This window comes from Procambarus clarkii, chromosome 26 (assembly GCF_040958095.1).
Source record: "Procambarus clarkii isolate CNS0578487 chromosome 26, FALCON_Pclarkii_2.0, whole genome shotgun sequence".
NCBI lineage: Eukaryota > Metazoa > Arthropoda > Malacostraca > Decapoda > Cambaridae > Procambarus > Procambarus clarkii.
Genome location: NC_091175.1, coordinates 37894066 through 38038244, shown reverse-complemented (window position 1 = coordinate 38038244; position 144179 = coordinate 37894066). Strand labels below are relative to the sequence as shown.

Below are 144179 nucleotides of genomic sequence, written 5' to 3'. Positions count from 1 at the left end.
AATGCGAACAAGCCTGAATGGTCCCCAGGACAATATGCAACTGAAAACTCACACCCCAGAAGTGACTCGAACCCATACTCCCAGGAGCAACGCAACTGGTATGTACAAGACGCCTTAATCCACTTGACCATCACGACCGGACATAATGAGGTGATAGCCGAGGCTATTTGAACCACCCCACCGCCGGCACTCGGATAGTAATCTTGGGCATAGCATTTTACCAAATCACCTCATTCTTTGGGGCACACGTGAGGAACACAAATGCGAACAAGCCTGAATGGTCCCCAGGACAATATGCAACTGAAAACTCACACCCCAGAAGTGACTCGAACCCATACTCCCAGGAGCAACGCAACTGGTATGTACAAGACGCCTTAATCCACTTGACCATCACGACCGGACATAATGAGGTGATAGCCGAGGCTATTTGAACCACCCCACCGCCGGCACTCGGATAGTAATCTTGGGCATAGCATTTTACCAAATCACCTCATTCTTTGGGGCACACGTGAGGAACACAAATGCGAACAAGCCTGAATGGTCCCCAGGACAATATGCAACTGAAAACTCACACCCCAGAAGTGACTCGAACCCATACTCCCAGGAGCAACGCAACTGGTATGTACAAGACGCCTTAATCCACTTGACCCTCACGACCAGACATAATGAGGTGATAGCCGAGGCTATTTGAACCACCCCACCGCCGGCACTCGGATAGTAATCTTGGGCATAGCATTTTACCAAATCACCTCATTCTTTGGGGCACACGTGAGGAACACAAATGCGAACAAGCCTGAATGGTCCCCAGGACAATATGCAACTGAAAACTCACACCCCAGAAGTGACTCGAACCCATACTCCCAGGAGCAACGCAACTGGTATGTACAAGATGCCTTAATCCACTAGACCATCACGACCGGACATAATGAGGTGATAGCCGAGGCTATTTGAACCACCCCACCGCCGGCACTCGGATAGTAATCTTGGGCATAGCATTTTACCAAATCACCTCATTCTTTGGGGCACACGTGAGGAACACAAATGCGAACAAGCCTGAATGGTCCCCAGGACAATATGCAACTGAAAACTCACACCCCAGAAGTGACTCGAACCCATACTCCCAGGAGCAACGCAACTGGTATGTACAAGACGCCTTAATCCACTTGACCATCACGACCGGACATAATGAGGTGATAGCCGAGGCTATTTGAACCACCCCACCGCCGGCACTCGGATAGTAATCTTGGGCATAGCATTTTACCAAATCACCTCATTCTTTGGGGCACACGTGAGGAACAGAAATGCGAACAAGCCTGAATGGTCCCCAGGACAATATGCAACTGAAAACTCACACCCCAGAAGTGACTCGAACCCATACTCCCAGGAGCATCGCAACTGGTATGTACAAGACGCCTTAATCCACTTGACCATCACGACCGGACATAATGAGGTGATAGCCGAGGCTATTTGAACCACCCCACCGCCGGCACTCGGATAGTAATCTTGGGCATAGCATTTTACCAAATCACCTCATTCTTTGGGGCACACGTGAGGAACACAAATGCGAACAAGCCTGAATGGTCCCCAGGACAATATGCAACTGAAAACTCACACCCCAGAAGTGACTCGAACCCATACTCCCAGGAGCAACGCAACTGGTATATACAAGACGCCTTAATCCACTTGACCATCACGACCAGACATAATGAGGTGATAGCCGAGGCTATTTGAACCACCCCGCCGCCGGCACTCGGATAGTAATCTTGGGCATAGCATTTTACCAAATCACCTCATTCTTTGGGGCACACGTGAGGAACACAAATGCGAACAAGCCTGAATGGTCCCCAGGACAATATGCAACTGAAAACTCACACCCCATAAGTGACTCGAACCCATACTCCCAGGAGCAACGCAACTGGTATGTACAAGACGCCTTAATCCACTTGACCATCACGACCGGACATAATGAGGTGATAGCCGAAACTATTTGAACCACCCCACCGCCGGCACTCGGATAGTAATCTTGGGCATAGCATTTTACCAAATCACCTCATTCTTTGGGGCACATGTGAGGAACACAAATGCGAACAAGCCTGAATGGTCCCCAGGACAATATGCAACTGAAAACTCACACCCCAGAAGTGACTCGAACCCATACTCCCAGGAGCAACGCAACTGGTATGTACAAGACGCCTTAATCCACTTGACCATCACGACCGGACATAATGAGGTGATAGCCGAAACTATTTGAACCACCCCACCGCCGGCACTCGGATAGTAATCTTGGGCATAGCATTTTACCAAATCACCTCATTCTTTGGGGCACACGTGAGGAACACAAATGCGAACAAGCCTGAATGGTCCCCAGGACAATATGCAACTGAAAACTCACACCCCAGAAGTGACTCGAACCCATACTCCCAGGAGCAACGCAACTGGTATGTACAAGACGCCTTAATCCACTTGACCCTCACGACCAGACATAATGAGGTGATAGCCGAGGCTATTTGAACCACCCCACCGCCGGCACTCGGATAGTAATCTTGGGCATAGCATTTTACCAAATCACCTCATTCTTTGGGGCACACGTGAGGAACACAAATGCGAACAAGCCTGAATGGTCCCCAGGACAATATGCAACTGAAAACTCACACCCCAGAAGTGACTCGAACCCATACTCCCAGGAGCAACGCAACTGGTATGTACAAGACGCCTTAATCCACTAGACCATCACGACCGGACATAATGAGGTGATAGCCGAGGCTATTTGAACCACCCCACCGCCGGCACTCGGATAGTAATCTTGGGCATAGCATTTTACCAAATCACCTCATTCTTTGGGGCACACGTGAGGAACACAAATGCGAACAAGCCTGAATGGTCCCCAGGACAATATGCAACTGAAAACTCACACCCCAGAAGTGACTCGAACCCATACTCCCAGGAGCAACGCAACTGGTATGTACAAGACGCCTTAATCCACTTGACCACCATGACCGGACATAATGAGGTGATAGCCGAGGCTATTTGAACCACCCCACCGCCGGCACTCGGATAGTAATCTTGGGCATAGCATTTTACCAAATCACCTCATTCTTTGGGGCACACGTGAGGAACACAAATGCGAACAAGCCTGAATGGTCCCCAGGACAATATGCAACTGAAAACTCACACCCCAGAAGTGACTCGAACCCATACTCTCAGGAGCAACGCAACTGGTATATACAAGACGCCTTAATCCACTTGACCATCACGACCGGACATAATGAGGTGATAGCCGAGGCTATTTGAACCACCCCACCGCCGGCACTCGGATAGTAATCTTGGGCATAGCATTTTACCAAATCACCTCATTCTTTGGGGCACACGTGAGGAACACAAATGCGAACAAGCCTGAATGGTCCCCAGGACAATATGCAACTGAAAACTCACACCCCAGAAGTGACTCGAACCCATACTCCCAGGAGCAATGCAACTGGTATATACAAGACGCCTTAATCCACTTGACCATCACGACCAGACATAATGAGGTGATAGCCGAGGCTATTTGAACCACCCCGCCGCCGGCACTCGGATAGTAATATTGGGCATAGCATTTTACCAAATCACCTCATTCTTTGGGGCACACGTGAGGAACACAAATGCGAACAAGCCTGAATGGTCCCCAGGACAATATGCAACTGAAAACTCACACCCCAGAAGTGACTCGAACCCATACTCCCAGGAGCAACGCAACTGGTATGTACAAGACGCCTTAATCCACTTGACCCTCACGACCAGACATAATGAGGTGATAGCCGAGGCTATTTGAACCACCCCACCGCCGGCACTCGGATAGTAATCTTGGGCATAGCATTTTACCAAATCACCTCATTCTTTGGGGCACACGTGAGGAACACAAATGCGAACAAGCCTGAATGGTCCCCAGGACAATATGCAACTGAAAACTCACACCCCAGAAGTGACTCGAACCCATAGTCCCAGGAGCAACGCAACTGGTATGTACAAGACGCCTTAATCCACTTGACCATCACGACCGGACATAATGAGGTGATAGCCGAGGCTATTTGAACCACCCCACCGCCGGCACTAGGATAGTAATCTTGGGCATAGCATTTTACCAAATCACCTCATTCTTTGGGGCACACGTGAGGAACACAAATGCGAACAAGCCTGAATGGTCCCCAGGACAATATGCAACTGAAAACTCACACCCCAGAAGTGACTCGAACCCATACTCCCAGGAGCAACGCAACTGGTATGTACAAGACGCCTTAATCCACTTGACCATCACGACCGGACATAATGAGGTGATAGCCAAAGCTATTTGAACCACCCCACCGCCGGCACTCGGATAGTAATCTTGGGCATAGCATTTTACCAAATCACCTCATTCTTTGGGGCACACGTGAGGAACACAAATGCGAACAAGCCTGAATGGTCCCCAGGACAATAATGCAACTGAAAACTCACACCCCAGAAGTGACTCGAACCCATACTCCCAGGAGCAACGCAACTGGTATGTACAAGACGCCTTAATCCACTTGACCCTCACGACCAGACATAATGAGGTGATAGCCGAGGCTATTTGAACCACCCCACCGCCGGCACTCGGATAGTAATCTTGGGCATAGCATTTTACCAAATCACCTCATTCTTTGGGGCACACGTGAGGAACACAAATGCGAACAAGCCTGAATGGTCCCCAGGACAATATGCAACTGAAAACTCACACCCCAGAAGTGACTCGAACCCATACTCCCAGGAGCAACGCAACTGGTATGTACAAGACGCCTTAATCCACTAGACCATCACGACCGGACATAATGAGGTGATAGCCGAGGCTATTTGAACCACCTCACCGCCGGCACTCGGATAGTAATCTTGGGCATAGCATTTTACCAAATCACCTCATTCTTTGGGGCACACGTGAGGAACACAAATGCGAACAAGCCTGAATGGTCCCCAGGACAATATGCAACTGAAAACTCACACCCCAGAAGTGACTCGAACCCATACTCCCAGGAGCAACGCAACTGGTATGTACAAGACGCCTTAATCCACTTGACCACCATGACCGGACATAATGAGGTGATAGCCGAGGCTATTTGAACCACCCCACCGCCGGCACTCGGATAGTAATCTTGGGCATAGCATTTTACCAAATCACCTCATTCTTTGGGGCACACGTGAGGAACACAAATGCGAACAAGCCTGAATGGTCCCCAGGACAATATGCAACTGAAAACTCACACCCCAGAAGTGACTCGAACCCATACTCTCAGGAGCAACGCAACTGGTATGTACAAGACGCCTTAATCCACTTGACCATCACGACCGGACATAATGAGGTGATAGCCGAGGCTATTTGAACCACCCCACCGCCGGCACTCGGATAGTAATCTTGGGCATAGCATTTTACCAAATCACCTCATTCTTTGGGGCACACGTGAGGAACACAAATGCGTACAAGCCTGAATGGTCCCCAGGACAATATGCAACTGAAAACTCACACCCCAGAAGTGACTCGAACCCATACTCCCAGGAGCAACGCAACTGGTATGTACAAGACGCCTTAATCCACTTGACCATCACGACCGGACATAATGAGGTGATAGTTGAAACTATTTGAACCACCCCACCGCCGGCACTCGGATAGTAATCTTGGGCATAGCATTTTACCAAATCACCTCATTCTTTGGGGCACACGTGAGGAACACAAATGCGAACAAGCCTGAATGGTCCCCAGGACAATATGCAACTGAAAACTCACACCCCAGAAGTGACTCGAACCCATACTCCCAGGAGCAACGCAACTGGTATGTACAAGACGCCTTAATCCACTTGACCCTCACGACCAGACATAATGAGGTGATAGCCGAGGCTATTTGAACCACCCCACCGCCGGCACTCGGATAGTAATCTTGGGCATAGCATTTTACCAAATCACCTCATTCTTTGGGGCACACGTGAGGAACACAAATGCGAACAAGCCTGAATGGTCCCCAGGACAATATGCAACTGAAAACTCACACCCCAGAAGTGACTCGAACCCATACTCCCAGGAGCAACGCAACTGGTATGTACAAGATGCCTTAATCCACTAGACCATCACGACCGGACATAATGAGGTGATAGCCGAGGCTATTTGAACCACCCCACCGCCGGCACTCGGATAGTAATCTTGGGCATAGCATTTTACCAAATCACCTCATTCTTTGGGGCACACGTGAGGAACACAAATGCGAACAAGCCTGAATGGTCCCCAGGACAATATGCAACTGAAAACTCACACCCCAGAAGTGACTCGAACCCATACTCCCAGGAGCAACGCAACTGGTATGTACAAGACGCCTTAATCCACTTGACCACCATGACCGGACATAATGAGGTGATAGCCGAGGCTATTTGAACCACCCCACCGCCGGCACTCGGATAGTAATCTTGGGCATAGCATTTTACCAAATCACCTCATTCTTTGGGGCACACGTGAGGAACACAAATGCGAACAAGCCTGAATGGTCCCCAGGACAATATGCAACTGAAAACTCACACCCCAGAAGTGACTCGAACCCATACTCTCAGGAGCAACGCAACTGGTATGTACAAGACGCCTTAATCCACTTGACCATCACGACCGGACATAATGAGGTGATAGCCGAGGCTATTTGAACCACCCCACCGCCGGCACTCGGATAGTAATCTTGGGCATAGCATTTTACCAAATCACCTCATTCTTTGGGGCACACGTGAGGAACACAAATGCGAACAAGCCTGAATGGTCCCCAGGACAATATGCAACTGAAAACTCACACCCCAGAAGTGACTCGAACCCATACTCCCAGGAGCAACGCAACTGGTATATACAAGACGCCTTAATCCACTTGACCATCACGACCAGACATAATGAGGTGATAGCCTAGGCTATTTGAACCACCCCGCCGCCGGCACTCGGATAGTAATCTTGGGCATAGCATTTTACCAAATCACCTCATTCTTTGGGGCACACGTCAGGAACACAAATGCGAACAAGCCTGAATGGTCCCCAGGACAATATGCAACTGAAAACTCACACCCCAGAAGTGACTCGAACCCATACTCCCAGGAGCAACGCAACTGGTATGTACAAGACGCCTTAATCCACTAGACCATCACGACCGGACATAATGAGGTGATAGCCGAGGCTATTTGAACCACCCCACCGCCGGCACTCGGATAGTAATCTTGGGCATAGCATTTTACCAAATCACCTCATTCTTTGGGGCACACGTGAGGAACACAAATGCAAACAAGCCTGAATGGTCCCCAGGACAATATGCAACTGAAAACTCACACCCCAGAAGTGACTCGAACCCATACTCCCAGGAGCAACGCAACTGGTATGTACAAGACGCCTTAATCCACTTGACCATCACGACCGGACATAATGAGGTGATAGCCGAGGCTATTTGAACCACCCCACCGCCGGCACTAGGATAGTAATCTTGGGCATAGCATTTTACCAAATCACCTCATTCTTTGGGGCACACGTGAGGAACACAAATGCGAACAAGCCTGAATGGTCCCCAGGACAATATGCAACTGAAAACTCACACCCCATAAGTGACTCGAACCCATACTCCCAGGAGCAACGCAACTGGTATGTACAAGACGCCTTAATCCACTTGACCATCACGACCGGACATAATGAGGTGATAGCCGAAACTATTTGAACCACCCCACCGCCGGCACTCGGATAGTAATCTTGCGCATAGCATTTTACCAAATCACCTCATTCTTTGGGGCACATGTGAGGAACACAAATGCGAACAAGCCTGAATGGTCCCCAGGACAATATGCAACTGAAAACTCACACCCCAGAAGTGACTCGAACCCATACTCCCAGGAGCAACGCAACTGGTATGTACATGACGCCTTAATCCACTTGACCATCACGACCAGACATAATGAGGTGATAGCCGAGGCTATTTGAACCACCCCGCCGCCGGCACTCGGATAGTAATCTTGGGCATAGCATTTTACCAAATCACCTCATTCTTTGGGGCACACGTGAGGAACACAAATGCGAACAAGCCTGAATGGTCCCCAGGACAATATGCAACTGAAAACTCACACCCCAGAAGTGACTCGAACCCATACTCCCAGGAGCAACGCAACTGGTATGTACAAGACGCCTTAATCCACTAGACCATCACGACCGGTCATAATGAGGTGATAGCCGAGGCTATTTGAACCACCACACCGCCGGCACTCGGATAGTAATCTTGGGCATAGCATTTTACCAAATCACCTCATTCTTTGGGGCACACGTGAGGAACACAAATGCGAACAAGCCTGAATGGTCCCCAGGACAATATGCAACTGAAAACTCACACCCCAGAAGTGACTCGAACCCATAGTCCCAGGAGCAACGCAACTGGTATGTACAAGACGCCTTAATCCACTTGACCATCACGACCGGACATAATGAGGTGATAGCCGAGGCTATTTGAACCACCCCACCGCCGGCACTCGGATAGTAATCTTGGGCATAGCATTTTACCAAATCACCTCATTCTTTGGGGCACACGTGAGGAACACAAATGCGAACAAGCCTGAATGGTCCCCAGGACAATATGCAACTGAAAACTCACACCCCAGAAGTGACTCGAACCCATACTCCCAGGAGCAACGCAACTGGTATGTACAAGACGCCTTAATCCACTAGACCATCACGACCGGACATAATGAGGTGATAGCCGAGGCTATTTGAACCACCCCACCGCCGGCACTCGGATAGTAATCTTGGGCATAGCATTTTACCAAATCACCTCATTCTTTGGGGCACACGTGAGGAACACAAATGCGAACAAGCCTGAATGGTCCCCAGGACAATATGCAACTGAAAACTCACACCCCAGAAGTGACTCGAACCCATACTCCCAGGAGCAACGCAACTGGTATGTACAAGACGCCTTAATCCACTTGACCATCACGACCGGACATAATGAGGTGATAGCCGAGGCTATTTGAACCACCCCACCGCCGGCACTCGGATAGTAATCTTGGGCATAGCATTTTACCAAATCACCTCATTCTTTGGGGCACACGTGAGGAACACAAATGCGAACAAGCCTGAATGGTCCCCAGGACAATATGCAACTGAAAACTCACACCCCAGAAGTGACTCGAACCCATACTCCCAGGAGCAACGCAACTGGTATGTACAAGACGCCTTAATCCACTTGACCATCACGACCGGACATAATGAGGTGATAGCCGAAACTATTTGAACCACCCCACCGCCGGCACTCGGATAGTAATCTTGGGCATAGCATTTTACCAAATCACCTCATTCTTTGGGGCACACGTGAGGAACACAAATGCGAACAAGCCTGAATGGTCCCCAGGACAATATGCAACTGAAAACTCACACCCCAGAAGTGACTCGAACCCATACTCCCAGGAGCAACGCAACTGATATGTACAAGACGCCTTAATCCACTTGACCATCACGACCAGACATAATGAGGAGATAGCCGAGGCTATTTGAACCACCCCACCGCCGGCACTCGGATAGTAATCTTGGGCATAGCATTTTACCAAATCACCTCATTCTTTGGGGCACACGTGAGGAACACAAATGCGAACTAGCCTGAATGGTCCCCAGGACAATATGCAACTGAAAACTCACACCCCAGAAGTGACTCGAACCCATACTCCCAGGAGCAACGCAACTGGTATGTACAAGACGCCTTAATCCACTAGACCATCACGACCGGACATAATGAGGTGATAGCCAAGGCTATTTGAACCACCCCACCGCCGGCACTCGGATAGTAATCTTGGGCATAGCATTTTACCAAATCACCTCATTCTTTGGGGCACACGTGAGGAACACAAATGTGAACAAGCCTGAATGGTCCCCAGGACAATATGCAACTGAAAACTCACACCCCAGAAGTGACTCGTACCCATACTCCCAGGAGCAACGCAACTGGTATGTACAAGACGCCTTAATCCACTTGACCATCACGACCGGACATAATGAGGTGATAGCCGAGGCTATTTGAACCACCCCACCGCCGGCACTCGGATAGTAATCTTGGGCATAGCATTTTACCAAATCACCTCATTCTTTGGGGCACACGTGAGGAACACAAATGCGAACAAGCCTGAATGGTCCCCAGGTCAATATGCAACTGAAAACTCACACCCCAGATGTGACTCGAACCCATACTCTCAGGAGCAACGCAACTGGTATGTACAAGACGCCTTAATCCACTTGACCATCACGACCGGACATAATGAGGTGATAGCCGAGGCTATTTGAACCACCCCACCGCCGGCACTCGGAAAGTAATCTTGGGCATAGCATTTTACCAAATCACCTCATTCTTTGGGGCACACGTGAGGAACACAAATGCGAACAAGCCTGAATGGTCCCCAGGACAATATGCAACTGAAAACTCACACCCCAGAAGTGATTCGAACCCATACTCCCAGGAGCAACGCAACTGGTATGTACAAGACGCCTTAATCCACTTGACCATCACGACCGGACATAATGAGGTGATAGCCGAGGCTATTTGAACCACCCCACCGCCGGCACTCGGATAGTAATCTTGGGCATAGCATTTTACCAAATCACCTCATTCTTTGGGGCACACGTGAAGAACACAAATGCGAACAACCTGAATGGTCCCCAGGACAATATGCAACTGAAAACTCACACCCCAGAAGGGACTCGAACCCATACTCCCAGGAGCAACGCAACTGGTATGTACAAGACGCCTTGATCCACTTGACCATCACGACCGGACATAATGAGGTGATAGCCGAGGCTATTTGAACCACCCCACCGCCGGCACTCGGATAGTAATCTTGGGCATAGCATTTTACCAAATCACCTCATTCTTTGGGGCACACGTGAGGAACACAAATGCGAACAAGCCTGAATGGTCCCCAGGACAATATGCAACTGAAAACTCACACCCCAGAAGTGACTCGAACCCATACTCCCAGGAGCAACGCAACTGGTATGTACAAGACGCCTTAATCCACTTGACCATCACGACCGGACATAATGAGGTGATAGCCGAAACTATTTGAACCACCCCACCGCCGGCACTCGGATAGTAATCTTGGGCATAGCATTTTACCAAATCACCTCATTCTTTGGGGCACACGTGAGGAACACAAATGTGAACAAGCCTGAATGGTCCCCAGGACAATATGCAACTGAAAACTCACACCCCAGAAGTGACTCGTACCCATACTCCCAGGAGCAACGCAACTGGTATGTACAAGACGCCTTAATCCACTTGACCATCACGACCGGACATAATGAGGTGATAGCCGAGGCTATTTGAACCACCCCACCGCCGGCACTCGGATAGTAATCTTGGGCATAGCATTTTACCAAATCACCTCATTCTTTGGGGCACACGTGAGGAACACAAATGCGAACAAGCCTGAATGGTCCCCAGGTCAATATGCAACTGAAAACTCACACCCCAGATGTGACTCGAACCCATACTCTCAGGAGCAACGCAACTGGTATGTACAAGACGCCTTAATCCACTTGACCATCACGACCGGACATAATGAGGTGATAGCCGAGGCTATTTGAACCACCCCACCGCCGGCACTCGGAAAGTAATCTTGGGCATAGCATTTTACCAAATCACCTCATTCTTTGGGGCACACGTGAGGAACACAAATGCGAACAAGCCTGAATGGTCCCCAGGACAATATGCAACTGAAAACTCACACCCCAGAAGTGATTCGAACCCATACTCCCAGGAGCAACGCAACTGGTATGTACAAGACGCCTTAATCCACTTGACCATCACGACCGGACATAATGAGGTGATAGCCGAGGCTATTTGAACCACCCCACCGCCGGCACTCGGATAGTAATCTTGGGCATAGCATTTTACCAAATCACCTCATTCTTTGGGGCACACGTGAAGAACACAAATGCGAACAACCTGAATGGTCCCCAGGACAATATGCAACTGAAAACTCACACCCCAGAAGGGAATCGAACCCATACTCCCAGGAGCAACGCAACTGGTATGTACAAGACGCCTTAATCCACTTGACCATCACGACCGGACATAATGAGGTGATAGCCGAGGCTATTTGAACCACCCCACCGCGGGCACTCGGATAGTAATCTTGGGCATAGCATTTTACCAAATCACCTCATTCTTTGGGGCACACGTGAGGAACACAAATGCAAACAAGCCTGAATGGTCCCCAGGACAATATGCAACTGAAAACTCACACCCCAGAAGTGACTCGAACCCATACTCCCAGGAGCAACGCAACTGGTATGTACAAGACGCCTTAATCCACTTGACCATCACGACCGGACATAATGAGGTGATAGCCGAGGCTATTTGAACCACCCCACCGCCGGCACTCGGATAGTAATCTTGGGCATAGCATTTTACCAAATCACCTCATTCTTTGGGGCACACGTGAGGAACACAAATGCGAACAAGCCTGAATGGTCCCCAGGACAATATGCAACTGAAAACTCACACCCCAGAAGTGACTCGAACCCATACTCCCAGGAGCAACGCAACTGGTATGTACAAGACGCCTTAATCCACTTGACCATCACGACCGGACATAATGAGGTGATAGCCGAAACTATTTGAACCACCCCACCGCCGGCACTCGGATAGTAATCTTGGGCATAGCATTTTACCAAATCACCTCATTCTTTGGGGCACACGTGAGGAACACAAATGCGAACAAGCCTGAATGGTCCCCAGGACAATATGCAACTGAAAACTCACACCCCAGAAGTGACTCGAACCCATACTCCCAGGAGCAACGCAACTGGTATGTACAAGACGCCTTAATCCACTTGACCATCACGACCAGACATAATGAGGTCATAGCCGAGGCTATTTGAACCACCCCGCCGCCGGCACTCGGATAGTAATCTTGGGCATAGCATTTTACCAAATCACCTCATTCTTTGGGGCACACGTGAGGAACACAAATGCGAACAAGCCTGAATGGTCCCCAGGACAATATGCAACTGAAAACTCACACCCCAGAAGTGACTCGAACCCATACTCCCAGGAGCAACGCAACTGGTATGTACAAGACGCCTTAATCCACTAGACCATCACGACCGGACATAATGAGGTGATAGCCGAGGCTATTTGAACCACCCCACCGCCGGCACTCGGATAGTATTCTTGGGCATAGCATTTTACCAAATCACCTCATTCTTTGGGGCACACGTGAGAAACACAAATGCGAACAAGCCTGAATGGTCCCCAGGACAATATGCAACTGAAAACTCACACCCCAGAAGTGACTCGAACCCATACTCCCAGGAGCAACGCAACTGGTATGTACAAGACGCCTTAATCCACTTGACCATCACGACCAGACATAATGAGGTGATAGCCGAGGCTATTTGAACCACCCCACCGCCGGCACTAGGATAGTAATCTTGGGCATAGCATTTTACCAAATCACCTCATTCTTTGGGGCACACGTGAGGAACACAAATGCGAACAAGCCTGAATGGCCCCCAGGACAATATGCAACTGAAAACTCACACCCCAGAAGTGACTCGAACCCATACTCCCAGGAGCAACGCAACTGGTATGTACAAGACGCCTTAATCCACTAGACCATCACGACCGGACATAATGAGGTGATAGCCGAGGCTATTTGAACCACCCCACCGCCGGCACTCGGATAGTAATCTTGGGCATAGCATTTTACCAAATCACCTCATTCTTTGGGGCACACGTGAGGAACACAAATGCGAACAAGCCTGAATGGTCCCCAGGACAATATGCAACTGAAAACTCACACCCCAGAAGTGACTCGAACCCATACTCCCAGGAGCAACGCAACTGGTATGTACAAGACGCCTTAATCCACTTGACCATCACGACCGGACATAATGAGGTGATAGCCGAGGCTATTTGAACCACCCCACCGCCGGCACTCGGATAGTAATCTTGGGCATAGCATTTTACCAAATCACCTCATTCTTTGGGGCACACGTGAGGAACACAAATGCGAACAAGCCTGAATGGTCCCCAGGACAATATGCAACTGAAAACTCACACCCCAGAAGTGACTCGAACCCATACTCTCAGGAGCAACGCAACTGGTATGTACAAGACGCCTTAATCCACTTGACCATCACGACCGGACATAATGAGGTGATAGCCGAGGCTATTTGAACCACCCCACCGCCGGCACTCGGATAGTAATCTTGGGCATAGCATTTTACCAAATCACCTCATTCTTTGGGGCACACGTGAGGAACACAAATGCGAACAAGCCTGAATGGTCCCCAGGACAATATGCAACTGAAAACTCACACCCCAGAAGTGACTCGAACCCATACTCCCAGGAGCAACGCAACTGGTATGTACAAGACGCCTTAATCCACTTGACCATCACGACCGGACATAATGAGGTGATAGCCGAGGCTATTTGAACCACCCCCACCGCCGGCACTCGGATAGTAATCTTGGGCATAGCATTTTACCAAATCACCTCATTCTTTGGGGCACACGTGAGGAACACAAATGCGAACAAGCCTGAATGGTCCCTAGGACAATATGCAACTGAAAACTCACACCCCAGAAGTGACTCGAACCCATACTCCCAGGAGCAATGCAACTGGTATGTACAAGACGCCTTAATCCACTTGACCATCACGACCGGACATAATGAGGTGATAGCCGAGGCTATTTGAACCACCCCACCGCTGGCACTCGGATAGTAATCTTGGGCATAGCAATTTACCAAATCACCTCATTCTTTGGGGCACACGTGAGGAACACAAATGCGAACAAGCCTGAATGGTCCCCAGGACAATATGCAACTGAAAACTCACACCCCAGAAGTGACTCGAACCCATACTCCCAGGAGCAACGCAACTGGTATGTACAAGACGCCTTAATCCACTTGACCATCACGACCGGACATAATGAGGTGATAGCCGAGGCTATTTGAACCACCCCACCGCTGGCACTCGTATAGTAATCTTGGGCATAGCAATTTACCAAATCACCTCATTCTTTGGGGCACACGTGAGGAACACAAATGCGAACAAGCCTGAATGGTCCCCAGGACAATATGCAACTGAAAACTCACACCCCAGAAGTGACTCGAACCCATACTCCCAGGAGCAACGCAACTGGTATGTACAAGACGCCTTAATCCACTTGACCATCACAACCGGACATAATGAGGTGATAGCCGAGGCTATTTGAACCACCCCACCGCCGGCACTCGGATAGTAATCTTGGGCATAGCATTTTACCAAATCACCTCATTCTTTGGGGCACATGTGAGGAACACAAATGCGAACAAGCCTGAATGCTCCCCAGGACAATATGCAACTGTAAACTCACACCCCAGAAGTGACTTGAACCCATACTCCCAGGAGCAACGCAACTGGTATGTACAAGACGCCTTAATCCACTTGACCATCACGACCGGACATAATGAGGTGATAGCCGAGGCTATTTAAACCACCCCACCGCGGGCACTCGGATAGTAATCTTGGGCATAGCATTTTACCAAATCACCTCATTCTTTGGGGCACACGTGAGGAACACAAATGCAAACAAGCCTGAATGATCCCCAGGACAATATGCAACTGAAAACTCACACCCCAGAAGTGACTCGAACCCATACTCCCAGGAGCAACGCAACTGGTATGTACAAGACGCCTTAATCTACTTGACCATCATGACCGGACATAATGAGGTGATAGCCGAGGCTATTTGAACCACCCCACCGCCGGCACTCGGATAGTAATCTTGGGCATAGCATTTTACCAACTCACCTCATTCTTTGGGGCACACGTGAGGAATACAAATGCGAACAAGCCTGAATGGTCCCCAGGACAATATGCAACTGAAAAGTCACACCCCAGAAGTGACTCGAACCCATACTCCCAGGAGCAACGCAACTGGTATGTACAAGACGCCTTAATCCACTTGACCATCACGACCGGACATAATGAGGTGATAGGCGAGGCTATTTGAACCACCCGACCGCCGGCACTCGGATAGTAATCTTGGGCATAGCATTTTACCAAATCACGTCATTCTTTGGGGCACACGTGAGGAACACAAATGCGAACAAGCCTGAATGGTCCCCAGGACAATATGCAACTGAAAACTCACACCCCAGAAGTGACTCGAACCCATACTCCCAGGAGCAACGCAACTCTTATGTACAAGACGCCTTAATCCACTTGACCATCACGACCGGACATAATGAGGTGAAAGCCGAGGCTATTTGAACCACCCCACCGCCGGCACTCGGATTGTAATCTTGGGCATAGCATTTTACCAAATCACCTCATTCTTTGGGGCACACGTGAGGAACACAAATGCGAACAAGCCTGAATGGTCCCCAGGACAATATGCAACTGAAAACTCACACCCCAGAAGTGACTCGAACCCATACTCCCAGGAGCAACGCAACTGGTATGTACAAGACGCCTTAATCCACTTGACCATCACGACTGGACATAATGAGGTGATAGCCGAGGCTATTTGAACCACCCCACCGCCGGCACTCGGATAGTAATCTTGGGCATAGCATTTTACCAAATCACCTCATTCTTTGGGGCACACGTGAGGAACACAAATGCGAACAAGCCTGAATGGTCCCCAGGACAATATGCAACTGAAAACTCACACCCCAGAAGTGACTCGAACCCATACTCCCAGGAGCAACGCAACTGGTATGTACAAGACGCCTTAATCCACTTGACCATCACGACCGGACATAATGAGGTGATAGCCGAGGCTATTTGAACCACCCCACCGCCGGCACTCGGATAGTATTCTTGGGCATAGCATTTTACCAAATCACCTCATTCTTTGGGGCACACGTGAGGAACACAAATGCGAACAAGCCTGAATGGTCCCCAGGACAATATGCAACTGAAAACTCACACCCCAGAAGTGACTCGAACCCATACTCCCAGGAGCATCGCAACTGGTATGTACAAGACGCCTTAATCCACTTGACCATCACGACCGGACATAATGAGGTGATAGCCGAGGCTATTTGAACCACCCCACCGCCGGCACTCGGATAGTAATCTTGGGCATAGCATTTTACCAAATCACCTCATTCTTTGGGGCACACGTGAAGAACACAAATGCGAACAAGCCTGAATGGTCCCCAGGACAATATGCAACTGAAAACTCACACCCCAGAAGTGACTCGAACCCATACTCCCAGGAGCAACGCAACTGGTATGTACAAGACGCCTTAATCCACTTGACCATCACGACCGGACATAATGAGGTGATAGCCGAGGCTATTTGAACCACCCCACCGCCGGCACTCGGATAGTAATCTTGGGCATAGCATTTTACCAAATCACCTCATTCTTTGGGGCACACGTGAGGAACACAAATGCAAACAAGCCTGAATGGTCCCCAGGACAATATGCAACTGAAAACTCACACCCCAGAAGTGACTCGAACCCATACTCCCAGGAGCAACGCAACTGGTATGTACAAGACGCCTTAATCCACTTGACCATCACGACCGGACATAATGAGGTGATAGCCAAGGCTATTTGAACCACCCCACCGCCGGCACTCGGATAGTAATCTTGGGCATAGCATTTTACCAAATCACCTCATTCTTTGGGGCACACGTGAGGAACACAAATGCGAACAAGCCTGAATGTCCCCAGGACAATATGCAACTGAAAACTCACACCCCAGAAGTGACTCGAACCCATACTCCCTGGAGCAACGCAACTGGTATGTACAAGACGCCTTAATCCACTTGACCATCACGACCGGACAAAATGAGGTGATAGCCGAGGCTATTTGAACCACCCCACAGCCGGCACTCGGATAGTAATCTTGGGCATAGCATTTTACCAAATCACCTCATTCTTTGGGGCACACGTGAGGAACACCAATGCGAACAAGCCTGAATGGTCCCCAGGACAATATGAATGCTCGTGTATGAAATGTATGCTAAAATAGCCTCGGCTATCACCTCATTATGTCCGGTCGTGATGGTCAAGTGGATTAAGGCGTCTTGTACACACCAGTTGCGTTGCTCCTGGGAGTATGGGTTCGAGTCACTTCTGGGGTGTGAGTTTTCAGTTGCATATTGTCCTGGGGACCATTCAGGCTTGCTCGCATTTGTGTTCCTCACGTGTGCCCCAAAGAATGAGGTGATTTGGTAAAATGCTATGCCCAAGATTACTATCCGAGTGCCGGCGGTGGGGTGGTTCAAATAGCCTCGGCTATCACCTCATTATGTCCGGTCGTGATGGTCACGTGGACTAAGGCATCTTGTACATACCAGTTGCGTTGCTCCTGGGACTATGGGTTCGAGTCACTTCTGGGGTGTGAGTTTTCAGTTGCATATTGTCCTGGGGACCATTCAGGCTTGTTCGCATTTGTGTTCCTCACGTGTGCCCCAAAGAATGAGGTGATTTGGTAAAATGCTATGCCCAAGATTACTATCCGGGTGCCGGCGGTGGGGTGGTTCAAATAGCCTCGGCTATCACCTCATTATGTCCGGTCGTGATGGTCAAGTGGATTAAGGCGTCTTGTACATACCAGTTGCGTTGCTCCTGGGAGTATGGTTTCGAGTCACTTCTGGGGTGTGAGTTTTCAGTTGCATATTGTCCTGGGGACCATTCTGGCTTGTTCGCATTTGTGTTCCTCACGTGTGCCCCAAAGAATGAGGTGATTTGGTAAAATGCTATGCCCAAGATTACTATCTGAGTGCCGGCGGTGGGGTCGTTCAAATAGCCTCGGCTATCACCTCATTATGTCCGGTCGTGATGGTCAAGTGGATTAAGGCGTCTTGTACATACCAGTTGCGTTGCTCCTGGGAGTATGGGTTCGAGTCACTTCTGGGGTGTGAGTTTTCAGTTGCATATTGTCCTGGGGACCATTCAGGCTTGTTCGCATTTGTGTTCCTCACGTGTGCCCCAAAGAATGAGGTGATTTGGTAAAATGCTATGCCCAAGATTACTATCCGAGTGCCGGCGGTGGGGTGGTTCAAATAGCCTCGGCTATCACCTCATTATGTCCGGTCGTGATGGTCAAGTGGATTAAGGCGTCTTGTACATACCAGTTGCGTTGCTCCTGGGAGTATGAGTTCGAGTCACTTCTGGGGTGTGAGTTTCCAGTTGCATATTGTCCTGGGGACCATTCAGGCTTGTTCGCATTTGTGTTCCTCACGTGTGCCCCAAAGAATGAGGTGATTTGGTAAAATGCTATGCCCAAGATTACTATCCGAGTGCAGGCGGTGGGGTGGTTCAAATAGCCTCGGCTATCACCTCATTATGTCCGGTCGTGATGGTCAAGTGGATTAAGGCGTCTTGTACATACCAGTTGCGTTGCTCCTGGGAGTATGGTTTCGAGTCACTTCTGGGGTGTGAGTTTTCAGTTGCATATTGTCCTGGGGACCATTCAGGCTTGTTCGCATTTGTGTTCCTCACGTGTGCCCCAAAGAATGAGGTGATTTGGTAAAATGCTATGCCCAAGATTACTATCTGAGTGCCGGCGGTGGGGTGGTTCAAATAGCCTCGGCTATCACCTCATTATGTCCGGTCGTGATGGTCAAGTGGATTAAGGCGTCTTGTACATACCAGTTGCGTTGTTCCTGGGAGTATGGGTTCGAGTCACTTCTGGGGTGTGAGTTTTCAGTTGCATATTGTCCTGGGGACCATTCAGGCTTGTTCGCATTTGTGTTCCTCACGTGTGCCCCAAAGAATGAGGTGATTTGGTAAAATGCTATGCCCAAGGTTACTATCCGAGTGCCGGCGGTGGGGTGGTTCAAATAGCCTCAGCTATCACCTCATTATGTCCGGTCGTGATGGTCAAGTGGATTAAGGCGTCTTGTACATACCAGTTGCGTTGCTCCTGGGAGTATGGGTTCGAGTCACTTCTGGGGTGTGAGTTTTCAGTTGCATATTGTCCTGGGGACCATTCAGGCTTGTTCGCATATATATATATATATATATATATATATATATATATATATATATATATGTATATATATATATATATATATATATATATATATATATACATATATATACATATATACATATATATATATATATATATATATATATATATATATATATATATATATATATATATATATATATACATATATATATATATATTTTGGTAGCAGTCTTTCCTGTAGACATATATTATTAAATATGACCGAAAAAGTATGATTAATAATTCTAACACGAATTTTCTCTATCTTTCTTACGTTTCTTTTCACTGTTGATGGTAATTCAAAGATCAATTCTCCAAAATTCATTTTTATTTCTAGGTTGAATCGACACTTGAGCGCGTTTCGTAAAACTTATTACATTTTCAAAGACTTTAGTTTACAAACACACAACTGAAACTGAATAGAGCTTGCACATCTTCGAGTTTATATCGTTTTTTGGGTGAGGTGGATGAGGTGAAAACATACTTTCAACAATGGGTATTAAGTGGGTATTAAATTCAAACACAAGACAGAACACGAAACAATGGGTATTGAATGGAAGTAATTGCAGAAAGCCTATTGGTCCATATTTCTTGATGCTTCTATATTGGAGCGGAGTCTTGAGGTGGGTAGAATATAGTTGTGCATTAATTGGCTGTTGATTGCTGGTGTTGACTTCTTGATGTGTAGTGCCTCGCAGACGTCAAGACACCTGCTATCGCTGTATCTATCGATGATTTCTGTGTTGTTTGCTAAGATTTCTCTGGTGATGGTTTGTTTGTGGGAAGAAATTATATGTTCCTTAGTGGAGCCCTGTTGCTTATGCATCGTTAAACGCCTGGAAAGAGATGTTGTTGTCTTGCCTATATACTGTTTTTTTTTGGAGCTTACAGTCCCCAAGAGGGCATTTGAAGGCATAGACGACGTTGGTCTCTTTTAAAGCGTTCTGCTTTGTGTCTGGAGAGTTTCTCATGAGTAGGCTGGCCGTTTTTCTGGTTTTATAGTAAATCGTCAGTTGTATCTTCTGATTTTTGTCTGTAGGGATAACGTTTCTACTGACAATATCTTTCAGGACTCTTTCCTCCGTTTTATGGGCTGTGGAAAAGAAGTTCCTGTAAAATTGTCTAATAGGGGGTATAGGTGTTGTGTTAGTTGTCTCTTCAGAGGTTGCATGGCGTTTCACTTTCCTTCTTATGATGTCTTCCACAAAACCATTGGAGAAGCCGTTGTTGACTAGGACCTGCCTTACCATACAGAGTTCTTCGTCGACTTGCTTCCATTCTGAGCTGTGGCTGAGGGCACGGTCGACATAAGCGTTAACAACACTCCTCTTGTACCTGTCCGGGCAGTCACTGTTGGCATTCAGGCACATTCCTTTGTTTGTTTCCTTAGTGTAGACTGCAGTGTGGAAAACTCCGCTCCTTTCCATGACTGTTATATCTAGAAAGGGCAGCTTCCCATCCTTCTCCATCTCGTAAGTGAAACGCAACACAGAATTCTGCTCAAATGCCTCCTTCAGCTCTTGCAGATGTCTGTCATCAGGTACCTGTGTAAAAATGTCGTCAACATACCTGCAGTATATGGCCGGTTTCAAGTTCATGTCGACTAAGACTTTTTGCTCGATGGTACCCATGTAGAAGTTTGCAAACAGGACACCTAGAAAATAGTCTAAGGAAACTACTCCAAGCTTGTACTAAAGAGGCACCCTTCTTGAGCCCGGATGGACACATGTATAAGCAAGTAGATGGGGTCGCCATGGGTTCTCCCCTAGGTGTCCTGTTTGCAAACTTTTACATGGGTACCATCGAGCAAAAAGTTTTAGTCGACATGAACTTGAAACCGGCCATATACTGCAGGTATGTTGACGACATTTACACACAGATACCTGATGTCAGACATCTGCAGGAGCTGAAGAAGGCATTTGAGCAGAATTCTGTGTTGCGTTTCACTTACGAGATGGAGAAGGATGGGAAGCTGCCCTTTCTAGATATAACAGTCATGGAAAGGAGCGGAGTTTTCCACACTGAAGTCTACACTAAGGAAACAAACATAGGAATGTGCCTGAATGCCAACAGCGACTGCCCGGACAGGTACAAGAGGAGTGTTGTTAACGCTTATGTCGACCGTGCCCTCAGCTACAGCTCAGAATGGAAGTAAGTCGACGAGAACTCTGTAGGGTAAGGCATGTCCTAGTCAACAACGGCTTCTCCAATGGTTTTGTGGAAGACATCATAAGAAGGAAAGTGAAATGCCATGTAACCTCTGAAGAGACAACTAACACAACACCTATACCCCCTATTAGACTATTTTACAGGAACTTCTTTTCCACAGCCCATAAAACGGAGGAAAGGGCCCTGAAAGACATTGTCAGTAGAAACGTTATCCCTACAGACAAAAATCAGAAGATACAACTGACGATTTACTATAAAACCAGAAAAACGGCCAGCCTACTCATGAGAAACTCTCCAGACACAAAACAGAACGCTTTAAAAGAGACCAACGTCGTCTATGCCTTCAAATGCCCTCTTGGGGACTGTAAGCTCCAAAAAAAAACAGTATATAGGCAAGACAACAACATCTCTTTCCAGGCGTTTAACGATGCATAAGCAACAGGGCTCCATTAAGGAACATATAATCTCTTCCCACAAACAAACCATCACCAGAGAAATCTTAGCAAACAACAGAGAAATCATCGATAGATACAGCGATAGCAGGCGGCTTGACGTCTGCGAGGTACTACACATCAAGAAGTCAACACCAGCAATCAACAGCCAATTAATGCACAACTATATTCTACCCACCTCAAGACTCCGCTCCAATATTGAAGCATCAAGAAATATGGACGAATAGGCTTTCTACAATTACTTCCATTCAATACCCATTGTTTCGTGTTCTGTTTTGTGTTGAATTTAATACCCATTTAATACCCATTGTTGAAAGTATGTTTTCACCTCATCCACCTCACCCAAATGTAGATATAAACCTCGAAGATATATAAGCTCTATTCAGTTTCAGTTGTGTGTTTGTAAACTAAAGTCTTTGAAAATGTAATAAGTTTTACGAAACGCGCTCAAGTGTCGCGTCAGACTAGAAATAAAAATGAATTTTGGAGAATTGATCTTTGAATTACCATCAACAGTGAAAAGAAACGTAAGAAAGATAGAGAAAATTCGTGTTAGAATTATTAATCTTACTTTTTCGGTCATATTTAATAATATATATATATATATATATATATATATATATATATATATATATATATATATATATATATATATATATATATGTGTGTGTGTGTGTGTGTGTATCACGAAAATAAACACGTGATTAAGAATGTGACAATGTGAGACCACGGAGGAAAATGAAACAGGAATTTCCTTAAGTACTTTCGTATATTAAATACATCTTCAGAAGGAATACATTGCTTCTGAAGATGTATTTAATATTCGAAAGTACTTAAGGAAATTCCTGTTTCATTTTCCTCCGTGGTCTGACATTGTTATATATATATATATATATATATATATATATATATATATATATATATATATATATATATATATATATATATATATATATATATATATATATATATATATATATATATATATATATATATATATATATATATATGTGTGTGTGTGTGTGTGTATATCACGAAAATAAACACGTGATTAAGAATGTGACAATGTCAGACCACGGAGGAAAATGAAACAGGAATTTCCTTAAGTACCTTTTCTTCTGAAGATGTATTAATCTTAATTCTTAATCATTCCTTCTGAAGATGTATTTAATATACGAAAGTACTTAAGGAAATTCCTGTTTCATTTTCCTCCGTGGTCTGACATTGTCATATATATATATATATATATATATATATATATATATATATATATATATATATATATATATATATATATATATATATATATATATATATATATATATATATATACATATATATATATATATATATATATATATATATATATATATATATATATATATATATATATACACGCAAAGGTCACCTTGGCCTTGTGTTATGTTACATGAGGTTACAGTTAAACAGCGGGGGATTGTGCTACTGATCCTATAACCTCATGCCATGGGACTTCACTCCCTCCACTAGAGTATCACCAACCCGTTCTCGCACTTTCGTATAGTCAATATTGACTTATTAAATACGTGCATATGTGACATACTAAACATACTAGTTTTCATTGAAAAGCTTCATAGAAAACACCGACCTTACCTAATCTTCTTAGTATGTTAAGATAAGCATCTTTTTGCTTCGTAATTACAATTATTACTTAACCTATTATAGGTATAGGTTAAGTAATAATTGTAATTACGAAGCAATAAGATGCTTATCTTAACATACTAAGAAGGTTAGGGAAGGTCGGTCTTTTCTATGAAGCTTTTCAAGGTAAACTAGTATGTTTAGTATGTCACATATGCACGTATTTAATAAGTCAATATTGACTGTAAGAAAGTGCGAGAACGGGTTGGGTATCACACATCACCCCAGGGAGCTCTCTTAGTCATGCCTCAAGACCGGTCACCACTTGACCATGGACCCAAGAGGGAGAGGAGAAGGCCCAGCTCACACTGCTAAGCTTGATTCCTGCAGTATGTGACTCCCCCACGGGGCCAGCCCACCTATGCGTGCAGAGAATTTGCCGGACTTCGGGCCGTAGCCTCACTTCCACCTCTTATCTTCTGGTCGCCAGCTGGGTAATTCTCTCAGCGTCCCAGCAACGCTGTTAGTTCGAATATAATATATTTGCAGCAGCCTAGGACTGTACTATATGCTGCCAATACTAGAATTTAAATGTACTGTCATGTTGCCATCTCAGGGTCACTCTTTAGAGAATGCCAGTACCAGTGTTCAAATCTAATGTCGTGTTGCCAACACAGGGTCTCTCTCTATGCCATGCCAGTAACAGTTTACAGTCTCCGTGGTGTAGTGGTAAGACACTCGCCTGGCGTTCCGCGAGCGCTATGTCATGGGTTCGTATCCTGGCCAGGGAGGATTTACTGGGCGCAATTCCTTAACTGTAGCCTCTGTTTAACGCAACAGTAAAATGTGTACTTGGATGAAAAAACGATTCTTCGCGGCAGGGGATCGTATTCCAGGGACCTGCCCGAAACGCTACGCGTACTAGTGGCTGTACAAGAATGTAACCACTCTTGTATATATCTCAAAAAAACAAAACAAAAAAAAACAGTATAATCATATTATTAATCGCAAAGCTCAATGAGATGGAGGTTACACCAAAGGCAGTGATAAAACAATAAAAAGTTTACCCAAAGTAAACTACAACACACAAGATACATGTATGGGTCAATGGAGATAATAATAATAATGGTGACAACAGCGCTCCTCTGGTGCCGCCGGCAGCTCACATCAGCTGATGAGTTAAAGGGATCACTGGGCAACTTCATCCACGTCGCTCCTCACTCCACCACGGGCCGGCCACACGCTGTCTTCACCAATCAGTAGAATAATATATACGTGCTGTCCCACAGCCTAATCTACTCCTATGACTTATATGCACTCTAATAAATGCCTTAGCATAATAATAGGACTATCTTGCCTAACAATCAAGGGAAATATGGGAGGGAAATATGATCTACCTTAACATATCTTGTCCTCAGACGTCTAGGCCCTAGTCGCCGTTCGTTGGGTACTCCGTTCCTCGCGTTGTTCCCAGCGTTCCAGAAGCCTCATCAGTCCATAGGTGTCTTGAAGATCCTCGTCATCTCCATGCTCATTCCCTGAGTGAAGTTCCTGGGCGTTGGCTCGTCCAGTTGTCACTGCATGCGTCGTTCCCTCAAGCACTCCTTCACCGAGACCACTCTCAAGGATCAGGATGCATCTTCTCCCTCCTGAGTTCCTAGTGAACGTGATCCAATCACCACAGCTCTGAATGCTTTGGAGTTCCACTGACGGCGAGTCACTCACTCCTCCAGCCGCTGTAACTCTCTCGACTTTTCCAAGACTATTTGCACACGATCCTCGGCGCCCTTACACCGCTGGATTAGCTTCCTCGCACTTCCCTGAAGTACTGCAGTCCTTGTTGGTCACTATACATTCGTCAGGCTGTGTATATCCACTTAAGGAGGCTCTTAGACCTCGGAACTCTGAGAGCTCAATCGGCGCACGTCCGCTCTCAACGAAGCGCCAAGTATCTCTGAGCACCTAGAGCTCCAGGCGGCGGGCCAGGTCTCTTGGTGACGTCACAGACCCAGGGGCGGGCTCTGATTGGTCAACGAAGTCATGTGACCTCAGCCAGCCAATCACCGACCGGCGGGGCGTCGTACACAAAATGGAGGATTTGCAGGCCAGGCGGCGCCATTTTGTTGTACCCAGGGCGCGACTTTTCCACTTCCCTGCAAATTTACAAATACAAATTTCTCCCCTAAAAAGCAACCATTCTGGAAGCCTCATACCTCAAAAGATTCCCTGCACCTCAGAGAACTTGCAGGTAAGCTGATATGACTCTTACAGCTGGCATATGGGAGAAACTGGAGAGGGCACCGTCAAAATATATATATATAAACTGAAAACTCCACACCACAGATGTGACTCGAACCCAGACCGCCAGGAGCACAATGCAACTGGTATACATGTTATCTTATCCACTCGACCTTTAGTGAACGTACAAAAAATGATGATAGTCTAGGTTATTTGACCACTGTCCCAACGGCACTTTGATGGTAATCTTGGGCACAGTTATTTAATCAATTCACTTCACTTCTTGGGGCCACGTGAGCAACACAAATGCAAACAAGCGTGAATGGTCTCCAAGCATATAAGCATCTGAAAATTCCACACCCCAGAAGTGACTCAAACCCAGACCGCCAGGAGCACAATGCAACTGGTGTACATAGTATTTTATCCACTCGACCCCCAGTGACCGTACAAAAGACGATGATAGCCGAGGATATTTAACCACCGTTCCGACAACACTTTTTTGGTAATCTTGGGCACAGTTATTTCATCAAATCACCTCACTTTGTGGGGCTACGTGAGCATCACAAATGCGAACAAGCTTGAATGGTCTCCAAGCATATATTAGTACTCAAATTGTACGACGGTTGGGGATAGCCAATCACAGTTGAGTAAGCCTCTGACGTCATTCTCCACAGAGAGCTGGTACTAGCCGTTCTGGCGATGAGGAGTCAGTATTCATACAGACCAGAGTTAGGTAGGACCTCGGCAAGCCAGATATACAACTTGTTACCTTCCTAAATAAACTGCTGAAGTCATCAATCGTGTATTCTCTACACCAAACAAGAACCATACATCAAGAAGGTAAGTAATACTGGTAGCAGCAGTGGGATCCAGAATTAATTTTCTGGGAAACGAAAATCCAAGTACCCACATCGCCACGTGTTCCAGCCGCCACTGTCACCGATGCCGCCACCACCGCCATAAGCCGCCATTCTGCCACCCACACATCATTTATTGTGCCAATCTGGGGTCCTACCATCAACCTACTCTAGGTCGACGTTATCAGAAGCAAGGCACAATATTTACAAGTAAGAACGAAATTTCTTTGGTGAGGGGAGAGGAATTCGCCGCCAGCGAATTTGAATTTCCCACGCCATCTTGGAACCTGCATCACCCACCACCACCTTCATCAAAGCCGACAGCATCAAGCCTTTTGAGTATTTCCGTCTACTGCAATCGTCGTCAGTCATCGTCGCAAGTATTCAACTGATCATCGTTTGTGTTGTACTATTATTTGAGAATAATTGGTGGACTGCAAATGTCTGACTAGTGTCGCCACCAGCTCACACACACCTCGCCACCAGCCCCTACTACATCACTTTGCTGTGAACTCCTGCCTAGCAAATCATGCTTCCTCCAACGTCATCAACGCAATATCGTCGTCTCAGCATTTACCATCGCGCTCCCAAGATCACTTCCAGTGTAGGGTCCCACAAGTAAGTAAGTAATTATCAAAACAAGGCACCAAGTAAAGTCCCACAAGAGCTTCACAGCCGTTAGGAGCACTGCCTGCCGCCACACCTCTTGTAAACAAACCGTGTTGTTGTTGTTGTTGAGTTAGGGGCGACGACGATCGTGGGATCGGATACGCCCCGGCGTACCCGTGAAGGGTGAATCGCAAAGCCAGGAAAGGCGAAATGCCAAGCCAAAACGTGAAACGAGTGACGCCAAGCACTAGAAACTAATATGCCACACGGCAAAGCTACGCACAAAGGGAGAGGCAGAAGCACATAATAGAACAGGGCAAACAAACAGCCAGAAGGGCACACAGCATGTCATAGAGCAAATACACAGGAAATCAGAGCACATACTTGCCCGGGAACTTGGCTCGCGGGAACCTTACATTGAACGCCTCCCAGAGCACCCATTGCCAAGGGTCTCGTCCATCCACCGGGGACGCCATAACATCCGGAACCGGGGCAACAAACACCTGCAAACTGGGGACCCAGATGGTAATACTCATGAGGCGAGAAGTCGCCACTCACCCCCACAGGAAGGGAACTTGCCCCTTACGAAAGCACTCCGGCCCGTCAGACAGCGGTAACTCGGCAATCTTCGACCAGTGACCCGGTGGCATCACAGACGCCGGCAACACGTTCCCCAGGGCCCCAACGCGCACCCGCACCACAGGGGTACTCGCGGCCCCGGGCACACCACTAGACGACAGCAGGGAACCCAGACGGCGCGCATCCTTCCGTAACGTCACCACCAGGCCACGCCCAGCACCAGAGTCCACACCATCCCTGGCAGCGGAAGCCACCACCCCCCACTGTGGAGAGTCCTCCGGCGGAGAAAGAACCGAAGGCACATCCGAGACATTGGCACCAGCACTAGCAGGCACAGGGACCTCCGCCACCACGAACCGCAGAGACATCGACGCATCCGTATCCACACTGTCAACACCCGAAACCCCACAGTCACTGAAATCACCAACGTCGGCCCAGGAAGAAGTCGAACGCCGGGATCGTTTGGGCACCGGCCGGATATCGTCCGAGCCGGTAAGTGACCCAGAAACACAGGGACCACGAGCTGAAGACGGCAGCAGCCTCTATCACAGGGGGAACTGGGTCACACACAGCAGGAGGCTCCGCAGCCACCCCAGCACCAAGCACATCCGGGACCCGAGTCACGGACACAGGGCCAGGCGCAGCATCAGAAGACGAGGGAGAAGACAGCGACGTCACACAGGGAGCTCCAGGAAGGCCCACGGGAGCAGCTGGAACAGCGACAGGATCAGGCAGACCAACCGACGGTACCTCAAGAACCGGAGGAAGGACGGCAACAACCGGAGGAACGGCAGGCGCCGCCGGGGAAGCTGCAGCAGCAAACGGGACGCGCACCTCCTCATCAACATCACCGGAGACTGCCTCCAGAGGGAGCGGCGGGAAATCCTCGTCGCGGAACAAGTTGACAGGAGCAGCAGGGGCCTCAGAGCACCCGGCAGCCTGATGCCCCAACAGGCCACACCGGAAACAGGTACGAGGCTGCCGGGCATAATACACCCGGACGTAGTACCCCATAAGCCGGTGTGTGAACCCCGTGGTCTAGAAGAAGGTATATCCAACCGGAGGCGCATCCCCAACGTGCGAATGTTTGTACACTTCCCAGCATATCGCCCTGAGGAGAGCGTGTTCACCTGCACGCTGACAACAGTACCAAAACCCCCAAAGTATCGCCGGAGGAGGTCATCAGGGAATTCCAGGGGCGCACCATGGATACTGACATAAGTCAGGGCACCACTGCGGTCCGAAATCGCCACAGAGCCGGCATCGTCTGGCAACGGCAACGTACGCCCCCCTGTACCAACGGAGGAAGTCCCGGTACTCGTCCTCCCCCACGAACTTAATAACAACCCGATGGGCTGTAACTAGCTCCACACCGTAAACAGCGTCCACCGGGACACGAAGCATGTCACACATCACCATCTCGATGGTCGGATAACCAGCCTTACAAGTGAACTCCAGGCCCACAGAGTTCACACGCTGAACAGGAGGAAGATGGCCCCCCATGTCAGAACTGCCACGTCAACGCAGCCAGGCAGGCAACAAAACTGGTAGGGCAGGGACGCCCACACCAACTGGCGACCAAAAAAAGCAAACAACTACAACAGCCACGGAGGGTAGGTAAGCGTCCTTGTCAGGAGACATATTTTTCCTGCTCTCTCGTGCACTGAATTAAGTACGAAATTGCATAGTGCACCAGTGATGTGCACCGTCATTCAACTTTCTGAATATAACTTTTCCACAGTCGTGTTGGGTGTCGTTGGACAGCCCATGACATTTGCTAGCCATTGTTGTCATTCTGATCGCTGTATCAGGTCTGTGAAGGAAATTACAGGAGGGAGTTGAATTCAGGGAAATTTTGTACAAGTCAAGTGTAGAGAGAGAGGTATGGGGGGTTAACGGCCGTAGACCACGCCCCCTATCACGTGTCCACCTCGTGAGAGAGGGGGTAGCGTCATGAGACAGGTACGCCATTGGCTAAGGCTCCTGGGCCTCAGAAATGCTGAACCGTGATTGGCCAAGACGCTGAGGGGTACCGCATGGTACCCCAGGCGTAGTCTTGGCGGGAAAAGACATTCTTACCTAGAACGTTGCTTGGAGAGGTCGTAATTTCCCGTGCTAGGCCAAGCATCGGGAAATACCGCCTGCAACGTTACTAATGTCACGCCTATCATCTTGCTATCTTTCCGTGTGCCGTGCGTAAGAATCCGGTAATCGGAAAGGTGCTTGTACCGAACCCTGTGAACTTGTCATCTAGCCGCGTAATTGTGGGACGCCATCTTAGAGCAACTGGAATGAGTGAGGCGTTAATTATCAGGCTACGAAAGTGACATCTGCCGTCTATCGTATCTGTGCTTGAAGGTACTGTTGTGAGACGTGCTAGAGAAGGTTTCAGTGTTATGAGAGAAACCTTAAAAGTTTTAATTCTGAGGAACAGTGAAGGACTCCGTCTCGGGTCTCGTGTACCGTGTAACACCGTGTACCGTCGTATCCTGGGGTACCATGTCAAGTGAAAGAACGTGGTACCGCATCCCTGCTGTTGTGCGCTCACCCTGGCCTGCCTAAGCCGGTGTGTCGCGCCACCCTGGTCTCTGTGTGTGGAGCTAACCCCGTGGTCTAGGACCCTGTGCTCCACCTGACCATGTGTAGGAAGTGAGGACGCCTACGTCATCATCCAGAAGCAGCAGCGGGAGTGTGATTTGGACATCTGTATGAGTGAGTGCGAGAAGGTTGTGGGCCCGCATGATTGATGTAAGTACACTGTTTCCGTTTGGGTAATAAAACTCTGAAGCTGGGTTCGCCCCCAGTGTTCCGTCTGTCCTCTGTCCCTGTGACCACCTGGTGAGGTGAATGGGAATTGGAGACGTGTGAGTCTACCCTGTTTGCCGTCATCAAGTTGAGGTTGGGCCCAACTGTGATTTTTGACGTGTGTGAAGACACCTAGTGACACATTCAGAGGTAGAGTAAAGTGAGTTATTTGCTTCTATTTTTTCTATGTGCCGCGTATGTATTCGCTGTAATTTGATTCCCTTTTCCAGCAGTGAAAATGGTAACAGGGAGATTTCCCTTGGTTATAAATTTTACTGTTGTGTTGTGGTAAAGTGTGAATTATTGGTGGATAATTTACTGGGGGTAGTCATTTACAAGTTTTGCCGTGAGTGGCAAGGATGTACTGTGTTGTACTGTGATGTACTGTGTTGTACCGTGTGTAAACCGTAGACAAGTTTTACCTTGGTGGAAGGCGTTGTGTACTGTGAAGGATTCCGTGAGAATTAAAGTCAGTTAACGTCACTGGGGGTCACGATTTACTTAACGAGGTCACTTGTTCGTTGAACATTGTTGTGATTAATGTAGGGACGTGTAAAGGCAACAGTCACAGTGAAGTTCATGCAGTGAAGGAATTGTCAAGTGAAGACTAACGTAGTGTTAACGATTTAACGAGCTGTCGTTAATTGATTGGTTAACGTAAGGGGTTGACGGTCTGTTATGATCGGAGTCAATTGCGCTGTAATTAAGCTGCTGTAATTCGTTGGACTGATCAGATCTTTCTGCGGACAGAGTGATTAAGCACTCGTAGCTAATTAGAGAGAATTAGTAACCGCCACTTAGTGAATTCACCAGGTGTTTATGTTGTTGTTTACACGGAGTGTTGTAACCTTGTGTGTGGTACAGTAGTCTACCCTCGTTAAGGTAATCTTGTCATAAGAACGGAAGAGAACTGTCAGTTGAGAGACAGTAAGCTTTATCAATACTCGTCTGAATTAATAGGCTGTTGTATTTAGTAATTAATTGGGAATTACTCACCGAATGCTTGACTTTCAAGTTGATGTAATTAATTGATTTACGAGTTATTGCTGCCATTTAAGTGTCGTTGTGACACGTGTGTATTAACGTAATTGTTTAAATTCAATTAGAGTAACTTTTGTTTTTGATTGTCCTGAGAGACAAGTGTTAACGTAAGATTTTTATAAGGGGTTATCATTCTTGGATTAACCGCCTTGTTACTTGGTACCTCGTTGAGGGCAGCGAGCGCCAGTCAAGTTTTTGTGATTATAGTATTGGACACCGTGAAGCCGTGACAATATTGATTGCAAGCTTGCGTCACCAGTGGGCACCACTGTGTTCAGTTAGTGTCATTAGTCAGTCAGCGACGACGGGATAAGGATACCGTGGGTCCATCAGGCTGTTGATTAGCTGTTCTTTAATGTGCCACTGGAGTGACAGTAAAGTAACGTAAATTCAATGTGTAGTAGTTTTAGTTCTTGTTTTGTGAATAAATTGTTTTGTTATAGAAACGGTCGTTTACGTCAAACCTTCCAATATTACTGCCCCACATTTCATGTTCTGCAACGCTTTGCCTGCTTATGTTCATATCAAGTCTGTATCTAAAGCTCGAGTCCATTGCACAGCACCACACTTCTATAAATAAGAGGTGAGAATCCGTCGGCTACCCTTTATTAGTTTGTTAACTAGGAGGAGCCAGCGACCTAAGTGACAGGTGTTACCCGGGTGGTTTCGCCTGGCGGTTTGCTCCCGCGGTCCTATGATCTTAGGCTTTAAGATTAAATATCTGCCACTGGCAGCTCTTGCTGTTTAAGGTCTGCCTCTCTTGCGAGGTAGTTACCATTAACGTAACGTCAATAGGACTTAATTCTTTTGATAACCTGTCAAAGAAAAAAAATCTCACAGTCCTCACTCCACGGCTGCTAGCAGTCCTAAACAAACCGTGCATGTGCCTCTTCACACGCCTTGTCGCCGTTTTTCGTGTTGGCCACTATTAGATTGCAAATCCTGCAGCCCTGAGTAAAGAAATTAAGAGCTAAGACTTCGTTTGCTATGTTTTAAGGAGGTGTAACATAAATATATCCAAATAGCCCATGTATTAACCATTCTGTGACTTTAAATATTGGAGCTGGCTACAAACTCCACTCGCACATTTTCTCTGTGTCAGTTTCAACATTCCTGATTCTCACAGTAATTTCATTGAGTATTAATTGTGCTACAAGAGTGTTATTAGTAAATTCAAAGTCCAGAGAAGTAAGAAGTCATTGTTTTAGTAGCAGTTAAGGATTTGCACAATAGAACATTTTTCAATTCCTTCAGACCTTAATTTTAAATTTATTCTTTCAACATTTCATATTATAATTTTTACCATAGCAATTTATATACATATCTGTGTCCAGCTTTTGTGCTACATCCATATTTCCTGTATTGCCACTTGTGTTGATTTTTTGTTATCAAAATTGCATTTGCACTTCCCCCATTTTATAATTTAATTTGAAGTGCTTAGCCTGGTTTAATTAATTTACATGACTCTAATTCCAACCATTTTCATACCAGATTGCTAATTTAATTCACAATTTTGCTTGTTTAGAATTATTTTGTTGCCTAGCCCATTTTAATAATTTTATTTCTGCCATTTTCTTACATTAGCCAAGTTTGATTTTTTTTGAGTATATAGTTTTGTGTATTTTATTTATGATACCTGGTGCACTTAATTATAATCTGCGTTCAAACATTACTTCCCCGGCTGTAACAATGCCTTCCACTGTTCCAACTTTTTCTGCCTCCAATGGAGCAATTGCTTGTGCTACGGTCCAGAGGTCAGCTTAGGAAATGGCAATTCCACTTTTTGTTGGCGAATCCCGCTTGTTAGAGTCCTGGTTTAGCAAGGTTGAGGCAAAAACCACGGCCCGTTTTTCTGAGCCTACTGATACCGAATATTTGGCCATTGCTCGGTCAGCCGTTGACACAACCAAAGGTGATGCACATTTTGTGGTAGACGAGAAAGCCATTGTTAGCCTACAGTCATGGTCAGATTTCAAGGATTTCTTTCGCCAATGCCACCATACAGCCTGGTGAATCCTTTAATGCGTTTAATAGCCGTCTCAATTAGTATCTGTATGCCTTGGAGACTGCCATGCTTAGTTCCTCATGGGTTGAAAAAGGACAAGACATTGATCCCCCCAGGCCATGGCCAAAATTATTGCATTTGGAATTTTAATTAATATTGCCTCAGTGCATACTAAACCGATCATCGAGCAAAAAAATTTTGGAGTTAAAGACGAAATTGGTGTAGTGTTTGAGGCTATCAACAATGCCACCGATAAACTAGCTCCCCGAAGTGCTCAACTGTTGCCATCCTCTAACACTGCGAATGTAATAACAGGCCCTCAGCATCTTCGCACAAACTCTCAAAACTCTTGGTCGCAGAACTACATCCATGGTCGTAGGCCACAGTCAAATTCTCGTCCGCCTGAGTTGCCGAAATGCCATAGTGCACAATAATCCACTCCCCTCATGTTAGCATTGTGGTAAGACTAACCACCTTGCAAGGGACTGTTGGTCCGCTACTAGATCATCACCCTCTGGACAATTCTCTCGGTCTCCTCGTCAATCTAATAATTCTAGTCTCCCATATTGCAAGTACAATAAACAAGTTGGCCACCACACTGCAGATTGTAGAGCTAGGCAAAGGACATCCCCACCTTGTAATTCCCATGGTCAGTCTTGGTGAAGAGCACAGCGTCTAAGACATTATCAAAACTCCTATCCTATGGGTTCGAGTCACTTCTAGGGTGTGAGTTTTCAGTTGCACATATATTCCTGGGGACCATTCAGGCTTCTTTGCATTTGTGTTCCTCACGTGTGCCCCAAAGAATGAGGTGATTTGATAAAATTCCATGCCCAAGATAACCATCAGAGTGCCAGCGAGATGATGGGGAATTAGCCTCGGCTACCATCATCTTTTGTCCGGTCGTGATGGTCGAGTGGTTAAGGGGTCCTGTACACCACTTGCAAAGTGCTCCTGGCAGTGGGGGTTCGAGTCACTTCTGGGGTGTGAATTTTCAGTTGCATATATGCCTGGGGACCATTCAGGCTTCTTCTCATTTGTATTCCTCACGTGTGCCCCAAAGAATGAGGTGATTTGATAAAATTCCATGCCCAAGATAACCATCAGAGTGCCGGCGGGATGATGGGGAATTAGCCTCGGCTACCATCATCTTTTGTCCGGTCGTGATGGTCGAATATAATATAACAATAATATTTCAAATAAACCAATTGAAAAAAATATTTTGAAAATAAAGAACTTCACTCAATCTCTTAGGCAAATCGGACCTTGCATAGTAGGCCGCAAGGCCTCGCAGACGTCTAGCCGCCTGCTATCGCTGTATCTATCGATGATTTCTGTGTTGTTTGCTAAGATTTCTCTGGTGATGGTTTGTTTGTGGGAAGAGATTATATGTTCCTTAATGGAGCCCTGTTGCTAATGCATCGTTAAACGCCTGGAAAGAGATGTTGTTGTCTTGCCTATATACTGTTTTTTTTGGAGCTTACAGTCCCCAAGAGGGCATTTGAAGGCATAGACGACGTTGGTCTCTTTTAAAGCGTTCTGCTTTGTGTCTGGAGAGTTTCTCATGAGTAGGCTGGCCGTTTTTCTGGTTTTATAGTAAATCGTCAGTTGTATCTTCTGATTTTTGTCTGCAGACAAAAAGGCGTTTCGTGTTCTGTCTTGTGTTGGAATTTAATACCCATTGAATACCCATTGTTGAAAGTTCGTTTTTCACCTCATCCACCTCACCGAAATGTAGATATAAACCTCGAAGATGTGCAAACTCTATTCAGTTTCAGTTGTGTGTTTGTAAACTAAAGTCTTTGAAAATGTAATAAGTTTTACGAAACGCGCTCAAGTGTCGCGTCAGACTAGAAATAAAAATGAATTTTGGAGAATTGATCTTTGAATTACCATCGACAGTGAAAAGAAACATTAGAAAGATAGAGAAAATTCGTGTTAGAATTATTAATCTTACTTTTTCGGTCATATTTAATAATATATGTCTACAGGAAAGACTGCTACCAAAATATACTAATATATATATATATATATATATATATATATATATATATATATATATATATATATATATATATATATATATATATATATATATATATATATATATATATATATATATATATATATATATATATATATATATATATGTAATGTTCACTATTACAGGCACGGTAATATGCTTGCATACCATCACAAATATCTAGATAACAATCCAGGTGGTTGGGAGGGGGAGGGTGGGGATGAGGTTTCTCAAGGTAATAGATTTACTCCTGGAACGTGCTCGATATTGTGCCTATAAAAGGAGTGAATGATAATAAAGTATTAAGACATTCAGTGAGCCACAGTCTGGTGCAGCTATACACAGGTGACCAAGGTCACACTTCTCTATTCCAAACAAATTATTTATATTATATTTTGTTCGTGATTGCATACAAGTACATATGCTAAAAGTTGTAAAAAAAGTAGGTGGTGAAGATGAGGGAAGCTGCAGTGTACATGCAGCGGGAGTTTCCTTTAGGCTGTGGAGTCTCGTGTCTAGTGGTCACTTCAGGACAAACAAGTTACTGCTAGCGAGACCTAGGCATTGTCCACCCTCACGAGGAAGGAGCAGAGCCTCATGCTGTCATAATGAGTATTGATGAGTAGATGTTGAGTGATGAGGCGAGGCCAGACACGGGAGGTGAGCTCGCCTGCGGTGTACTACTGACTCTTCTCTGGACCCTGCGACCGCACGCTCCTCACTCTACTTGTCAGCTCTTACTACACACACAACTCTCCTGGCCTACTGCTCCTACCCCACCCTTGACCCACTACTCCTGGGCCCAGCGCTCCTAGCCCACTCTTGACCCACTACTCCTGGGCCCAACGCTCCTAGCCCACACTTGACCCACTACTCCTGGGGCCCAACGCTTCTAGCCCACCCTTGACCCACTACTCCTGATCCAGCGCTCCTAGCCCACCCTTGACCCACTACTCCTGATCCAGCGCTCCTAGCCCACCCTTGACCCACTACTCCTGGTCTACAACCCCACTGTCGGTTCCAAACACTGATCTCTCAGTTAAAGATTTTCCACAGCGACGATATCTGGCGCCATTCTTAGTGTTGATCAGTGGCGACGATGGTAGTGGTGTGGTTGTGGGTGACTATGGTGGGGGTGGTGAGGTGTTCCAGCCTCCGACCAAACCACACACCTGCCATTCTCAGACATAGCTCTTCAGCAGCTGTGTTGCAGGGGCCCCAGGCTCCATACATGGGACCCGGCTCAGCCAGGAGTCCGCTACCTCAGCTACCTGAGAAGACTCCGTGGAGTGGTCGGGGGATGAGTAATGCAGGTGTGGGATGTGTGACGGAGTCTCCCCCAGCACACAACCTTACACTCACCAGAGAGCTGTTACCGGAGCTGCTGCTGGTAGTTCTCCAGTACTTGCGGGCCCCCAGCCTCGTCCTCCTCACCACCACCAGCCACCAAGGTATAGTACCATCATTCTTAAACAATAATTGTGAGCCGAGCCGTAGTGACGACCAGGGACTATCCCTACAGGGACATACATTGCGTACTACAATAACAATAACACTACATTCATTCACTATCACTACGTTCCTCATTACAACTAAAAATGTCCTTCACAACATACATTATTAGTCATAACAGGTCCCCAGCTGGACTTTATTATTTGAGAACAACTTGCAACAGCTAGGGAACAGCCAGGATCCCCTGTACCACCAACACCTTTATCCCAACCTGCTCCAACACCTGTGTCCCATGCACCACCAAGACCTGTGTCTCATGCATCATCAACACCTGTGTCCCATGCATCATCAACACCTGTGTCCCATGCACCATCAACACCTGTGTCCCATGCACCACCAAGACCTGTGTCTCATGCATCATCAACACCTGTGTCCCATGCATCATCAACACCTGTGTCCCATGCACCATCAACACCTGTGTCCCATTCACCACCAACACGTGTGTCTCCTGCACTACAAACACGTGTGTCCCCTGCACCACCAACACCTGTGGCCCCTGCACCACCAACACCTGTGACCCCTGCACCACCAACACCTGTGGCCCCTGCATCACCAACACCTGTGGCCCCTGCACCACCAACACTTGTGGCCCCTGTACCACCAACACCTGTGGCCCCTGCACCACCAACACCTGTGGCCCCTGCACCATCAACACCTGTGGCCCCTGCACCACCAACACCTGTGGCCCCTGCACCACCAACACTTGTGGCCCCTGTACCACCAACACCTGTGGCCCCTGCACCACCAACACCTGTGGCCCCTGCACCACCAACACCTGTGGCCCCTGCACCATCAACACCTGTGGCCCCTGCAGCACCAACACCTGTGGCCCCTGCACCACCAACACCTGTGGCCCCTGCACCACCAACACCTGTGGCCCCTGCACCACCAACACCTGTGGCCCCTGCACCACCAACACCTGTGGCCCCTGCATCATCAACACCTGTGGCCCCTGCAGCACCAACACCTGTGGCCCCTGCACCACCAACACCTGTGGCCCCTGCACCACCAACACCTGTGGCCCCTGCACCACCAACACCTGTGGCCCCTCTACCACCAACACCTGTGGCCCCTGCACCACCAACACCTGTGGCCCCTGCACCACCAACACCTGTTGCCCCTGCACCACCAACACCTGTGGCCCCTGCACCACCAACACATGTGTCTCCTGCACCACCAACACCTGTGTCCCCTGCCCCCCCCCCCAACACCTATGTCTCTGCACCACAATACCTGTGTCCCATGCACCACCAACACCTGTGTCCTCTGTTCCACCAACACCGGTGTCCAAAGCACTCCCAACACCTGTGTTATTCCTGCACCACCAACACCTGTGTCCTTGGCACCACCTACACCAGTGTCCCAATTACCACAAACACCTGTGTTTCATGGACCATCGACAAGTGTGTGTCATGAACAACCAACATCTGTATCTTCTCTACCAGCAACACCTGTTTCCCATGCACCAACAAAACTTGTGTCACCTTGCACCTCCAACACCTGTGTCCCCTACTTCACTCACACATGTGTCCTCTGATGCAACAATATCTGTTTCCTAAGGACCCCTAACACCTGCGTAAACCCTGCACCATCGACACCTGTGTCCCAAGCACACCCAACTCCTGTGTCCCAAGCACCCCCAAGAACCTGTGTAACCGCAGCACCACCAACACCTGTGTCCCCTGCACCACCAACACCTGTGTCACATGCAACACCAACACCTGTGTCCTCTGTTCCACCAACATCTTTGCCCAAAGCACCCCAACATATGTGTCCCTTTGCACCTCCAACACCTATTCCCTGTAAACTATAAACACCTGTGTCCCATTGTACCAACAACATCTGTGTCCCCCTGCACCACCAACACCCGTGTCCATTGCTCAACCAACACCTGTATTTCCTGCACCATCAACACCTGTGTCACATGCACCACCAACACCTGTGTCGCCTACACCACCAACACCTGTGTCACATGCAACACCAACACCTGTGTTTTCTGCTCCACCAACATGTGTGTCTCCTGCACCTCCAGCACCTGTTTCCCATGCACCTTTAACATATGTGTCCCATGCACAGCCAACACCTGTGTCCCATGCTCTTCGAACACTTGTGTCCAATGCACCATCAAGATATGTGTCCCATGTATCACCAATACCTGTGTCCCCTGCCCCACCAACGCCTATGTCACCTAAGCCACCAACAGCTGGGTCCCTGCTCCAACAACACTTGTGATAATCCTGTGTCCCATGCTACACTAACACCTGTATTCTGTGTACTACGAAATCTGTGTCCAGTCAACCACCAACACCTGTGTCCCATGGATCACCAACACCTGTGTCCCATGCACTATAATTACTTTTTGCCAATGCACCATAAACACCTGTGTCACCTACATCACCAACACCTGCCGCCATTGAAACCTTGCAACAAGAACACATATGTGATAACATACATCTGATCACAAATGTCATATCATTAATGCAAACACTCAAACGTCAAGGCTGTCGGGTACTTATCAACTGGGTGCCAAGTCATGTGGGAATAATAGGAAATAACATTGCAGACGAAGCTGCAAAACTTGCAACTAAGAGAAGAAATGTAGACATTTACATACCAGAGTGTATCACAGATTAAGAAAGTAATTAGAAACAGAGCAATGCAAAAGATGTACAGTGACCACAACACAGCAGTTGCAACATCAGGACCTGCGGGTTGGTACAAGAATTCAACCAACTACGAACCCCTTAGTTTGATGAAAGGGAGCAGTAGAGCAACAGAAGTACACTTACCTGATAATGATATGATAACCACCTACAAAATTCTCAGGGGAATTGACAGGGTGGACAAAGACAAACTCTTCAGCACGGGTGGGACACGAACAAAGGGACACAGGTGGAACTTAGTACCCAGATGAGCCACAGAGACGTTAGAAAGAATTTTTTCAGTGTCAGAGTAGTTAATAAATGGAATGCACTAGGAAGTGATGTGGTGGAGGCTGACTCCATACACAGTTTCAAATGTAGATATGATAGAGCCCAGTAGGCTCAGGAATCTGTACACCAGTTGATTGACAGTTGATTGACAGGAGAGGCGGGACCAAAGAGCCAAAGCTCAACCCCCGCAAGCACAATTAGGTGAGTACAATTAGGTGAGTACATCGCATCAGGCTTGGATACCCATGTGCATGGGAAATAGGCTTACAGGTTCCGGAAGATGAGACGAAATGTCAGCACTGTGGAGAAATGCCCGACAGACCACCGGAACATTATCTAACACAGTGCACAGTTACAAACCCATTAAGATTTCAACTTAGATTCAACAGAGAGGAAGAAGTTGTTAAACACATATGGCAAAATCTTACTGAAGCGACCATACGAGTAATAAATACTCATACTCCGACCAAGTAAAACAGAAACAAGCAACACTTAGTGGGCCAGTCAGAGGCTTAGGGCCCGCGCAGGAATATCCCTGAAAAAAAAACACCTGGGACTGGCTGCTGGCACCATTTCTAGCTGGCTGCACATGGATTGGTTCCCGGGAAAAGTTACGATTCTGAACACCCATCAACTCAAATCTTCGCGGATTTGTGATGAAAAATACATCAATACTCCAATACCCAGATAATATCTTGTTTGGAAGGATACAATTCCGATTTCGTCTACAATTGATGGACAAACAACGTTGTTTATTATCTGTTGTTCAGCTGACTGGTATTCTGCGGAACCCAGTACACAGGCTACCCAAACTCTCGTACCGCACTCTCGTCGCCCATGACCGTTTTGTTTTTCTTTTTTTGTGAGGACCGTATCACTGAATAGGTACACTAGAGTCCTACTCTGAAGGGCGAGGCAATAACTTGTGGGCATCGCCTCAAGAGGGCACCTTAGAAGGTGTACTGAACCTTTTCAGGGAAAGGTAGACGAAACAGCTCAATTAGGTGTTAGGTATCACTGATTCCTCCTGGGGGAATCATTCTACGATCTCCGTTGGAGGGGAATGAATTTCTCCAGGCCTATGAGTGTCTCAGGCATTTGGTAGGGCAGTGAATCGGTCCTCACTATATAGAGACGTCAATGGAAATCAAAGAGAAAGAGGCAATGGTGGCAGCTTTCAGACGAAGAGGGACAGTGGACCGAGGTGCAGCAGGCGAAGAAGAAAACTGCTATCGAGGCTACACCAAGTGCTTCTACCAGCAAGACAGCAGGCATAATGGACCTAGAGAGGACAGCACCAGTCACACACCAGCCAGTGTTAGACAGTGTACCTCTCTCCACAGCCCAGCCACAGGACCACAGTATGAGACAGGAGATGGCACCACCATTTTCACACCAGACATCGTCAGACTCTGCTCATCTTTTACAATTCAAGATAATGCAGACAGACCACTTTCCTATAGCATATGGAGTAGTAACGGCAATGGAAAATAAAAAACTAGAGGTCAAACATTCCATCAAAGTCAACCTGAAAGGAGAAATAATAATGACACCACAAGACCAACAGACTGCAAATTACAATAAAATTGCAGGGGAAACCTGTATGCTTGGAAAAGCTGGAAATTTGAGAAAGTCACACATGCGTCGTAGTTTTGGGATACCCAATCGACTTTTTCCTGGAGCAACGCAAACAAATCCTGAATGTGGAACGATGCCGCACAAAAGTAGACAAAGCAGCGACACGTCAGGCTCTGGTGACCGTCATGGGACCTGTGCCAGAAACATTCAATCTTTAAAATTGGGGAATATACCGACAGAGACCATACGTCCCAGAACCCCTGCGCTGCTTCAGATGCCATAAATACGGCCACCATCAATCACGCTGCACTGAACAGGAGAGATGCGGAGTGTGCAGCCTGAGGCATCCAACCAAAGACTGCATAGCCAAGCACAAGGCAAATCAAACCACAAAACCCAAATGTCCAAATGTGGAGGCAAACACCATGCCTGGAGCACGACCTGCTCTGCATGGAAAGAAAATGTGCAGACAGCTCAGGCCAGGATAAACACACTGACCTATATCAACACCAACGTCTGGAACACTCGTGCACAGCCATAACAGAGACCCACTCTCACAGAAAATATTTCCCAAATCTATCAACTCCAAATCAGAAAATACAAAAAAATGCTACAGAAAATACAACAAAAGCAAAAAAACACAAAGCAATTACTGTCGGAAACAACACAACAAATTTACAGTTCTACCAAGACTCAGCTGAAAGACATCGTGAAGATCATAGCAGAGACCATTATCGATTGTCTATGGATGACGCAGAACGCCTCACAGCAACAGACACAAGAAATCACTTGTGTAATAATGGACAAGATCGTGCAGCAGATCACAGTTACTCAAGAAATAGACAGTCTGAGACAAGACGAAGTACAAGAAGACAAACAACGCGAAATGGACATGAAGATTACCAACAACAGACGGGTAGTCAAGACACCAGACCATCTACATTCACAAAGGCAACTGCAAGAAGCAGTGACCACTCAAGATCAGCAGAATCTTTCAACACAAAAGTCGGACAACAGCCAATGCAGTCTGATATGCAACAACACCAACAAAGAAATATTAAACAGCAGAGATGTACAGGTTCCAGCTACACAAGAAGCGGGCATGAACAATCAATGCAGCGCAATATGCAGCAACATCAACAACGAAATACTGAATGACAGAGATATACAGATTCCGACAACACAACAAACGCCCGCAAGCAATAAATGAAGTCCGATGTGTACCACCAACAAAGTGATGAACAACAGAACAGGGATGCACTGATTCAAACAATGAAGAGGATGACCATGAGCAATCAGTGCAGTCCGATTTGCAGCGACACGACTTGCGAGGTGGAGAATATAGACGTCGATTTCGAAGAGAAGTTCTACTAGAACAGCCAACACCAACTGAAACCGTCGTCTAGCCATTACGAACACAGCAGTGGAACATACAAGGTCTTGGAAATAAAAACCACGCCCTTCAGGAAGCTGAAATCAGTACGAAAGCACATATCATCATTTTGGAAGAAACTCTTTTCCCAGCCACGAAGTCCTTTAGATTAGCTGGATATCAGCACTATATTATACCGTATGAACAGGGGAGACAATGAGTGTTAATGACCCTGGTCAAAAACACCATACCCAGCAAGAAAATTGACCCAGTTTCATGTGGGGATGGAGTAGAGATATTACCAGTAACAGTGAATATGACTAATATTTAGCTCCTCATATAAAACATCTACAAGGCTCCTAGAAATAAACTAGAAGCAGAGGCAGTGCTTGCCATGGCCACGCATGAAAATGTAATTATTTTGGTGGATTTTAATGCTCATCATCAAGAGTTAAGTGCGAATGGGCCAGCCAATGCAGATGGGCGTCACTTAGCAGCAGCTCTGCAAGAAGTACCTGAGATTACACTTGTCAAGACTGAGGAACCCACTCACATTCATGGAGGTTCCCTTGATCTTACATTAATCTCAACAGAACTCAAGCATCAGGCGAAGTGGGAGGTAGACCCGGCGATCACCAGTAACTAATGCTACTGTCACAACACTAAACATAGAACGACCTCCTACACCACCTGCCCAACCTAGGTAGAAACTAAAAAAAGTAAAATGGAATATATTCCAAGAGGAACATGAAAAATGGTATGCAACATACACGCCACCCAAGGATTTGTATATACACGAGACCAATCTGCAGGAAGCCATTGCAGCTGCTGCTAACAAAGCTATTCCAATCATTATTCCAGGAAACACAAAACAAAAGCACTATTCGTTCTATAATAATAAAGTTAATGAATAAAAGTCAGAATCAGCTGTTACGAACCTTACCTCCTGTGGATGTTAGTTTCAATTATAAAATGTTGGTGGACAGAGTGGAGAATGTTTATTAGAATAAATCTACAGCTGATATCAGGTAGACCGCGAGTCACCAGTAATACTCCGCCCAGCAAAGTAGTGCCTTCTCAGCTGGAGATTTTTAAGAATAATGTGAACCGGTATAGCTTAACTATGTAAGGGAAAAATGGACTCAATCAAAAAGCATGAATGGGGAATATGGTAAATAAAGGGGCGATGACGCAAGAGAGGTGGACGCCATCTTGACGTGAGGGGAGGTGGATACGTTGACGACCAAACCTTGCTATCGAGGGGATTTTTCTCCGGCCGTACAGTCAGATAAGCCATCATTACTTGTTATCAGGGATGCAAGATATTGTAGAGTACTTATGCAGACTTTGGAGATGTTTTATAAGAGTCCAGGTTTTCTTGGGGTGTAAATATATGTGTCATCGGTTGATAGCTATGGTGGCTGTGTGCACGTTCCAGGTTTGGGACGGTGAGCCTTAAGGTTTTCTAGAGCCCGCTAGGGACTTATATTAATTCATATGACCTTGAGTAGTAAGGAACAATATTTAATATATGCAATATCGTTTGTCTTCTACGTATAAATTTGTGTCTTTGTTCTCGGCTGTTTTCCTTACTCCTTGATTTTCCCCTAGGCTAAAGTATAATCATTTATTTCCCCTAGACAACATTTAAAAGTCCACCACCAAGTTCTTGACAGGTCTCTATGACACACAAACTATGACAACAAAATCATGACACATTTGATGACAAAAATGTGACACAACACATGACATCAACATCTTAAGATGTGAGAGGGTATGGGTTTTCACCAACTAAATCTTCTACTAGAGTGTGGAGTGAAGGAGCGTTCCTGTGCACCCAGGAACGTAAATGCACTCGTTTTAGATTTGGTGACCCATGCACGAGACTTCAAGTGCTTAGCCCCGTTGAGAGCTTTGGCGTCAGCATTCCAAATGTTTCAATGACCATCGTAACGCATTTGGGAAATAGTTATAGAGAGCGCCTGTTTTATTGTAAGATTGTGGGAAGACAACAGAACGGGTGGGAAGGCGTGAGGTGGCAGCCACCCGGAACCGTTCCCATAGCAACCAAGACAGATGCCAAGTGACGTTACTTAAGCGCCAACGAAGGAGAGCTGTGATTGGTTAAGGGCGTTAGGCCCTAGATGCGCGTTTCTCTGATTGGCTAGTTCGAGGAGGACAGTAGGCCAGCATCTTGCCGCCCTGGTACCTAGAAAGCCATTCTGCCATAGTCACTACGCTTGTCGGACGTGATTTTCACTTGGTCGGCCAACCAAGTGAATCCACTGTCTCTAGTGGCTTCTAAGTTCTTTTCATATTTCATATCAACGCGACATCGACGTGTGTTCATAGGGAATAAGCAGAATCCGGGAACTCGTTGTATTTGCGAGTATTCTAGGAAGTGTAAAAGCCTGGAATAACTGGAGAGGGTAAGGACACAAACAGGTGTAACAGACTGCCATGATACCCCACCTCCAGTGATCATCAGACTACATCTGATCTCCTGCGAGTATCACATAGCTGTATAGAGATCTGGGAATATCTTGCCAGAGTTCAAGGCAGTTTTCCCCAAGAAATTCTTGGGAATTTCGGACGTTGTGAGTGATAAACATTGTGTTCTCTGTGTTTGCCGCTATTTTTGAGCAAGCACGTTGCTTTGTCCTGAGGGAGGTTCGAAGCCACCTAGGGAGGGCACGAGCTTTACCTAGTCGTGTCGTGCTCCACACAGCTCCACACAGACTACTCTAGACTAGCCGCATTGTTAAGAAGTTCGAATTTTTGGAATTTTTGTGGATTATAAACAAATTATTTGTAATTGCTTTATCCTTAATCCTGTCGTGATATTCTAATATTACTTCTGTCGACTTTAACTGAAAGTCTGGAGGGGTTGCCTGAGGAAGGACTTGCTTAGCTAACACGCTAAGTGTAGTAAGCAGCCCATTCCTCACTCTAGGATCATATAAGAACAATTGACTAGGCTCGAGCAAACGCCGAGACCTCAAAAGTTTGAAATCCCCTTCACTTAGGCCGTTGACCTTCGCATATCGCTGGAGCAAATCTAACAGTAGGTCATGGGCTCTCACAATGAATTTATGTTGTGTGGTGCTATGAATTCAGCCCAATCCTCAGAGACAGTCTCAAATGAATAGCAATGGTAACAGAACATACGTAAATCAATAAAACGTGTGGGGTGTAACGAAAAGATAGTGTTCAACATAACAACACAGTTTATTCAACAAAGACACTAACTACTACAACAACGAAAGAAATATCAATGACGTTACTCGAAATCCTTCCTGTGACACTTTCACTGACAGTAAGACACCAGCTTCGAGTGCTGCAAAATGAACTAACTTGAACATACTGAGTGATCACAGAGGAACCAATCAAGCAAACAAGACATACTAATCTATAATCACAATGCAATAACAAGGTAGGTGGGGAGACATGCCTCCAGTAACCTCCTATATTTACTCTACACTTTTTGTAGCCCTCGCTTGCAATGGCGGTTGCAATGCAATCAAACTAGTAGCCTATCAATGACATGACAATGACTAATAGGGTTCCTGGCAACTCCAGCAACCCTCCACAGTTAAATTCTTACGTTAACATTCCGTCCCTCTGACGATCAACAATCAATAACTAATTGATTACGTTAAAATCAAAGTAACATTTACGTTAACTTAATCTTGTCTCCCACAGACAACTCAAACTGTACAACTGTCACTAGTAACTTGGAATTACACAAACACTCTACCCGTCGAGCATTCAGTGAGTAATCCCTGTACTCCAGACAGCTGATTAATCCCAGTACGAGTTACGTTATTGGTTACTATCGCCCCTTCGATAGTTTACTACAATGACAATGTCCAAAGTGATAAGAGAACGGCAATCACCCCTTGACTACCCTCGAGCAATTAATTACTATCCCGAAGATAAATAATAAATTAATATAAATACATCACCTTTTACACTGGTTCAGCAATTATAAAACCAATGGTATGAACTCCGCCTTGGCCTTCCATACCCCAGTAATTCAGGTGACTAGTTCACGATACCACGAACCGATAATTAATTACCATGTCTACGTTACTTTACAATGACGTTACTCTCCCAAGAGTCATTCAAATTACCTGTCTACTGACAGCTTAATAACCGACGTTACGTTAATGAAACAATGGAGCCTTCGTGTGAGTCAATCAACCCTGATCGAAGTTAATTACCTTGACTTCCTGGAACCCGTTAATTACCTGACCAACTGACAGATAATTTGCAACAGACAATACTAAAATGCAAGATTCAGCCCTGTCGGAATTTTACAATTTTTGTCTGGCTTGATTAGGCTTCCTGAGAGACCAACACAGCTGTTCCTAGGAAAATTATTAACCCAAACGTATCTTACATAACTCAAATTGTCATAAAACAATTTCTCTTTAAGCAATGGGTGTTCCCTTGGTTACGTTACATTAACTGACACGCAATCACCTCACTGAATACTGGACTTCGATGACCACCAAATAAAGAGGAAAATATAACACTAAGTACTCGTCTCAATGACGAGTTCACCCACAACAACAATAATAAATCACAGTCCCCCGTGATTTACGATACAATCCGGTTGCAATTACAATTACTGCAGAGCACCAGTAAATAACTCTCAGTGTTCTAATCTACTAGAACACGGCACAACAATTTACTGAACTATAATAACACACGGCGAGTGATCAACACTAGCCACAATCACGGCCCAACAGTTACAACCTCTTGGAAATAACACACACACACAAACGGTGCTCTAATTTCATTATATTAGATCACGGCACAACACTACTTTTCTGTCCGGTTGCATTAACCCCCCGGTGCTCTAATTACCTCTTAGAACACGGCCCTTCATCTTGCAACAACCCGGTTGCAAGAACACACTCACTGCAACCACAGTAATAACTCACTAGGCTTCCTGACACTATGATTATGTATATATATATGTATATATATATTTATTTATATATATATATATATATATATATATATATATATATATATACATATATATATATATATATATATATATATATATATATATATATATATATATGTCGTACCTAGTAGCCAGAACGCACTTCTCAGCCTACTATGCAAGGCCCAATTTGCCTAATAAGCCAAGTTTTCATGAATTGATATATTTTCTCTAATTTTTTTCTTTTGAAATAATAAAGCTACCCATTTCATTATGTATGAGGTCAATTTTTTGTTATTGGAGTTAAAATTAACGTAGGTATATGACCGAACCTAACCAACCCTACCTAACCTAACCTAACCTATCTTTATAGGTTAGGTTAGGTTAGGTAGCCGAAAAAGTTAGGTTAGGTTAGGTTAGGTAGGTTAGGTAGTCGAAAAACAATTAATTCATGAAAACTTGGCTTATTAGGCAAATTGGGCCTTGCATAGTAGGCCTAGAAGTGCATTCTGGCTACTAGGTACGACATATATATATATATATATATATATATTGCACAACCAGGTGGCGCTGCCACCCACAGGGAAGCAGCCAAATCCCGTAAGTATAGAGAACTGGATCACCACTACAATTTTGTCCCCATTGCTTCTGAGACACTCGGCGCCTGGGGTAAAAGTGCTACCAGTTTTTTGAAGGAACTGGGTTCTAGGCTCATTGAAACAACAAGGGACCCAAGAGCTGCAAGCTTTCTTTTCCAGCGCCTCAGTGTGACGATACAGAGGGGAAATGCGCACTGCCTCCAGGGTTCCTGCTCGCCATCTGAGGAGCTGGAGGAACTCGACAACCTATGATAACCATCTTTGTAACCCATATGTAACTCCTTTTTTGCAACAAAGTTCAAATAAAGTAAATATATATGCGTACATACAAAAGAATGGGGGTGGTAGGAGAAGATAATATTAGTGTTTAGTGAGAAACCGCAAGGTCTCCTCTGAATACTTTATATTTTCTTCTCCGAGGCTATGGGTCCCCACATTGGCACCAGAGGTGGTACCCTCACAAACTTTTATACATATATATATATATATATATATATATATATATATATATATATATATATATATATGCGAACAAGCCTGAATGGTCCCCAGGACTATATGCAACTGAAAACTCACACCCCAGAAGTGACTCGAACCCATACTGCCAGGAGCAATGGAACTGGTATTTACAGGACGCCTTAATCCGCTTGACCATCACGACCAGACATAAGGAAGTGATAGCTGAAGCTATTTGAACCACTTCCTCGCCGACACTCGGATGGTAATCTTGGGCATAGCATTTTATCAAATCACCTCATTTTTGGGGGCAACACATGAGGAACACAAATGCGAACAAGCCTGAATGGTCCACAGGACTATATGCAAATGAAAACTCACACAACCCAAAGTGACTCGAACCCATACTGCCAGGAGCAATGCAACTGGTATTAACAGGACGCCTTAATCCGCTTGACCATCTACAGACTACAGTACTGTAGCAGTAGATGTGCATGGTAGTATGATTGAATGGACTGGCCTGTATAACTGAGTAAGTACCCTGTGTCGTATTGGTAATTTATGTCTCTAAGCCTGATTTCGAGGTCAGGTGATCCGCCCGCAGTGTTTCTATCACACCTGCTAGGTGATTGAGAAGTGCGGAGTGTGTGAGAGTTCACCCCTATTTACCGTCTTGTCAGTCAAGGAGGGCTTGAACTGATTGTTGTGTGCAGACATGTGTGTGTGTGTTTGGACACATGGGAGACAAATCTGCTGTGTATTAAAGTAGGACCGGGATGGCCGTTCTAGAGTTTTATACTCCATACTGGTGGGGTTTTGTGTTGATTACATTTCTAGGTGAATTGTGTCATGTCCACATGTGTAGTCCATTGCAGGAGATGCAGACTTGGATGCAGTAGCATCCAAGTCTAGTAGCAGACTTTGCAGACTTGGATGCAGTAGCATCCAAGTCTAGTAGCAGACTTTGCAGACTTGGGCTAGATTCATAGCACCACACACTAAACAAATTTAGTGTGGGGACCCAAGACCTATTCGTTAGATTCGCTCCAGAGATTTGCGAAGGTCAATGGCCTAGTGTAAGGGATTTAAAACGTTTTGAAGTCTAGGCATTTGTTCTCACCTTCATAATTTTTTCTATGGTCTCTAGAGTGGGGAATGATCTGCTTACTACACTTAGTATGTTAGCTAAGCAGTCCCTTCCTCAGGAGGCCCATCTAGACTTTCAGTTAAAGTTTACGGGGATGTACTAGAGAGATTATGAAAAATCTCACATCAGAAAACATCGAAAGAGAAACCCCACATCAGAAGGAAGAACTCTGCTAAGAGCGGTGATATCTGAAGCAAGACTAGTTTCTAGTTTTTAGAGAGGTAAAGGAGGCAAGATGGTTTGAGTGGTGTCAAACACTAAATGAACATAGTAGTCTTATGTAGTAGTAGTCAAACCCAAGATATGGGGTCAGATTAAAATCATATCATGTCGACCAGCCCGACAACAGGCATGTATTTCAAACATTGCAGGAGGCTGAGAGGCTTGCTTTTCAATTTTTCAGAAAGAGCGGCTTCATATCAGCTTCCTGCAATGGCCAGAAGGCAGGATGAATAATTAAAAAGGAGAGGTTGACAGCCATTCATGAGAGCATAGCTACAAATGACGAATGTGACTGTCCCTTCACCAAACAAGAACTAATCAGAGCCAAAAAATGTGGTAAGGACACTGCACCAGGTGCTGATAACATTACAAACTCAATGATCACACGCAGGTCCTGCTGGAGAACAAGGGATATTGGACGTTATCAATGCATCTTGGCAGCAAGGCAAACTACTGACCTCTTGGAAGAAAGCAGACATCATTCCAATTCCTAGCCGAAAAAAACTGGCAATTACAGACATATTTCATTAACATCATTCATTAGTCAAACTTCAAAACGGATGGTCTTAAATAGGCTTCTGCGGAAGACTGGAGACCTGCGTAAACACATATATTTGGCTTCGCTAGACGAGTAGGTACTGCCAACTGCATAGCAACATTACTAGAAACAGCTAACTCAGGTCCGGCTATATTGCTCTGCCTTGATCTAGAAAAAGCATTCGAACCTGCAAGTCAGCTAGCAATTTTACACACTTTCGTTAAAAAAGGTTTAAAGGTAAATATGCTAGGATGGATTCAAGATTACCTAAGTCACAGGTATGCCAGAGTAAAGTTGCAAGGACAAGTGTCGGACTACCACTTGCATGAGAATGGGACTCCACAAGGAGTCCTCAGTCCTAGTCTTTTTAGCATCCTTATGGAAAACCTCGTTACCATGAAAATTGCAGAAGGGATTAAATTGCTAAGCTATGCTGATGATATAGCATTAATCATTACAGGGCTTTCACTTCTAAATAAAGCACAATGGGTGTTAGATAAAGTAAAATCTGAATGCAGCATTTTAGGGCTAAAAATATCTGCACAGAAGTCTAAGGCAATGAGACTAAGTGGCAACACTCCAGTCAGGTACCTACGCATTCAAGAGACTAACCTTCAGTGGGTTAAACAATATCAATATCTCGGAGTGTGGATAGATTCTAAAATGACATTCAACAAGCAAATTCAAAGTTTGAAGGAGAAAGCAAAAACACGACTGAATATTATGAGAGAAATCTAGGGCCCCGTCTAGGAGCGGGACACAAAGTGTTAAGGTGTTAGATACACGCCGTTCGTTCCCTAGTTTAAAATGCAGCGCCTGCCCGACTCACTCTTTCTCCTCGTCAGTGGGCAAATTTGGAGGTTATTCAAAATGATGCAATGCGAGTCATAATAGGGGCTCCCAGATGGACTAAAATACTGAACCTAAGACTAGAAACCAAGCTAACGTCGATTGAAATAAGGGTAAAAGTGATTGCTTCATGCATGCTGACCAAGATATTGACTAGACCTAGAATCGGTTCACTTAAAATTATAATCACTGGAGCACTAACCCGGTACAGAAGAGCCCCCAATAGCAACAGGTGGATCCATTGTGCGATAAACACCATCAATATTTTGTGCACAATTTCGCACATATTATATCGCACAATATGTGTGCGATATAACAAACGCAATCACTGAGATGGGTGTCGACGAAATACATGCAGACTTTGTTATGCAAACCCCTTGGTAATCTCTGCCAGTAGACTTTAATATTATAGCTTTTGAAGGGAAAAAAAGAACCAGACTAATCCTCATCTGGTACGTATTATTGCACAGATGCATATAGAAGCAAACTTGGCATCTGACAACATCACATACTTCACAGATGAATCAGTAGACCAGCAGAGACAAGAAACCCTGGTTAAGGCAAGAATCTCTGTAAATAGTTGGAGACTCTCAAATGGGTGTTCAACTTTACAAACAGAGATGCTAGCCATTCAAAAGGCTTTGAAACATGCTCTTGCTGAACGCCGACAACATGTTATCATACATACAGACTCGAGAACTGCCATTGAAACCTTGTAACTAGAACACATACGTGATACCATCCACCTGATCACAAATGTCATATCATTAATGCAAACACTCAAACGTCAAGGCCGTCGGGTACTTATCAACTGGGTGACAAGTCATGTGGGAATAATAGGAATGCATGGAAAATAAGCTTACAAGGTTCCGGAAGATGAGAGGAAATGTCAACACTGTGGAGAAATGCCCGACAATCCACTGGAACATTATATAACACAGTGCACAGAGTTACAAACACATTAAGATTTCAACTTAGATTCAACAGTGCAGAAGAAGTTGTTAAACACATGGGGAAAAATCTTACTGAACCTAACATACGAGTCATAAACACTAATACTCCGTCCAAGTAAAACAGAAAAAAGCAACACTAAGTGGGCCAGTAAGAGGCTTAGTGACCGTGCAAGAATATCCCTAAAAAAACTGTCCCGTGTACCACCATCACCATTGGTACCACCATTGGTACCACCATTGGTACCACCATTTGTTGTGTAAGGGAGCCGGTGGCTGAGCAGACAGAACACTGGACACGTGATCCTGTGGTCCCGGGCGCTGGCGAGAAACAATGGGCAGAGATTCTTTCACCCTGATGCCCCTGTTACCTAGCAGAAAATAGGTATCTTGGAGTTAGTCACCTGTCACGGACTGCTTCCTGGGGGTGAAGGCCTCGTCAAGGACTGGGCCGCGGGGACACTAAGCCCCGATATCATCTCAAGATAACTCAAGATAAGATCATTTGTATCCCATACAACACCAACACTTATGTCCCCTGCTCTACCAACACCTGTGTCATTTGCTCTACCAACACCTGTGTCCCTTGCTCTACCAACACCTGTGTCATTTGCTCTACCAACACCTGTGTCATTTGCTCTACCAACACCTGTGTCATTTGCTCTACCAACACCTGTGTCATTTGCTCTACCAACACCTGTGTCATTTGCTCTACCAACACCTGTGTCATTTGCTCTACCAACACCTGTGTCATTTGCTCTACCAACACCTGTGTCATTTGCTCTACCAACACCTGTGTCATTTGCTCTACCAACACCTGTGTCATTTGCTCTACCAACACCTGTGTCATTTGCTCTACCAACACCTGTGTCATTTGCTCTACCAACACCTGTGTCATTTGCTCTACCAACACCTGTGTCATTTGCTCTACCAACACCTGTGTCATTTGCTCTACCAACACCTGTGTCATTTGCTCTACCAACACCTGTGTCATTTGCTCTACCAACACCTGTGTCATTTGCTCTACCAACACCTGTGTCATTTGCTATACCAACACCTGTGTCATTTGCTATACCAACACCTGTGTCATTTGCTCTACCAACACCTGTGTCATTTGCTCTACCAACACCTGTGTCATTTGCTCTACCAACACCTGTGTCATTTGCTCTACCAACACCTGTGTCATTTGCTCTACCAACACCTGTGTCATTTGCTATACCAACACCTGTGTCATTTGCTCTACCAACACCTGTGTCATTTGCTCTACCAACACCTGTGTCATTTGCTCTACCAACACCTGTGTCCTTTGCTCTATCAACACCTGTGTCCCCTGCTCTACCAACACCTGTGTCCCTTGCTCTATCAACACCTGTGTCCCTTGCTCTATCAACACCTGTGTCTCTTGCTCTATCAACACCTGTGTCCAATGTACCACCAATACAAGTGACCCATGTACCACCAACACCTGTGTCCTCTGTACCACAAACACCTGTGTCCCATGCACCATCAACTCCTGTGTCCCATGCACCATCAACACGTGTGTCCTCTGTTCCACCAACACCTGTGCCGTCTGTTTCACCAACACCTGTGTCCAAAGCACCCCCAACACCTGTGTCCAAAGCACCCCAACACCTGTGTAACCCCTGCATTTTCAACACCTGTGCCCCTCCACCTCCAACACCTGTGTCCCATGCACAGCCAACACCTGTGTGCCAAACACACCAACACCTATGTCTGGTGCACCACCAACACCAGTGTCTACTGCACCACAAACACCTGTGTCCCCTGCACCACCATCACCACTTGTGTTCAATGCACCATCAACACCGTGTTGCATGCACCACCATCACCTGTTTCATATGAACCACCAACACGTATGTCCTGTGCACCACCATCACCTGTATTTAATCCACCGCCTTCACCTTTGTCCCCTGTACCACTAACACCTGTGTCAACTCACACAAAAGACGCAAACATTTACAAACTCACATTCAACTATCTCATCTAACATATCCTTATCTTCTGCAAACATATCTATTTCACACATACTCTCATACAAAAACTCAGACACATGTATGAAAATCACATGTACAAAACTCATACTGTTATGATCCCAAGTAGCTGAAAAACGAGTCTACCTTGAGAGTTATTCTGCAACACCTGACCTAAATAAGAGGTCAAAGACACAGAGACATGTGAATGTATATAGTAAACATTCGATTAGATTTGGCAAACAGTTAAATGCATGGGCAGTGAATGAATGTGTACATAAATGACTTGACATGAGATTCGAAAGTTTGCGAGGAAGGCATGAGTCTCGTGTCAGGGGTCTTGACCTAACTCGAGTAACAGCCATCGTGGAAGCAGGATACAGTGTTTTTAAGCTCCTGATAGCAGAGGAAGATTCTCTGATTACGTGCTCCGTCAAGAGGAGAATTAGTCAGTTGTTCTTGTATGAACCCTGGGGATGACTTAGTGCTCGAGTCAGGAAAGAGAGAAGCCCAGTAGAGAAGTTTAAATACCGATTTTGTAAGCTGAGGAGCGCGCCAACGTCTGAAGCTGGGGCCTGGGCGCGCCCTTGTACAACTTACTCTGTGGTAAGCCATTTTTAACTAGTTAACAGTGATTGCCTGTAGTTGGTCGTGTGCCCGGCGACTGTACCAAGTGTCTATTGATATATTAGGCATGTTTTGATGAAGCAAAAAGCCAAAATAAGAGAGTATAGATGGAGGAATGTCCTGGAGGGCGGAGCGACATCCATCCAGTCCGACCGCTGGTGGGCTCCCAGGGAGTGCAGAAAATGGACCAGCCCAAACGTGGGGGAGTCACCTCACAGCATATAGAAAGCAGAGAGATGTCAAGTGAAACATTTATTGTGATTCATTTCAGTTACGTGTTTATAGGGAAACATTTTTACTGGCGTGTCGATGGGTTACAGGTTTGTCTGGGGAAAGAGTTGATGCTGCACAATAGAACAAGGTAAGGTCACTGCTCGAGGAGAAGGGGGTAGTAAACCAGGCGGCCTTGGAAGGGTTTGAAATTACGAGAGATGAGGTCAAGAGACACCTCTTGGATTCGGATGTGAGAAATGCTGTTGGTCCAGATGGGATCTCACCATGGGTATTGAAAGAGTGTGCAGAGGCACTTTGCTTGCCACTCTCCATAGTGTATAATAGGTCATTGGAGGCACGAGACCTACCAGAAATATGGGAGATGGCTAATGTGGTCCCAATATACAAAAAGAGTGACAGACAAGAGGCACTGAACTACAGGCCAGTGTCTTTGACTTGTGTACCATGCCATGTGATGGAGAAGATCGTGAGAAAAAACCTGGTAGCACATCTGGAGAGAAGGGACTTCGTGACAAATCGCCAACATGGGTTCAGGGAGGGTAAATCTTGCCTTACAGGCTAAATAGAATTCTATGATCAGGTGACAAAGATTAAGCAAGAAAGAGAAGGCTGGGTGGACTGCTTTTTCTTGAATTTTCGGAGAGCCTTTGACACAATATCCCATAAGAGGTTGGTACATAAGCTGGAGGGACAGGCAGGAGTGACTGGTAAGGTGCTCCAGTGGGTAAGGGAGTACCTAAGCAATAGGAAGCAGAGAGTTACAGTGAGGGGTGAGACCTCAGATTGGTGTGAAGTCACCAATGGAGTCCCACAGGGCTCTGTACTCGGTTCTATCCTGTTTCTGATATACGTAAATGATCTCCCAGAGGGTATAGACTCATTCCTCTCAGCTTACGATGCCAAAATTATGAGAAGGATTAAGACAGAGGAGGACTGCTTGAGGCTTCAAGAAGACCTAGACAAATGAAGGAATTGTCGAACAAATGGTCGTTAGAGTTTAACCCAAGCAAATGTAATGTAATGACGATAGGTGTAGGGAGCAGGAGACCAGATACAAGGTATCATTTGGGAGATGAAATTCTTCAAGGGTCAGATAGAGAGAAAGTCTTGGGGGTTGATTTCACGCCAGACCTATCCCTTACAGCCCATATCAAGAGGATAACATCAACGGCATATGCCAGGCTGGCCAACATAAGAATGGCATTTAGAAACTTGTGTAAGGAATCATTCAGAACTTTGTATACCACATATGTCAGACCAACCCTGGAGTATGAAGCTCCAGCATGGAGTCCATATCTAGTCAAGGATTAGACTAAACTGGAGAAGGTTCAAAGGTTTGCCATCAGACTAGTACCCGAGCTGAGAGGAATGACCAACGAGGAGAGACTACGGGAGTTAAACCTCTCGTCGTTGGAATACAGAAGAGTTAGGGGGGACATGATCACCACATATAAGATTCTGAAAGGAATTGATAGGGTATATAACGAAATGCTATTTAAAAAAAGGGGCACACGCTTTAATTAAGGGACACAGGTGGAAATTGAGTGGCCGAATGAGCCACAGAGATATTAGAAAGAACATTTTTAGTGTCAGGGTGGTTGACAAATGGAATGCATTAGGCAGTGATGTGGTGAAGGTTGACTCCATACACAGTTTCATGTGTAGATATGATAGAACCCAGTAGGCTCAGGAACCTGTACACAAGTTGATTGAGAGTTGAGAGGCGGGACCGAAGATCCAGAGCTCAACCTTCGCAAGCACAAATAGGTGAGTGCACACACACATAGGACGCAGCCCGTAGCAGCTGTCTAACTTCCAGGTACCTAATTACTGCTGGTAACAGCTGCATCAGGGTGAAGGAAACTGCCCATTTGTTTTTCCGGCAGTGCCGGGGGATCGATCCCTAGGTCCACGAGTCTAGAGCGCTGTCCACTCAGCCAACACCCAAGGTTGCTGCCCCAAGGTTGTGTGTGTGTGTGTGTGTGTGTGTGTGTGTGTGTGTACCCACCTATTTGTACTCACCTATTTGTGCTTGCGGGGGTTGAGCTTTGGCTCTTTGGTCCCGCCTCTCAACTGTCAATCTACTGATGTACAGATTCCTGAGCCTACTGGGCTCTATCATATCTACATTTAAAACTGTGTATGGAGTCAGCCTCCACCACATCACTGCCTAATGCATTCCATCCGTTAACTACTCTGACACTGAAAAAGTTCCTTCTAACGTCTCTGTGGCTCATGTGGGTACTCAGTTTCCACCTGTGTCCCCTTGTTCGCGTCCCACCAGTGTTGAATAGTTCATCCTTGTTTACCCGGTCGATTCCTCTGAGGATTTTGTAGGTTGTGATCATGTCTCCCCTTACTCTTCTGTCTTCCAGTGTCGTAAGGTGCATTTCCCGCAGCCTTTCCTCGTAACTCATGCCTCTTAGTTCTGGGACTAGTCTAGTGGCATACCTTTGGATTTTTTCCAGCTTCGTCTTGTGCTTGACAAGGTACGGGCTCCATGCTGGGGCCGCATACTCCAGGATTGGTCTTACATGTGTGGTGTACAAGATTCTGAATGATTCCTTACACAGGTTCCTGAACGCTGTTCTGATGTTAGCCAGCCTCGCATATGCCGCAGACGTTATTCTTTTTATGTGGGCTTCAGGAGACAGGTTTGGTGTGATATCAACTCCTAGATCTTTCTCTCTGTTCGTTTCATTAAGTACTTCACCTCCTATTCTGTATCCTGTGTCTGGCCTCCTATTTCCACTGCCTAGTTTCATTACTTTGCATTTACTCTTGTTGAACTTCAACAGCCATTTGTTAGACCATTCACTCAGTCTGTCTAGGTCATGTTGTAGCCTCCTACTATCGTCCTCAGTTTCAATCCTCCTCATAATTTTTGCATCATCGGCAAACATTGAGAGAAACGATTCTATACCCTCTGGGAGATCATTTACATATATCAGAAACAGTATAGGTCCAAGGACTGACCCCTGCGGGACTCCACTCGTAACGTCTCGCCAATCTGAGACCTCACCCCTCACACTGACTCGTTGTCTTCTGTTGCTTAGGTACTCCTGTATCCAACGGAGTACCTTGCCTTTCACTCCAGCCTGCATCTCCAGCTAGCCTCTTTCACTAGCCTCTTGTGTGGCACTGTATCAAAGACTTTCTGACAATCCAAAAATATGCAGTCTGCCCACCCTTCTCTTTCTTGCCTGATTTTTGTTACCTGGTCGTAGAATTCAAGTAACCCTGTGAGGCAGGACCTGCCATCCCTGAATCCATGTTGATGCTGTGTTACAAAGTTCTTTCGCTCCAGGTGCTCCACTAGCGTTCTTCCCACAATCTTCTCCGTCAGCTTGCATGGTATGCAGGTTAGGGACACTGGCCTGTAATTCAGGCCAGTTTTTTCTTTTTTTAATTGTGTACTCACCTAGTTGTGCTTGTGGGGGTTGAGCTTTGGGTCTTTGGTCCCGCCTCTCAACTGTCAATCAACAGGTGTACAGGTTCCTGAGCCTATTGGGCTCTATCATATCTACACTTGAAACTGTGTATGGAGTCAGCCTCCACCACATCACTTCCTAATGCATTCCATTTGTCAACCACTCAGACACTAAAAAAGTTCTTTCTAATATCTCTGTGGCTCATTTGGGCACTCAGTTTCCACCTGTGTCCCCTAGTGCGTGTGCCCCTTGTGTTAAACAGCCTGTCTTTATCAACCCTGTCAATTCCCTTGAGAATCTTGAATGTGGTGATCATGTCCCCCCTAACTCCTCTGTCTTCCAACGAAGTGAGGTTTAATTCCTTAGTCTCTCCTCGTAGCTCATACCTCTCAGCTCAGGTACTAGTCTGGTGGCAAACCTTCGAACCTTTTCCATTTTAGTCTTATGCTTGACTAGATATGGACTCCATGCAGGTGCCGCATACTCCAGGATTGGTCTGACATATGTGGTATATAATGTTCTGAAAGATTCCTTACACAAATTTCTGAAGGCCGTTCTTATGTTAGCCAACCTGGCATATGCTGCTGCTGTTATCCTCTTGATATGAGCATCAGGGGACAGGTCTGGCGTGATATCAACCCCCAGGTCTTTCTCTCTCTCGGACTCTTGAAGTATTTCATCTCCCAAGTGATACCTTGTATCTGGTCTCCTGCTTCCTACCCCTATCTTCATTACATTACTTTTGCTTGGATTAAACTCTAACAGCCATTTGTTCGACCATTCCTGCAGCTTGTCCAGGTCTTCTTGAAGCCTCAAGCTGTCCTCCTCTGTCTTAATCCTTCTCATAATTTTGGCGTCGTCAGCAAACATTGAGAGGAATGAGTCTATACCCTCTGGGAGATCATTTACGTATATCAGAAACAGGATAGGTCCAAGTACAGAGCCCTGTGGGACTCCACTGGTGACTTCACGCCAGTCTGAGGTCTCACCCCTCACTGTAACTCTCTGCTTCCTATTGTTTAGGTACTCCCTTATCCACTGGAGCGCCCTACCAGTTACTCCTGCCTGTTTCTCTAGCTTATGCATCAACCTTTTATGGGGTACTGTGTCAAAGGCTTTCCGACAGTCCAAAAAAATGCAGTCCGCCCACCCTTCTCTTTCTTGTTTAATCTTTGTCACCTGATCGTAGAATTCTATCAATCCTGTAAGGCAAGATTTACCCTCCCTGAACCCATGTTGATGGGTTGTCACGAAGTCTCTTCTCTCCAGATGTGTTACTAGTTTTTTTCTCACAATCTTCTCCATCACCTTGCATGGTATACAAGTTAAGGACACTGGCCTGTAGTTCAGTGCCTCTTGTCTGTCACAATTTTTGTACATTGGTACTACATTAGCAGTCTTCCATACTTTTGGTAGGTCCCCCGTTTCCAGTCACCTACTATACACTATGGAGAGTGGTAGGCAAAGTGCTCCTGCACACTCTTTCAATACCCATGGCGAGATTCCATCCGGCCCAACAACTTTTCTCACATCCAGCTCCAATAGGTGCTTCTTGACCTCATCTCTTGTAATTTCGAACCTATCCAAGGTCACCTGGTTTGCTGCCACCTCTTCTAGCGCCGCGACATCTCCCTGTTCTATTGTAACGACCTCCTGGAACTTTTTGTTGAGTTCTTCACACACCTCTTTGTCATTCTCTGTGTACCTGTCCTCGCCCACCCTAAGTTTCATCACCTGTTCCTTCACTGTTGTCTTCCTCCTGATGTGACTGTGTAGTAGCTTGGGTTCGGTCTTGGCTTTATTAGCTATATTATTTTCATACCTTTTCTCAGCTGCTCTTCTCACACTGACATACTCGTTCCTGGTTCTCTGGTATCTCTCTCTACTTTCTGGTGTTCTGTTATGACGGAAGTTCCTCCATGCCCTTTTGTTCTGCTCCTTTGGTTTCATACATTCCTTATTAAACCACGGATTCTTGCTTTGCTTCTCTGTTTTTTCCTGTCGGGCTGGGACAAACCTGCTTACAGCCTCCTGACATTTTTGGGTCCCGTAGTCCATCATGTCTTGTACGGACTTGGTTCCGAGTTCTGCGTCCCAATGTATATCCCATAGGAATTTATTCATTTCCTCATAGTTTCCCTTTCGGTACGCCAGCCCTTTGGTTCCCAGTTCTTTTTTGGGGGTGGTAATTCGCAGCTCAACCAGGTACTCAAAGCTCAATACACTATGATCACTGATTCCCAAGGGGGCTTCCAACTTAACTTCCCTTATATCCGACTCATTTAGGGTAAATATCAGATCAAGCAAGGCTGGTTCATCCCCTCCTCTCATTCTTGTCGATCCCTTGACGTGTTGACTTAGAAAGTTTCTTGTTGCCACATCCAGCAGCTTAGCTCTCCATGTGTCTGGGCCTCCATGTGGGTCTCTGTTTCCCCAATCCATCTTCCCATGGTCGAAGTCTCCCATGATTAGAAGTCTGGATCCGTTCCTGCTAGCTACAGAAGCTGCTCTCTCTATTATATTGATGGTGGCCAAGTTGTTTCTTTCATATTCCTGTCTGGGTCTTCTGTCATTTGGTGGGGGGTTATATATGACTACTACTATAATTTTCTGTCCTCTAGTTGCTATGGTGCCTGAAATGTAGTCACTGAAACCTTCACAGTTCTGAATTACCATATCTTCGAAACTCCAACCTTCTCTTAGTAGCAGAGCTACACCACCTCCTCCTCTCCCTTCTCTCTCTTTCCTCACTACATTGTAGCCCTGTGGAAACACTGCGTTTGTTATGATTTTCGTTAACTTTGTTTCTGTGAGTGCTATTATGTCTGGGTTTTCTTCTAGTGCCCATTCTCCAAGTTCACTTGTTTTATTTGAAATCCCATCTATGTTAGTGTACATCGCCTTGAAGCTCACTTTCTTCTGTTCATGCTCACTTTCTGTGTGTGTGTGTGTGTACTCACCTAGTTGTACTCACCTAGTTGTGCTTGCGGGGGTTGAGCTCTGGCTCTTTGGTCCCGCCTCTCAACCGTCAATCAACAGGTGTGCAGGTTCCTGAGCCTATTGGGCTCGATCATATCTACACTTGAAACTGTGTATGGAGTCAGCCTCCACCACATCACTTCCTAATGCATTCCATTTTCAACCATTCTGACACTAAAAAAGTTCTTTCTAATATCTCTGTGGCTCATTTGGGCACTCAGTTTCCACCTGTATCCCTTAGAGCGTGTGCCCCTTGTGTTAAATAGCCTGTCTTTATCTACCCTGACGATTCCCTTGAGAATCTTGAAAGTGGTGATCATGTCCCTCCTAACTCTTCTGTCTTCCAACGAAGTGAGTGTGTACCCACCTATTTGTACTCACCTATTTGTGCTTGCAGGGGTTGAGCTTTGACTCTTTGGTCCCGCCTCTCAACTGTCAATCAACTGGTGGACAGGTTCCTGAGCCTACTGGGCTCTATCATATCTACATTTAAAACTGTGTATGGAGTCAGCCTCCACCACATCACTGGCTAATGCATTCCATTCGTTAACTACTCTGACACTGAAAAAGTTCCTTCTTACGTCCCTGTGGTTCATGTGGGTACTCAGTTTCCACCTGTGTCCCCTTGTTCGCGTCCCGCCAGTGTTGAATAGTATGTGTGTGTGTGTGTGTGTGTGTGTGTGGAGATGGATGCATGTGTGTTTATGTTAGTATGTGAATGTAATTGCTTGCATTTGTGAAAGAGTACTTGCGTTTTTGTAAGTGTGTTAAAGTTTGTAAGAGTAAGCATGTGCAATTAAGATTGTTACAGGTATTTTGTGCATGTGTTTATACAAGTTTTTGTAAGAGTGTATGTGTTTAAAGTAAGTTTGTGCTTTATTGTGTAAGTTTGAGAGAAGTCGTATGTAAAGGAGAAATTGTGAATGTGCGTAAGTTTGTGAACTGAGTATTTGTGTGCATGTGCAAGTCTGTGCTTGTTTGTGTAAGTTTGTACATGTTTTATTATAAGCAAGTGTATGTGCATGTGAAATGAGCATTATTTTAGTAAGTTTATATGAATTTGTTCAAGGATGTGCATGTAAAAACTATGAAATGAGCGCCTGTTTGAGGTCTTATGTGCACGTTCGTGATTGTAACTGTATGTGTTTGATCTGGTTTGTGCATTTTGTTGACGTTTGTGGATGTAATTGTATGCGCAGGTGAGATTGAGATGTGTATTTGTGTAAGTATTTGTGCTATTTGTACGTGTTTGTATATAAGTGTTTACAAGTGATGTGTGTATTTTATGTATGTGTGTATATGTATGCAAATGTAATTATGTATATTGATAAACAGAAATGTAAGTTTGCTACAAAAAAGTTGAACTTGTTGAACTAGTTTGTGTGAGAGAGTTAACAGAAACGTATGATATTGTAAATGTTATTAACACAGTTTGTTTTCTAAATAACTTAGTGAAGTTATTATTACGTAAAAAATAGTTGTTTTACCAACTGCATGAAGCATTGTACATAAAGTTATGAATCGTTAAAGATGTTTCGAAAAGTTATACATGTCTAGTTTTGTCTTAGTAAGTTTAACAGAACATAAAGAACAGTATCTTAGTAAGTTTAACAGAACATAAAGAACAGCGACTTAGTAAGTTTAACAGAACATAAAGAACAGTATCTTAGTAAGTTTAACAGAACACAAAGAACAGTGTCATCGTTGTTGCATAAATAGTATTGTTCGTTTAAATATGTTATATATAATTTACTTAGTTTATGCTGTATAGGATTTGTGTACTGTATGGATTTATGTGCCACTTGGGGGGTCCTTAAATTGACGAGGGTAAAAATAACTACTCTATGCTTCAAAGATGTAATTTATTATCTAAATAAACTTACTTGAAATTGATATCTACTTGATTTTCAGTTAATTGCTAAAAAAACGGCAAAGATACGCAGGTATGGGGGGGGGGGGAGGAGGAAGGGGTCTAAAACTCATAATTATTCAAGGATAATCTCTTTTAACGTTGGGTGTACATTATAATATGTTTATACTCCTTAACCTTAGAGAAAATTGTGAGATTTTTTTCTACGCCTACCTCCCTTAGGAGGTGGACTACAAGTTTAAAGGCTGCTCACGGCAGTTAAGCATGAGTCCAATAGAAAAAGGAAAAGCGGGAGCAAACCGCCAGGCCTCCACCACCAGGGGTGAAAACCTGTCCACAATAGGCCGCTGGCTCCTCCTAGTTAAACAGGACGTTAAAACTAATAAAGGGTAACCGACGGGTTCTCACAATCAAATATTTATATTTGATGTGGCGCTATGAATTGGAAATCGAATTCCCAAGAACAGCCGTCATATCAAGATCACATCAACATTTAATCATATAATGCAGAACAAGGGTGGAAAAGAATGGTTGAAGGGTTGACATCAAAGACCGTTTTCTATAACATAACAATTTATTAATAACAAGAGACTAACTACTACATTACCGAGTTTACGTTACGTTAATGTCCATCCAGTAGCACGATAACAAACAGCTAAATAGCCACCCTTGCTGTGAGGCTGCATACTGAACTAACCTGAACACAGGTGTGCCCACTGATGACGCAATATTGCAAATCAAAAAAATATCACAGACTAAGTTACACCACAGCGAATGGTTACGTTATTGTCCATCCAGTGGCAATTGCAACACAGCTATTCAACAGCCCATCGAGAAATGACAGCAGGCTCCATCCTGCTGACACTTCGGGCTGACAAGTGAACTAATTGAACAATGATGCCCACTGAAGACACAAGCATGCAATTAATAGTGTCACGGCTTCCCTGACAGCTACTCTAATCACAAGCTTAAGGGTCCTCCTTCCAAACAGGAGTGACCCCCGTAACTAGGCGGGTAGTCCAACAGTGACTCCCCCTATCACAACCCAGTGTGAACACTCTTTGCAACTCCCTACAAGAAGTTGCACTGTAAACAGTAAACAAAGTCAGGCAAGGTGGGATTCTAGGACACTGCTCCAGCAATCCCTAAGTAGCTTTACTCTCGTCACTAGACGATAAACAAAAGAAATTGCCTTAATCAATTACCACTGATTTTGTGATTAATTACGTTAATTGACTGATCGCAGCAGTCAGCAACAAAGTACTACGGTAATCACAAACACTTGTCTCTCATAGACAACAACATGATGGTACTCTACGTTAATCATTAACACTTGTCTCTCTTAACACAAGTCATCTTGTTAACAATAACTCAAAACTCTTATATTTCATCACATTTGACTCCTTGCAAGTATTCAGTGAGTAATTCTTAATTAAGGTCAAACGGACCACTAATTACATCCCCATTGAGTTACGTTAACTAAGCCTACCCTAACTTGGTAGCTTCTCAACAGTCGGCGTCAAAAATTACTATAGTGAGTGTTAATTACCCTAATTAACTCCGAGCAATTAATTAACTATCACCACGACCGATAATTAATCATCCATAAATACGTCTCACTCTGCACTGCCTAAGCAGGTCTCATCAAACACTGTGAATTCACAGGAAAGGAGTTAATTAAACAAATTAACATGAGTGCAATTACTCCACTGTCCTCAGACAGGATATGATTAATATAAAGAGTTATGCTAGCTCCATGACCTCGCTTTACCGAGTCATCTGAGTCCTCAAGACTCCAGACGTTAATTACTCCACTAATTATCATGAGCCACTAATTGCTATACCCCCGAAAGGTAATTAGTCCCGAGCAAATTACGTTAACACAAATACTGACAGACTCTGACAGATCCTCTCCCACTACGTGAATTCATGATGAGAAGGCTAATTACATAATTAGCTAGAGTGGTCAATTAGTTGTCACACTGACAATTAATTGCTCCCGAGACGTATCTCACTCAAGCTCAACACTGTTCTCCCATAACAGCCCTCACTCACTCAACAATAAGTGTGCACCCCTTATCCAGTTAATTACCCCTATCTAATTAACTCACTGAATCCTTAAGTCCTCAACACAACTTAAAGAAACAAAGTAACCCCAGTGTTACATAGGTCACACTATAATGGTATGCAACAACACAAATGCACTGCCCACATATGGTTGTGGCTACTGCAACTCGTTAATTACTGTGCCCACACAATAATGACACACGGTTGTGCAACAACAAGAGTATACCAATATTACTGCCCCCCCTTAATCTTGCAACCGTTGCCAACGACTACTGTGAGCACACACTTACCTCAGCAAGGCAATTAACAAATCAATTGCCTGCTCTCATTAAGTACTGAGAATTCCCCTGAATAATCATAGAGGTTCCTTAAACCCTCAACACAGCTCCCAGGGCAATAATATCGTAATACCAGATAACAACACTGCACAAACCTGCAACATAATGATGCCATCAGCATACCCCACATGCTAATGACATCATTAGGCAATCAGTCAGCAATCACATCTACTGACTCACCACACAACACAGTACATAAAACATGCAAATGAACACATAGAAATGGCATTCACATAATCAATGAAAATTATATCACCAGGTAAATGTATCTCTAACTACACAGACCTCAGGGCCCCCCACTGACATCCCTGCAACCTGGCCTGCCTACCTCTAATGATTATAATTTTACATGCTGGTCCTCCATAGCACTAATCCAGTCTGACCGATTTTATAGAATCGTCAACTGGATCATTTATATGGTAAATCTCTACACTGACCGGTTACATACTCGAGTCTGTCTACACACTTATATATAACTTTATATCTACAGTGTGGTACTGTGTACAACATCCATCTCCAGGTACCGTCCTACCAGTCACCTGGACGTGCCACTGACAGCTGTCACTCAGCTGCTTCCCTAGCCTGGCGGGCTATGGGACAACACAGCTCTTACTGGGATTTTCCACCAGTCCTCAACACATTGTTACACAATGATAATTGTACTCACGTTCTTTTTAAATCCGCCACAACAATCATATCCCTGGTCACTACCTCTCTGGCTGTAAACACCTAGCTCGCTCCTCCTGCATCGACAAGATGTGGCCCTAGGCATGCTAGGGAAAGTGGCCTAAACACGTGGCCCAAACATGTGGCCACTTCGTGGTCTTAGGGGTGGTCAGGGTTAGCGCATGACGACACAGCACTCCCCCCCCCCCCTTCGGGCTGAGCTGGGGCGCGGGGTGGGGGTTTGGCCGCGCGGGTGGCCTGGGTGGGTGGCCCCCCCCCCCCCCCCCCGGGCAGCTGGCCAAGGTGGGCAGTGCGGGTGGCCGCGGGTGACCTGGGGTAGCCCACGGGCGGCCTCAGCCCAGCTGGCTGGCTGCGCCTACAGGCATACACACGTAGATGGGAGATCACTTTACAACCCATCATACCAGCATGCTCGCTCGTACACAGGGGGGCCTCGTAGCCTGGTGGATAGCGCGCAGGACTCGTAATTCTGTGGCGCGGGTTCGATTCCCGCACGAGGCAGAAACAAATGGGCAAAGTTTCTTTCACCCTAAGTGCCCCTGTTACCTAGCAGTAAATAGGTACCTGGGAGTTAGTCAGCTGTCACGGGCTGCTTCCTGGTGTGTGTGTGTGTGTGTGGTGTGAAAAAAAAAAAAAAAAAAAAGTAGTTAGTAAACAGTTGATTGACAGTTGAGAGGCGGGCCGAAAGAGCAAAGCTCAACCCCCGCAAAAACACAACTAGTAAACACTTGGGTGACAATGGCCGGCGGCGTCACGACACGGACACCGCCTGGCGGAATTCAAAGTTCAACAGGGGCCTGTAATATCACTACAATTTCACTAGGAGGCCCTGCCCATATTCCACCAATTGTCCATCAACACTAGACAGGTTATTCGAACCACCTGTTACACCATGAGGCTCTGCCAGCTGTCTCTGAGGCTTTTTCACTGGTCCTTCCGTACCTCATCAGCCCCAATTCCACGCAAATTGGGCCTAGACACAACCCAGGATGGCAGGAGTGCCATCCACACTGTGTAACAAGGGAATGACAGCAATTAACGGGGTTGGAGGTGGCAGGCTGCTACGTCTCCTCCAGCTCGCTGCCCAGCTCAAACTGACGACTTGGCAGGCTAGGGGAACTCAAAATGCCCATATTTCCTCCCCTACTTTTTCTTGACCAATCAGTAGGAAGCCAGCACACCACCATGGTGCCGCTTCCAATAACAGCTGTTCGCGCCAAAACTCAGCTAGGAGCAGAGATGCCTAACCCAATCACAGGCCTCACTCACCTTCAGGCGTCCCGTGACGTCACAAGGAGGGGGAGGCCTAAAGACAGTGGCGCAATGTCTCACATGTTGGGGGGGGGGGCAGCGTTCACCCCACTTTCCCCCCACCTCTAACGGTTTGAGAGTCAAGTACTTCACATACCACTGTGAGCCCTGTTGCTTATGCATCGTTAAACGCCTAGAAAGAGATGTTGTTGTCGTGCCTATATACTGGGTTTTTTGGAGCTTACAGTCCCCAAGAGGGCATTTGAAGGCATAGACGACGTTGGTCTCTTTTAAAGCGTTTTGCCTTGTGTCTGGAGAGTTTCTCATGAGTAGGCTGGCCGTTTTTCTGGTTTTATAGAAATCGTCAGTTGTATCCTCTGATTTTTGTCTGTAGGGATAACGTTTCTATTAACAATATCTTTCAGGACCCTTTCCTCCGTTTTATGAGCTGTGGAAAAGAAGTTCCTGTAAAATAGTCTAATAGGGGGTATAGGTGTTGTGTTAGTTGTCTCTTCAGAGGTTGCATGGCGTTTCACTTTCCTTCTTATGATGTCTTCGACGAAACCATTGGAGAAGCCGTTGTTGACTAGGACCTGCCTTACCATACAGAGTTCTTCGTCGACTTGCTTCCATTCTGAGCTGTGGCTGAGAGCACGGTCGACATATGCGTTAACAACACTCCTCTTGTACCTGTCTGGGCAGTCGCTGTTGGCATTTAGGCACATTCCTATGTTCGTTTCCTTAGTGTAGACTGCAGTGTGGAAACCTCCGCTCTTTTCCATGACTGTTACATCTAGAAAGGGCAGCTTCCCATCCTTTTCCATCTCGTAAGTGAAACGCAGCAGGGAACTCTGCTCAAATGCCTCCTTCAGCTCCTGCAGATGTCTGACATCAGGTACCTGTGTAAAAATGTCGTCAACATACCTGCAGTATATGGCCGGTTTCAAGTTCATGTCGACCAAGACTTTTTGCTCGATGGTACCCATGTAGAAGTTTGCAAACAGGACACCTAGGGGAGAACCCATGGCGTCCCCATCTACTTGCTTATACATGTGCCCATCCGGGCTCAAGAAGGGTGCCTCTTTAGTACAAGCTTGGAGTAGTTTCCTTAGAATATTTTCTGGTATGTCAAGAGGAATACAGGCTGGATCACGATACACTCTGTCGGCTATCATCCTGATTGTCTCGTCCACAGGTACGTTGGTGAACAGTGATTCTACGTCCAACGAGGCTCTTATCCCTGTGGCCCGTGTGCCCCGCAGTAAGTCAACAAATTCCTTTGGAGACTTCAGGCTGAAGGCGCAAGTGACATAAGGAGTCAGCAGGCCGTTGAGTCGCTTCGCCAGTCTGTACGTGTGTGTGGGTATCTGGCTAATGATTGGCCGAAGTGGGTTTCCAGGCTTGTGTGTCTATTGTGAGACACACAATATATATATATGTATATATATATATAATATATATATATATATATATATATATATATATATATATATATATATATATATATATATATATATATATATATATATATATATATGATTTAAACAGCTTTCATTATATACCCGCATTTTGGGTGAGGTGATATGTTACAATCAGTTTTGGATGAGGTGAACAAAACTTTCAACACAGGACAGAACACGAAACAATGGGTATTAATTGGGTAAATTAAAGGTAAGGATAGAAGTAACTGCAAAGGGCCTATTGGCCCATATTTCCTGATGCTTCTATATCGGAGCGGAGTCTTGAAGTGGGTAGCATATAGTTGTACATAACTATATTCTACCCACTTCAAGACTCCGCTCCAATATAGAAACATCAGGAAATATGGGCCAATAGGCCCTTTGCAGTTACTTCCATCCTTACCTTCAATTTACCCAATTAATATATCACCAATTACTTACATTATCTATTTTCATTTAATTATCTAAAGTTTCAGTGTTGTGATTTTTCTAAATTCTCTGTTTGACACAAAATTTTAGTGACTCTTTCATCTTCTGATCTGCCTATCAATGTGATATATTTTGTGTTCAATAATTATGTTCTTATCTGATAGTTCCCTGTTTTCTTCATTCATCCATGTTTTCATGGTTGGAATAGTATCTATTATTTCTCTTTATACAAGTGAAGTCTAAATTGCTATTTAGTTTTTATTATGAAGGTCTGGAACATGGCTCCTGCTTCTTTCTCGTAATAACGTGATTGTAACTTAGTAAATTACTAAGTAACTTTACACTAAATAATGTTCAAATCTAATGGAAACTATTAAATTCACAAAGCTAATGACTTACTAGGGGTCAGGCTTTATATGAGCTGATGTATAATAATAACTTCCCTAATGAACTATAGTTTTAGTTAAACCAAAATAAAGAGAGGTAGGACCTATATAACTGGGCTCTGTTACCCCCCTCCAGGAGAGTGTAGAGGTGTTGCAGTGAAGGTGTACCGTTGTGGGGTACCGGTGCGGTGCGGGACACTGACCACGCTCTCGGGCCACCACCACGCTCTCGTCCTCCTCCCGCTGCTCCAGGTCATTATCATTGCAGTTTTTCTAACTTTTAGCTTCTTACTTGTAACAAACTAGTGACAAATAACCTCACACGTTTATAAGTTTCACAAAAAGTACATAAAACTCACAGACACACACAGACACACACACACACACACACTCATCTCACCATGGGTACTGAAAGATTATGCAGAAGCATTTCGCTTGCCGTCTCTGTAGTGTATAGTAGGTCACTAGAGACCGGAGACCTACCAGAAATATGGAAGACGGCTAATGTAGTACCAATACAAAAAGGGTGACAGACAAGAGGCACTGAACTACAGGCCAGTGTCCTTAACTTGTATACAATGCGAGATGATGGAAAAACCTAGTAACACATCAGGAGAGAAGGGACTTTGTGACAAACCGGAAACATGCGTTCAGAGAGGATAAATCTTGCCTCAATAATTTAATAGAATTTTACGATCAGGTGATAGAGATTAAGCAAAAAAGAGAAGGATAGACGGACTGCATTTTCTTGGACTGTCGGAAAGCCTTTGACACTGTACCCCATATGAGGCTGGTACAAAAGCTGGAGAAACAGGCAGGAATAACTGGTAAGGTGCTCCAGTGGATAAGAGAGTACCTAAACAATTGGAAGCAGAGAGTTACAGTGAGGGATGAGACCTCAGATTGGCATGAAGTCACCAATAGAGTCCCACAGGGCTCTGTACGCGGACCTATCCTGTTTCTGATATACGTAAATGATCTCCCAGTGGGTATAGACTTATTCCTCTCAATGTTTCCAGGCGATTCCAAAATTTTGAGAAAGATTAAGACAGAGGAGAACTGCTTGAGGCTTTAAGAAGACCTGGAAAAACAGAAGGAATGGTCAAACAAATGGTTGTTAGAGTTTAACCCAAGCAAATGTAATGCAATGAAGATAGGTGTAGTGAGCAGGAGGCCAGATACAAGGTATCATTTGGGAGATGAAATTCTTCAAGAGTCAGAGAGAGAAAAAAAGACTTGGGGGTTGAGATCACACCAGACCTGTCTCCTGAAGCCCATATCAAGAGGATAACATCTGCGACATATATCAGGTTGGCAAATATATGAACGGCCTTTAGAAACTTGTGTCAGGAATCATTCAGAACTTTGTATACCACATATGTCACACCAATCGTGGATTATGGAGCTCCAGCATGGAGTCCATATCTAGTCAAGTATAAGATTAAACTGGAAAAGGTTCAATGGTTTGCCACCAGACTAGTACCAGAACTGAAGGGTATGAGCTACGAGGAGAGACAACGGGAATTAAGATTCAAGTCGCTGGAAGACAGAAGAGTTAGGGGTAACATGATCACCACATACAGGATTCTGAAAGGAATTGAAAGGGTGGATAAAGACAGACTATTTAACATAAGGGGCACATGCACTAGGGGACACAAGTGGAAATTGAGTTTCCAAATGAGCCATAGAGACATTAATTTTTTTAATTCAGAGTATTTGAGAAATGAAATGCATCAGGAAGTGATGTGGTGAAGGCACACTCCATACTCAGTTTCAAATGTAGATATGATAGAGCCCAATAGGCTCAGGAACCTTTACATCAGTTGATTGACGGTTGAGAGGCGGGATTTGACCTACTTGGTGAGGTTGGTGGTATGAGTGATAAGACAGCAGTTAGGCTACCTCTTGATAAGCAGATGACAGAGTCCTGATGGTATTGGAGTGCAACCTGACTACAATAGTATAGAGTGTTGGATTCATATTATTATATGTGTGTGTATGTATTGTGCATGTGCCTTGTCCAGTATATGTATTCAAATTTGCCGGTGTTTGCCCTTGTCCTAGTGAGGCTTCCCAGAAAGTAGAAAAGAGAGAGAGAGAGAAAGAACCCCAGCTGTGGACAGGGTAGAACAGAATAATAATAAGAGAAAGGGGATTGAGGAGGTCATAACAAATAAGGAGAGAGTGGGGAGTCAAAGGGCTCGAGTGGGTGTTTGCACGTGACAACGAGGTCAGTATTGGAGCCGCATCCCCTAAACGTGTGATGTTGAGCCCTTCTCCGAGTGCCTGAAGCACCCAGGGTGATCTCCTGGTCAAAATATGCACTCTACGGAATTTTGGGTTGGTTGCTCGAAAGGAAGGACGGAAAACGGACCGATCAACACCAACATCAGCAACATCATAATAACACACACACACACATACACAGCAAAGTAAAGGGCATGGAGAAACTATAGGAATAACAAGACACTTAAGAACAGAGAAAGATACCAGAGTGCCAGGAATGAATATGTCAGGATGAGAAGAGAGGCAGAAAGACAATACGAAAATGACATCGCAAGCAAGGCAAAGACTCAGCCTAAATTGCTGCACAGCCACATCAGGAGAAAAACAAAAGTAAAGAAACAGGTAATGAAAATAAGGATAGGGGCAGAAGGATTCGCTTCAAACGACAAGGAAGTGTGTGAGGAACTGAATAAGAAATTCCAGGAGATCTTCACCTTAGAGAAAGGAGAGATTCCAGAGATAAGAGAAGGAATTGTTAAACAGGAACCACTAGAAGAGTTTGAGATTACCAGCGGGGAAGTAAGGAAGTGTTTACTAGAGTTGGATGTGACAAAGGCTATAGGCTCAGATGGAATCTCCCCTTGGATACTAAAAGAAGGAGCAAAAGCACTGTGCCTGCCACTCTCCATAGTGTATAACAAATCACTGGCAACAGGGAGACTGCCAGAAATTTGGAAAGCAGCTAACGTAGTTTCGATATACAAGAAAGGGGATAGACAGGAGGCACTGAACTACAGGCCAGTGTCCCTAAGACACTTCCTAGCTTGCATACCATGCAAGCTGATGGAGAAGATTGTGCGACGAAAGCTAGTGGAACATCTGGAGCGAAAGAACTTTGTTACACAGCATCAACATGGGTTCAGGTATGGCAAGTCCTGCCTCACAGGGATAATTGAATTCTACGACCAGGCAACAAAAATCAGGCAAGAAAGAGAGGGGTGGGCAGACTGCATATTTTTGGATTCCCAGAAAGCCTTTGATACAGTACCACACAAGAGGCTAGTGGAAAGCTGGAGATGCAGGCTGGAGTGAAAGGGAAGGTACTCCGTTGGATAAGGGAGTACCTAAGCAACAGAAGACAACGAGTCACTATGAGGGGTGAAGTCTCGGCTTGGCGTGACGTCAGGAGTTGAGTCCCGCAGGGGTCAGTCCTTGGCCCTATACTGTTTCTGATATATGTAAATGATCTCACAGAGAGAATAAACTCGTTTCTCTCAATGATGATGCAAAAATTATGAGGAGGATTGAAACAGAAGATGATAGTAGGAGGCTACAGGACGACCTAGACAGACTGAATGGTCCAACAAATGGCTGCTAAAGTTTAACCCGAGTAAATGCAAAGTAATAAAACTAAGCGGTGGAAACTGGAGGCCAGACACAGGATTCAGAATAGGAGATGAAGTACATAATGAGACGGAAAGAGTGAAAAATCTAGAAATTGATATCACACCAAAACTGTCTCCTGAAGCCCACATAAAAAGAATTACGTCTGCGGCATATGAGAGGCTGGCTAACATCAGAACAGCCTTCAATAACCTGTGTAAGGAATCATTCAGAATCTTGTATACCACATATGTAAGACCAATCCTGGAGTATGCGGCCCCAGCATGGAGCCCGTACCTTGTCAAGCACAAGTCGAAGCTGGAAAAAGTTCAGAGGTATGCCACTAGACTAGTCCCAGAACTAAGAGGCATGAGTTACGAGGAAAGGCTGCATGAAATGCAACTTACGACACTGGAAGACAGAAGAGAGAGGGGAGACATGATCACAACCTACAAAATCCTCAGGGGAATTGACAGGGTAGACAAGGATATACTATTCAACACTAGTGATACGCGAACAAGGGGACACAGGTGGAAAATGAGTACCCAAATGAGCCACAGGGACGTTGGAAAGAACTTTTTCAGTGTCAGGGTAGTTAACAGGTGGAATGCATTGGGCAGTGATGTGGTGGAGGCTGACTCCATACACAGTTTCAAATGTAAATATGATAGAGCCCAGTAGGCTCAGGAATTTGTACACCAGTTGATTGACAGTTGAGAGACGGAACCAAAAAGCCAAAGCTCAACCCCCGCAAGCACAAATAGGTGAGTACACACACACACACACACACACACACACACACACACACACACACACACACACACACACACACACACACACACACACACACACACACACACACACACAAAATCCCCCTCCCCCCCTGCTCCTTGACCCCAGGCCCTGAATGACCTCCCACCCCCCGTTTCACAAGCCCTTTCTCCTCCCTCATCCCAAGCCCAAATTGACCCCCAACTCCAGACCCCCTCTGCAACACCACCCCAGACCCACCTAGCTTCCCCATACAGGATCCTCCTAGCCCCCCCTATCACCCCAGATCCCTAAGGTCCACCTTCCTAGGCCCCTTCCACCCCGGACACCCCTTGCTCTATTTTTTCATTGGAACCAACGAACTGAGGATAGAAGGAAGAGAGTCAGTTTCAAGGTTATGTACTCAAACATAGATGGGATTACAAGCAAGGCAAGTAAACTTAGGGAAGAGCACAAGAAGTTAACCTGGATGTAAATGGATTCACAGAAACAAAACTCTCAGGAATTATAACGGATGTGGAGTTTACCCAGAAATACACTGTAATAAGGAGAGGGAAAGAAGGGGAGGAGGCGGAGTGGCAATACTGATAAGAAAGGAGTGGAGTTTTGAGGAGATGAACTGAATCAGGCTGTGAGGGATTCAGAGACTACATAGCAGATACCATGACGATGGGAGGACCAGAAGTAGTAATAGTAGTGATATAAAACCATCAACCAAACGACAGAAGACCCTTGACAAGTGTATGATAGAAACAACATGGCAGTCAACACTATAATTCAGAGAGTAGCCACTGCTGCCAGTAGAAATAGATCCCATCTGCTCATCATAGGGGACTTCAATCACGGAAGGATAGACTGGGCCCCAGTCTATCCTCCTCACACACACACACACACACACACACACACACACACACACACACACACACACACACACACACTCACACACACACTCACACATACACTCCAACAGCCTCAGTTCATCTCTGGAAACGTCACTCTAGATCACTAGCTGTGTCTGCGGAAGTGCTGGCAGGAGCTTTCCCCATTTTCTGAAATTGCTACCTATTAGATTCTGGCGTTAGCAGAAACGATTTTAACACACTGTTATTCACCGTCCAGTAATCTTGGCAATCCTCAGGAGTCAGGTATTGGGAGGTCTGGGGATTTTACTGAAAAGAGCTGCTAGTTATTACACCACACTGTTACTTGCGTATAGGCGAAACGAGACCCCAACCACTCCCCTGATAGAAAAACTGCCAACCTCGGCAACCACACTCCTGCTACAGTCGGTCGACCAGCAATGGACATTGGAGTGCTTGCAATTAACTGGGAGATCACCCAGTACACATCTTGATCTTGTAGAGGGGTTCAGTGTCACCTTTATTTAGGGGTGTGGATGCTACACTGGCCTCGTTGTCTTGAGTACACACCCTTCTCGAGCCGCTGTGACTCCCTGCTCTCTCCTTGTTTGGGATGATCTCCTAAATTTCCTTTTTGTGAACTATTGTTCACTGTCCCCCTGTCTGTAACCGTGACTCTCTCTCTCTCTCTTTCTCTCACTTTTCAGGAAACCTGACCAGGACAAGAGCAAAGACGATCTGTTAACAAACATTTAATACATAAAAACGTACACAACGAAAGATATATAATACACTATTACACTACAGCACTTTAACCTGCTTCAAACCGGTAGCACTTCAATATCATATCATGACTTTACCAACTATCTACATCAGCCTGCTGCTGGTCTCATGGTACACAACCAACTACCCACTCACTGCTTGGGGCTGAAATATATGGCACAACAATACAGATGATCCTCTGTTCACTTCCTTCAGTCTCACTACCAATAACATATATCTGGGGTCCTCCAATATCAGGTAAGGAACTTTGGTAGTTCTCTCCATCCGCTGCACATGAAGTCCTACTCCAATATCAGTGTAGCTCCTTCACCAGCTCCACAAATAAAACGTGTAGCTCTCCTACACAGCTCGAAGTTCAACCTCTTCCTTTGGAGTTCTGGTCTACCTCAGAGTTCAACATACACTTCTTCTCAATCCTCGAAGTTCCTCGATTAACTTCTTCCCACACAAACCTGAAATTCCATTACCATGCCAATAAAATGTTTTCCTACAAAAACATAAATAATGAACCTATATCCTAGTACTATATCTCGCCCTCTGTCACCACTCCGCGCCGGTCCAACTGTCGTGAGTATTCTCCCATCCTGGGCGAGTCTACACTGGAAACATGTCTTGACACGAAGCTGGGGCCTCCGTCCCAGTCAGTCGCAACGTTGGGAACCTCTGCCCCTTAGTCGCCCACTGACCTCCTGCAAGAAAGGGTGTACTGCTCCTCCTTCCAGCATATTCTCTTGTCTCTAACTGCTTATTTTAGCTCACTGTCTTAATAAAAATATATCCTGCATGCCTATATACACTTGCCTGATCGCTGGTCACATGGCCAAGCACAGGCAACCACTATAACCACTGATAAATGAGCTTACTGTAGAATCTGTAATGTTAGGGCGCTCAACTCTGGCGCTCCCAAAATGTCATCCTCTAAGACATCCAACAAAGTTTCTTCGTGACTGCCTCACAGCTCTTCTGATCCTGACTTGAACTCACATAGTCGCCTGGCAGGCGCCACACAAAGACACCTGGTTATCTTCCACACAAAGACACCTAGAGTTCCACTCAGATATGACCACCACTAGGAATGAGGTCGTCTCCAAATTTTCATAAATACCAAGAGGCTGCGTGCATCACGTCCTTGGCAGCTTCCTCCACACAGTTATACACTGTAGCTGACATTCAAACACTTCATACAGAGCTGTATTCTTCAATATTCCTCAGACACTGAAACGCACATTCACCTCTGACCACTGCGGCAACTCAAGTGACGTTACATTGCCCGCTTGCATCACATAACGCCACAAACTGTCGACATATTATTCCCTACTAACATTTAAAAGATGCTCTTTCTCTGCCTATATTATTAAATTGCTCACTGACGTTTATTGCATATATTTCTCCCACTGACCTCTTATTTTCTGGGAGTGGGAGTGATAATTCCCACAGTCTACTCACGTACACTGGCAGTGGGAGTGATAATTCTACTCTCAGACACAGGCTGTGGAAGTGATAGTTCTACTATCGGACACTGGCTGTGGAACTATTAGTTTTACTCTCAGACACTGGCTGTGGAAGTGATAGTTCTCCGTCCAGGCACAGGCTGTGGGCGTGATTGTTCTACTCTCGAACACATGCTGTGGGAGTGATAGTTCTACTCTTGGACACAAGCTGTGGGAGTGATAGTTCTACTCTCGGACACTGACTGTGAAAGTGATAGTTCTACTCTCAGACACAGGCTGTGGAATTGATAGTTCTACTCTCGGACACAAGCTGTGGGAGTGATAGTTTCACTCTCGGTCATTAGCTGTGGGAGTAATAGTTCTACTGTCGGACAAAAGCTGTGGGAGTGATAGTTCCACTCTCGGACACTGTCTGTCGGAGTAATAGTTCTACTCTCGGACACTAGCTGTGGGAGTGATAGTTCTACTCTCGAGCACCGGCTATGGGATTTATACTTATACTCTCGGATACTGGCTGTGTTAGTGATAGTTCTACTGTCAGACACTGGCTGTGCGACTTATATTTCCACTCTCGGACAACTGCTGTTGGAGTGATAGTTCTATTCTCGGACACTGGCTGTGAAAGTTATAGTTCTCTTTCCAGACACAGGCTGTAGGTGTGATAGTTCTTCTCGCAGACACTGGTTGATACCTGGTTGATGAGGTTCTGGGAGTTCTTCTACTCCCCAAGCCCGGCCCGAGGCCAGGCTTGACTTGTGAGAGTTTGGTCCACTAGCTGTTGCTTGGAGCGGCCCGCAGGCCCACATACCCACCACAGCCCGGTTGGTCCGGCACTCCTTGGAGGAATAAATCTAGTTTCCTCTTGAAAATGTCCACGGTTGTTCCGGCAATATTTCTTATGCTTGCTGGGAGGACGTTGAACAACCGCGGACCTCTGATGTTTATACAGTGTTCTCTGATTGTGCCTATGGCACCTCTGCTCTTCACTGGTTCTATTCTACAGTTTCTTCCATATCGTTCACTCCAGTACGTTGTTATTTTACTGTGTAGATTTGGTACTTGGCCCTCCAGTATCTTCCAGGTGTATATTATTTGATATCTCTCTCGTCTTCTTTCTAGTGAGTACATTTGGAGGGCTTTGAGACGATTCCAATAATTTAGGTGCTTTATTGCGTCTATGCGTGCCGTATATGTTCTCTGTATTCCCTCTATTTCAGCAATCTCTCCTGCTCTGAAGGGGGAAGTGAGTACTGAGCAGTACTCAAGACGGGAGAACACAATTGACTTGAAGAGTACAACCATTGTGATGGGATCCCTGGATTTGAAAGTTCTCGTAATTCATCCTATCATTTTTCTGGCTGTCGCAATATTTGCTTGGTTATGCTCCTTAAACGTTAGGTCGTCAGACATTATTATTCCCAAATCCTTTACATGCTGTTTGTCTACTATGGGTACATTTGATTGTGTTTTGTACTCTGTATTATGTTTAAGGTCCTCATTTTTACCGTACCTGAGTACCTGGAATTTATCACTGTTAAACATCATGTTATTTTCTGATGCCCAGTCGAAAACTTTATTAATATCAGCTTGAAGTTTTTCAATGTCTTCAGCCGAGGTAATTTTCATACTGATTTTTGTGTCATCTGCAAAGGATGATACGAAGCTGTGACTTGTATTTTTGTCTATATCTGATATGAGAATAAGGAAAAGCAGCGGTGCAAGGACTGTACCCTGAGGTACAGAGCTTTTAACTGCACTTGGACTAGATTTTATATGGTTAACCGTTACTCGCTGAGTCCTGTTTGACAGAAAACTGAGTATCCAGCGTCCTACTTTACCGGTTATTCCCATTGACTTCATTTTGTGTGCTATCACGCCATGGTCACATTTATCGAAAGCCTTTGCGAAGTCCGTGTATATCACATCAGCATTCTGTTTTTCTTCTAATGCCTCAGTGACTTTGTCGTTGTGCTCAAGTAGCTGTGAGAGGCACTATCTTCCCGCTCGAAATCCATGTTGGCCTGGGTTGTGAAGGTCATTGGTCTCCATGAAATTGGTGACCTGACTCCTAATCACTCTCTCAAATACTTTTATGATGTGCGATGTTAGTGCAACTGGTCTATAATTCTTTGCCAATGCTTTGCTCCCTCCCTTGTGTAGAGGGGCTATGTCTGCTACTTTAAGTGCATCTGGTATCTCCCCCGTGTCCAAGCTCTTCCTCCACACTATACTGAGTGCCTGTGCTACCGGCACTTTGCATTTCTTTATAAATATTGAATTCCATGAGTCTGGACCTGGGGCCGAGTGCATAGGCATGTTTTCAATTTCTCTTTCAAAATTTAGTGCGCTCGTGTTTATATCAGTTATATTTACAGGGGTTTGAATATCCCGCATAAAGAAATTGTCTGGATCTTCCACCTTCATGTTGTTTATTGGAGTGCTAAACATGTCCTCATACTGCTTTTTTAGGATTTCACTAATTTCTTTGTCATCCTCCGTGTATGAACCTTCACTTGTACGAATAGGTCCAATACTGGCAGTGGTTTTTGCTTTTGATTTCGCATATGAGAAGAAATATTTTGGATTTTTCTTTATTTCCTGAATTGCTTTCTGTTCTAACTGCCTTTCTTCAGTTTCATATGAGTGTTTCAATTTCCGCTCGATTTCTTCAATCTCCCTATTTAAATTATTCCTTCTTTGACGGGAAATTCGTGTCTGCATAAGCAGTTCCGTTATTTTTTTCCTGCTTTTATAGTGTCGTCTGCGTTCTTTTTCTACGTTAGATCTCTTTCTGGCTTTCCTCAAAGGAACATGTTTCAGACAGACTTGATACGCTTCGGATGTCAGTTTTTCTATTCCTTCTGTAGGACTTGTATTACTTAGAACAGTTCCCCATGGAATCTTTGTAAGTTCCCTGTTTATTATCTCCCAGTCAATCCTTTTATTATTAAAATTGAATTTACTGAATAGCCCCTCTCGCTTTATCAACGTTTTAGGTCTATTCTGAGTATTGATGGTCGTTTGCACTTCAATGAGCTTGTGATCCGAGTATGTGGTATCGGATATCGTAATGTCTCTGATAATGTCTTCATTGTTCGTAAAGACCAGATCTAGAATATTTTCATTTCTCGTTGGCTCCGATATCTGCTGATTGAGTGAAAATTTGTCACAGAATCTAAGTAGTTCTCTAGCTTTGGGAGTGATAGTTCTACTCTCGGACACTGGCTGTGGGAGTGATAGTTCTACTCTCGGACACTGGCTGTGAGAGTGATAGTTCCACTCTCGGACACTGGTTGTTGGAGTGATAGTTCCACTCTCGGACACTGGCTGTCGGAGAGATAGCTCTACCCTCGGACACTGGCTGTTGGAGTGATAGTTCTACTTTCGGACACTGGCTGTGGGAGTGATAGTTCTACTCTCGGACACTGGCTGTGGGTGCGATAGTTCTACTCCCGGACACTGGCTGTGTGAGAGATAGTTGTAATCTCGGACACTGTCTGTGTGGAGTGATATTTTCACTCGCGGACAACGTCTGTGAGAGTGATACTTCCTCTCTCGGACACTGGCAGTGGGAGTCATAGTTCTACTCTCAGACACTGGCTGTGGAAGTGATAGATCTCCTTCCAGGCACAGGTTGTGGGAGTGATAGTTCTATTCTCAGACACAAGCTGTGGGAGTGATAGTTCTACTCTCAGACACTGGCTGTGGAAGTAACAGTTCTACTTTCGGACACTGGCTGTGGGAGTGATTGTTTTGCTCTCGGACACTGGCTGTGAGAGTGATAGTTCCACTCGCGGACACTGTCTATGGAAATAATAGTTCCACTCTCGGACACTGGCTGTCGGAAAGATACCTCTACCCTCAGACACAAGCTGTGGGAGTCATAGTTCCACTCTCGGACAATTGCTGTAGGTGTGATAATTCTTCTCGCAGACACTAGCTTTCGGAATGATAGTTGTACTCTCGGACACTGGCTGTGGGAGTGATAGTTCCACTTTCGGACACTGGCTGTGGGAGTGATAGTTGTACTCTCGGACACTGGCTGTGGGAGTGATAGTTCCACTTTCGGACACTGGCTGTGGGAGTGATAGTTGTACTCTCGGACACTGGTTGTGGGAGTGATAGTTCTTCTTTCGGACACTGGCTGTGGGAGTGATAGTTCCACTCTCGGACACTGGCTGCGGGAGCAATAGTTCTACTCTTGGACACTGGCTGTGAGAGTGATAGTTCCACTCTCGGACACTGGCTGTGGGAGTAATAGTACCACTCGCGGACAACGGCTGTGGGAGTGATAGTTCTACTCTCGGACACTGGTTGTGCAATTGATTGTTCTACTCTCGGACAATACCTGCGGGAGTTATAGTTCCACTGACATACAATGGCTGCGGGAGTGATAGTTCTACTCTCGAACACCGGTTATGGGAGTGATCGTTCTACTCTCGGACACTGGCTGTGGGAGTGAAAGTTGTAATCTCGGACACTGTCTGTGTGGAGTGATATTTTCACTCGCGGACAACGTCTGTGAGAGTGATACTTCCTCTCTCGGACACTGGCAGTGGGAGTCATAGTTCTACTCTCAGACACTGGCTGTGGAAGTGATAGATCTCCTTCCAGGCACAGGTTGTGGGAGTGATAGTTCTATTCTCAGACACAAGCTGTGGGAGTGATAGTTCTACTCTCAGACACTGGCTGTGGAAGTAACAGTTCTACTTTCGGACACTGGCTGTGGGAGTGATTGTTTTGCTCTCGGACACTGGCTGTGAGAGTGATAGTTCCACTCGCGGACACTGTCTATGGAAATAATAGTTCCACTCTCGGACACTGGCTGTCGGAAAGATACCTCTACCCTCAGACACAAGCTGTGGGAGTCATAGTTCCACTCTCGGACAATTGCTGTAGGTGTGATAATTCTTCTCGCAGACACTAGCTTTCGGAATGATAGTTGTACTCTCGGACACTGGCTGTGGGAGTGATAGTTCCACTTTCGGACACTGGCTGTGGGAGTGATAGTTGTACTCTCGGACACTGGCTGTGGGAGTGATAGTTCCACTTTCGGACACTGGCTGTGGGAGTGATAGTTGTACTCTCGGACACTGGTTGTGGGAGTGATAGTTCTTCTTTCGGACACTGGCTGTGGGAGTGATAGTTCCACTCTCGGACACTGGCTGCGGGAGCAATAGTTCTACTCTTGGACACTGGCTGTGAGAGTGATAGTTCCACTCTCGGACACTGGCTGTGGGAGTAATAGTACCACTCGCGGACAACGGCTGTGGGAGTGATAGTTCTACTCTCGGACACTGGTTGTGCAATTGATTGTTCTACTCTCGGACAATACCTGCGGGAGTTATAGTTCCACTGACATACAATGGCTGCGGGAGTGATAGTTCTACTCTCGAACACCGGCTATGGGAGTGATAGTTCCACTCTCTGACACTGGCTGCAGGAGTGATAGTTCCACTCTAGTATACTAGCTGTGCGATTTATAGTTCCACTCTCGGACACCTGCTGTTGAAGTGATAGTTCTACTCTCGGACGCTGCCTGTGGGAGTGATAGTTGAACTCTCGGACACTGGCTGTGGGAGTGATAATTCTACTCTCGGACACTGGCTGTGGGAGTGATAGTTCCACTCTCGGACAACTGCTGTTGGAGTGATAGTTCTATTCTCGGACACTGGCGGAGGGAGTGATAGTTCTACTCTCAGAGACTGGATGTGGAAGTTATAGTTCTCTTTCCAGACACAGGCTGTGGGAGTGATAGTTCTACTCTCGGACACTGGCTGTGAGAGTGATAGTTCCACTCTCGGACACTGGCTGTGGGAGAGAAAGCTCTACCCTCGGACACTGGCTGTTGGAGTGATAGTTCTACATTCAGACACTGGTGGAGAGAGTGATAGTTCTACTCTCGGACACTGGCTGTGGGAGAGATAGTTCTAATCTCGGACACTGGCTGTGTGGGGTGATATTTTCACTCGCGGACAACGGCTGTGAGAGAGATAGTTCCTCTCTCGGACACTGGCAGTGGGAGTGATAGTTCTTCTATCAGACACTGGCTTTGGAAGTGACAGTTATACTCTCAGTCATTGGCTGTGGAAGTGATAGATCTCCTTCCAGGCACAGGCTGTGGGAGTGATAGTTCTGTTCTCGGACACTGGCTGTAGAAGTGATAGTTCACTTTCCAGACACAAGCTGTGGAAATGATAGTTCTACCCTCAGACACAAGCTGTGGGAGTCATAGTTCCACTATCGGACAATGGCTGTAGGTGTGATAGTTCTTCTCGCAGACACTAGAATTCGGAGTGATAGTTGTACTCTCGGACACTGGCTGTGGGAGTGATAGTTCTACTTTCGGACACTGGCTTTGGGTGTGATAGTTTTACTCTCAGACACTGGCTGAGGGAGTGATAGTTCAACTCGCGGACACTGACTGTGGGAGTGATAGTTCTACTCTCGGACACTGGCTGTGGGAGTGATAGTTCTACTTTCGGACACTGGCTTTGGGTGTGATAGTTCTACTCTCAGACACTGGCTGTGGGTGTGATAGTTCTACTCTCGGACATTGGCTGTGGGAGAGATAGTTCTAATCTCGGAAATTGACTGTGGGAGTGAAAGTTGTAATCTCGGACACTGGCTGTTTGGAGTGATAGTTCCTCTCGCGGACAACGGCTGTGGGAGTGATAGTTCTACACTCGGACAAAAGCTGTGGGAGTAATAGTTCTACTCTCGGATACTGGCTGTGGGAGTGATAGTTCCACTCACGGACAACTGCTGTGGGAGTGATAGTTCTGCTTTCGGACACAAGCTGTGGGAGTGACAGTTTTACTCTCGGACATTGGCTGTGGGAGTGATAGTTCTATACCTGGACACTGGCTGTGGGAGTGATAGTTCCACTCTCGGTCACTAGCTGTGGGAGTAATAGTTCTACTCTCGGACAAAAGCTGTGGGAGTAATAGTTCTACTCTCGGATACTGGCTGTGGGAGTGATAGTTCCACTCACGGACAACTGCTGTGGGAGTGATAGTTCTGCTTTCGGACACAAGCTGTGGGAGTGACAGTTTTACTCTCGGACATTGGCTGTGGGAGTGATAGTTCTATACCTGGACACTGGCTGTGGGAGTGATAGTTCTATACCTGGACACTGGCTGTGGGAGTGATAGATCCACTCTCGGAAACAAGCTATTGGAGTGAAAGTTCGACTCTCGGACACTGGCTGTGGGAGTGATAGTTCTACTCTCGGACAAAAGCTGTGGGAGAGATAGTTCCACTCCCGGACACTGCCTGTTGGTGTGATAATTCAACTCTTAGACACTGGCTGTAAGTGTGAAATTCTACTCTCGAAGACCAACTGTGATAGTTCAGTTCTTGGACACAAACTGTGGGAGTGATAGTTCTACTCTCGGACACTAGCTGTGTGAGTGATAGTTCCTCACTCCGACAATGGCTGTGGGAGTGATAGTTCTACTCTCGGACCCAGGCGGTGGGAGTGATAGTTTTGCTCTCGGATAATCGCTGTGGAAGTGATAGTTCTACTCTAGGACACAAGCTGTGTAAGTAATAGTTCCACTTTCTGGCACTGGATGTGGTAGTGATAGTTCTACTTTCGGACAATAGCTGTGAGAGTGATAGTTCTATTCTCTGACATTGCCTATCGGGAGTGACAGTTTTACTCGCGGACACTGACTGTGGGAGTTATAGTTCTTCTCTAGGACACTGGCTGATGGAGTGGTAGTTCATCTCTCGGACACTGGCTGTGGGAGTGATAGTTCTACATCTCTGACACTGACCGCGGGAGTGATAGTTCTACTCTCGGACACTGGATGTGGGAGTGATAGATCTACTCTCGGACACTGGCTGAGGGTGTGATAGTTCCACTCGCGGACACTGGCTGTGGGAGTGATAGTTCTACTTGCTGACAACGGCTGTGGGAGGTATAGTTCAACTGTCGGACACGTGCTTTGGAGGTGATAGTTCCACTCGCGGACACTGGCTGTGGGAGTGATAGTTCTACTTGCTGACAACGGCTGATGGAGTGGTAGTTCATCTCTCGGACACTGGCTGTCGGAGTGATAGTTCTACTCTCTGACACTGACAGTGGGAGTGATAGTTCTGCTCTAGGACACTGGCTGTGGAAGTGATAGTTCTACTCTCGGATACTGGCTGTAAAAGTAATAGTTCTACTCTCGGACCCTGCCGTTTGGTGTGATAGTTCTGATTTCGGACAAAAGCTGTGGGAGTGATAGTTCTACTCTCGGACACTGTCTGTGGGAGTGATAGTTCTACTCTTGGACACTGGCTGCGGGAGTGATAGTTCTACTCTCAGACATTGGCTGTGGGAGTGATAGTTCCACTTTCGGTCAATTGCTGTTGGAGTGATATTTCTACTCTCGGACATTGGCAGTGGAAATAATAGTTCTACTCTCGGACACTGGCTGTGGGAGTGATAGTTCTACTCTCAGACACAGGCTGTCGAAGTGATAGTTCAGCTCTCGGACAGTGGCTGTGGAAGTAATAGTTCTACTCTCGGACAGTGGCTGCAGGAGTGATAGTTCTACTCTCAGACACTGGCTGGGAAGTGATAGTTCTACTATCGGACACTGGCTGTAGAGGTGATGGTTCTACTCTCTGACACAGGCTGTAGAAGTGATAGTTCTTCTTTCGGATAATGGCTGTGGGAGTGATAGTTCTATTCTCGGACACTGTCTGTGGGAGTGATAGTTCTTCTTTCAGACACTGGCTGTGGGAGTGACAGTTCTACTCCCGGACACTGGCTGTGGAAGTGATAGTTCTACTCTCGGACACTGGCTGTGGGAGTGATAGTTCTTCATTCGGATAATGGCTGTGGGAGTGATAGTTCTATTCTCGGACACTGTCTGTGGGAGTGATAGTTCTTCTTTCAGACACTGGCTGTGGGAGTGACAGTTCTACTCCCGGACTCTGGCAGTGGAAGTGAAAGTTCTACTCTCGGTCACTGGCTGTGGGAGTGATAGTTCTACTCTCGGACACTGTTGAAGTGATAGTTCTACTCTCGGACACTAGCTGTGGGAGTGATAGTTCTACTCTCAGACACTGGCTGTGGGAGTGAGTGTTATGCTCTCAGACACTGGCTGTGGTAGTGATAGTTCTACTCTCGGACACAGTCTGTGGGAGTGATAGTTCCACTCTCGGACAATGGCTGTGGGACTGATAGTTCTATTCTTGGACACTGGCGGTGGAGGTGATAGTTCTACTCTCGGACACTGGCTGTGGGAGTGATAGTTCTACTCTCGGACACCGGCTGTGGGAGTGATAGTTCTACTCTCAGACACTGGCTGTGGTAGTGATAGTTCTACTCTCGGACACTGGCTGTGGGAATGATAGTTCCACTTGCGGCCAATGGTTGTGGGAGGTATAATTTTTCCCTCGGATACTGGCTGTGGGAGTGATAGTTCCACTCTCGGACAATGGCTGTTGGAGTGATAGTTCTACTCTCCGACAATCGCTGTGGAAGTGACAGTTCTTCTCTCCGACAGGGGCTGTGGGAGTGATATTTCTTCTTTCGGACACTGGCTGTGGGAGTTATATTTCTACTCTCGGACACTAGCTGTGGAAGTAATAGTTCTACTCTCGAACACTGGCTGTGGGGGTGATAGTTCTTCCCTCGGAATCTGGCTTTGGGAGTTATAGTTCTATTCTCGAACACTGGCTGTGGAAGTGATAGTTCTGCTCTCGGACAATGGTTGTGGGAGTGATAGTTCTATTCTCGGACACTGGCGGTGGAGGTGATAGTTCTACTCTCGGTGACTGGCCGTGGAAGTGATAGTTCTACTCACGGACAATCGCTGTGGAAGTGACAATTCTTCTCTCAGACATTGGCTGTGGGAGTAATAATTCTCCTCTCGGAAACTGGCTGTGGGAGTGATAGTTCTGCTCTCAGTCACCGGCTGTGGGAATGATAGTTCTACTCTCGTATACTTGCTGTGAGGGTGATAGTTCAACTCTCGGACATTGGCTGTCGGTGTGATAATTCTACTTTCGGACACTGGCTGTGTGAGTGATAGTTCCACACTCTGACAATGGTTGTGTGAATGATAGTTCTTCTCTCAGACTCTGGCTGTGGGTGTGATAGTTCTACTTTCGGACACTGGCTGTGGAAGTAATAGTTCTAATCTCGGACACTGGCTGTGGGAGTGATAGTTCTACTCTCAGACACTGGGTGTGGAAGTGATAGTTCTCCTTCCAGACATAGGCTGTGGGAGTCATAGTTCTACTGTTGGACATTGGCTGTGGGAGTGATAGTTCTACTCTCGGACACTGGCTGTGGGAGTGATAGTTCTACTCTCGGACACTGGCTGTGGAAGTAATAGTTCTACTCTCAAACACTGGCTGTGGGAGTGATAGTTCCACTCTCAGAAAAAGGCTCTGGAAGTGATAGTTCTACTTTCGGACACTGGCTGTTTAAGTGATAGTTCTACTCTCGGACAATAGCTGTTGGAGTGATAGTTCTACTCTCGGACACTGGCTGTGGAAGTGATGGTTCAACTCTCCGACAGGGGCTGTGGGAGTGATATTTCTTCTTTCGGACACTGGCTGTGGGAGTGATAGATCTACTCTCGGACACTGACAGCGGGAGTGAAAGTTCCACTCTCGGACACTGGCTGTGGGTGAGATAGCTCTACTCTCGGACACTGGATGTGGGAGTGATGGATCTATTCTCGGACACTGGCTGTGGGAGTGATAGTTCTAATCTCGGATATTGGCTGTTAGAGTGATAGATCTCTTGCGGACAACGGCTGTGGGAGGTATAGTTCAACTGTCGGACACTGGCCGAAGAAGTGATAGTTCTTCTCTTGGGCACAGGCTTCCCTCCCATACTCCCACAGTGTGGGAGCCGGACGGCCGAGCGGACAGCACGCCGGATTTGTGATCCTGTGGTCCTGGGTTCGATCCCACTCGCCGGCGAGAAACAATGGGCAGAGTTTCTTTCACCCTATGCCCCTGTTACCTAGCAGTAAAATAGGTACCTGGGTACCTATTTTACTATAGCAGCCCGTCAGCTGTCACGGGCTGCTTCCTGGGGGTGGAGGCGTGGTCGAGGACCGGGCCGCGGGGACACTAAAAGCCCCTAAATCATCTCAAGATAACCTCAAGATAGGCTTTGAGAGTGATAGTTCTACTCTCAGACACAGGCTGAGGAAGTGATAGTTCTATTCTCGGACACAAGTTGTGTAAGTTATAGTTCTACTCTCGGACAGTGTCTCTAGAAATGATAGTTCTACTCTCGGACAATAACTGTTGGAGTGATAGTTCTACTCTCGGACACTGCCTGTGGGTGTGATAGTTCTTCTTGCAGTCATTGGCTGTGGGAGTGATAGTACCACTCGCGAGCAACGGCTGTGGGGGTGATAGTTCTACTCTCGGACACTGGCTGAGGGAGTGATATTTCTTCTTTCGGACACTGGCTGTAGGTGTGATAGTTCTACTCACGGACACTGACTGTGGGAGTGATAGTTCTACTCTCGGACAATCGCTGTGGAAGTGACAGTTCTTCTCTCAGAAATTGGCTGTGTGAGTGGTAGTTCTACTGTTGGACACTGGGTGTGGGAGTGATAGTTCTTCTCCCGGACACAAGCTCTGGGACTGATAGTTCTACTCTCGGACATTGGCTGTATGAGTGATAGTTCCACTCTTGGGCACTGGCTGTGGATGAGATAGCTCTACTCGCTGACACTGGCTATGGGAGTGATAGTTCTACTCTCGGACACTGTCTGTGGAAGTGATAGTTCTATTCTTGGACACTGGCTGTGGGAGTGATAGTTCTGCTCTCGGACACTGGCTGGTTAAGTAATAGTTCTATTCCCGGACACTGGCTGTGGATGAGATAGCTCTACTCGCTGACACTGGCTATGGGAGTGATAGTTCTACTCTCGGACACTGTCTGTGGAAGTGATTGTTCTACTCTCAGACACATGCTGTAGAAGTGATAGTTCTACTCTCGGACACTGGCTGTAGGAGTAATAGTTCTACTCTTGGACACTGGCTGTGTGTGTGATAGTTCTTCTCGCAGACACTGGCTGTGGGAGTGATAGTTCCACTCTCAGACACTAGCTGTGGGTGTTGCACTGGGGGGGGGGGGGGTTATCGACCCTTTCTCTGTCCTTTACTCCTTACTCTACCTGTATTTTGATTTATCTTCTCTTCAATCCAAGGGACCCCAGGGCTACTACTCTAGCCGAATCCCACGCCACGTGGTCTTAAGCCGTTTTGACCGGCTAAGATTCTACAGCCTTTATGACGTGGAACTAGACCCCTAGCAAACTCTAGAATCTCCTTACCCGCCACCACCAGACCATTACCACTGGGAACAATCACCGAGCTCTGGACCATCATGCTCTCAATAAACCTTGGGGCTTGATCCCCAGTTAGTTGGAATAGAAGGGATGAATCTACGTTAGGTGAGAGCAATTCTCACAAACACAATGGATAGCTGAACTCTTAATCGTTGTTGGGCTGGCGGCTCAACCAAAACTCAGACTCGTGGAAACCACGTGTCAAGAACAATGAACAATATGGAAACATAAAAATGGAAATAATAAAATTGCAAATTATTAACTAAAAAATTTATTCAAAATCTAAAACAAAATCTAAATCAAAGCACTCCCTATCATTAACACTCCCTGATTTAAGGCATGAGTTGAACTAATTCCCTATACCAAACTATAGCAACTATACTTCGTATGCACCCAGCCGATGTAGTGCTGGTTTCGGAGAGAGGTGGAGAGTGGGTCACCTTCCCGAGTCGTTGGCCTTGTCCACACCACTTTTTCCTCCCTCTCCTGACTACAAGGTTGTAGGGGGGGGGGGGGGTATTCCTACACCAGTTCACTAAGTTTACTAACAGGGTTAAAGTTGAACAACTCATCATTGTTGCACTGAACCCCCAAGATAGTTGGACTCTTTTAAACTTAAGGTAAGTGCACAGGCATCTTAGGGACGACCTATTTCCGATTACAAAATGGATATTTGACCTCTGACAATTGCTAAATGTGGAAAGCTTTGGTGACCCGTATGACCTAAAGTCGCCCAAATCGTTCCGCGACCAAGACTAGTCCCGGCTAATGACGTCACTGATGGTGACTTACTATAGTATTCCGACAATTGAGGATACTCTTGATACTTTAAACAGGAATACTATTTGTCGGAAAATCCGACACCATTTAATAATATCATACAGGCAGATAATATTGCTGTGTTGTATAAACATGTTAACCCATAGAAAATGTAACTTGTAGTGGAATTTCCGTCTATAGAAAACGGGATATCATTACCACATACTATTATAAATTCACCACCTATTATGGTGGGAATTATTCTTAAATACATTAGTCTTTGGACTTTACCATCATAAAAACATCTCATATAAATTAACTTAATTATCAGAATTAAAATAGAGTAAATGTGACCCTTCTATCACTTACTGACATCTGGACAATGTAGGCCAGTAGCGTCAGTGAGGAGGGAGTGGTCAGCCATTGTTATTGTACTTAGACCAGAGGCGTGGGAGCAATTCGGCTCCTGTTAATTTTACTTGGACGAGGTGTTATGGAAACCAAAGGTGTACCATCATCAACACGCTGTCAACAAATACAAGTTAAGTGTTCTGCCGAAACCCCTTTATCTATCATTTGTGGCCATTAATGTCATTAGATAGGGTGAACCGGTTAGAATACAAGATCGCCTCATACTAAAGGTAATTAAGCCTAGGTCTTTTTGGTTCCTTGTACAGTGTTTTCTCTGATATAGCTGTCATATATTAGGATTCTGGCTTCATAGCTAGCGCCCTTTTGACAGGTCAAGACGAGGAAGCATGATTTGTGTGCCAGTTACTGGGTGATGGAAGCTACCTCAAAGAGGATTATTTGGTGTCTACATCCTGGTTATACCTGGTGGACTAAGGCCTGCTGTACAATAAGATAAGGAACCTCTTCAATGTTTAACAATATGTGTAGTTAATACTGTAGTTTGATTGGCTGCATATATATAAATTTAATATAAACCTCCCTAATGTTTAGAGGATCGATTTGTGAGATTATTGCAGAAATACAGTCCACTTAACATCATACAAATTGCTATCGAAGTATACAAATTAACGTAAATATAAATTCTATATAAATTAATATAAATTAAATAAATATAAATCTCACAGGTCGGTTCCCACATTATTTGGTCATCTTCGAACCGGATGACAGATTATTGGTCCTATGAACTCACATTATTGGTCATCTTCGAGTCAGATTACAGATTATTTGGTCATCTTAGTACCAGATGAACCAGTTAACCAGTGGATTCATTAAATATACTAGTGCAGTGTGATTTATACAATGCCAGCCGTCAAAGATGGCGGCGTTGCCTCGTGCGAGCTCAGGAGCCCCCCTCAGTTCAGTTCAGCCTCATCAGCGGTTTCATATGGTCACCCACAAATTTGGTGGCGTGTTATTCCGTGAAATGACAGCGCTAATATTGAAGCCAGCCAAATTAGTGGCTGTGTCTTCGCGAGATTGTTCACGGATTTCGTGGTGTTAAATTTCGTGAGAGATTATCTACGAATTTTGTGGACTTTATTTCGCGAGGTCACTAATAATATTTAATACTTCTTGATAATATTAGAAGTTTTATAGAGGCAATTAAGAGGCTATTATCAATAATTGTGTATATTATTTCTCCAAAATAGAGAATTATTTAATATATTGCCTAGTGTTCACAATATAATATTTACTAATTGCCAACCCACAACAGGGTAGGATATTACCATTGACTAGTTGAACTATTTATTGTTCATCCTAGTCCCATTACTATAGTCTAGTTGTACTATATTGAACAACCTAACACCATTAATGAATGGTCCAGACCCTATTTTGGGTGTAATTTTTATCAACTCGAGTTGAGTTGTGTATAAATAATAATTTACTTATGATCATTACACCTTTGAGTGATTAATTAGTGTCTATACCATCCTAGGGTGATATAGAAGAGCTAACCTAAAGGTACTTCCATGACACTGGTTTATCACTCAAATCATTAGTGTGTATGATTGTATATATATAATGTGTATTAATTTTAAGTGCTAACCTCTAGTAGAGGTAGGATTATCGCCTAGTGAGTGCAGAATTTTACCCTAGGCTACCATCAGTACTTGCTCACAATTTATGAGCCAGTGGTGCCCAATTAACAAGTCACCATGACTAATCCACAGAAAGCAAATAGGAAATCTTACCAAAATCAGGTCCACGACTACGACGACATAGTAGTTGAAGATGTGGAACCATTCCTGTCTGACCTAGCACAATATGAAGAAGAAACTCAAGGCAGGTTGGAGAACTTACACAGGATAATTGAATCAGAACAAATAGCAAGTACATCAAATAAAGTAGATAATGTTATGGATGATCTGGATCTTTTTGGGAATAAATGTCAAGCCAGATTAGATCCTTTAATCAACAAGGGTAAAGCTTCACCCACTACAGCTTCACCCAATATTATACCACCAGAAATTAAGCAGTTCTCAGACAATTTATCCACAGTCTCTGTGGATTCTGAAAACCCAATACCTGAGGCTACTAAGTTAACATGCCTCCAAGCTAGAGGTGAAGCTGAACCAGTAGTAGAAAATGTAAATGAAAATAGCGACAGCACTAATTTCCCAGTCCAGCTTCCTAGGGATAATGCTGGCAATGAGAAAACTGTCATACATCTAGTACTACAATTGCTGGATTTACCTCAACCTGATCAGACTACTGACTCATTACAATCCTTCAGCATGGAGTTTGAGTCACTACTAAGAACATTCAGTCTTAAGGTTGATATAACTACTAGTGAATGGATGATCAAAGTAGTCCTTCAACGAAAATTGTCCAGCGACATACTAGATGAATTATATTCACATCAACATAACACCATCCTGACAGTACAGGACATCACTGAAGGTTTACATTCCATCATAAGCAAACGACGTGGAAATGAGGAAGTTAAAGCCTCATGCAAGCCTTCAGAAATAGAAAATAATAGTCAATTAAAGGGTAAAACAACTACCCCAAATAAACATCAACCAATTACTCAAACATCAAGTTGCAGAAAATCTGACAATGCAGCAGCATCCTCCAAGCCTACAGTTACTAGTTCACCCAAACCGGTAACTTCCAAACGTGCAGTAGGCTGGGGGACATGTATGTTCTGCAAAAAGAAACATTCAACATACTGTTGTGCTAATTATCCAACCAGAGACACTCGTATTGAGCGACTCCAGGAATTAGGGAGATGTTCAAGGTGTCTCAAGTCACACAACATAGACTATTGTGATACCCAATTCAACACCTGCAACAGGTGTAGAAGAGGTAGGCACCATGCAGCACTGTGCAAATATACGAAATTAACGTATTCAAGACCCAAGGTGGAAGATAGCATTCCCACCACAGTACAGTACTGCAAGGTGCAACAAACAAAGAGTGTCCAATCGGCAAAGTCTAAAGGTAATACGACTTTGCCTACTGCCCAAATTACCATCCTGAATAAGAGGGCCAAGGTCCATACCCGTGGGTTGTTTGACCAAGGGTCCCAGAGAACATATGTCACTAAAAAGTTGGCAGATGAACTACAATTAAGGCCTGTAGCCCAGATGTCATTCAATATCTCAGGGTTTGTAACAGATGCAGGACCTCAAGTCTACCAGGTGGTACAACCATCAGTACGTTTAGGCAGGTACGTCTGTAGAGTACAAGCCATTGTGGTGGACAAAATACCAGTAGACCTACAAGTTCAAGGTCTGAGAGCAACAGCCAAATTCTTGAGAAATGGAGGATTAAAATTGGCAGATAATATTAAGTCTGATCACCTCACCGACTTCGGTCTCCTTGTAGGGACAGACTATTGTCATCGATTCATCGGTAGCCCTACTAAATACCAGGGCATAACCATGTTAAACTCTGCAGGAGGTAAATTACTCTCAGGCCCAGTATCAAGCCTGAGGAGACCTATGACTGCAGATAAACAATACTAGTAGAAATCTAAATTTGTCAGCTGATTATATTTCTCCAGTAACATTATACTAAGGAGATTACAGCTGACTATACCAACAGAGGTTGATGTTAGTATCATCATTTAAAGCCGAAGATGAGTTCATGAGGCCTCAGTGGCAAATCAGTGAACAGTAGCCTAATCAGCTACAAGTCACTGCGACCAATGTCACTGAACCCACTGCAGTCTCAGAACCATACTTTACTTTAATGATGAGCTATTCAGTCTTCTGAATCAATTAACTAAATTAAACCCCAATAAATCTGACGACTGATTTGATACATTTATTATTTAATCAAGATGTATTCCATGGGCCTCAGTGTTTATATATCAGTGACCAGTTACCTGAACAAACTTCAAGTTATATCGAATGTCACTGATCTCACTGCAGTCCCTGAATCATACTTGACTGTAGTACTTGATCACATTCAGTCTTCTGGGTTAAATAATATGTAATTAGGCTTGAATTTTAGTCTTTCAAGAGTTAACAGGGAAATTAAATCGCATTAGACTTCTAACCTCTGCAACTCTAGTATGGGACATCCGTCCTGTACGAACAGACGCACAAATGTGTGATTACTTACTACTAACATTAAATTAATCTAATAATTCGAAGGAGGAGTATCGGTGTTCGTCTGTTCTAAATAGGACTTCGACCCGTGAGCAGCCCCCGGGGAATTATTTTGGAAAATCCGACACCATTTAATAATATCATACAGGCAGATAATATTGCTGTGTTGTATAAACAAGTTAACCCATAGAAAATGTAACTTGTAGTGGAATTTCCGTCTATAGAAAACGGGATATCATTACCACATACTATTATAAATTCACCACCTATTATGGTGGGAATTATTCTTAAATACATTAGTCTTTGGACTTTACCATCATAAAAACATCTCATATAAATTAACTTAATTATCAGAATTAAAATAGAGTAAATGTGACCCTTCTATCACTTACTGACATCTGGACAATGTAGGCCAGTAGCGTCAGTGAGGAGGGAGTGGTCAGCCACTGTTATTGTACTTAGACCAGAGGCGTGGGAGCAATTCGGCTCCTGTTAATTTTACTTGGACGAAGTGTTATGGAAACCAAAGGTGTACCATCATCAACATGCTGTCAACAAATACAAGTTAAGTGTTCTGCCGAAACCCATTTATCTATCATTTGTGGATATTAATGTCATTAGATAGGGTGAGGCGGTTAGAATACGAGATTGCCTCATACTAAAGGTAATTAAGCCTAGGTCTTTATGGTTCCTTGTACAGTGTTTTCTCTGATATAGCTGTCATTTATTAGGATTCTGGCTTCATAGCTAGCGCCCTTTTGACAGGTCAAGACGAGGAAGCAAGCTTTGTGTGCCAGTTACTGGGTGATGGAAGCTACCTCAAAGAGGATAATTTGGTGTCTACATCCTGGTTATACCTGGTGGACTAAGGCCTGCTGTACAATAAGATAAGGAACCTTTTCAATGTATAACAATATGTGTAGTTAATACTGTAGTTTGATTGGCTGCATATATATAAATTTAATATAAACCCCAGTAATGTGTAGAGGATCGATTTGTGAGATTATTGCAGAAATACAGTCCACTTAACATCATACAAATTGCTATCGAAGTATACAAATTAACGCAAATATAAATTCTATATAAATTCATATAAATTAAATAAATATAAATCTCACAGGTCGATTCCCACACTATTGAATACAATTTATATGAGGACTAATTTCTCTAAATTACTGAATTCTGTAAAATAATTCATTATACGTTGCTTTAAGACAAAGGTGGCGGCCATTTTGTATTTCAACCACTAATCCCCAGGGGATGCCTCGTGCTCCCAGAGTCAGGTCAACTACCACTTGACTACAACTTTCCAAACTCCCATGTCTGAGAGAGAACATACTGAATAATTCCTACAACAACCTAGTTTGTTACAACCCCCTCTGCACAAGTAACTTAGTAAACCTTGTTAATTTTTCTTCTAAAAGTAACGAGGTTTAGTATTCAAACCCTCAATATCCTCAAACTCATGCCTCAAACAAAAGCTAACCTAACTAAGAAAAATGACAATCATCAGATTGTCCAGCAACATCACAATAAACATGTTCAAATTCATCAATGTCTCGGCTGTTAACTGACAGCAATCCTCCAACATCAGGAAACATACATCCTATACTTACTGACATAGCTAAATAAAACATCCTTACTCTAACAGCAAAGACTAGCTTTTAAAATTCCTTGGCTCTTCACTAGCCAGCCTCATGTGTTCCCTAGAGCCGGACACACCGTGCTCAACATTAAACATAAAACTTATATCTACAGACTGAATTTTCAGTCATCCGGGAGCGTACCACTGAACTCTACTAAGTTCACATCCGTGTACTATCCACTCCCCAATCAATGTCAACCTTGACATTCTAATAAAACACACCAAGTTATTATTACATATATCTAAAAATATATAAAAAATTCTACTATGACTATATCACAGGTTTCAGCTGACTGTACAGCCAAGTGTCCGCACTCACTTTCAGAGTGTCAATGTTTTTATTGGTCCGCCTCTCCTGTGTTCAACAATTCTAAAAAAAAAATAACATAATTTTCCATAACCGTTTGTTCAGGACTTAAACAATCACACAGGAGGCGTTGATTTTAATTACTGACCTATTTTACAGAGTAGAATTTTCATATATTATTATACCAAAATAATATTTATTTTAAATGTTTTTCAACATTTAAATAAAAGTATTTTGATTCTAAATCTGTTTTTCAACATTTAAACAAATGTATTTTGATTCTAAATCTGTTTTTCAACATTTAAACAAAAATGTCCTTATTTGCTTTATAAAGATGTTCAGAGCCAACTTTATCTTTTTCACCAAATGTTCATATTGAGTAATTAAAAAAAATCGATGCTGATGGAAGCGGAATGTAGTCGCTGACGATGATGGTGTCAATCTTGCTTTACCCATGCGTAGATGTCTATACCTGGTCCTCTTGTACTCTCATCCGGAAGTCTTGAATGATGACAGAGTGTAGTAGAGCGGAGTGCCAAGGGACAGCTGTAGAATACTGTTACTTCAACCATTGACCTGGCTCCCGACAGTCCACACGTCTTCATATCAATCACAGTTCACACGGCAGTCTTTATGTTAAACTTGACGGCGCAGATGACCACAGCAGAGCAGAACTGGATGTACCAATGGGGTCTCGTAGCAGGAGTGGTGTCAGAGGGTCGTAGAGGCGGGTTGCTTGTTTGCAGAACAGGTGAATCTCGTCTTCCATCATTGCTCACGTCATCTCAGGCGTTCTTGATGTCACCAGGTTACTAGGCCGTAAACACCAACTGTGTATACCCTCGTACCACCAACTTTAGGCCAAAGGAGGCAATTTTGCGACCTTCTATGGCGAGTCCCGGAACTCTGTAGGAAGACCGTACCTTCCACCTGTGACCGCCTTAGTTCCGCTTTCTTGTTGCTTTAAACGACGTAATCATTTTTCTTCCGGCGAAACTCTTGAGTATTGCTACTTGCTTTCCCATTTCTTGACCTCTCCTCCAACACTGCTGGAATGGCTGCAGTCTTGATGACGCAGCAGGTGGGTAGTGGTGACCTCGAGACAGCTACCTCGGTGTTGTATAGCACCTCCGGTGACTGCTATAATGTGGACAGCACGCTGGCCCTAACAACCTCGTTGGTGACGTGAGGCATCGGCTTGGACAGTCACTCATCCCCAAAGTAACTGATGTACCGGTTACTGGGTCTGGTGGGGGGAGGGCTTTGTGTAACGTGCCTCCTCCGCTCGGTCTTTACAGACAAGGGTTCACGTGTGGCTGGAACAACTGGGTCGGTGTACCAATCAGATCTGGGAACAGACAGACAACACAGCGGAAGCATAGATATACTCTGGGTTTGGTGGAAGTGGAACCCCAGAGCACGGTAAAAGCTGCTACCCGAGTTAAGTATAGTAATAGTTTACCTCATTGCCTCTACAGGAAAATCTAATGAATACTAAATTATACTTAGGAAGTTATTTTACTGTTACTGTACAGCGCGAGATCTCGTCACCATAGGGTGGCGAGACTACACCTGACTACTTAAGAGCGATGATAATGATTCATCCTCGTCTGGCTCGTCGGTGAAGCCATGAGTCAGCACTGCAGAGTCAGGAACTAGACCCGCTGAAGGCAGCTCTAATTCCTCTCTAGCATGATATTGTTTTAATTTATTTATCTGTATTGTCCTTTCCACCTGGTCCTCGAATACTCCTTTTATGACAAGATTAACCGCCCTGCCCTTTTAACTACTCTATACGGACCTCGCCACCTCGGAGCTAGTTTCCTACTCTGATTGGCGGGCGCAGCCTCATTCACTCTCAATACGAGGCTTCCTTCTTTCAACTCAAGAGGACGCACTTTCTTGTCATAAAAATGAGCATACCGATTCCGTGCTTTCTTGGACGCTTCAGCCGCAATATTCCATGCATTTTTCATTTTTTCAAGGAACTCTGAAAGATAGTCCTCCCCGTATGCAATATTATGTCTGTTAAGCAGAGCTGAGTCTGCTAACCCAAATTGCATGAATTACCAGTAAACAGATGAAGGGGTTGGGTGTAAATCGATTGGTGGATGGCAGTATTCAAGGCTAATTGAACACAGGAAAATTGATCATCCCAAGAGTTTGCATCATGTTCAGCAAGGATTGCAAGCATATCCTTGACTGAACGATTAGTCCGTTCCGTCATGCCGTTTGCTTGTGGGTGGTAGGTTTATGTAAAAGCCGAAGTTGTCTCTAAAATTCTACAAACTTCCTTACATATATTCCCATTGAATTCTTGACCCCAGTCAGAGACTAAAACTTTAGGAGGTCCGAATACAGTAACGAACCTATGAAGAACGTCTCTGCAACCGTACGAGAATCCTTCTGAGGTAATACAACTAGTGTAGTGTACCTAGACAGATGGTCAACCAGCACCAACACTTATCCATTCCGCGAATGACTGCTATGTAAATCAATCAAATCGGCCCCCACACGATCTAAAGGCTCACGAATTTCAGGAAATTCCTGAAGTGGGGGTTGTACCTTAAAAGTACCTTTCCTCCTCTGGCACCGAGGACTCGAATTCACATAGTGGATTACCTCAGAAAGTAACCCTGGGAAATAAAAGAGACTTTGCCTTTAAGTGGGTTTTAAAAAAACCCGGAGGCCCTCCCACCACTGCCACCATTGTAACACTGTTATCGACCCTCTCTGTCCTTTACATTTTACTCTACCCGTATTTTGATTTATCTTCTCTTCAATCCAAGGGACCCCAGGGCTACTACTCTAGCCGAATCCCACGCCACGTGGTCTTAAGCTGTTCTGACCGGCTAAGATTCTACAGCCTTTATGACGTGGAACTAGACCCCTAGCAAACTCTAGAATCTCCTTACCCGCCACCACCAGACCATTACCACTGGGAACAATCACCGAGCTCTGGACCATCATGCTCTCAATAAACCTTGGGGCTTGATCCCCAGTTAGTTGGAATAGAAGGGATGAATCTATATTAAGTGTGGGTAATTCTCACAAACACAAGGGATAGCTGAATTCTTAATCGTTGTTGGGCTGGCGGCTCAACCAAAACTCAGACCCGTGGAAACCTCGTGTCAAGAACAATGAACAATATGGAAACATAAAAATGGAAATAATAAAATTGCAAATTACTAACTAAAAAATTTATTCAAAATCTAAAACAAAATCTAAATCAAAGCACTCCCTATCATTAACACTCCCTGATTTAAGGCATGAGTTGAACTAATTCCCTATACCAAACTATAGCAACTATACTTCGTATGCACCCAGCCGATGTAGTGCTGGTTTCGGAGAGAGGTGGAGAGTGGGTCACCTTCCCGAGTCGTTGGCCTTGTCCACACCACTTTTTCCTCCCTCTCCTGACCACAAGGTTGCAGGGGGGGGGGGGTATTCCTACGCCAGTTCACTAAGTTTACTAACAGGGTTAAAGTTGAACAACTCATCATTGTTGCACTGAACCACCAGATGGTTGAACTCTTTTAAACTTATGGTAATTGCACAGGCATCTTAGGGACGACCTATTTCCGATTACAAAATGGATATTTGACCTCTGACAATTGCTAAATGTGGAAAGCTTTGGTGACCCGTATGACCTAAAGTCGCCCAAATCATTCCGCGACCAAGACTAGTCCCGGCTAATGACGTCACTGATGGTGACTTACTATAGTATTCCGACAATTGAGGATACTCTTGATACTTTAAACAGGAATACTATTGAATACATTTTGAATGAAGACTAATTTCTATAAAATTACTGAAGTCTGTAAAATAATTCATTAAACGTTGCTTTAAGACACAGGTGGCGGCCATTTTGTATTTCAACCACTAATCCCCAGGGAATGCCTCGTGCTCCCAGAGTCAGGTCAACTACCACTTGACTACAACTTTCCAAACCCCCATGTCTGAGAGAGAACATACTGAATAATTCCTACAACAACCTAGTTTGTTACATGGGAGTGATAGTTCTATTCCCGGACACTGGTTCTGGGTGTGATAGTTCTCCTCACAGACACTAGATCTGGGAGTGATAGTTCTATTCTCGGACACTGGCTGTGGGTGAGATAGCTCTACTCTCGGACACTGGCTGTGGGAGTTATAGTTCTACTCTCGGACACAAGCTAAGTGATAGTTCCACTCTTGGACACTGGATGTGGGAGTGATAGTTCTACTCTCAGCCACAGGCTGTGGAAGTGATAGTTCTACTCTCGGACACTGGCTATGGAAGTGATAGTTCTACTTTCGGACACTGGCTATGGGAGTGATTGTTCTACTTTTGGACACTAACAGTGGGAGTGATAGTTCTACTCTCGAACACCGGCTACGGGAGTCATAGTTCCACTCTCGAACACTGGCTGTGCGTGTGATAGTTCTACACTCGCACACTGGCTGTGGGAGTGATAGTTCTACTCTCGAACACTAACTGTGGGAGTGACAATTCTCCTTTCGGACACTGGCTGTGGGAGTGATTGTTCTACTTTTGGACACTAACAGTGGGAGTGATAGTTCTACTCTCGGACACTGGCTGTGGGAGTGATAGTTCCACTCGTGGACAACAGCTGTGGGACTTATAGTTCTACTTTCAGAAATTGTCTGCGGGAGTGATTGTTCTACTCTCGGACACTGGCTGTGGGAGTGACAGTTCTACTCTCGGACACTGGCTGTGGAAGTGATTGTTCTACTCTCGGACACTGGCTGTGGGAGTGATAGTTCTACTCTCGAACACCGGCTACGGAAGTCATAGTTCCACTCTCGAACACAGACTGTGGAGGTAATAGTTCTACTCTCGTACACAGGCTGTGGAAGTAACAGTTCTACTCTTGGACACTGGCTGTGGGAGTGATAGTTCTACTCTCAGACACAGGCTGTGGAAGTAATAGATCTACTCCCGGACACTGGCTGTGGGAGTGATAGTTTCACTCTAGGACAATAGCTGTGGGTGTCATAGTTCTACTCTCGGACACTGGCTGTGGGAGTGATAGTTCTACTCTCGAACACCGGCTACGGGAGTCATAGTTCCACTCTCGAACACTGGCTGTGCGTGTGATAGTTCTACACTCGCACACTGGCTGTGGGAGTGATAGTTCTACTCTCGAACACCGGGTATGGGATTGATAGTTATACTCTCGGATACTGGCTGTGGGAGTGATAGTTCTACTCTGACACTGGCTGTGGAAGTGAATGGTCTACTCTCGGACACTGGCTGTGGGTGTGATAGTTCTTCATGCAGACACTGGCTGTGGGAGTGAAAGTTCCACTCTCGGGCAACTGCTCTCGGAATGATAGTTCTACTCTCGGACATTGGTTGTGGGAGTGATAGTTCTACTCTCAGACACAGGCTGTGGGAGTGATAGTTCTACTCACGGACACTGGCTGTGGGAGTGATAGTTATACTCTCGGACAACGGCTGTGTGAGTGATAGTTCCACTCTCGGACAACGGCTGTGGGACTTATAGTTCTACTTTCGTACACTGGCTGTAGAAGTGATAGTTCTACCCTCGGACACAAGCAGAGGGAGAGATAGTTCTACTATCGGACACTAGCTTTGGGAGTTATAGTTCTACTCTCGGACACAAACTGTGTAAGTGATAGTTCCACTCTCGGACACTGGCTGTGGGAGTAATAGTTCTACTCTTGGACACTGGCTGTGGTAGTGATAGTTCTACTCTCGGACACTGGCTGTGCGAGTGATAGTTCTACTCTCGGACACTGGATGTGGGAGTGATAGGTCTACTCTCAGACACAGGCTGTGGAAGTGATAGTTCTACTCTCGGACACTAGCTGTGGAAATAATAGTTCTACTCTCGGACACTGGATGTGGGAGTGATAGTTCTACTCTCAGCCACAGTCTGTGGAAGTGATAGTTCTACTCTCGGACACTGGCTGTAGAAATGATAGTTCTACTCTCTGACACTAGCTGTGGGAGTGATAGTTCTACTCTCAGAAATTGTCTGTGGGAGCGACAGTTCTACTCTCAGACACTGGCTGTGGAAGTGATTGTTCTACTCTCGGACACTGGCTGTGGAGGTAATAGTTCTACTCTCGTACACTGGCTGTGGAAGTAATAGTTCTACTCTTGGACACTGGCGGTGGGAGTGATAGTTCTACTCTCTGACACTGGCTGTGGGAGAGATAGTTGTATTCTCGTCTACTGTCTGTGGGTGTGATTGTTCTACTCTCGGACACTGTGTGAGTAATAGTTCTACTCACAGACACTAGCTGTGTTAGTGATAGTTCTACTCTCGGACACTGGCTGTGGAAGTAATAGTTCTACTCTCGGAGACTGGATGTGGGATTGATAGTTCCTCTCTCGGACACTGGCGGTGGGAGTGATAGTTCTACTCTTGGATACTGGCTGTGGGAGTGATACTTCTACTCTCGGATACTGGCTGTTGGAGTAATAGTTCTACTCTCGTAAACTGTCAGTGGGAGTGATATTTCCACTCTCGGACACTGGATGTGGGTGAGATAGGTCTACTCTCAGACACTGCCTGTGAGAGTGATAGTTCTACTCTCGGACACAAACTGTGTAAGTGATAGTTCCACTCGCGGACACTGGCTGGAGGAGTGATAGTTCCACTCACGTACACTGAGTGTGGGAGTGATAGTTCTAACCTCGGACACTGGCTGTAGAAATGATAGTTATACTCTAGGACACTAGGTGTGGAAGTGATAGTTCTATTCTCAGACATTATCTTTGGGATTGATAGTTATACTCTCAGACACTGGCTGTGGCTGTGATAGTTCTTCACGAAGACACTGGCTGTGGGAGTGATAGTTCCACTCAAGGACAACTGCTCTGTGATTGATAGTTCTACTCTCGGACACTGGTTGTGGGAGTGATAGTTCTACTCTCAGATACAGGCTGTGGAAGTGATAGTTCTAATCTCGGACAGTGGCTTTGAGAGTGATAGTTCAACTTTCAGACACAGGCTGTGGAAGAGATAGTTCTATTCTTGGACACTGGATTTAAAAGTGATTGTTCTTCTCTCAGACACTGACAGTGGAAGTGATAGTTCTCCTTCCAGACACAGGCTGTGGGGGTGATAGTTCTATTCTCGGAGACAATCTGTGGGAGTGATAGTTCCATTCACGGACACTGGCTGTGGGAGTGATAGTTCTACTCTCGGGCACAAGCTGAGGGAGTGATAGTTCTTCTCTCGGACACAAGCTTTGGGGGAGATAGTTGTACTCTCTGATACAAGCTGTGGGAGTGATAGTTCTACTCTCAGGCACTGGCTGTGGAACGGAGAGTTTCACTCTTAGACACTGGTTGTGGGAGTGATAGTTCTACTCTCGAACACAAGCTTTGGGAGAGATTGTTGTACTTTCGGACATTGGCTGTGGTAGTGATAGTTCTACTCTCGAATACTGACAGTGGGAGTCATAGTTCCACTCTTGGACACTGGCTGTGGGTGTGATAGTTCTACTCTCGGACACTGGCTGTGGGATTGATTGTTCTACTCTCGGACACTGGCAGTTGAGTGATAGTTCTACTCTCTGACACTGGCTGTGGGAGAGATAGTTGTATTCTCGTCTACTGTCTGTGGGTGTGATTGTTCTACTCTCGGACACTGACTGTGTGAGTAATAGTTCTACTCACAGACACTAGCTGTGTTAGTGATAGTTCTACTCTCGGACACTGGCTGTGGAAGTAATAGTTCTACTCTCGGAGACTGGATGTGGGAGTGATAGTTCCTCTCTCGGACACTGGCGGTGGGAGTGATAGTTCTACTCTCGGATACTGGCTGTGGGAGTGATACTTCTACTCTCGGATACTGGCTGTGGGAGTAATAGTTCTACTCTCGTAAACTGTCAGTGGGAGTGATATTTCCACTCTCGGACACTGGATGTGGGTGAGATAGGTCTACTCTCAGACACTGCCTGTGAGAGTGATAGTTCTACTCTCGGACACTGGCTGTGGGAGTGATAGTTCTCTTTTCGGATACAGGTTATGGGACTGATAGGTCTTTAATCGGACACTGGCTTTGGGAGTGATAGTTCTACTTTCGGACACTGGCTGTGGGAGTGAATGTTCTACTCCCGGACACTAACTGTGGGAGTGATAGTTCTCCTTTCGGATACAGGTTATGGGACTGATAGGTCTTTAATCGGACACTGGGTTTGGGAGTGATAGTTCTACTTTCGTACAATGACCGTGGGAGTGATAGTTCTACTCTCGGACACTAGCTGTGGGACTGATAGTTCTACTCTCGTACACTGGCTGGGGAGGTTATAGTTCTACTCTCGGACACTGGCTGCGGGAGTGATAGTTCTACTCGCGAACTTCGACTATAGTAGTGATAGTTCCACTCTCGGACACTGGTTGTGAGTGTGATAGTTATACTCTCGGACACTGGCTGTGGGAGTGATTGTTCTACTCTCTGACACTGGCTTTGGAAGTGATAGTTCTACTCTCGGACACTGGCTGTGGGAGTTATAATTCTACTCTCAGACACTAGCTGTGGAAGTAATAGTTCTCCTTCCAGGCACAGGCTGTGGGAGTGATAGTTCTACTCTCGAACACAAGCTTTTTGAGTGAAAGTTCTACTCTCGGACACTGGCTGTGGAAGTATTAGTTCTACCCTCGGACACTGGCTGTGGGAGTGATAGTTCCACTCTAGGACAAAGGCTGTGGAAGTGATAGTTCCACTCTCGGACACTAGCCGTGGTAATGATAGTTCTACTCTCGGACACTGGCTGTGGGAATGATAGTTCTACTTTCAGACACTGGCAGTGGGGGTGATAGTTCCACTCACGGACACTGGCTGTGGGAGTGATAGTTCTACTCTCAGATACAGACTGTGGAAGTGATAGTTCTAATCTCAGACATTGGCTTTGAGAGTGATAGTTCTACTTTCAGACAGAGGCTGTGGGAGTGATAGTTCTACTCTCGAACCAAAGATCTGGGAGTGACAGTTCCACTCACGGACACTGGCTGTGGGAGTGATAGTTCTACTCTTGGACACTGGCTGTGGGAGTGATAGCTCTACTCTTGGACATAATTGGCATCCCCAGCGGGATTCGAACCCGCGGCCTCTGGATTAGAAATTATGTTACGGCCCTATTGGGTCGCAACTGGGTTCTTCTCTGATCTTATTAGAGTTTGGGTATCCGGCCCCAAGTTAGTTGTGGCTTTCAAGGGGTGTGTTCGGTAACGCAAGTAAATTAAATGGGAAGGGATACAATTACACTGGTTTCAATATATTATTACACCACCACCATAAATAAATATATATAAGATTATAAGAATATAAATATAAATATATATATAAAGAATATATATATATATATATATATATATATATATATATATATATATATATATATATATATATATATATATATATATATATATATATATATATATATATATATATATAAGAATTACTTAATTCCACATCAGTGACTTGAGTTTTGCCCATAAGAACTGTTATCAAACTCGTATGACATTATTTTCATCATAAGAACTTTAACAAACTTCTAAAATCTCTGAAATTACTTTTTCTCATAAGAATTCCTTACTTCCAAATCTGTGACTGCCCAAATTTACCTGAAAAATCCTGTGCCATAAACACGATATTTCCCCCAGAAACAAAATATTGTCTGTGCGTCTTACTCCACACTACTGGTCACAGGCGGTGGGCGTGATAGTTCTACTCTCAGACACTGGCTGTTGAAGAAATAGTTCTACTCTCGAACACTGGCTGTTAGAGTGATAGTTCTACTCTCTGACACAAGCTTTGGGAGTGATAGTTCTAATCGCGGACACTGGCTGAGGGAGTGATAGTTCTACTCTCGAACACAATCTTTGGGAGAGATAGTTCTGCTCTCGGAGACTGGCAGTGGGAATGATAGTTCTACTCTCGTACACTGGCTGTGAAAGTAATAGTTCTACTCTCGAACACTGGCTGTGGAAGTAATAGAACTTTCGGACACTGGCTGTGGAAGTAATAGAACTTTCGGACACTGGGTGTGGGAGGGTTAGTTCCACTCTCGGACATTGGCTGTGGGTGTGATAGTTTTTCTCGCAGACACTTGCTGTGGGAGTGATAGTTATACTCTCGGCCACTAGCTGTGGAGAGAGAGTTCAACTCTCGGACACTGACTGTGGGAATGATAGATCTTCTTGCAGACACTTGCTGTGGGAGTGATAGTGCTAGTCTCGGACACAAGCTGTGGGAGTGATACTTTGACGCTCGGACACTAGCTGTGGGAGTGATAGTTCTACTCTCGGACACTGACTGTGGGAATGATAGTTCTACTGGTAATTCCACTCTCACACACTGGCTGTGGGAGTGATAGTCTTCTCTAGGACACAAGCTGTAGGAATGATAGTTCTACTTTCGGACACTGGCTGTGTGAGTGATAGTTCTTCTCTCGGTCTCTGGCTGTGGGTGTGATAGTTCTACTCTCGGACACTGGCTGAGGGTGTGATAGCTCCACTCTCGGACACTGGCTGTGGGAGTGATAGTTCTACTCTCGGACAACGGCTGTGGGAGTGATAGTTCCACTCGCAGACACTTGCTGTGGGAGTGATAGTTCTGCTCTCGGACACAAGCTGTGAGACTGATAGTTCAACTCTCGGACACTGGCTGTGGAAGTGATAGTTCTACTCTCGGACAATTGCTGTGGAAGTGACAGTTCTACTCTCAGACACAGGCTGTGGTAGTGATAGTTCAACTCTCGGACACTGGCTGTGAGAGTGATAGTTCTTCTCTCGGACACAAGCGGTGTGAGTGATAGTTCTGCTCTCGGACACAGGCTGTGGGAGTGATAGTTTGACTCTCGGATACTGGCTGTGGGAGTGATAGTTCTACTCTCTGACAAAAACTTTGGGAGTGATAGTTCTACTCTCTGACAAAAACTTTGGGAGTGATAGTTCTACTCTCGGACACTGGCTGTAGGAGTGATAGTTCTACTCTCAGACAATTGCTGTGGTAGTGATAGTTCTTCTCTAGAACAATGGCTGTGGGAGTGATAGTTGTACTCTCGTACACTGGCTGTGGAAGTAATAGTTCTACTCTCGGACACTGGATGTGGGAGTGATAGTTCTACTCTCGGACAACGGCTGTGAGTGTGATAGTTCTACTCTCGGTCACTAGCTGTGAGGGTTATATTTCTACTGTGCGACAACGGCTGTGGGAGTGATAGTTCTACTCTCGGACACTGGCTCTGGGAGTGATAGTTCCACTCTAGGACACTGGCTGTGGAAGTGATATTTCTACTCTCAGGCACTGGCTGTTGAAGTAATAGTTCCACTCTCGGAAACTGGCTGTGAGGAGTGATAGTTCTTCTCTTGGACACTGGCTGTGGGAGGGATAGTTATATTCTCGGACACTGACTGTGGGAGTAATAGTTTTACTCTCGGACACTGGGTGTGGGAGTGATAGTTCTACTCTTGGACACAGGCTGTGGGACTGATAGTTCTTCTCTCGGACTCTTGCTGTGGGTGTGATAGTTCTACTCTCGTTCACTGGCTGTGTTAGTGATAGTTCTACTCTCGGACAACGGCTGTGGGAGTGAGAGTTCTACTCTCGGTTACAGGCTGTGGGAGTGATAGTTCTAATCTCGGACACTGGCTTTTGAAGTGATAGTTCTACTCTCGGACACAAGCTTTGGGAGTGATAGTACTACTCTCGGACACTGGCTGTGGGAGTGATAGTTCTTCTCTAGGACACAAGCTCTGGGAATGATAGTTCTACTTTCGGACGCTGGCTGTGTGAGTGATAGTTCTACTCTCAGACACTGGCTATGGTAGTGATAGTTTTTCTTTCAGACACAAGCTGTGGGAGTGATAGTTCTACTCTCGGACACTGGCTGTGGGAGTGATAGTTCTACTCTCGGACACTGGCTGTGGGTGTGATAGTTCTACTCTCAGGCACTGGCTGTTGAAGTAATAGTTCTACTCACGGACACTGGCTGTTGGAGTGATAGTTCTTCTCTCGGATACTGGCTGTGGGAATGATAGTTCTACTCTCTGACACAAGCTTTGGGAGAGATAGTTCTACTTTCGGACACTGACTGTGGGAGTGATAGTTCTACTCTCGTACACTGGCTGTGGAAGTAATAGTTCCACTCTCGGACACTTGCTGTGGGAGTGATAGTTCTACTCTCGGACACTGGCTGTGGGAGTGATAGTTCTACTCTCGGATACTGGTTTTGGGAGTGATAGTTCTACTCTCGGACACAAGCTTTGGGAGTGATAGTTCTACTTTCGGACACTGGCTGTGGGAGTGATAGTTCTACTCTCGGACACTGGCTTTGGGAGTGATAGTTCTACTCTCGGACACTGGCTGTGGGAGTGATAGTTCTACTATCGGATACTGGTTTTGGGAGTGATAGTTCTACTCTCGCACACAAGCTTTGGGAGTGATAGTTCTACTTTCGGACACTGGCTGTGGGAGTGATAGTTCTACTCTCGGACACTGGCTTTGGGAGTGATAGTTCTACTCTCGGACACAAGCTTTGAGAGGGATAATTCTACTCTCGGACACTGGCTGTTGGAGAGATAGTTCTACTCTCGGACACTGACTGTGGAAGTGATAGTTCTACTCTCCAACACAACCTGTGGTAGTGATAGTTCTACTCTCGGACACTGGCTTTGGGAGTGATAGTTCCACTCTTGGACACTGGCTGTGGGAGTGAAAATTCTACTTTCGGACACTGGTTGTGGGAGTGATAGATCTACTCTCGGACACTGGTTGTCGGAGTGATAGTTCTACTCTCGGACACAGGCTATGTGCAGTGATAATTGCACTCTCGGACAATAGTTGTGGGAGTGATAGTTCTACTCTCACACACTGGCTGTGGGAGTGATAGTTCTTCTCTCGGACACAAACTGTGGGAATGATAGTTCTACTTTCGGACACAAACTGTGGGAATGATAGTTCTACTTTCGGACACTGGATTTGTGAATGATAGTTCTACTCTCGGACACTACCTTTGGGAGTGATAGTTCTACTCTCGGACACTGGCTGTGGGAGTGATAGTTCTACTCTCGTACACTGGCTGTGGAAGTAATAGTTCTACTCTCGGACACTGGCTTTGGGACTGATAGTTCCCCTCTCGGACACTGGCTGTGGGTGTAATAGTTCTTCTTGCAGACACTTGCTGTGGGAGTTTGACTTTCAGACACTGGCTGTGGGAGTGATAGTTCTACTCTTGGACACTGACTGTGGGAGAGATAGTTCTACTCTCGAACACTGGCTGTGGGAATGATTGTTCTACTCTCGGACACTGGTTGTGGGAGTGATAGTTCTACTCTTGGACACTGACTGTGGGAGTGATAGTTCTACTCTCGAACACAAGCTTTGGGAGTGATAGTTCTACTCTCGGACACAAGCTTTGGGAGTGATAGTTCTACTCTCGGACATTGGCTGTGGGAGTGATAGTTCTACTCTCGGACACTGGCTGTGGGTGTGATAGTTCTACTCTCTGACATCGGCTGCGTGAGTAATAGTTCTATTCTCGGGCACTAGCTGTGGGAGAGGTAGTTCTACTCTCGGACACTAGCTGTGGGGGTTATATTTCCACTTTCGGACAACGGCTGTGGGAGTGATAGTTCTACTCTCGGACAATGGCTGTGGAAGTGATAGTTCTACTCTCAGACACTGGCTGTGGTAGTGATAGTTCTACTCTCGGACACTAGCTGTGGGATGGATAGTTCCACTCTCGGACATTGGCTGTGGGTGTGATAGTTCTTCCCGCAGGCACTTACTGTGGGAGTGATAGTTCTACTCTCGGACACAAGCTTTGGGAGTGATAGTTTTTCTCTCGGACACTGGCTGTGGGAGTGATAGTTCTACTCTTGGACACAGGCTGTGGGAGTGATAGTTCTACTCTCGGACACAGGCTGTGTGTGATAATTCCACTCTCACACACTGGCTGTGGGAGTGATAGTTCTTCTCTCGGACACAAGCTGTGGGAATGATAGTTCTACTTTCGGACACTGGCTGTGTGAATGATAGTTCTACTCTCGGACACTGGCTGTTGAAGTAATAGTTCTACTCTCGGACACTGGTTGTGGGAGTGATAGTTCTACTCTTGGATACTGGCTGCTGGAGTAATAGTTCTACTCTCTGACAGAAGCTTTGGGAGAGATAGTTCTACTCTCGGACACTGGCTGTGGGAGTGATAGTTCTACACTCGTACACTGGCTGTGGAAGTAATAGTTCTACTCTCGGACACTGGCTGTGGAAGTCATACTTCTGCTCACGGACACTGGCTGTGGGAGGGTGAGTTCCGCTCTCGGACATTAGCTGTGGGTGTGATAGTTCTTCTCGCAGACACTTGCTGTGGGAGTGATAGTTCTACTCTCTGACACAAGCTTCGGGAGTGATAGTTCTACTCTCGGTCACAAGCTGTGGGAGTGATAGTTCTACTCTCAGACACTGACTGTGGGAGTGATAGTTCTACTCTCGGACAACGGCTGTGTGAGTGATAGTTCTACTCTCGGGCACTAGGTTTGGGAGAGATAGTTCTACTCTCGGACACTAGCTGTGGGGGTTATATTTCCACTGTCGAACAACGGCTGTGGGAGTGATAGTTCTACTCTCGGACACTGATTGTGGGAGTGATAGTTCTACTTTCGGACACAGGCTATGTGAGTGATAATTCCACTCTCACACAATGGCTGTTTGAGTGATAGTTCTCCTCTCGGACACAAGCTGTGGGAATGATAGTTCTACTTTCGGACACTGGCTGTGGGAATGATAGTTCTACTTTCGGACACTGGCTGTGTGGGTGATAGTTCTGCTCTCAGACCCTGGCTGTGGGAGTGATAGTTCCACTCTAGGACACTGGCTGTGGGTGTGATAGTTCTTCTCTCGGACATTGGCTGTGGGAGTGATAGTTCTACTCTTGGACACAGGCTGTGGGAGTGATAGTTCTACTCTCGGACACTGGCTGTGGAAGTGATAGTTCTACTCTCAGACACTGGCTGTTGGAGTGATAATTCTACTCTCGGACAACGGCTTTGGGAGAGATAATTCTACTCTCAGTCACAGGCTGTGTGAGTGATAGTTCTACTCTCGGACACTGGCTGTGGAAGAGATAGTTCTACTCTCGGATACTGGCTGTGGGAGTGATAGTTCTACTCTCTAACACAAGCTTTGGGAGTGATAGTTCTACTCTCGGATACTGGCTGTTGGAGTGATAGTTCTACTCTCTGACACAAGCTTTGGGAGTGATAGTTCTACTCTCGGACACTGGCTGTGGGAGTGATAGTTCTACTCTCGTACACTGGCTGTGGAAGTAATAGTTCTACTCTCGGACACTGGCTGTGGCAGTAATGGTTCTACTCTCGGACACTGGCTCTGGAAGTAATACTTCAACTCACGGACACTGGCTGTGGGAGGGTTAGTTCCACTCTCGGACATTGGCTGTGGGTGTAATAGTTCTACTCTCGGATACTGGCTGTGGGAGTGATAGTTCTACTCTCGGACACTGGCTGTGGGAGGGTTAGTTCCACTCTCGGACATTGGCTGTGGGTGTGATAGTTCTCCTCTCGGACATTGGCTGTGGGTGTGATAGTTCTACTCTCGGACACTGGCTGTGGGAGTGATAGTTCTACTCTCGGGCACTAGGTGTGGGAGAGATAGTTCTACTCTCGGACACTAGCTGTGGGAGAGATAGTTCTACTCTCGGACACTAGCTGTGGGGGTTATATTTCCACTATCGGACAACGGCTGTGGGAGTGATAGTTCTACTCTCGGACAATGGCTGTGGAAGTGATAGTTCTACTCTCAGAAACTGGCATTGGTAGTAATAGTTCTACTCTCGGATACTGGCTGTGGGAGTGATAGTTCCACTCTCGGACACTTGCTGTGGGTGTGATAGTTCTTCTTGCAGACACTTGCTGTGGGAGTGATAGTTCTAGTCTCGGACACAAGCTGTGGGAGCTATAGTTTGACTCTCGGACACTGGCTGTGGGAGTGATAGTTCTACTCTCGGACACTGACTGTGGGAATGATAGTTCTACTCTCGGACACTGGCTGTGGGAATGATCGTTGTACTCTGGGACACAAGCTGTGGGAGTGATAGTTGTACTCTCGGACACTGGATGTGGGAGTGATAGTTCTCCTTCCAGACACAGACCCCCAATTTTATAACAACTGTTACAATTATTTTTTAGGTTTGTCCCTGACAGAGCCTCCAATATATCACAACTGTAAATTGGTGAAGATCTTCCAGGCAGGGGCACCCTAAAGTTATCACAGAGTGAAAATAAAAACACAAGCAGAGCAGACACTCTCATGTGCTGCTAGTTCCTCTGACATTGTACTGTCAAACCGCGCAGTAGAGAATCGTACCAAATTGTGGCGAAAGGGATTAACGTCACTAAGATGGGAACTGGGGCTCAGTAACCACCTGTTGTCACGTGTTCACATCCATGAACTGTGCACACGGTGACTTACCCTTCTCTCATCAACTCAGGTGTCCTCCTTCAGAGTTTCCTTAGTTTCTCTTTATTGTCCGGTCCACAGGTCAGAATATTTATCTCAATCAGAGCCCTCACAGGAACAAGAGCAAACAAAATTGCCTATCAGACAAACATTTATCACACACACTCACACACACACACACACACACACACACACACACACACACACACACACACACACACACACACACAAGAAAATAAAAAAATATTGATTAGATGGTGTTTTAGACGGGGTACCCAACCTGCAGCTCTTCTTTTGGTCACAATCATGTCCAGAATTTAGTAAAACATGGGTTCAATAAATTATGTCATTAAAATATATATAAATATCACACTGATTCAAAAGTCGTCATCAATACCACACAGTTTCATGGGTCAACATTTGTTAGGAACACACATAATATAAAGTAAGTAAGTAATTATCAAAAGAAGGCACCAAACCGGGAAGGCTATGTAGCACCATCAAATACGCAAAATAATCAGAGGGCGCTAAATATCACCAAGGATGCCAATACGAGAACAAAAACGCATAAGGCAAACGATATCAAAAGTATCCGAGTCACCAAGAATTCTATCGAGGGACAGGTGACCGCGAGGGGCGGTTGGAAAGCAAGACACACGCTCGTCCTGGAAGTCAGGACATTCAAGAAGGACATGCACGACCGTAAGAGGGACAATGCTACTAGGACAATAAGGAGCAGGGCGGCGCTCCATCAAGTGACCATGGGTTAAGCGAGTATGGCCAATACGCAACCTCGCCAGAGCTGTTTCCCACCGCCGGTTACGGTGGAAGGAGGACGGCCACGAGGAAACACAACATTTAAGAGTACGTAGCTTGTTACCAGTAACAGACAACCAAGAAGCCTGCCAACGGGTAAGGACTGAGGAATGGATAACCGGGTAAAAGTCGGAATACGGAATGCCTTTGCGAGAGATGGGACACGAGCGGACAGCTTCCTTGGCAGCAGCATCCGCACGCTCATTTAAAGACACACCAATATGGCTGGGAACCCAACAAAACTCAACCGACTTAAATTTACTGTGAACGAGAAACAGCCAATGCTGGATCTCGACAACTACTGGATGAACCGGATTAAAGGACCCGAGAGCCATGAGGGCACTACGAGAGTCAACAACAACCACAAAGGAAGACTGACAACGAGAAAGCAGGAGACGAAGAGCATAGAGAATAGCATAAAGTTCCGCTGTAAAGATGCTAGTCTCCGGAGGCAAGCGACACATATAAGTGCGATCAGGAAAAACAACAGAGTAGCCAACACCGTCCGCTGACTTAGACCCATCGGTGAAGACAGAAACAGAGCGGGAGTGAGAAGAAAAGTGCTCGAGGAAAAGGCGTTTTAGAACCGTAGGAGGGGTAAAAGCTTTAGTGATACGGGTCAAGGATGTACAAAACCGCGGAAGAGGGACCCTCCACGGGGGCAAAGAAGGAACAACACGAGGAGAAACATCAGAAATACGAACGGAAAGAGAATCCTGTAGGCGAGATAACCGGACAGAAAGAGGGAGGTGGTGAAGAGGAACAGGAACCGCAGGAGGGGTAAAAGTTAAAGCACGACAGAGGCGAGAGGAAGGATGTTGCAAGGACCGCGCAAGATAGCGAAGACAGTAGCGATCACGGCGGTCCTGGAGAGACAGGAAGCCAGTGTCAACATACAAGCTAAGGATGGGAGTCGAACGAAAGGCACCAGAACTGAGGCGCAACCCAGTATGGTGCAAAGCATCAAGACGGCGAAGAGTAGAAGGAGAAGCAGACGAGTAAGCAGGGCAACCATAATCGAGCTTAGACAGGACGAGAGAGGAATGTAAAGCAAGGAGAGTGCGCCTATCTGCCCCCCAAGAAGTATGGGACAAGACCCGAAGGAGGGTAAGGGCCTTAGAGCACTCAACACGGAGGTAAGAGATATGGGGAGACCAAGACAAACGAGTGTCAAGGAATAACCCCGAAAGCTTCGCGGAATCTTTATATTCAAGGGGATGACCATAAAGTGACAAAGAGGGACGAAGAACAACCCGTTTCCGCGTAAAAGTCATGGCACAAGTCTTAGAAGTAGAGAACTTGAAGCCATGACCTGTGGCCCAAGACGACACGGCATCAATTGCAAGTTGAAGCCGGCGTTGAAGGAGAGGCGAATCATCACCCTGACAACAAAGGGTAAGATCATCGACATAGAGAGCGGAGAAGACACCAGAAGGAAGAGAGGAAAGAAGACCATTGAGGGCAACCAGAAAAAGAGTAGTGCTCAGAACACTACCCTGGGGCACACCTTCGTATTGCTGAAAAGAGGGAGAGAGAGCGGTACCAAGGCGCACCCGAAAGGAACGACGAGAGAGGAAGCTGCGGAGAAAGAGAGGGAGATGACCACGAAGGCCAAAAGAATGAAGTTGAGATAGGATATGATAACGCCAAGTGGTGTCGTAAGCCTTTTCTAGGTCAAAAAGGACGGCAACAACGGAGGTCTTCGCAGCAAAAGCAGAACGAATATAGACCTCCAAGTTCACCAGGACATCTGTCGTGCTGCGGCACTTGCGGAAACCAAATTGAGAAGGGGAGAGGAGGTGATGGTGTTCCAGGAACCACATCAGACGAACGTTAACCATACGTTCAGAGAGTTTGCAGACACAACTTGTGAGAGCAATAGGGCGAAAGTCCTTAGGGGAAGTACCCAGAGACCCCGGTTTGCGAACAGGGAGGACAACGGCATCGAGCCAGTCCTCAGGGACTGACGACGACTCCCAGATCCGATTATACAGACTCAGTAAATACTGAGACGTGCTCGGAGGGAGATGGCGAAGCATCTCATAATGAATACCATCGGAGCCCGCCGCCGTAGAACCGCAGAGGGCCAGGGCAGAACGAAGTTCAGAGAGAGAGAAGGGATCATTATAGGGAAGCTGAAGATGAGTGCAGAAATCTAAAGGACGAGACTCAAGGACAGGTTTACGAAGAAGGAAAGATTGGGGAAGATGAAGACCAGAGCTAACAGAAGAAAAGTGGGAACCCAGTTCGGAAGCGACCTGCAACGGGTCCGCCACAAGAGTATCATGGAGGTGAAGGACCGGTGAAACATTGGGAACGAACTTACCCGCTATCTTGCGGATACGCTTCCAGATCTGGGCCAGAGGGGTTTCGGACGTAATTGTTGAGACATAAGATGCCCAACATTCACGTTTAGCCGTACGGATGGCCCTACGGGCCACCGCACTTGCTTTCCGAAAGAAAAGAAAAGAATCGGTCGTCTGCCTACGGCGGTGCCTCTTCCAGGCTGCATGCTTACAGCGGACAGCCCGAGCACAGTCCGCATTCCACCAGGGAACGCACTTCCGTGGACCCCGAGAGGAAGAGCGAGGAATAGAGCGGAGGGCAGCGTTGAAGACAGTGTCATGAAAAAGGAGGAGAGCGCGAGAGAGGGGCAGAAGGGAGAGGTCAGAGAGAGTAGCTCTGAGGGAAAATAGGGTCCAGTCCGCCTTAGCAAATTGCCACCTAGGGAAAGAGAGGGAAGGGCGAAAAGAGAAAAAGGAAACAAGGATGGGGAAATGATCACTTCCATGGAGGTCATCAAGAACCTGCCACGTGAAATCTAAGTAAAGAGAAGAAGAGCAGAGAGAAAGATCAAGACAAGAAAGGGTGCGAGTCCGAGAGTCCAAATGAGTGGGCTCCCCAGAATTCAGAAGAGACAGGGAAGAAGAGAGGAGAAACGGCTCAAGGAGGCGACCCCGGGTATTCGTCAGAACGTCACCCCAAAGAGAATGACGACAATTGAAGTCACCCAGCAGGAGCACAGGCTCCGGCAAGGAGTCTAGGAGGTGTTTCAAATCAGGAAGAGAGAGCGGGACACTCGGGGGGAGATAAATGGAACAAACTGTGTACCATTTCCCCACAAAGATACGAGCAGCAGAACAATGGAGAGGCGAAGGAAAAAGTAAAGGAACAAAGGGAACATCAGCCCGAATCAAGAGAGCAGAAGAATTAGAAGCCCCAGCAATGGCTGGGGGGGGGGGGAGAGAAAGGAATAGCCATGAAAACGACCAGGACGAGCACCAAGCATTGGCTCCTGGAGACAGACACAAAGGGGCGAAAACCGCGAAATCAGAAGCTGGAGTTCGAGGAAATTGGCGTAATAACCTCGAACGTTCCATTGAAGAATGGACAACGACGAGAAGAGAAAGGACAAAAACAGAGAACAAGGAAGAAACAAAGGCGAAAGAGCAACAGAGCACGTTAAAGAATATCAGGGTCGGGATCAGGGTCAGCAAAGTCAGGGTTAGGGGGCATGGGTAAACTGAGCAAAGACGGAGGGAAGGAAACGGGAGAACAGATCAGAGGTGGGCGGGCAGGGTCCGGAGGAGGAGGAGGAGGAGGAAGAGGAGGAGACAACGGAGAGGAGCAGTCAAGGACAGCAGCAGGAAGAGGGGGAGTAGAAAGAGGGGAGCGCACCCCAGCAAGAGCAGCAACCGAAAGGGAAGCAGGGGCCAAAGAAACCTCCATAGCAGGAACAGGGGGCGCAAGCACTGAAACGGAAGGGGAAGGAGCAACAGAGCCAGAAGGAGGAGCTGAGGAAGAAAGCGAAGCCTTCTTACCCGCCGGGGAAGAGGAAGGAGAGGAGCCAGGCTTACGCTTCTGACTTAAAGAGACCGGTGTCCCAGCAACTACGTACCGGGCAACGGATTCCAGTGTCTCAACAGGAGAAGCCGAACGAGAGCACACACGACGGCCGTTAGGAGAGCGATGGACATCCGCCCGCACCGACAGGCGGTGGGGAGAGCCGATAGATGGAGGAAGAGGATGGGAAGGAGGATCGGAGGGGGACGAGGAAGAAGACACAGAAGACACGACAGACCGGGTAGAAGGAAGGGGAACCCCAGACAGAGGACCAGGAGGAGGATCCTTCGGGAGAGAACCCAAAGGGACAGAGGAGGGGGCAGTGGGCGCATCAGGGTCCAAGGCCCGGAAACGGTTGTGAGTCTGAGGAAGGAGGGAAGGACGAAGAGAGGAAGAGCGCAACACGCGAGCATAAGAGATATTAGCATAAGGCGGGAGCCGGCGAACCTGGCGCCTCGCCTCAGGAAAAAATAAACGCTCCCAGTGCTTCAAGTTGAGGACGGCTGCCTCAAGCTTGTAATGGACACACGCACGGGAGAAGGTAGGATGGGCCTCACCGCAGTTGAGGCAACGAGCCTGGGGAGAAGCGCACTCCGACTTAGAGTGACCTTCGCCACCACACAAAGGACAGAGAGAGACAGTCCCGGAGCAGCGGAGGGCACCATGCCCAAACCTCCAGCACTTGTTGCAGAGCCTAGGAGAAGGAATGTACTTCTGGACAGAGCACCTGGCACCAGCAAGAATGACAGAGGGTGGAAGAGTCCTACCATCAAAGGTAATCTTCACAACCCGGAGGGGTTGACGGCGACACCCACGAGGGGGACGAGTAAACGTGTCCACCTGGAGAATAGAATGGCCCTGGGCAGCGAGGATATGTCGAATATCGTCGTGGCAGTCGCGCAGGTCCCAAACACCGGTCGCAACATGGGGCGGGAGCAAAATAGTGCCAACACTGGCATTCAACTGAGCGTTCTTCGAGACCCGAACGGGGGTCTCGCCAAGGCAGGATAAGGCAGCCAAGCGGGAAGCAGCATCCTGAGAAGGAGCAGCAACGACACGTGTACCGAGACGAGTGGGGTTGAAAGTAATGGAGGCATCCACGGAATCAATGAGATGTCGATGGAGGGAGAAATCGTCAGGAGGCGCAGAATCAAGAGGGAGGAGATCCAAATATTTGGCCCACGAGGCGGGACCAAACAAGGCTTGATAGGTAGCAGAACTGGAAGGAATCGAGCGAGGGCGGCCGTGACGAGGACGGCGGTGAGAACCCCCAGAGAGAGAGGGGTTAAAAGGCGCAGTAGTTACAACTAGAGAAGGAGCCGCGCAAGGGGACGAGGTAGTCACCACTGGGGGCTTGGGGCTCGACCCAACCACAGAGGGAGGGGAGCCAGAGGAAGGAGTCAGAGAGGCCAAAGGAGGAGCAAGGTCGGGGCCCAATGCAGCGGAGGCTACAGAGCCCGGTCTTCCAATACGGACCGACTCGGGGGCTTGGTCGCCCACCCCACGAGCCTGAGAAGGTAAACCAGAAGAAGCCGAAACAGGGGTTATCATCTTGACGAAAAGAAGAATTCACTCACGAATGTGCCCCCACACCCACCATGGAGCCACAATTAGAGGCAGGACACCCAACAAGAAGCTATCGCCGATCTTGTCGGGGCCTCCTAGGGGTGCGTCGTGAGTATACGCCCCACAAACGCCACCTTAAGAAACCGACAGTCTGTCGAGATCGGGTTCAGTGACGAAGTGGGGATTGACAATAAAAGGTTCCCCTCGCTCTCGACGTCGGGTACTGCAGTTCTACGGGTGCAAGAGTATGCCTCCTCAAGCACCTGGGCGTCAAAATAGAAGAAGTCCAAGGGAAGAACCAGAACGAGCAAAAGGTCGGCAGGAAACGGCAAGCAGATAGGAGAAGAGGGGGGAGAAAAACGAAACAGAAGGAAAAGGAAAAGATGCCCAGCAGAAGTGGAGAGGACAGCAGCAGGAGCACAAGGCTAGAAAAGGACAGAGGACTGTCCCAAGGAGCATCACACTCCGGCAGCCGCCCACTAAGCCCCCACACGGCGACAACGAGCTGAACGGGGAGGGGGTAATACAGATGTAAAATAGTTTGTTGGATTCAATGAACAGTTTAAGATTATGGGCAGTAAGTAAGGAAATAGATAAATGACTGGCTAGGAGATGTGGACATTTTGCTGGAGGCACGAGGCTCGCTTCTGGAGGGCTTTGACCTCACTTGAGTACCAGACATCGCGAGGGGAAGCTGCGCTGTGTGAGCTCCTGTCAGAGAGGGACCCCTAGTGATATATCTCCAAGAGAAGAGAAGTGTGCAGACGTCCCAGCTGTGGAATCGAGCTGGGAACGTTGTGGTCTCAAGTCCTGGACGGCGAGGAGAGTATTAAGCCGCCCAGAGACATTTTCGTGGGCTGTGAAAGCACCCTGATCAGACGCCGTCAGAGGGAGAGCGCCCTCGACTAGACAATCTGTGGTAAGCTCGATTTAAGCCAGTTCATAGTGATTGCTTGTAGTTGGTCGTGTGCCCAGCGACAGTAGCAATGTTTATTGATAAGTTAGACATGTTTTGATAAGGCAGAAAGCCTGAAATAAGAGAGTGGAGAGGGAGGAACATGGAGCGACATCTGTCTCCTCTGAGCACTGGCAGGCAACAGAGGGAGCCCGGCTGGAGGACCCTCCCAGTGTGAGGCCCGCCAGGCGAGGTGGAGCATGGACCCGCCCAACGGGGGAGTCCACTCTCACTGTATGTAGAGAGCAGATAGAGGTTGGATGCAAAAATATTGTGTGGTGATTTTTGTTTATGTGTTAAAGGGGAAACATTTTTATTGGAGTGTCGATGGGTTGCAGGTTTCTCTTTGGGGAAGAAGTTGCTGAGAACTTCGAAGCCAGCACAGAGGGAGTAGTTGATGAGACTCCAAGCTAGTGGAGGAGAGGACCTCGAGCTGTGAGGAGAAGCAGTGAAGAGGAGGGTCACGTGCTTCTGTAGAGGTGGTGAAGCACCATAGTTGTTCAAGGGAACTTCATGGTGTAGCAGCCAAGAGAGCTGTGGAGGAACCTAGCAGAAGGGTGTAGCACCGTAGTTGCTCAAGGAGAATTTCATGGTAGCAACCTGGAGGAGCTGCAGAGGATCCTAGTAGTTAAACCCGGAAGAACCTGAAGAGATCAGGGTAGTGAACTTCCAGATGTGGAAGGGAGGTTCTAAATGATTACTTGTAGGGAGGTAATCGAGTGTTTGGTTGTCATTAGCGTGCAAGACGCAGTGAGAGGTGGGTGATTGTTTGCATTCTTATGTCAAGGAGTGTTTTATACTGAAGTTTAGAGTTACAACCGTAGGCTGGATTGCCTACAGATGTATGTGTTCTAGGACTGATAGAGTGATCGATTGATCATTGTTGTGTATCAAGGAACATTTAAACTGATATATGTTATTGCCTTCAAATGCTGATTTTCTTCGTACATGTTTATAGATATATATATATATTCTTTTGCTGATAGTGCAACAGTGTATGTAGACTTGATTTACTTGAGGATGTTGATAGTATCCGGTGGTGAACCAGGAGATAGGATACCACTTGATAAGCTGATGATAGAGTTCTGATGGTGTTGGAGTGCAACCTGATTGTAATATTATAGAGTATAGGATTCATTATTATTATATGTGTGTATGTATTGTGTATGTGCTTTGTCCAGTAAATGTATCCAAATTTGCTGGTGTTTGCCCTTGTCCTAGTGAGGCTTCCCAGGAAATAGTAAAGGAAGAGAGAGAGAGAAAGAACCAAGAACCACCGTTGTGGACAGGGTAGGATGGAAAATTAGTAAGTCAAAGGGGATTGAGGAGATCATATCACATAAGGAGAGAGTGGGGAGTCACAGCGGCTCGAGTGGGTGTGTGCACGTGACAACGAGGCTAAGTGTTGGAGCCGCATCCCCTAAACGTGTGACGTTGAGCCCCTCTCCAAGAGCCAGAAGCGCCTAGTGTGATCTCCTAATGAGGTATAAGCACTCTACCGAGTTGTGGGTTGGGTTGTCCGTAAAAAGAGGGACAACGACGACAACACCACCAACCCACACTGTAATATTAGTCATAAAACGATTACAGAGAATGGGAACGGCCGCTACGCTCAGTCTCCGTCACAAAATTCATTTAACTAATGTTGCAATATAAGATACACTGGTCTCAGAGGGTGGTTACACAATAAAATGAATATACTAAATTAAAATATAGTTAATAGTTAGATTTGACCTTAAACCGATTCTTATTCCCGAATCTCGATTGTAAGCCTCCTCGGGAGAGGGAGGAGGAGGAAGCAGGCAGAGGCAGCCATATTAAATGGTAACTAGAGCTCCCGAGAGAAACTCCCACTGCCACGACAGAAATTTACTTACAGCAAGTCCAAGAATGCAGTGTAACTATGCAACTCGCATGACTAAGGAAAGTGCCAGTTCGGTTTGTCAATTGTCTCAGATTAGTTTGCCAATTATTTTCTGTGGCTTGAATAAATCATTACAAGGGACGATAACACCATCCACAATGGTATGCCTCATTATTATAATAGTTTATGTTGTATATATATGTAGTCAACACCTGTATATATATGTAGTCATCAGATATTACGGTTTACAGTATCCCCAGGTGAGTGTGACCACATGAGACATAGTTGAGCTGGACATAACAAGGACCAACAGCCGCCATTGATACAGGTCCAGGACGGACTACATGTGGAGGACTGTGTCTGATGTTAGATGAGTAGTCAACACAACTGAAACAGCTTAGGCCCTTTTAAATGTTCTTTCTATTGTAGTTTGATGTTATAGCTCATTAATAATTATATCTACTGTTTAATTATGGTAAAATTAAAAGTATGACCCACCCAAAAAAATCTGTGAAGGGAGATTTATTGATGGCAATAAATTATGAAATGTAGTCGTCCATAATACTTAGAAGTAATAAATATAATTTAATACAGTTTCTTAAAATAATCAAATCAATCACCAGAAGATTTCCCCACATCACCTCTATTCAATGCGTCAATTACACCAACATAATAAATTCTTCTCACAAACACAGATGGCCAAATGATCCTCCAAATATATATCGTTTTGTAGAGTAATCTCCCTGGTGATCAGACAAGCTTCCTCCTTGCCGATTAATATTCTTGTAAACCAACAGTAGAGTCATCCCTCAATTGGTTCTCGAATGAATGTAAATTTCTTACAGCTCCCATTCCCGAAGCTGCAACTACCATACTCGACCCTGCAACTACCATACTCGACCCTGCAACTACCATACTCGACCCTGCAACTACCATACTCGACCCTGCAACTACCATACTCGACCCTGCAACTACCATACACGACCCTGCAACTACCATACTCGACCCTGCAACTACCATACTCGATCCTGCAACTACCATACTCGACCCTGCAACTACCATACTCGACCCTGCAACTACCATACTCGACCCTGCAGCTACCATACTCGACCCTGCAACTTCCGTACACGACCCTGCAACTACCATACTCGACCCTGCAACTACCATACTCGACCCTGCAACTACCATACTCGACCCTGCAACTACCATACTCGACCCTGCAACTACCATACTCGACCCTGCAACTACCATACTCGACCCTGCAACTTCCGTACACGACCCTGCAACTACCATACTCGACCCTGCAACTACCATACTCGACCCTGCAACTTCCGTACACGACCCTGCAACTTCCGTACACGACCCTGCAACTACCGTACACGACCCTGCAACTTCCGTACACGACCCTGCAACTACCATACACGACCCTGCAACTACCATACACGAACCTGCAACTACCATATCGACCCTGCAACTACCATACACGACCCTGCAACTACCATACACGACCCTGCAACTACCGTACACGACCCTGCAACTACCGTACTCGACCCTGCAACTACCGTACACGACCCTGCAACTACCGTACACGACCCTGCAACTACCATACTCGACCCTGCAACTACCATACACGACCCTGCAACTACCATACACGACCCTGCAACTACCGTACACGACCCTGCAACTACCATACACGACCCTGCAACTACCGTACACGACCCTGCAACTACCATACTCGACCCTGCAACTACCATACACGACCCTGCAACTACCATACACGACCCTGCAACTACCATACACGACCCTGCAACTACCGTACACGACCCTGCAACTACCATACACGACCCTGCTACTACCGTACACGACCCTGCAACTACCATACTCGACGCTGCAACTACCATACACGACCCTGCAACTACCATACTCGACCCTGCAGCTACCATACTCGACCCTGCAGCTACCATACACGACCCTACAGCTACCATACTCGATCCTGCAACTACCATACTCGACCCTGCAACTACCGTACACGACCCTGCAACTACCATACTCGACCCTGCAACTACCGTACACGACCCTGCAACTACCATACACGACCCTGCAACTACCATACACTACCCTGCAACTACCATACTCGACCCTGCAGCTACCATACACGACCCTGCAGCTACCATACTTGACCCTGCAACTACCATACTCGACCCTGCAACTACCGTACATGACCCTGCAACTACCATACTCGACCCTGCAACTACCGTACACGACCCTGCAACGTCCATACTCGACCCTGCAACTACCATACACGACCCTGCAACTACCGTACACGACCCTGCAACTACCATACTCGACTCTGCAACTACCATACTCCACCCTGCAACTACCATACTCGACCCTGCAACTACCGTACACGACCCTGCAACTACCATACTCGACCCTGCAACTACCATACTCGACCCTGCAACTACCATACTCGACCCTGCAACTACCGTACACGACCCTGCAACTACTATACTCGACCCTGCAACTACCATACACGACCCTGCAACTACCATACTCGACCCTGCAACTACCATACACGACCCTGCAACTACCATACTCGACCCTACAACTACCATACTCGACCCTGCAACTACCGTACACGACCCTGCAACTTCCATACTCGACCCTGCAACTTCCATACTCGACCCTGCAACTACCATACTCGACCCTGCAACTACCATACTCGACCCTGCAACTACCATACACGACCCTGCAACTACCATACACGACCCTGCAACTACCGTACACGACCCTGCAACTTCCATACTCGACCCTGCAACTACCATACTCGACCCTGCAACTACCATACTCGACCCTGCAACTACCATACTCGACCCTGCAACTACCATACTCGACCCTGCAACTACCATACACGACCCTGCAACTACCATACTCGACCCTGCAACTACCATACACGACCCTGCAACTACCATACTCGACCCTGCAACTACCATACTCGACCCTGCAACTACCGTACACGACCCTGCAACTTCCATACTCGACCCTGCAACTTCCATACTCGACCCTGCAACTACCATACTCGACCCTGCAACTACCATACTCGACCCTGCAACTACCATACTCGACCCTGCAACTACCATACACGACCCTGCAACTACCATACACGACCCAGCAACTACCGTACACGACCCTGCAACTACCATACTCGACCCAGCACCTACCATACTCGACCCTGCAACTACCGTACACGACCCTGCAACTACCATACACGACCCTGCAACTACCGTACACGACCCTGCAACTACCATACACGACCCTGCAACTACCATACTCGACCCTGCAACTACCGTACACGACCCTGCAACTTCCATACTCGACCCTGCAACTTCCATACTCGACCCTGCAACTACCATACTCGACCCTGCAACTACCATACTCGACCCTGCAACTACCATACACGACCCTGCAACTACCATACACGACCCTGCAACTACCGTACACGACCCTGCAACTACCATACTCGACCCAGCACCTACCATACTCGACCCTGCAACTACCGTACACGACCCTGCAACTACCATACACGACCCTGCAACTACCGTACACGACCCTGCAACTACCATACACGACCCTGCAACTACCGTACACGACCCTGCAACTACCGTACACGACCCTGCAACTACCATACACGACCCTGCAACTACCATACACGACCCTGCAACTACCATACACGACCCTGCAACTACCGTACACGACCCTGCAACTACCATACACGACCCTGCAACTACCATACACGACCCTGCAAGTGTACAACAACAAAATAATCTCTTTCCATAAACAATTCTGAAGTAATAAAATAAACCCCTGGGCCCAGATTCACGAAACCACTTACGCAAACACTTACGAACCTGTACATCTTTTCTCAATCTTTGGCGGCTTTGTTTCCAATTATTAAATAGTTAATGAGCTCCGAGGCACCAGGAGGCTGTTTATAACAATATCAACAATTGAATGGGAAGTTTTCATGCTTGTAAATGGTTTAATAAATGTAACCAAAGCCGTCAAAGATTGAGGAAAGATGTACACGTTCGTAAGAGCTTGCGTAAGTGCTTTCGTGAATCTGGCCCCAGCACTCTACGTCATCAGCTGGCCCTCACCACGAAGGGCACTCCCCCCTCTGGGCGAGTCCACACTGAACCTCTCCACCTGCAGTCGTGCATTACCTATTGATCACCGTTGAGCGAGCACGTGTCACTCTCGCCTCCATCATGCTACTTCATCTTAACTTTCTTAAATCATTTTATTATCACTACATGCGTGACTAATTTTTATATCTAAACATCAATATAAGATTACTGGGCACTAACCCTCTCTGCACAGGCCAAACCTGTGTTAATCAAAAGGCTTTTACCTCAAAATGGCAGGAATGACGATGTTTGCTTCCCAATGTCAAGATGGCGCTTGGAGTTTACCTCTTCCAGATCGCCTACAAATTTTTCATTCGACAGTGACTGTCGACTTCTCTATACTCTGAGTGTGGGATCAATACACAGGCACCAACTCTGTCTACATGTCAACAGATTATCTTCAAGGATAAACTGATCTCGGGTCTTCCAAAGTGGACTACAAGGGTACGATCACCCATTGCCTTCAGACCGCCATCCAGGTCACCACAAGTCGAGTTGAATGCCACAAATCGTGCTTCTCTTGCTCAGAGCACATACTTCCTTCGCAGATCCCTGCAGATACCTCACCAAAATGACAAAATATGTTCCTTTCTCAGAAGCAACGAAGTGCGTGTTCTCCTTGACTCCTCACTGCCAAGTGAAGTCGCAAACCCACTGCACACGCCACACAACTAGTGATGACGTCATCTCTGCACACGCCACACCACTAGCGATGACGTCAACTCTGCACACGCCACACCACTAGTGATGACGTCATCTCTGCACACGCCGCATCACTAGTGATGACGTCAACTCTGCACACGCCACACCACTAGTGATGACGTCATCTCTGCACACGCCACACCACTAGTGATGACGTCATCTCTGCACACGCCGCATCACTAGCGATGACGTCAACTCTGCACACGCCGCATCACTAGCGATGACGTCAGCTCTGCACACGCCACACCACTAGTGATGACGTCATCTCTGCACACGCCACACCACTAGTGATGACGTCATCTCTGCACACGCCACACAACTAGTGATGACGTCAGCTCTGCACACGCCACACAACTAGCGATGACGTCAGCTCTGCACACGCCACACAACTAGCGATGACGTCAGCTCTGCACACGCCACACAACTAGCGATGACGTCAGCTCTGCACACGCCACACAACTAGTGATGACGTCAGCTCTGCACACGCCACACAACTAGCGATGACGTCAGCTCTGCACACGCCACACAACTAGTGATGACGTCAGCTGTGCACACGCCACACAACTAGCGATGACGTCAGCTCTGCACACGCCACACAACTAGCGATGACGTCAGCTCCGCACACGCCACACAACTAGCGATGACGTCAGCTCTGCACACGCCACACAACTAGTGATGACGTCAGCTCTGCACACGCCACACAACTAGCGATGACGTCAGCTCTGCACACGCCACACAACTAGCGATGACGTCAGCTCTGCACACGCCACACAACTAGTGATGACGTCAGCTCTGCACACGCCACACAACTAGCGATGACGTCAGCTCTGCACACGCCACACAACTAGCGATGACGTCAGCTTTGCACACGCCACACAACTAGCGCTGACGTCATCTCTGCACACGCCACATCACTACACGCCACACCACTAGTGATGACGTCATCTCTGCACACGCCACACAACTAGCGATGACGTCATCTCTCCACACGCCACATCACTAGCGATGACGTCAACTCTGCACACGACATGCCACTAGTGATGACGTCAGCTCCGCACACGACATGCCACTAGTGATGACGTCATCCCCCTCCCTTGGGGAAATCCTCAGACTGTCGACCTCTCATCCTGCTTCTATAAAGTTGCTCATATAGCCTGAAGGCCTCTTTTTGTAATATCCAATGGTGGTTCCTCTTCTGCCAACATATAATATGACATTCACCTGGATCCTCTCCAAGAACAAGTGAGGAATAACTGTCATTTTGGGGCGGGGCCTATATCATGAGGCTATATGTGGGTCACAATAACACACACACACACACACACGCACACACACACACACACGCACACACACACACACACACACACACACACACACACACACACACACACACACACAGGGGGCCTCGTAGCCTGGTGGATAGCGCGCAGGACTCGTAATTCTGTGGCGCGGGTTCGATTCCCGCACGAGGCAGAAACAAATGGGCAAAGTTTCTTTCACCCTAAGTGCCCCTGTTACCTAGCAGTAAATAGGTACCTGGGAGTTAGTCAGCTGTCACGGGCTGCTTCCTGGGGTGTGTGTGTGTGTGGTGTGGAGAAAAAAAAAAAAAAAAAAAAAAAGTAGTTAGTAAACAGTTGATTGACAGTTGAGAGGCGGGCCGAAAGAGCAAAGCTCAACCCCCGTAAAAACACAACTAGTAAACACACACACACACACACACACACACACACGCAAGCAAGGCAAAGACTCAGCCTAAATTGCTGCATAGCCACATCAGGAGAAAAACAACAGTAAAGGAACAGGTTATGAAATTAAGGATAGGGGCAGAAGGATTCACTACAAACAAAAAGGAAGTATGTGAGGAACTGAATAAGAAATTCCAAGAGGTCTTCACCTTAGAGCAAGGAGAAATCCCAGAGATAAGAGAGGGAATAGCTAACCAGGAAACACTGGAAGAGTTTGAGATTACCAGCGGGGAAGTAAGGAAGTGTTTACTAGAGTTGGATGTGACAAAGGCTATAGGCCCAGATGGAATCTCCCCTTGGATACTAAAGGAAGGAGCAGAAGAACTGTGCCTCCCACTCTCCATAGTGTATAACAAATCACTGGCAACAGGGGAACTGCCAGAAATTTGGAAACCAGCTAACGTAGTCCCGATATACAAGAAAGGGGATAGACAGGAGGCACTGAATTACAGGCCAGTGTCCCTAACCTGCATACCATGCAAGCTGATGGAGAAGATTGTGCGAAGAAAGCTAGTGGAGCACCTGGAGCGAAAGAACTTTGTAACACAGCATCAACATGGGTTCAGGGATGGCAGGTCCTGCCTCACAGGGTTACTTGAATTCTACTACCAGGCAACAAAAATAAGGCAAGAAAGAGAAGGGTGGGCAGACTGCATATTTTTGGATTGTCAGAAATCCTTTGATACAGTGCCACACAAGAGGCTAGTGAAAAAGTTGGAGATGCAGGCTGGAGTGAAAGGGAAGGTACTCCGTTGGATCCAGGAGTACCTAAGCAATAGGAGACAACGAGTCAATGTGAGGGGTGAGGTCTCAGATTGGCGAGACGTTACGAGTGGAGTCCCGCAGGGGTCAGTCCTTGGACCTATACTGTTTCTGATATATGTAAATGATCTCCCAGAGGGTATAGAATCGTTTCTCTCAATGTTTGAAGATGATGCAAAAATTATGAGGAGGATTGAAACTGAGGTTGTAGGAGGCTACAAGATGACCTAGACTGAGTGAATGGTCCAACAAATGGCTGTTGAAGTTCAACCCGAGTAAATGCAAAGTAATGAAACTATGCAGTGGAAATAGGAGGCCAGACACAGGATACAGAATAGGAGATGAAGTACTTAATGAAACGAACAGAGAGAAAGATCTAGGAGTTGATATCACACCAAACCTGTCTCCTGAAGCCCACATAAAAAGAATAACGTCTGCGGCATATGCAAGGCTGGCTAACATCAGAACAGCGTTCAGGAACCTGTGTAAGGAATCATTCAGAATCTTGTACACCACATATGTCAGACCAATCCTAGAGTATGCGGCTCCAGCATGGAGCCCGTACCTTGTCAAGCACACGACGAAACTGGAAAAAGTCCAAAGGTATGCCACTAGACTAGCCCCAGAAATAAGAGGCATGAGTTACGAGGAAAGGCTGCGGGAAATGCACCTTACGACACTGGAAGACAGAAGAGTAAGGGGAGACATGATCATAACCTACAAAATCCTCAGAGGAATCAACCGGGTAAACAAGGATAAACTATTCAACACTGGTGGGAAGCGAACATGGGGACACAGGTGGAAACTGAGTACCCACATGAGCCACAGAGACGTTAGAAGGAACTTTTTCAGTGTCAGAGTAGTTAACAGATGGAATGCATTAGGCAGTGATGTGGTGGAGGCTGACTCCATACACAGTTTTAAATGTAGATATGATAGAGCCCAGTAGGCTCAGGAATCTGTACACCAGTTGATTGACAGTTGAGAGGCGGGACCAAAGAGCCAAAGCTCAACACCCGCAAGCACAAATAGGTGAGTACAAATAGGTGAGTACACACACACACACACACACACACACACACACACACACACACACACACACACACACACACACACACACACACACACACACACACACACCAGTTGATTGACAGTTGAGAGGCGGGACCAAAGAGCCAAAGTTCAAACCCCGCAAGCACAAATAGGTGAGTACAAAAAGGTGAGTACACACACACACACACACACACACACACACACACACACACACACACACACACACACACACACACACAAACATACACACACACAAACACACACTGGCAATGATCTTTAATGAGTCACTTATGTTGGGAGAATTGCCAAGTTGCTGGAAGGAGGCAAATGTCGTACCGATTTTCAAGAAAGGTGATAGGGAGGAGGCACTTAACTACAGACCCGTATCACGGACAAGCATCCCCTGCAAAATACTTGAAAGAATAATTAGGCTAAGACTTGTTGAGCACCTGGAGAGCATTGGGTTTGTAAACAAGCACCAACATGGGTTCTGGACAGGGAAATCATGCCTAACAAACCTTTTAGAATTCTATGATAAAGTAACAAGGATAAGGCAGGACAGAGAAGGCTGGGCAGACTGCATATTTCTTGACTGCCAAAAGGCCTTTGATACAGTACCGCACATGAGACTGCTATACAAACTTGAGAGGCAGGCAGGAGTAAGCGGAAAGGCCCTAGTATGGGTGAAGAACTACCTAACAGGAAGGAGCCAGAGGGTAATGGTAAGGGGCGAGAAGTCGAACTGGCGAACAGTAACAAGTGGAGTACCTCGAGGATCGGTGCTGGGACCAATCCTCTTTCTAATTTACGTAAATGACATGTTTACAGGAGTGGAATCATACATGTCAATGTTTGCGGATGACGCAAAATTAATGAGAAGAGTTGTGACAGACGAGGACTGTAGAATCCTCCAAGAGGACTTGAACAGGTTGCAGAGATGGTCAGGGAAATGGCTACTGGAGTTTAACACCAGTAAATGTAAAGTTATGGAAATGGGATCAGGTGATAGGAGACCAAAGGGACAGTACACAATGAAGGGGAACAGCCTACCTGTAACGATTCGAGAAAGAGACCTGGGAGTTGATGTGACACCTAATCTAACTCCTGAGGCACATATAAATAGGATAACGACAGCAGCGTACTCTACACTGGAGAAAATTAGAACTTCATTCAGAAACCTAAATGAGGAGGCTTTTAGGGCGCTTTACACTGCCTACGTGAGACCCGTCTTAGAGTATGCCGCGCCATCATGGAGCCCCCACCTGAAGAATCACATAAAGAAACTGGAGAAGGTTCAGAGGTTTTGCGACGAGGCTTGTCCCAGAGTTACGAGGGATGGGATATGAAGAGCGTCTGCAGGAATTGAACCTTACGACACTAGAGAAAAGAAGGGAGAGAGGAGATATGATCTCTTATCTTGAGGTTATCTTGAGATGATTTCGGGGCTTTTCTTTTAGTGTCCCCGCGGCCCGGTCCTCGACCAGGCCTCCACCCCCAGGAAGCAGCCCGTGACAGCTGATTAACACCCAGGTACCTATTTTTACTGCTAGGTAACAGGGGCATAAGGTGAAAGAAACTGCCCATTGTTTCTCGCCGGCGCCTGGGATCGAACCCAGGACCACAGGATCACAAGTCCAGTGTGCTGTCCGCTCGGCCGACTGGCTCCCTAATGTTCACACGTAATAATAGCAGAACGAGGGGACATGGGTGGAAACTGGAAACTCAGATGAGTCACAGAGATGTTAGGAAGTTTTCTTTTAGCGTGAGAGTAGCGGAAAAATGGAATGCACTTGGGGAACAGGTTGTGGAAGCAAATACTATTCATACTTTTAAAACTAGGTATGATAGGGAAATGGGACAGTAGTTATTGCTGTAAACAACCGATAGCTGGAAAGGCGGGATCCAAGAGTCAATGCTCGATCCTGCAAGCACAAAAAGGTGAGTACACACACACAGTTCATGGGGCCTAGTGGCTGAGTGGAAAGCGTTCGAGGGTCATGTATATAGTCCTAAAGGCCCAGGTTCGATTTTCGGCCGAGGCAGAAACAAATGAGGAGAGTCTCTTTCGCCCTGATGTTCTAGTTCATCTAGCAGTCAATAGGTACAAAGGGAACTACACAGCTGCTACGGGCACCTCCCTGGGGATGTGTGCGTACTCATCTATTTGTACTCAATATTTTGTACTTGCAGGAGTTGAGCTTTGTCTTTTTGGTCCCGCCTCTCAACTGTCAATCAACTGGTGTACAGATTCCTGAGCCTACTGGGTTCTATCATATCTACATTTGAAACTGTGTATATAGTCAGCCTCCAACACATCACTCCCTAATGCATTCCATTTACTAACTACTCTGACACTGAAAAACTTTCGAATGTCTCTGTGGCTCATTTGGGTACAAAGTTTCCACCTGTGTCCCCTTGTTTGTATTCCACCCGCGCTGAAGAGTTTGGCTTTGTCCACCCTGTTAATTCCCCTGAGAATTGTGTAGGTGGTTATCATGTCTCCCCTTACTTTTCTGTTTTCCAGGGATGTGATTATCAGCTCCTTCAGTCTTTCCTCGTAGCTCATAGCTCTCAGTTCCGGGACAAGTCTGGTGGCATAACGCTGAATCGTCTCTAACTTTGTCTTGTGTTTAACTAGATATGGACTCCAGGCTGGAGCTGCATATTCCAGGATTGGTCTAACTTAGGTGGTATACAGGGTCCTGAACGATTCCTTACACATGTTTCTAAAGGCAGTTCTTATGTTGACCAACCTAGCATATGCCGCTGATGATATCCTTTTGATGTGGGCCTCTGGGAACAGGTTCGGTGTGATATCAACTCCCAGATCTTTCTCTCTATTTGATTCTTGCAGGATTTCACCTCTCAGATGGTACTTTATATACAGCCTTCTGCTCCCTTCGCTTAATTTCATTACTTTACACATTCCTGAGTTGAACTTAAGCAGCCATTTTCTAGACCATTCCTCCAGTTTGTCCATGTCATCCTGTAGTCTCAGTCTATCTTCATCTGTCTTGATTCTTCTCATAATTTTGGCATCATCAGCAAACATTGAGAGGAGCGAGTCTATACGCTTTGGAAGTTCATTTACATATATTAGAAACAGGATGGGACCAAGTACAGAGCCCTGTGGGACACCGCTGGTGACATCTCGCCATTCTGATGTCTCTCCCCTCACAGTTACTAGCTGTTTCCCGTTGCTTAGATACTCTCTTATCCACTGGAGCACCTTACCTTTTACTCTTGCCTGTTGCTCCAACTTTTGTAACAGCCTTTTATGGGGTACTGTGTGAAAGGCTTTCTGACAGTCCAAGAAAATGCAGTCTGCCCACCCTTCTCTTTCTTGCCTAATTTTTGTTGCTTGGTCATAGAATTCTATTAAACCTGTGAGGCACGATTTACCATCTCTGAACCCATGTTGGTGGTATATCACATCACCTTGCATGTTATATAAGTTAGGGAAACTGGCCTATAGTTCAGTGCCTCTTGCCTGTCACCTTTTTTGCATATTTGGTCTACATTAGCCGTCTTCCAACTTTCCGGTAGGTCTTGTGTTTCCAGTGACCTGTTATACACCATAGAGAGTGGCACACTTAGTGCCTCTGCATCTTCTTTTAATATCCATGGTGAGATTTTGTCAGGCCCAACAGCCTTTGTCACATTCAGCTACAACAGCTTCCTTTTGACCTCATCACTGGTGAGGTCAAATTCTTCCAAGGTTGCTTGGTTTGCCTCATTTAGTGAAAGGGCTTCTACTTGTTCTTCTTTGAAGACCTCCTGGAATCTCCTGTTGAGCTCTTCACACACCTCCATGTCATTCTTTGTGTATCTGTTCTCCCCTTTTCTCAGTTTCATCACTTGTTCCTTCACTGCTGCTTTCCTCCTGATGTCGCTGTGGAACAGTTTTGGTTGGGTCTTGGCTTTACTCGCAATGTCATTTTCATACTGTCTCTGATTCTCTCCTCACTCTGAGGTACTCATTCCTGGCCCTCTGGTATCTCACTCTGCTCTCTGGTGCTCTGTTATTCCTGTAGTTTCTCCATGTTCTTTTACTCAATTGCTTCGGTATCTTACATTCCTGGTTGAATCATGGATTCTTCTGTTGTTTTTGTTTTATCTCCTTTTGGACTGGGATAAACTTATCTGCAGCTTCCTGGCACTTCTGGATGACATAATCCTGCACAGTCTTCTCTCTGAGTTCTGTTTCCCATGGTATTCCCCTTAGGAAGTTCCTCATCTCATCATATTTTCCTCTTCGGTAATTTAGTCTTTTCCCTTTCCAATCCCATCATTGGATATGTAACTCCTACCTCTACCAAATACTCAAATATCAATACACTGGGGTCACTCATTCCTATTAGGGCTTCAAATTTGACTTCCCTTATTTCTGATTCATTCAATGTGAATATCAGGTCGAGACCAGCTGGTTCGTCATTACCTCTCGTTCTTGTGGGTTCTCTGACGTGCTGGCTCAGAAAGTTCCTTGTTGCTACTTCCAAGAGTTTAGCTCTCCATGCATCTTCACCTCCATGTGGGGTCACTATTCTAGAAAGTCTATCTTTCCAATGTTTGAAATCACCCATGATTTAGAGTCTGGAGTGATTCCTGCAGGGAACTGAAGTTGCTCTCTATATTATATTTTTGGTTGCCATGTTGTTCCTATCAAACTCTTGTCTAGGTCTTCTGTCGTTATGGGGAGGGTTGTAAATGACCGCAACTATTATCTTAGGTCCACCCGCTGTCATAGTTTCTGTTATGTAAACTCTGAACCCGTCACAGCCCGGAATTTCCATCTCATCAAAACTCCAGTCCTTCCTTATCAGCAGGGCCACTACTCCACCTCCTCTCCCTTCCCTCTCTTTCCTCACTATATGGTAGTCCTTTGGAAACACACCCTCTGTTATGACTCCTGACAATTTTGTTTCCGTGAGTCCTACATCTGGGTTACATCTGGGTTCTCTTCTTGTACCCTTTCTGCCAGTTCACTTGCATTATTGGTAATCCCATCGATGTTTGAAAACATAAACTTGAAGCTCACTTTCCTATATCCATTTTCACTCTTTCCCCACAAGTGTGTGTGTGTGTGTGTGTGTGTGTGTGTGTGTGTGTGTGTGTGTGTGTGTGTGTGTGTGTGTGTGTGTGTACTCACCTAACTGTGCTTGCGGGGGTTGAGCTTTGGTTCTTTGGTCCCTCCTCTCAACCGTCAATCAACTGGTGTACAGATTCCTGAGCCTACTGGGCACTATCATATCTACATTTAAAACTGTATGGAGTCAGCCTGCACCACATCACTGCCCAATGCATTCAACTACCCTGACACTGAAAAAGTTATTTCTAACGTCTCTGTGGCTCATTTGGGTACTCAGTTTCCACCTGTGTCCTCTTGTTCGTATACCACCAGTGTTGAATAGTTTATCCTTGTCTACCCAGTCAATAGCCCTGAGGATTTCGTAAGTTGTGATCATATCTCCCCTTACTCTTCTGTCTTTCAGTGTCGTGAGGTGCATCTCACACAGCCTTTCCTCATAAATTATGCTTATTAGTTCTGGCACTAGCCTAGTTACATACCTCTGAACTTTTTCCAGCTTCGTCGTGTGCTTGGCAAGGTACGGGCTCCATGCTGGGGGCCGCATACTCCAGGATTAGTCTTACATATGCGGTGTACAAGGTTCTTAATGATTCCTTACACAGGTTCCTGAAGGCTGTTCTGATGTTAGCCAGCCTCGCGTATACCATAGATGTAATTCTTATTATGTGGGCTTCAGGTGACAGGTCAGGCGTGATATCAACTCCTAGATTTTTCTCTCTGTCCGTTGTATGAAGTACTTCATTTTCAATTCGCTATCCTGTGTTTGGCCTCCTGTTTCCACTGCTTAGTTTCATTACCTTGCATTTACTCGGGTTGAACTTTTGTAGCCATTTATTGGACCATTTATTCAGTCTGTCTAGGTCATCTTGTAGCCTCCTACTATCAACCTCTGTTTTAATCCTCCTCATAAATTTTGAATCATCAGTAAACAATGAGAGGAACGATTCTATACCCCCTGGGAGATCATTTACATTTATCAGAAACAGTATAGGTCCAAGGACTGAACCCAGCGGGACTCCACGGGTGACGTCTCGCCAATCTGAGACCTCACCCCTCACAGTGACTCGCTGCTTTCTGTTGCTTAGGTACTCCCCTTATCCAATGGGGTACCTTCCCATTCACTCCTGCCTGCATCTCCAGCTTTTTCACTAACCACTTGTGTGGTACTGTGTCAAAGGCTATCTGGCAATCCAAATATATGCAGTCTGCCCACCGCTCTCTTTCTTTCCTGATTCTTTTTGTCTGGTCGTAGAATTCAATTAATCCTGTGAGGCAGGACTTGCCATCCCTGAACCCATGTTGATGCTGTGTTACAAAGTTCTTTTCCTCCAGTTGTTCCATTAGGTTTTTTTGCTCAATATTGTACATCAGCTTGCATTGTACGCAAGTTAGGGACACAGACCTGTAGTTCAGTGCCTCCTGTCTATTCCCCTTCTTGTATATCGGGCCTACATTAGCCGTCTTCCAAATTTTTGGCAATTCCCGATGTTATCAGTGATTTGTAATACACTATGGAGAGTGGCAGGCACAGTGCTTCTGATCCTTCCTTTAGTATCCATGGGGAGATACTCTAGCAAGAGCTTCCCAACATCCCCACTGGTAATCTCAAACTCTTCTAGTTGTTCCTGCTTAACTTTTCCCTCTCTTATCACTGGCGCAACTACTTGGGCTGGACGGTAGTGCGACGGTCTCGCTTCATGCAGATCGGTGTTCAATCCCCGACCGTCCAAGTGTTTGGGCACCATTCCTCCTCCCCGTCCAATCCCAAATCCTTATCCTGACCTCATTCCCAGTGCTATATAGTCGTAATGGCTTGACGCCTTCCCCTTGATAACTCCTAACTCTCTTATCTCTGGAACTTCTCCTTGCTCTAATGTGAAGACCTGGAATTTCTTATTCAGTTCCTAGCACACTCCCCTGTCGTTTGTAGTTAATCTGTCTGCCCATATCCTCAATCACATTACCTGTTCTTTTACTGTTGTATTTCTCCTGATGTGGCTGTGCAACAATTTAGGTTGAGTCTTTGCCTTGCTTGGGATTGTCATTTACGTATTGCCCTTCTACCTCTCTTCTCAACCTGACATATTCATTTCTAGCACACCGGTATCTTTCTCTGCTCTCAAGTGTCCTGTTACTTCTATAGTTTCTCCACGCCCTTTTCCTGTTGTTTAGCTAGTAGCCTACATCTCTGATTAAACCATGGGTTTCTCATCTGCATTTCGTTGTTTCGTTTTGGACTGGGACAAACCTGTTCGCTGCCTCCTTACACTTCTGCGTGAGGTAGTATTTCAAGCCGTCTTGGGCCGTCTTTCCTCTGAGCTCTGTTTCCCATTTTATATCTGTTAGGAATTTCCTTATCTCCTCATAGTTTCCATTTCTTAATGCCAGCCTTTTGTTTTCAGTTCCCTTCCTCTAGTTCTTTAACCCTTCTTTAACCTGATACTTAAACATCTGTACACGGTGGTCGCTCATTCCTACCGGGGCCTCGAAACCGATATCCCTTATGTCGGAGTCGTTCAGAGTGAAGACTAGGTCAAGTCTCGCTGGTTCATCGTTTCCTCTCATTCTTGTGGGTTCCCTGACATGCTGGCTTAAGACGTTTCTTGTCGCCTCCTCCAATAGTTTAGCTCGCCATGTATCCTCACCTCCATGCGGTTCCTTGTTCTCCCAGTTTATCCTTCCGTGATTGAAGTCCTCCCATGATGAGCAGGTGGGATCTATTTCTAGAGGCAACAGAGGCTGCCCTCTCAATTATAGTGTTAACTGCCATGTTGTTGTTGTCATACACTTGCCTGGGTCTTCTGTCATTTGGTGGAGGGTTATATATCACTGCTACTACTATTCTTGGTCCTCCCATTGTCTAGGTGCCTGTTATGTAGTCTCTGAAACCCACGTCCAGAACAACCCAGGATGTATGTGTGTGTGTGTGTGTGTGTGTGTGTGTGTGTGTGTGTGTGTGTGTGTGTGTGTACTTACCTAATTGTAATTACCTAATTGTGCTTGTGGGGGTTGAGCTCAGGCTCTATCGTTTCGCCTCGCACCTGTCAATCATCTAATGTAATGTAACTATACAGTCTCCGTGGTGTAGTGGTAAGACACTCGCCTGGCGTTCCGCGAGCGCTATGTCATGGGTTCGTATCCTGGCCGGGGAGGATTTACTGGGCGCAATTCCTTAACTGTAGCCTCTGTTTAACGCAACAGTAAAATGTGTACTTGGATGAAAAAACGATTCTTCGCGGCAGGGGATCGTATTCCAGGGACCATAGGATTAAGGACTTGCCCGAAACGCTACGCGTACTAGTGGCTGTACAAGAATGTAACAACTCTTGTATATATCTCAAAAAAAAAAAAAAAAAATGTACAGGTTCCTGAGCCTACTATGCTCTATCATATCTACACTTGAAGCTGTGTATGGAGTCAGCCTCCACCACATCACTTCCTACTGCATTCCATTTGTCTACTACTTTGACGCTGAAAAAAAAATTCTAACGTCGCTATGGCTCATTTGGGCACTCAATTTCCACCTGTGTTCCCTAGTGCGTGTGCCCGTTGTGGTAAATAGCCTGTCTTTATCTACCCTATCAATTCCTTTGGGAATCTTGAATGTTGTGATCATGTCCCCTCTAACTCTTCTGTCTCCCAGTGACGTGAGGTTTAATTCCCGTAGTCTCTCCTCGTAGCTCATAGCCCTCAGTTCGGGTACTATCTGATGGCAAACCTTTGAACCTTTTCCAGTATAGTGTGTGTGTGTGTGTGTGTATGTGTGTGTGTGTGTACTCACCTAGTTGTACTCACCTAGTTGTGTCTGCAGGATCGAGCACTGACTCTTCGATCCCGCCTTTCGAGCATCGGTTGTTTACAGCAATGACTCCTGTCCCATTTCCCTATCATACCTGGTTTTAAAATTATGAATAGTATTTGCTTCCACAACCTGTTCCTGAAGTGCATTCCATTTTCCCACTACTCTCACGCTAAAAGAAAACTTCCTAACATCTCTGTGACTCATCTGAGTTTCAAGCTTCCATCCATGTCCCCTCGTTCTGTTACTATTCTGTGTGAACATTTCGTCTATGTCCACTCTGTTAATCCCTCTGAGTATTTTTTTTACGTTCCTGTCATGTCCCCCCTCTCCCTTCTTCTTTCTAGTGTCGTAAGGCACAGTTCCCTCAGGCGCTCCTCATACCCCATCCCTCGTAGCTCTGGGACGAGTCTCGTTGCAAACCTCTGAACCTTTTCCAGTTTCATTATATGCTTCTTCAGATAGGGACTCCATGATGAGGCGGCATACTCTAAGACTGGCCTTACGTAGGAAGTGTAAAGGGCCCTAAATGCCTCCTTACTTAGGTTTCTGAATGATGTTCTAACTTTTGCCAGTGTAGAGTACGCTGCTGTCGTTATCCTATTTATATGTGCCTCAGGAGATAGATTAGGTGTTACGTCCACACCCAGGTCTCTTTCGCGCGTCGCCACAGGTAGGCTGTTCCCCTTCATTGTGTACTGTCCCTTTGGTCTAATATCTCCTAGTCCCATTTCCCTAACTTTACATTTGCTCGTGTTGAATTCCAGTTGTATGTGTGTGTGTGTGTGTGTGTGTGTGTGTGTGTGTGTGTGTGTGTGTGTGTGTGTGTGTGTGTGTGTGTGTGTGTTTGTGTTTGTGTGCGTGTGTGTGTGTGTGTGTGTGTGTGTGTGTGTGTGTGTGTGTGTGTGTGTGAGTGTGTTTGTGTGTATGAGTGTGTCTTAGAGAAATATGTATGCAGTAGATATATTAGAAGAAAAAGAGATGGTTAAAACGGTAGGGTCCAAGAGCCGATAGTTCGATTCTGCAGACAAAATAGTAAATACACACACACACACACACACACACACACACACACACACACACACATACACATCCTTTAGAAACTTGTGTAAGGAATCTTTCAGAACATTATATATCACATATGTCAGACCAATCCTGGAGTATGCGGCTCGGGCATGGAGTCCATATCTAGTCAAGCATAAGACTAAACAGGAAAAGGTTCAAAGGTTTGCCACCAGACTAGTACCCGAGCTGAGAGGTATGAGCTACGAGGAGAGACTACGGGAATTGAACCTCACTTCGTTGGAAGACAGAAGAGTTAGGGGGAACATGATCACCACATTCAAGATTCTCAAGGAAATCGACAGGGTTGATAAAGACAGGCTGTTTAACACAAGGGGCACACGCACTAGGGGACACAGAACTTTTTTAGTGTCAGAGTGGTTGACAAATGGAATGCATTAGGAAGTGATGTGGTGGAGGCTGACTCCATACACAGTTTCAAGTGTAGATATGATAGAGCCCAATAGGCTCAGGAACCTGTACACCTGTTGATTGACGGTTGAGAGGCGGGACCAAAGAGCCAGAGCTCAACCCCTGTTGCACAACTAGGTGAGTACACACACACACACACACACACACACAAGAAGTGTGTGTGTACACACTTCTTGATGAGGTCAAGAAGCACCTATTGGAGCTGGATGTGAGAAAGGCTGTTGGGCCGGACGGAATCTCACCATGGGTATTGAAAGAGTGTGCAGGAGCACTTTGCTTGCCACTCTCCATAGTGTATAGTAGGTCACTGGAAACGGGAGACCTACCAGAAATATGGAAGACTGCTAATGTAGTACCAATATACAAAAAGGGTGACAGACAAGAGGCCCTGAACTACAGGCCAGTGTCCTTAACTTATATACCATGCAAAGTGATGGAGAAGATGGTGAGAAAAAACCTAGTAACACATCTGGAGAGAAGAGACTTCGTGACAACCCATCAACATGGGGTCAGGGAGGGTAAATCTTGTCTTACAGGCTTCATAGAATTCTACGATCAGGTGACAAAGATTAAGCAAGAAAGAGAAGGATGGGCGGCCTGAATTTTTTTGGACTGTCGGAAAGACTTTGACACAGTACCCCATAAATGGTTGATGCATAAGCTGGAGAAACAGGCAGGAGTAACTGGTAGGGCGCTCCAGTGGATAAGGGAGTACCTAAGCAATAGGACGCAGAGAGATACAATGAGGGGCGAGACCTCAGAATGGCGTGAAGTCACCAGTGGAGTCCCACAGGGCTCTGTACTCGGACCTATCCTGTTTCTGATATACGTAAATGATCTCTCAGAGGGTATAGACTCATTCCTCTCAATGTTTGCTGAAGACGCCACAATTATGATAAGGATTGAGACAGAGGAGGACAGCTTGAGGCTTCAAGAAGACCTGGACAAGCTGCTGGAATGATCGAACAAATGGCTGTTAGAGTTTAACCCAAGCAAATGTAATGTAATGAAGATAGGGGTAGGAAGGAGGAGACCAGATACAAGGTATCATTTGCAAGATGAAATACTTCAAGAGTCAGAGAGAGAGAAAGACCTGGGGTTGATATCACGCCAGACCTGTCCCCTGAAGCTCATATCAAGAGGATAACATCAGCAGCATATGCCAGGTTGGCTAACATAAGAATGGCCTTAAGAAACTTGTGTAAGGAATCTTTCAGAACATTATATACCACATATGTCACACCAATCCAGGAATATGCAGCCCCAGCATGGAGTCCATATCTAGTCAAGGATAAGACTAAACTGGAAAAGGTTCAAAGGTTTGCCACCAGACTAGTACCCGAGCTGAGAGGTATGAGCTACGAGGAGAGACTACGGGAATTAAACCTCACTTCGCTGGAAGACAGAAGAGTTAGGGGGGACATGATCACCACATTTAAGATCCTCAAGGGAATTAATAGGGTAGATAAAGACAGGCTATTTAACACAAGGGTCACATACACTAGTGGACACAGGTGGAAACTGAGTGCCCAAATGAGCCACAGAG

General features: G+C 45.9%; 1 protein-coding gene across 1 annotated transcript; it reads left to right on the top strand.

Moving 5' to 3' along the window:
- The first annotated feature begins 53028 nt into the window (after positions 1–53028).
- LOC138368930 (proteoglycan 4-like) lies at positions 53029–127639 on the top strand. The gene is made up of 3 exons (XM_069331654.1): positions 53029–53118; positions 56412–56446; positions 124900–127639. Exons 1-3 carry the CDS (start codon positions 53029–53031, stop codon positions 127637–127639), a joined length of 2865 nt encoding a protein of 954 aa, XP_069187755.1.
- Positions 127640–144179: the final 16540 nt, after the last annotated feature.

Coding starts and splice junctions, on each gene's coding strand:
- LOC138368930 (XM_069331654.1), top strand. CDS start 53,029: ATGCATATAGAAGCAAACTTGGCATCTGACAACATCACATACTTCACA. Junction 53,119..56,411: donor GACAAGAAACCCTGGTTAAG/GCAAGAATCTCT, acceptor ACGTGTTTATAG/GGAAACATTTTTACTGGCGT. Junction 56,447..124,899: donor GGCGTGTCGATGGGTTACAG/GTTTGTCTGGGG, acceptor TCGACCCTGCAG/CTACCATACTCGACCCTGCA.